This window comes from Coregonus clupeaformis, chromosome 9 (assembly GCF_020615455.1).
Source record: "Coregonus clupeaformis isolate EN_2021a chromosome 9, ASM2061545v1, whole genome shotgun sequence".
NCBI lineage: Eukaryota > Metazoa > Chordata > Actinopteri > Salmoniformes > Salmonidae > Coregonus > Coregonus clupeaformis.
Window position 1 is genome coordinate 43096829 of NC_059200.1, and position 113856 is coordinate 43210684.

The window sequence follows — 113856 nt, forward strand, 5'->3', positions numbered from 1 at the left end:
TTGCCCAACATCAGTGCCCAACCTCACTAATGCTCGTGGCTGAATGGAAGCAAGTCCCCGCAGCAATATTCCAACATCTAGTGGAAAGCCTTCCCAGAAGAGTGGAGGCTGTTACAGCAGCAAAGGGGGGACCAACTCCATATTAATGCGTGTGATTTTGGAATGAGATGTTCGACGAGCAGGTGTCCACATACGGTAATATCGTATACCCCGGTATGGCACAGAAACGGTATGACGGGGTATGAAAATCTGGATACCGCCCAACCCTAGAAGGAGGCGCCAGAAGCCAAACTTTAATGAGACTTAATTACATAAATATAGACTAAAAGCCAGTCATGTTTGACAAATATAATGAAGGATAATTAACATTAACATCTAAAGGCTTGATAAAACTATCAACATTAAGCGAAACAGTCTGATCTGTTGCATCAGCCTAATTTCATTTACATTTATTTTTTAATGTGCACTGGTTGTATGAATTTGTGATCTGTTGACCCAGAACTGTCCCAGTCTGTTTTTAACCGTATACATATATATATTTTTTTTAATCAGCCCAGTGACAACAGGATGCCCCCAATTTCGAGCCCTGGAGGGAATTACTTTATAAAGGCATAAAAATTATTTGGTTGTAATGTTGCAATATTTTATAGGTTACAAAGGGTGGCATACCATCCGCCAGGAGAGCCTTAAAAGGGTCAGTGTTATATTTTGAGACAGGCTTGAATATGCAAAGAAGCCAATAGGCAGAGTGTAGCCTACATTGTTGTCTCATTCTCTATGGTACAACAGATAGTAATGCATTTCATTTTGTAAAGTAGTTTCTTGCGTAATAGTCAGATATGTGTTGAAGGGTGAGACATTATGGAACGGAGCAGAGACAGAACACTATATCAGCCTGACAAGCATGTCTGAAGCCTCTATGAAATCTTGATTTTCTTCCCTACATCTGCGTAAACACATTACTGACCCGTGCTGCAGACTGACTGGGCAGGACGGGCAGTGAGAGAGGTATTAAAACACATATTTCCTAACACAGACTTGTACACAAACCCAGCTGAGGTGGCTGTACACGCCACATATTTACTTATATACTGGATTCTTGACATAGCTCACTCAAATATGCTGTGTCTACTGCTGCACATATCATTCCCTGTATATCTTGTGTAAATTCATCCTGTGTAGATACGTATAGATTGCATTTGGATTACTGTTACAGTGCTATTTGGGTTGTCAATTGGATTCATTCAGACATTTCTTGGATTTCTTGTTCTTTCAGTTTTTTTAAATTGATTATTTGCCTACCTGTTTGACATTTTACTGCATTGTTAGGAGCAAGTAACATAAGCATTTCGCTGCAACTGCTATAACATCTTCTAACTTTGTACGCAACCAACCAATAAACTTTGATTTGATTTGTATGATGTACTGTTGAGTCATCTTTTTGTTAATTTTTTTGAACCCCTTTTTTTCTCCCCAATTTCGTGGTTTCCAATTGGTAGTTACAGTCTTGTCCCATTGCTGCAACTCCCGTATGGACACGGGAGAGGCGAAGGTCGAGAGCCGTGCGTCCTCCAAAACACAACCCAACCGAGCCGCACTGCTTCTTGACACAATGCCCGCTTAACCCAGAAGCCAGCCGCACCAATGTGTCGGAGGAAACACCATACACCTGGCGACCGAGTCAGCGTGCACTGCGCCCGGCCTGCCTCAGGAGTCGCTAGTGCGCGATGGGACATCCCTGCCGGCCAAACCTTCCCCCAACCTGGACGACGCTGGGCCAATTGTGCGCCGCCCCATGGGTCTCCCGGTCGCGGCCGGCTGCGACAGAGCCTGGACTTGAACCAGGATCTCTAGTGGCACAGCTAGCACTGCGACCAGCCGTGTCCATGTATGTCTCTCTGACCCAAACACACACACACACACGGACACGCTCAGTCTGGCATGTCTCTCTGACCCACTGTCTGCTTCAACAGGCCTGACCTTGAGGGTCACAGGGTCAGGAGAGGAGCATAAACACACAGACTGACAGAGTTGCTACTAACAGCCAGGCATGGATTCCTCCACAGCTCGCTACACACTACAACAGTCAGACACTCACTCAACTGTGGTTAGATACGCTTGACATGGTGACACAGATGCCAGCCAAAGACGGACCATCTGAGAGAGTATTGGCAGAAATGTAATAAACCTTACAGTTTTACAAGGGTTTAACAACACTGCTAGCACAAACTGCTTTCAGGTTGATCCTCGTTCTAGAAACAAAACATTGACCATGTATAGTGCGTGATGTGAATTTGTATATGTGCATTTGTGTGTGTGTGTATGCATTGCATACGTGTCCTATGTGACAGGAGTGCGCAGGGTGACAGATCGTTCCACCTGCTCTCTCACAGACGTCTCTATTGTGTTTACATAGGAGCCTAGGCGTCTGTCCAGACACTAAAGACAACAGAACCTTTAACGTAGCCGCACACAACACCAGGAATTCAATTCACCCCAGCCAGCCTCTTTCCAAAACATGGCCCTGATGGCTGACGGGGGCAGGAGCAGAGGCCACCGCCACCCCACCATGGCTGGGCCGACCCTGGGTCTCTCACACATCTCAGCAGTTAGGCAAGCAAGGCTGGGAAGGAAGGCGCGTGTGGTCAGCATGCTCTACCCCAAATTAGGTGGGAAGTTGTAAGGATTCAAGTAATGGCAGAAAAGTAATGCAAAAGCCACTGGATTGTAAACTACAGGCTTAAAGGGACATTCAAGATATTTAGGAGCTGCACCTCATGTTTCTTCTAATTAATTCCTTTTATGAACCTCTAACCTTGCCCTCTTTAGAAGGGTGCTACGTTCCTGTGTGATGAATGAACAACTTGGCAACCATCTCACAAGTCGCAACTCAATTCTATTCAATGAGGTGACAAAACATTCAAGTACAGTATAATCAACAAACAAAGTACCACTCCACACTTTCTTTCCCTTCCCCAACAAGCCTGTTTTCCTCTCAATCAGCACTCCCCTTCTCCTGTGTGAGCGCTTAAAGACCCAGAGGGGTGAACGTGATAAAAGACGAGAGCCATACAGGCTCAGTCATGCGTGTGTGGTTTACGAGGTAACACAGCTGTTCACACATCAACCCAGGGGTAAGGCCTCACTCCCACACCCCCCACCTCCTCCCTGCCTTCAGATGCTATCTGTGGGACAGTCTTTAGGTCTACCAGGGACGGGTGGCTGGGAGTCTGGGACAGCTCCCCAGATGGAGGGATAAGCAGGACAGGAAGAAAGGAGAGGCTGATCAAAGCGCTGGGGCCTGTGTGTCAGAAGGGATGGGGCCAGGCTGTGGGGCCCGCTGAGGTTCTGTTATTACTAATGGGGATAATAGAGGAAGATGGAAGCTGCTGCATCTCAAGGGATGTAAAAGATAAGGAGGGGAAAGTAACAGGGAGAAAGTCCAAACAGGGGTAACATCACTGCTGGTTGTCAAAGAGGAAGTGGAGCAGTCAAGAGACTTAGAAGAACACAGTAGGTTCAATCAGACATCCAGGTGAGGCCGTCAACTGATAAGATGTTGACTTATAGCCTACTTAGCGCACAAACATAGTACTGTATACAGAATATAATATCCAGAATATTGTTATGCTATTCCTGTGTGTGTACATACTGGATTGTAATCCACCTTCATAGTGAGATTAAGCGTATCAAAAAGGTCACTTGATTGGTTGAAAAGTTAAGTAAGCACAGGGGGGGAAATTACCATGAAATGATCGTTTCACTCCAATATCCAGGAGTAGCCTGACCATAGCAGCAAGTCGAGGTAGCAGAAGACACTGCTGTCAGTTCAACGTCCAATCCATCTGGTGCTGTGAGACCTCAGGTTAAACACAGTACTTGAAAGTATCTGGTTGTGGTATGTAGTACGTTCCAGGGCAGCAGGACATGGAACACTAGCTCTGTAAGGCAGGCGGGGCACCGGGTGCTGGGAGACGTGGTGTGATAGACGCACTGGACTGTGGATGAACCTGGTGTGTTCGAGTGTCTCAATGCCCAGAGAGGTCGAGACATGTTCTCTCCGACCCCTGGGACGTCGGTCTGTCCTCCTCACGCCACATCTCCGTATCAAATCAAATTGTATTTGTCACATGCGGCGAATACAACAGGTGTAGACATTACCGTGAAATGCTGACTTACAAGCCCATAACCAACAATGGAGTTTTAAGAAAAACAAGAGTTAAGATATTTACTAAATAAACTAAAGTAAAAAATTAAAAAATTAAAAGACTTGGCGCTCCGGTACCGCTTACCGTGCGGTAGCACAGAGAACAGTCTATGATTAGGGTGGCTGGAGTCTTTGACCATTTTTAGGGCCATCCTCTGACACCGCCTGGTATAGAGGTCCTGGATGGTAGGAAGCTTGGCCCCGGTGATGTACTGGGCCATACGCACTACCCTCTGTAGCGCCTTGCGGTCGGATGCAGAGCAGTTGCCATACCAGGCGCTGATGCAACCAGTCAGGACGCTCTCGATGGTGCAGCTGTATAACCTTTTGAGGATCTGAGGACCCATGCCAAATCTTTTCAGTCTCCTGAGGTGGTTTAGGCGTTGCCGTGCCCTCTTCACGACTGTCTTGGTGTGTTTGGACCATGATAGTTTGTTGGTGATGTGGACACCAAGGAACTTGAAGCTCTCGACCCGCTCCACTACAGCCCTGTTGGTGTGAATGGGGGCGTGCTCTGCCCTCCTTTTCATGTAGTCCACGATCAGCTCCTTTGCCTTGATCACGTTGAGAGAGAGGTTGTTGTCCTGGAACCACACTGCCAGGTTTCTGACCTCCTCCCTATAGGCTGTCTCATCGTTGTCGGTGATCAGGCCTACCACCGTTGTGTAGTCGGCAAACTTAATGATGGTGTTGGCGTCGTGCCTGGCCATGCAGTCATGGGTGAACATGGAGTACAGGAGGGGACTAAACACGCACCCGAGGGGCCCCCGTGTTGAGGATCAGCGTGGCAGATGTGTTGTTGCCTACCCTTACCACCTGGGGACGGCCCGTCAGGAAGTCCAGGATCCAGTTGCAGAGGGAGGTGTTTAGTCCCAGGGTCCATAGCTTAGTGATGTGCTTTGGGGGCACTATGGTGTTGAACGCTGAGTTGTAGTTAATGAACAGCATTCTCACGTAGGTATTCCTTTAGTCCAGGTGTGAAAGGACAGTGTGGAGTGCAATAGAGATTGCATCATCTGTGGATCTGTTGGGGCGGTATACAAATTGGAGTGGGTCTAGGGTTTCTGGGATGATGGTGTTGAGGTGAGCCATGACCAGCCTTTCAAATCACTTCATGGCTACAGACGTGAGTGCTAGGGGTCGGTAGTCATTTAGGCAGGTTAGCTTGGCGTTCTTGACACAGGGACTATGATGGTCTGCTTGAAACATGTAGGTACAGCGTATTCGGAAAGTATTCAGACCCCTTGACTTTTTCCACATTTTGTTACGTTATAGCCTTATTCTAAAATGGATTAAATTATTATTTTTTCTCAATCTACACACAATACCCCATAATGACAAAACGAAAACAGGTTTATATACAGTGGGGAGAACAAGTATTTGATACACTGCCGATTTTGCAGGTTTTCCTACTTACAAAGCATGAAGAGGTCTGTAATTTTTATCATAGGTACACTTCAACTGTGAGAGACGGAATCTAAAACAAAAATCCAGAAAATCACATTGTATGATTTTTAAGTAATTAATTTGCATTTTATTGCATGACATAAGTATTTGATCACCTACCAACCAGTAAGAATTCCGGCTCTCACAGACCTGTTAGTTTTGATTTAAGAAGCCCTCCTGTTCTCCACTCATTACCTGTATTAACTGCACCTGTTTGAACTCGTTACCTGTATAAAAGACACCTGTCCACACACTCAATCAAACAGACTCCAACCTCTCCACAATGGTGAGAGACTGAATCTAAAACAAAAATCCAGAAAATCACATTGTATGATTTTTAAGTAATTAATTTGCATTTTATTGCATGACATAAGTATTTGATACATCAGAAAAGCAGAACTTAATATTTGGTACAGAAACCTTTGTTTGCAATTACAGAGATCATACATTTCCTGTAGGTCTTGACCATGTTTGCACACACTGCAGCAGGGATTTTGGCCCACTCCTCCATACAGACCTTCTCCAGATCCTTCAGGTTTCGGGGCTGTCGCTGGGCAATACGGACTTTCAGCTCCCTCCAAAGACTTTCTATTGGGTTCAGGTCTGGAGACTGGCTAGGCCACTCCAGGACCTTGAGATGCTTCTTACGGAGCCACTCCTTAGTTGCCCTGGCTGTGTGTTTCGGGTTGTTGTCATGCTGGAAGACCCAGCCACAACCCATCTTCAATGCTCTTACTGAGGGAAGGAGGTTGTTGGCCAAGATCTCGCGATACATGGCCCCATCCATCCTCCCCTCAATACGGTGCAGTCGTCCTGTCCCCTTTGCAGAAAAGCATCCCCAAAGAATGATGTTTCCACCTCCATGCTTCACGGTTGGGATGGTGTTCTTGGGGTTGTACTCATCCTTCTTCTTCCTCCAAACACGGCGAGTGGAGTTTAGACCAAAAAGCTCTATTTTTGTCTCATCAGACCACATGACCTTCTCCCATTCCTCCTCTGGATCATCCAGATGGTCATTGGCAAACTTCAGACAGGCCTGGACATGCGCTGGCTTGAGCAGGGGGACCTTGCGTGCGCTGCAGGATTTTAATCCATGACGGCGTAGTGTGTTAATGGTTTTCTTTGAGACTGTGGTCCCAGCTCTCTTCAGGTCATTGACCAGGTCCTGCCGTGTAGTTCTGGTCTGATCCCTCACCTTCCTCATGATCATTGATGCCCCACGAAGTGAGATCTTGCATGGAGCCCCAGACCGAGGGTGATTGACCGTCATCTTGAACTTCTTCCATTTTCTAATAATTGCGCCAACAGTTGTTGCCTTCCCACCAAGCTGCTTGCCTATTGTCCTGTAGCCCATCCCAGCCTTGTGCAGGTCTACAATTTTATCCCTGATGTCCTTACACAACTCACTGGTCTTGGCCATTGTGGAGAGGTTGGAGTCTGTTTGATTGAGTGTGTGGACAGGTGTCTTTTATACAGGTAACGAGTTCAAACAGGTGCAGTTAATACAGGTAATGAGTGGAGAACAGGAGGGCTTCTTAAATCAAAACTAACAGGTCTGTGAGAGCCGGAATTCTTACTGGTTGGTAGGTGATCAAATACTTATGTCATGCAATAAAATGCAAATGTATTACTTAAAAATCATACAATGTGATTTTCTGGATTTTTGTTTTAGATTCCGTCTCTCACAGTTGAAGTGTACCTATGATAAAAATTACAGAACTCTACATGCTTTGTAAGTAGGAAAACCTGCAAAATCAGCAGTGTATCAAATACTTGTTCTCCCAACTGTACATTTTTGCAAACGTATAATTTTTTTAAAACTTAAATATCACATTTATAAGTATTCAGACCCTTTGCTATGAGACTTGAAATTGAGTACAGGTGCATCCTGTTTTCATTGATCATCCTTGAGATGTTTCTACAACTTGATTGCAGTCCACCTGTGGTAAATTCAATTGATTGGACATGATTTGGAAAGGCACACACCTGTCTATATAAGGTCCCACAGTTGACAGTGCATGTCAGAGCAAAAACTAAGCCATGAGGTGGAAGGAATTGTCCGTAGAGCTCAGACAGGATTGTGCAGGGGATCAGGGGAAGGGTTCCAAAACATTTCTGGAGCATTGAAGGTCCCCAAGAACACAGTGGCCTCCATCATTCTTAAATGGAAGAAGTTTGGAACCACCAAGACTCTTCCTACAGCTGGCCGCCCGGCCAAACTAAGCAATCGGGGGAGAAGGGCCTTGGTCAGGGAGGTCACCAAGAACCCGATGGTCACTCTGACAGCGCTCCAGAGTTCCTCTGTGGAGATGGGAGAACCTTCTAGAAGGACAACCAACTCTGCAGCACTCCACCAATCAGGCCTTTATGGTAGTGTGGCCAGACAGAAGCCACTCCTCAGTAAAAGGCACATGACAGCCTGCTTGGAGTTTGTCAAAAGGCACCTAAAGGCCTAACCATGAAAAACAAGATGAAACCAAGATATCTGGTCTGATGAAACCAAGATTGAACTCTGGAGGAAACCTGGCACCATCCCTATGGTGAAACATGGTGGTGGCAGCATCATGCTGTGGGGATGTTTTTCAGCGGGCAGGGACTGGGAGACTAGTCAGGATCAAGGGAAAGATGAACGGAGCAAAGTAAAGAGAGATCCCTTGATGAAAACCTGCTCCAGAGTTCTCAAGACCTCAGACTGGGGCGAAGGTTCACCTTCCAACAGGACAAGGACCCTAAGTACATAGCCAAGAGAATGCAGGAGTGGCTTTGGGACAAGTCTCTGAATGTCCTTGAGTGGCCCAGCCAGAGCCCGGACTTGAACCCGATCGAAGAAGACTTGAACCCGATTGAGAGGATCTGCAGAGAATAATGGAAGAAACTCCCCAAATACAGGTGTGCCAAGTTTGTAGCGTCATACCCAAGAAGACTCGAGGCTGTAATCGCTGCCAAAGGTGCTTCAACAAAGTACTGAGTAAAGGGTCTGAATATGTATGTAAATGTGATCCGTTTTTTATGTTTTAAAACATTTGTAAAAATTTCTAAAAACCTCTTTTGTCTTTTGTCATTATGGGGTATTGTGTATAGATTGATGAGGGAAAAAAACTATTTAATCAATTTCAGAATAAGGTTGTAACGTAACAAAATGTGGAAAAAGTCAAGGGGTATGAACACTTTCCGAATGCACTGTATTAGAGACTCGGTCAGGGACATGATGAAAATGTCAGTGAAGACATTTGCCAGTTGGTCAGCGTACATGTCCTGGTAATCGGCCTTGTGAATGTTGACCTGTTTAAAGGTCTTACTTACATCGGCTACGGAGAGCGTGATCACACAGTCGTCCGGAACAGCTGGTGCTCTCATGCATGCCTCAGTGTTGTTTGCCATCGTCTGGTTTCCTCGTGTCACTGGGCAGCTCGCGGCTGGGCTTCCCATTGTAGTCCGTAATAGTTTGCAAGCCCCGCCACATCTGACGAGCGTCAGAGCCGGTGTAGTAGGATTCAATCTTAGTCCTGTATTGACGCTTTGCCTGTTTGATGGTTCGTCGGGGGGGATAGCAGGATTTCTTATAAGCGCCCGGGTTAGTGTCCCTCCCGCTCCTTGAAAGCGGCAGCTCTGCCCTTTAGCTCAGTGCGGATGTTGCCTGTATGCACGTATGGTCACCTTGGGGGGACATCATCGATGGACTTATTGATGAAGCCGGTGACTGATGTGGTATACTCCTCAATGCCATCGGATGAATCTGTTGCTAGCAAAACAGTCCTGTAGCTTAGCATCTGCGTCATCTGACCACTTCCGTATTGAGCGAGTCACTGGTACTTCCTGCTTTAGTTTTTGCTCGTAAGCAGGAATCAGGAGGATAGAGGGCGAGGGAGATCTTTGTACGCGTCTCTGTGTGTGGAATAAAGGTGGTCTAGAGTATTTTTTCCCCCTCTGGTTGCCCGTGACATGCTGGTAGAAATTAGTTAAACGGATTATCCAAGACTCAGTGAAACAAGATATTACAGTTAACGTCCAGTTGGTAGGATAGTCTCGAACGGAGCTCATCCAATTTATTCTCCAATGATTGCACATTGGTCAATAGGATGGATGGTAGAGGCGGGTTAGCCACTCGCCGACAAATTCTCACAAGGCACCCGGATCTGTGTCCCCTGTATCGGCATCTCCTCTTCATGCGAATGACGGGGATTTGGGCCTGGTCCGGGAGCAGCAGTAAATCCTTTGCGTCCGACTCGTTAAAGAAAAAGTATTTGTCCATTTCGAGGTGAGTAATCGCTGTTCTCATATCCAGAAGCGACGGTGGCAGAAACATTATGTACAAACAATATGAAAAAACACACAATTGGTTAGGAGACCATAACGGCAGCCATTCCCTCCGGCACCATCTGACCTATCGCCATGGAGATCATACTAAATAGCCCTGTGATCCGGCTCAAGCCCTCCAAAAAGGCCAAATTAGGGTATCTCCAGGCTCCATGCTTTGGGCTGAGAGTATAGGGTTACATATAGAAAAATGGGAGAAATACTCGGTTGACAAGCATGGTATGCCAGAAATGAACAATTAAGAGATAGAAGGATGATCTCAAGAGCAGGGGGAGTGTCAGTTTACAGCGAGACAGGACACAAAACACTTAGACCTACAGTGTGAGAGACCTTAACATCCTTTACAACACTGACTCCTCAATGTGCCGTATAGATCATATGCATGGCATGGTGGGGTGTACTATAGGATAAAACCAGCAGACAGGTGGACGGACCTCCAGCGCACAGGGCCTGACATGCTGCTCTCTGGGGCCAGTCTTAGTCTACATCCCAGTCCTACAGCCCAGACCAGCATGTAGGGAATCCCTGGCATCCAGCAAAACATTCCTCACAGTGTTTAGGGCTATTGAGTGTGTGTGTGTGTGTGTGTGTGTGTGTGTGTGTGTGTGTGTGTGTGTGTGTGTGTGCGCGTGAGTGTGTGTGTGTGTGTGTGTGCCTACATCACTGTGTGAAAAAATTTCTGATGTAGTAAAAACCACAGCTTATTCTTGGCTAGGAATACTCCCACAGAAGAACAGACTCTTTACACTTTCTGGGGGCAAACTCTTTGGCCTGAAACATATTATTCTCCATAAGGCTTTCAAACAGGTGTTCTTTCAGCAGATAATTAAAGTAGGCCTAACTCTGCACTTAGCAGGTATTCAGGCCCTAATCATTAAATATAAGTAATTATTTATAGCATTTAGCTAGAATGCATTTTGGCATGGATGCAAAGTCAGCAGCAATTCATTGCAACTAACACAACCATATGCTTCTTTCAGTCCCTTGCAGTTCTGACCTCAGTTACTGAACAGAGTACCTCACCTAACTCACAAGGTAGTAGTAGAAAGTACCAAACATCCCCCCTGACACTCATCCATTCCCTAAGGCCTCAGAGTAAGATGTGATTTAGGGAGAGAGGGGAGAGGTTCAGAGAGGGAGAGACTCAGAGAGAGGAGGGACCTCTTCCCGACAGCAGGCCACACTGGGCATTCCCCTCCTCTCCTGGTCCCGGGGAACTGAAATTACCCCCTCCGGACCCTCCCTCTGGGGACCCTCCACAGCTACAGCAGGTCGCTGCTGCAAACGGCTCCCTGTCCACTGCTCTGCTCTGCTCTACTGCCAGACCTGGGCCGCCAACACCCAGTGCTAACGTGCCATGGGAGGATTTCCAGAACATAAAGTAAAGCTAAATAAACCACCAAGCCCCCGCCACATCTGGGAGGGAGAGCTGCAGTAAGCAGAGGTAGGCAGTGGTAAAACACTGGCCCCAGCCCTCAACAGCCTTGTTTTCAGGAATGATCGAGGTGTTGGGTTTCTGCACTGCTGCCTGTCACACCCACTTAGAATCATCACTGGGGTTCTCTCTCGCCGTCTCACACACACACAGTCCCCTAAACATGGAAACACAACAACAGCCCCTGATGGTCCCCATAGATAAGTTCTATGGGAAAACCAATAGGCTAGAGTAACAGAGTCGTGAAACTGTATGGATATAGTTAACATGGATCATTGTGTATTATATCACCACTGATTTCCCCAATGAAAGATACAGAGGTGACCACACTGAGAGAGGTGAGGACAGTGAGAGATGTGAGAGCGGCAGGTAGTCTAGCGGTTAAGAGCATTGGGGACTGTAAACAAAAGGTCACTGGTACGAATCCCCGAGCCGAATAGCTGAAAAATATGTCGATGTGCCCTTGAGCAAGGCACTTAACCCCAATTGCTCCTGTAAGTCGCTCTGGATAGAGCATCTGCTAAATGACTAAAATGTAGAAAAATAAAAATGACAGACCAAGGCTCCCAGAGGGATAGTTTATCCTAGGGGACCCCCTGCTGGTGACATGTTATAAACCAGCACCCAGAGAGTTGTTTTTGGAAGCTCAAATTTACACTGACTAGTACCTACGGCCGGGACGATACCAGTATCGCGATACTCGTTAGTAGCGTGGCAAGGAAACAAAACACGAAGCAGATTGAACTTTTTAGGAAAACAGCCCTAATGTTGGATGCAAACCTTATGTTGTCATCCAGAGTCACATTTATTTACTTTCCAAGCTATAGCACACAATATTTTACATAGCCGTTTTTTAAAGGACCAAAGCGTTTGGTTAGCTTAGTGTTTTCATTTTTGCCATGGAAGAAATATTCCGATACTGGTATTGTCAGAGCCCTACTAACAATTGTGGAAATGGAAATGAGACTTCAGAGAGGGCCATATTGATGCCCAGGTGATCTCAATGAAAATGAGTCTTTAAGGGATTTGTTATGTTACAATCCTCTAGCTGATCCTGGATAAGGATCAAACAGACCCTGGTGCACATACAGGCATTACCATCCTTAAATGTTGGGGGGGCTAAGAATTGGCTGAGATTATCGGACTAATTTAATCCCTGTAAGAATCATTTAGTGTCGTCTTCTCTGGTGGGGGTCCTGATCCAAATAATCCTGCTTTTAGGAGGATCAGTGACCAAGTGGGCATGAGGGGCACGATGCCATTCTGAGAGAGACCAGTGAGACATGGCAGTGCACCCTTATTCAGCTGATCACTGCCTTTTTCAAACCAATTATCACACTCATCCCAGCTCCCAGAGAGCTGAGCCCTCCAGCTGTAGTGGTCTATGTTCACTCAGATTCACAGAGACGCATGAACACGCGTGCACACACTCACTCACTCTTCATTGGAGCAGGTCATAAACACGTCCTTTATCTTGGGGTGCCAGCATGGCAGTGTGACCCTGAAATAATATAAAATTATGGAAAACTGTGACACAGATATACAGATAGCAGTCATTTACTAGAAAATGATAATAGCACTCAATTCAAATGTTATTTGTCACATGCGCCAAATACAAGCCCTTCCCAACAATGCAGTTTAAAAATTTAAAATAGTAACACAGGAGGAATAAAATAAAAGTACCAGTACCAGATCAATGTGGAGCTATATACAGGGAGTACCAGGACCAGATCAATGTGGAGCTATATACAGGGAGTACCAGTACCAGATCAATGTGGAGCTATATACAGGGAGTACCAGGACCAGATCAATGTGGAGCTATTTACAGGGAGTACCAGTACCAGATTAATGTGCAGAGGTACAAGTAAAATAAACAGAGCAGCAGCGGCAAATTATGAGTGCAAAATTGTGTGTGTGTGTAATGTGTATGTATGTGTTTGTGTTGTGTCTGTCTGCGTTTGTGTGCATGTTGTGTGTGTATGTATGTATGTATGTATGTATGTATTGTATGTGAATGTGTGTGGGTTTTTTATGGGAGTGCCAATGTAGTGCGTGTGTGTGTGTGTGAGTATATGGTTTGAATATACAGTGCATTCGGAAAGTATTCAGACCCCTTGACTTTTTCCACATTATGTTACGTTACAGCCTTATTATAAATAAATACAACATTTTCCTCATCAATCTACACACAATACCCAATAATTACAAAGCAAAAACAGGTTTTTAGATTTTTTTTCAAAAACGAACAGCTCCGGTCGTTTTTTAATTGGACTGGAGGAACTACCGTTGCTATGCAGGTCTGATTCCCCTCCTTCCCAATATAACAGGAGAGGAGAGCCAACTGTCAATGCCTAAAGAGAACCAGACTGATACACACTGACAGTAAACACCACATCAAGAGAATGGGCCTAATTAAATAATAAATAAATAAATTTAGTCATTTAGCAGACGCTCTTATCCAGAGCGACTTACAGTTAGTGAGTGCATACATTTTCATACAATTACAAACAGAACCTGGGCGGAAATCAGCCTCACTGATACTAAGAACGTTTTATTAGTCATAATTACAAGATACACATGCTATTCACTGTCCAATGAAATGCTTACTTGCAGGTTCATTCGACAATAAAACAAGAAATAAAAGCTAATACAAACACAAAGTAAATGGCTCAGTAGAAAAACATTTTTAGGATAATACAGAAAGGCACAATTTATATACACTGAACAAAAATATAAACACAACATGTAAAGTGTTGGCCCCATGTTTCATGAGCTGAAATAAAAGATCCCAGAAATGTTCCACATGCACAAAAAGCTTATTTCGCTAAAATGTTTTGCACAAATATGTTCACATCCCTGTTAGTGAGCATTTCTCCTTTGCCAAGATAGAAGCTGATTAAACAGCATGGTCATTACACAGGTGCACCTTATGCTGGGGACAATAACAGGCCAGTCTAAAATGTGCCATTTTGTCACAACACAATGCCACACGTCTCAAGTTGAGGCAGCGTGCAATTGGCATTTTGACAGCAGGAATGTTCACCAGAGCTGTTGCCAGATAATTGAATGTTCATTTCTCTACCATAAGCTGCCTACAACGTATTTTTATTGAATTTGGCAGTACGTCCAATCAGCCTCACAACCGCAGACCACGTGTAACAACGCCAGCCCAGGATCTCCACATCCGGCTTATCACCTGATGAGGGGGAGTATTTCTGTCTGTAATAAAGCCCTTTTGTGGGGGGAAAAAAACATTCTGATTGGCTGGGTGGGCGGGTGGGCCTATGCCCTCCCAGGCACACCCACGGCTGCGCCCCTGCCCAGTCATGTGAAATCCATAGATTATGGCCTAATTTATTTATTTAAATTGACTGATTTCCTTACATGAACAGAATTTTTTGCAGTTCGACTTTAGTGCCTTATTGCAAATATTTGTATTCTGTACAAGCTTTCTTCTTTTCACTCTGTCATTTAAGTTAGTATTGTGGAGTAACTACAATATTGTGGATCCATCCTCAGTTCTCTTATCACAGCCATTAAACTGTAACTGTTTTAAAGTCACCATTGGCCTAATGGTGAAATCCCTGAGTGGTTTCCTTCCTCTCCGGCAACTGAGTTAGGAAGGATGTCTGTATCTTTGTAGTGACTGGGTGTATTGATAGATCATCCAAAGTGTAATTAATAACTTCACAATGCTCAAAGGGATAATCAATGTCTGCTTTTTTACCCATCTACCAATATGTACCCTTATTTGAGAGGCATTGGAAAACCTCCCTGGTCTTTGTGGTTGAATCTGTGTTTGAAATGCACTGCTCGACTGAGGGACCGTACAGATAATTGTATGTGTGGGGTACAGAGATGAGGTAGTCATTCAAAAATCATGTTAAACACTATTATTGCACACAGAGTGAGTCCATGCAACTTATTATGTGACTAGTTAAGCACATTTTGACTCCTGAACTTATTTAGGCTTGCCATAACAAAGGGGTTGAATACTTATTGACTCAAGACATTTCAGCTTTTCATAATTAATTTGTAAAAATGTCTAAAAACATAATTCCACTTTGACATTATGGGGTATTGTGTGTAGGCCAGTGACACACAATTTCAACTTAATCAATTATAAATTCAGGCTATAACAACAAAATGTGGAAAAAGTCAAATGGTGTGAATACTTCCTGAAGGAACAGTATGCGTGTGTGGATTATTGTATATCTGTGTGGGTGTGTGCATGTGTGCTAAGGTTCAGAGAGTCAGTACAGGTAGTCAATCTAGTTTAAGTGTTCAGCAGTCTGGTGGCTTGTAGATAGAAACTGTCTCTGAGCCTGTTAGTATCAGACCTCATGCTCCGATACCGTCTGCCCAACAGTAAGTGAACAACTCGCGGCTGGGGTGTGTGGGGTCCTTGATGATGCTGCGGGCCTTTCTCAGTCACCGTTTCAAATAGATGTCCTGGATGGGTGGGAACAAGGTCCCAGTGATGTACTGGGACGTCTTCACCACCCTCTGGAGGGCCATGCGGTTGTGAAATGAGCAATTCCCGTACCAGACCGTGATGCAACCGGTCAGGGCACTCTCAATGGTGCAGCAGTAGTATTTGAAGAGGACCCGGGGTGGCATGCTGAATTTCTTCAGCCGCCTAAGGAAGTAGAGATGCTGTTGCGCCCTCTAGACAACGGTGGTGGTGTTGTTGGTCCATGTCAAGTCCTCGGTGATGTGGACGCCGAGGAGCTTAAAACTGCTGACTCTCTCTACTGCAGTCCCGTTGACGTGGATCGGCACATGTTCCCTACTCTGCTTTAGTGTGTGTGTGTACAGTGTGAGAGAGAGCATAAAAGTATGGGTGGGTGTTGTGCGAGAGACGGAGCACAGAAGAGAGTGAGGGAGAGAGACTAGTGCGCGTGTGGTGGTGATGTAGTGATATGAGAACATTTGTTTTGGCCATTAGCTGGGTCACCTTCAGTGGTCCACTGCAGAGCTTCACTACCCAGAAGCCTGCTGCCAGTTACAGACCCAATGGAGCAGGGATCCACAGGAATGTAGAGACACACCCAGCTGCAGTCAACATAACACAGTTCTCCTACTGGGGAAATAATCTCTACCACATCATGCTCATTAGGTATGCAAGTGGCATTGCAGCTACCTGGGATGGTTATTGACCAGCCACCATGCAGACCATGCTCTGCAAATTGACCGTCAATAACAGCCTTTTAAGCAGCAAAAGTTCACCCTAGACATATTGAATGAATGCAACCCTGGTCACTAGTTGTGAATGTCATCACCCTCTCCTACTCTGAGTGCGTCCAGCTGTAAGTACAGTATACATCATTACCCCCATACACAAACTAACCTGCAGCTGCAGAATTACCCTGAGAACACACAGTGCTGGGGTCATCACTGATACAAAGCTAGGTCTAGGCCCAAAAGCTTGCTTCAGAGGCCATAGCGTCTGATGGATTTTGCTCTTCCCTTCTCAGTTTTTTGTATTTATTATTATATGTCGCTGCAAAAGCATCAGCTACTCAAAAGTTTGCTAAGCACCTGTAACAGGCTGATTGGTCAGCTGTTTGAACCATTAAAGGGTGGTCTGCTATTCTTGGGTAGCGGAATGACCTTTGCCTCCCTCCATGTATGAGGGCACACACTGTCTTCTATGGTTAATTGAAGATGTGGCAAACAGGAGTCACAATGTATTCCGCTACCAACCTCAGCAATATACTATCAAGGTTGTCGGTATCAGGTGCTTTGTCCTTATTTAAATAATCACCTCTTCCACACCCACTTTGTGGAACTCAAATCTACAGTGCTCAGCTACAGAGGAAACACATATTTGAGAGTAGGATATGAGTGCGTACCTTAGTGTTAGCCATGTCCACAATGTACTGGTCTCCATTGGGACACTCCATGACCGAGAACCCGTCTCAGTCCAACACCTTGACCTAGGCATTCCCAGAGACCACCAGGATGACATCACCGGTGATGCTGTATTGCAGGGACCTGATCTGGTGGCTGAGAGGGGACACAAAGTGAGAGGATGAGAAAGGCAAAGCTTTTTACTTATCATTCCTGTGTAGGGTTGCAAAAATCCAGTAACTTTCACGAAATTCCCTGGTTTTCCAGAATTCCTGGTTCGAAGATTCCTGGAATCAGGAAGGAATAAGTAGGAAATCCATCAGAGATTCAGCATTGTTATATAACAGCTTTCAATCCTGAAGAAGTTTTAAAACAGACTAAAATAACCAATAGGCTCCTATAACCATAGGAACCGTGACAACACACATCACAGAGCGATGCAGTGCGCATGCCCCGCCCACCTGAGGATGTCTTTTTCAGCCATCTATTTCCTGTGTTTGAGGGATGCAAAATCCACTTGTCACTTAAATCTCGCTGGATTGATTGCTTTCTATTTACTCCTGCGACTCTTTCATATTCTTGCTTGTGCCTGTCGTTTTTTCCTGTTAATGTTATAATCGTGGAAATGTTTGTAATGACCTGTCAAACACACACCCGGTAATGGCTGAAATGGTCTCAATGGAATACGTTGTTTTTCTGTTGCATCTATAAGAACACTTCGTCTGAGATTTAACGCATCGTCTCGACACTTACAGCACAAGAAAGATAATAAATAACTTTAATAAATAAAAATTTATAATTTAATACAGTTGAAATGTTTACAAATTAGATGCGCTGAATGAAATGAAAGCAACTTCCAAAAATGAAAACTCAGTATAGTGAGTGATATTATGTCTGATCTCGCAAACAATGTAAAGTGCTATAATACAGACAGACAGTGGAGATGTCTAGGTCTGGGTCTCCCTCTGTCCCTCAGACTCAACACAATGAAAAGCCCATCAGACTGGAACAGGAGAATGGAACACACACCGAGCCTAGCCTTGGCCGCACTAGACATAGTTGGGTTTCTTCTTTCCAGCAACAAAAGGAGAGCGGAGGGCTCAAATGAGCCCAAAGATTGGTATTTAGCTCCACCAGCAACCCCTTCACAATACCAATCTGTTTGCTGAACTGTTACCCACTAAGCTGCACAAGCATACAACACGCGGCACGCACATAACTACTCTCCCAAAGTGCAGATAGCAATTCAGGTCAATATCAAACCGCATTAACACAGCAGGGGGTAGAGGGGCCAGAGACATTTTCGTGTGGGAAGCAGAAAGCTCAGGGATGGGGACCATTGTTAAATAAAGTGGGTTCCTATCTCCAGGGACTTGAACACAGTGCAGGAATCACTCATTGGATTTCCTTTAGAGAAAGAGTCAGTGAACCAATCAAGGTTCCTCGTTGAGGAGAAGACCCTAACATTAGTGTGAGCCCTGCAGGACATGAAGGGAGGAACAGTGGGCTTCGCACGGCTCTCCAAATATGGCCCAGTGTGTCAGTGACTGCAAAAGCTAATGGATGGCTCTGTAATCAGGCTAAATATGGCGCAGAGTTCTGCTAATAACATTCAGGGAAAGCCCGCTCCAGCTCAGCCCATTGGTTCTCAAAACCCCTGAGAATGCATTCCCTGATGGGTTCCACAAAACTCAAATTAAATACACAGTGATACACATGTACACAAGCTCTCCAATTAAAGTGCGAGGATCCATTCCTCAGACATGAGGTACTACCGTTAACATGAGGTTCACTGAAGCGAGACAACAACACGTTTGTGCATGTGTGTGAGCGCTTCGGTAGGTATGTGTATGTTCTAGTCTAGGTGGTGGACTCACCATTCACAGGGTTGTATTGTCCTGAAGGAATTCAGAGCTGCATCCATCCCAGCAAAGTCCCAGAAGCGCACGTCAAAGTCGTATCCCCAGGTGACCAGGCGGGATCCAGAGGGGTCCAATGCCAAGGCGGACACCTGAGCAGGGAAGGAGCAGACAGAGGTTACTTCACCTGCCAGGGAACTTACAACTAACACATATTAGCTGCCAGGCTACTAGCGCACATTCTAACCAGCCAGAGAATGACGGCTCAGCTTAGTGCACAATGGACACAATCTTGGCTGAGAGTCCCAGTCGTTCGTCTGGCTGTGCATTGCCTAGCCTTTTGATGAATCTGAGTAGAGGTTCACTGGGAAATATGCTCATTACTGGGTGCTATATGTAAAACGTGCTCATGAGTGCATTGAGCACCAATGAGCAGTTTGGACTTGGAATCCACATTGGAAGGTGCTATAAAATTGCAGTTAATAAATATAGAGGGGGTTTAAAAGGGAGAAAAGTAGGAAAATACTTACTGTTTTAGAGCCATGCTACAGAGTGAACTCATGAGTGTCTGGAATCTTCTTCACTGGATTCTGAGAGAGAGAGAGGAAGTGGACTGTCATACATGTGTTGGTGGTTGGTGGTGGAGTGGGCTGCCTGGCACTCTGTCATACACGATATTTCAGCTTTAATGGGCTGTGTGATATGTTACAGGCTGGTTTTCTTCCACAGCAGTGCCCACTAGCTACACCTGCACCCAATGGGAGGGCTTTGTTTGGCCTGAGGGCTGTGTTATTACCAGAGGCCGACCTGTCACAGGACACCATCCATCACTGTGGTGGCCTCAAATCACCCCTGCCCTGAGAACGCTGGGTGTCTAGGCTATTAGTGTTGTCACGATACCAGTATCGCAATACTACGATACCACATTTTCCTTGTCAAAAAAGAAAAACACAAAGCAGACTAAACTCTCTATAGTCCTTTAAAACCTATTTCTATACAATAGTATGTGCTATAGCTTGGAAAAGAAACAAATGTGACTCTGGGTGACAATATAAGGCTGTTTTTTCCAACATTAGGACTGTTTATTTTCCTTTGCTTCCTGGTATAGTTATACTGGTCTCGTGACAACACTATGGACTACATCACCCATATCGCACACACAGCGAAGAGACATTTACTACTCAGAGTGAGAGGGGGAGATGAGAGATACGTTTTTTTAAGGAGAAAACCATCTGGCCAAGTGTCTTTGGGTGCTGGCTTTCAGTGGCCTACATACTTTTAAACAATATTTTTTTATCAGGAGCTTGGTGTGAGAAAGCCAACTCTTGCTTCCCATGATTCCTTGTGAAGACCATTGTGTAAAATGGAACGATAAAGCTAGTCTCAGGCAATGCTAAGACTGTGCTACCCTCTGGTGGTATAACATAGTAAGAACACAACACAAAAATAATTATGCGGCTTTTATGACTGTACATTTTTCAGTGTTGCAGACTGAAACGTATGAAGATCATCAGTATGAATATACTTGTCCTGCTAATGTAAATGTATGTACTTAAGAAGTGGTTTAGCAACAGTATGGGAGCGGATGTTTTTTAACCACAAGTAAATCTATGTAAAACGTTCAGTCGTTTCCTTGTGTGCAAAGTGGAAACACAAACAGACTTACATCATCTTCTTCATCTGCATATCCTCATTATCATCGTCTGCTGTGCTTTCTCTGTACCCTGGTGGTAGTGGTGGCCCCACCAAGTTATCATCCTCCTCCTGACCAATCAGATGTTGGGGCACTGGGGGGGTGGGGGATGAGCTCTGAGTCACTGCTGCCGCTGCCACTCTCCTTCTTCCTGCTTGGTAGAGGGTGATAGAGGCCCATGGGTTATTATAATCCAGCCAATCACACACTGGTAATAATAACAACACTCGATTCGTAAAATGTATGTAGTTCTGTCCTTGAACTGTTCTTGTTCATTAATGTTCTGTATTATGCCATGTTTTATGTGGACCCCAGGAAGAGTAGCTGCTGCCTTAGCAACAGCTATTGGGGATCCTAATAAAATACTAAATCCAGTGCAATTGAATGAACCTCCCACCCAGTTATTTTAACTCAGAGCATGTAAAAGTAATTGGTCAGTTAGGATGGATTGTGTGTGTTACCTGTGTGCAGGAGCTCTGTCTCTCTGTTTGGAGCTTGATGCCTTGGCTGTTTGGGAGCTATCCTCTGCCTCTTCCTTCTGCCTCTCCTCTGAGGGAGACACAACAGAAGTTAGACACTTAAAACACCCACACACTAAAACTGAGTTAAAATGCACTTAGCTATGTCACAAACCTAATACTTGCTGACTCATTTACATTACATTTACGTCATTTAGCAGACGCTCTTATCCAGAGCGACTTACAAATAGGTGCATTCACCTTATAGCCAGTGGGATCACCACTTTACAATGTTTTTTTTGTTTGTTTTTTTTGTTTTTGGGTTGGGGTTTGGGTTGGGGTAAGGGGGGGGGTAGAAGGATTACTTTATCCTATCCCAGGTATTCCTTAAAGAGGTGGGGTTTCAAATGTCTCCGGAAGGTGGTGAGTGACTCCACTGTCCTGGCGTCGTGAGGGAGCTTGTTCCACCATTGGGGTGCCAGAGCAGCGAACAGTTTTGACTGGGCTGAGCGGGAACTATGCTTCCACAGAGGTAGGGGAGCCAGCAGGCCAGAGGTGGATGAACGCAATGCCCTCGTTTGGGTGTAGGGACTGATCAGAGCCTGAAGGTACGGAGGTGCCGTTCCCCTCACAGCTCCGTAGGCAAGCACCATGGACTTGTAGCAGATGCGAGCTTCAACTGGAAGCCAGTGGAGTGTGTGGAGGAGCGGGGTGACGTAAGAGAACTTGGGAAGGTTGAACACCAGACGGGCTGCGGCATTCTGGATGAGTTGTAGGGGTTTAATGGCACAGGCAGGGAGCCCAGCCAACAGCGAGTTGCAGTCATCCAGACGGGAGATGACAAGTGCCTGGATTAGGACCTGTGCCGCTTCCTGTGTAAGGCAGGGTCGTACTCTCCGAATGTTGTAGAGCATGAACCTACAGGATCGGGTCACCGCCTTGATGTTAGCGGAGAACGACAGGGTGTTGTCCAGGGTCACGCCAAGGCTCTTCGCACTCTGGCAGGAGGACACAACGGAGTTGTCAACCGTGATGGCGAGATCAGAAGGGGGAAAGGAGAAGATTAGTTGTGTGTCGTCAGTTGTGTGTCGTCAGCGGTCTTCGGGTCTGCTCAAAGATGCCATCCAGCTGAAAAATGCAGGCTTTCTTTCCTAGATGGAAGCGAGAAAGGCTGGTATGAAAATGCTGTATTCACATTTTAAAACACATTTATGGTGAATTTGTTGTTGATATCAGTGATCTGTACTTATTTTACTATTTATATTTTTGACAACTTTACACTTCTTGTCTTTACAATGATGTCTTACTCCATACATTTTCCCTGAATGCTTAGCAGGACAGGAAAATGGTCTAATTCACACACTTATCATGAGAACATCCCTGGTCATCCCTACTGCCTCTGATCTGGCGGACTCACTAAGCACATGCTTCGTTTGTAAACTGTTTGAGGGTTGGAGCATGCCCCTGGCTATCCGTAAATTGTAAAAAAAAAAAAAAAAAATACAAATAAGAAAATGGTGCCGTCTGGTTTGCTTAATATAAGGAATTTGAAATGGTTTATACTTTTACTTTTGATACTTTAGTATATTTTAGCAATTACATTTACTATTTATATTTAAGTATACACAAATAGGATTTTACTGGGTGACTTTCACTTCAGTCATTTTCTATTATGGGATCTTTACTTTCACTCAAGTATGACAATTGGGTACTTTTTCCACCGTTGGTTGATATGAAGGCCAAGGAAAGTAACACTTACCAAAGCCAGAGAATCCCATGACAGAGGCCATATCTGCATTCCTCTGGTAGGACGCTAAAAGACAGGAAAAGGTTTCATTCCCACTGACTGCTTCATTCATTCACCACTTGACTTTGTTTTTAAAACAAGAAATAGATACAAATGTCAATACTTGTACAATATGTTAGCATCGTCACACTATGACAGTTTGTATTCATCATTGACTGATAAACCGACTACACTCCAGACAAACAGCTAACTAAAGTTATGTACTACTGCCGCGTGCTGTGGATTGAAAGCTGCACGAGGACACACACTTTGTTTAGGTTGAGCTACTTTGCAGGTTGGAAACATGTTTAATTCAGAAAATATTTCAGAATGCATTGCTCATTGAAAGAGCTCCTGTAGTAACTAACGTTAGCTGGCTACCAAAAATGCTAGCTAGCAAGCAGTAACAATAGGATGATCGAACTTTCAGCACACTGAATAATCATGCTTGCTAGAAACATTGTTTCCTGCAACCATCTATTTATTTAATTATCAAATTTACTCCCCAAAAAACAGCTAATAACGTTTACCATTGCCCGTTTTGTTAGGATCCATGTTTCAAAGTTTACTTGAACTATAACCCCGGAAGCTGCTTCAATATTTCAACAAAAGCGCCTAAACCACTGCCACCCAGTGGTCATTTCTATCTACTGATTATATTCCCACAAACAGTAGTTTACTTTTGCGCAGATGTTCCAATGTCAAGATGTTGTATCTTCCAAAAAAAAAGAGACACGTCATAGCACATCAGTCTTTATAAAAAAATATAGCAAAAACATGTTGAACTATGCATCAAAGCACAAAGAATACATTCAAACACTTTATTTCATGGAAATCAACATCAGCTGATTATGTACATAAATTCTTATAAAAATAAATAATATACAGGTATTTTAAACACAAAACAAAAATGTCATATATACACACACATCTGGATCTCTGAAAACAGACATGACAAACTCAATCAATACACTACAAAGATGTGGCATGATGCTGATGCTACGTTCAAGACAACTCGAAACTCTGAAATTTCACTTGGAAACTCATTGTATAAAGATGAGCTCAGAGTTTCCCCCTTTGAAAGTATCAGAATCAACCAATAGGAAGCTCTACGCAAAAACCGTATGCACATTTTAACTCAGAGGTTCAGAGTTGTCTTGAAAGCACCATGAGTACCGATAATACGATGATGCTGATTCTCTGGTACCAAGAGAAGTCATGACAAGACACACACAGTACCTACTTCCTTCCACATGCTCCCATGAACAGTTGAGCCACTTTCAAGTAATATAACAGCATAAAGCATAAAGGATAAAGGATGGCTCACCCCTCACAGTTCTGGGTGACTTCAACCACCCTACGTCTGCCTTTGACTAATTTCTCTCTGCCTCCTTCTTTCCACTCCTTTCCTCTTTTGACCTCACCCTCTCACCGTCCCCTCCTACTCACAAGGCAGGCAATACGTTTGACCTCATCTTTACTAGATGCTGTTCTTCTACTAATCTCACTGCAACTCCCCTCCAAGTCTCCGACCACTACTTTGTATCCTTTTCTCTCTCGCTCTCCTCCAACACTACTCACTCTGCCCCTACTCAGATGGTAATGTGCCATCGCAACCTTCGCTCTCTCTCTCCCGCTACTCTCTCCTCTTCCATCCTATCATCTCTTCCCTCTGCTAAATCCTTCTCCCTCCGATCTCCTGATTCTGCCTCCTCAACCATCCTCTCCTCCCTTTCTGCATCTTTTGACTCTCTATGTCCCCTATCCTCCCGGCCGGCTAAGTCCTCCCCTCCTGCTCCGTGGCTTGACGACTCATTGCGAGCTCACAGAAGAGGGCTCCGGTAAGCCGAGCGGAAATGGAGGAAAACTAGACTCCCTGCGGACCTGTCATCTTTTCACTCCTTCCTCTCTACATTTTCTTCCTCTGTTTCTGCTGCTAAAGCCACTTTCTGCCACTCTAAATTTCAAGCCTCTGCCTCTAACTCTAGGAAGCTCTTTGCCACCTTATCCTCCCTGTTGAATCCTCCTCCTCCTCCCCCTCCCCTCTCTGTGGATGACTTCGTCAACCATTTTGAAAAGAAGGTTGACGACATCCGATCCTCATTTATTAAGTCAAATGACACCGCTGGTCCTGCTCACACTGCCCTACCCTATGCTTTGACTTCTTTCTCCCCTCTCTCTCCAGATGAAATCTTGCGACTTGTGACGGCCGGCCGCCCAACAACCTGCCCGCTTGACCCTATCCCCTCCTCTCTTCTCCAGACCATTTCCGGAGACCTTCTCCCTTACCTCACCTCGCTCATCAACTCATCCTTGACCGCTGGCTATGTCCCTTCAGTCTTCAAGAGAGCGAGAGTTGCACCCCTCCTCAAAAAACCTACACTCGATCCCTCCGATGTCAACAACTACAGACCAGTATCCCTTCTTTCTTTTCTCTCCAAAACTCTTGAGCGTGCCGTCTCTAGCCAACTCTCCTGCTATCTCTCTCAGAATGACCTTCTTGATCCAAACCAGTCAGGTTTCAAGACTGGTCATTCAACTGAGACTGCTCTTCTCTGTGTCACGGAGGCTCTCCGCACTGTTAAAGCTAACTCTCTCTCCTCTGCTCTTATCCTTCTAGACCTATCCGCTGCCTTTGATACTGTGAACCATCAGATCCTCCTCTCCACCCTCTCCGAGTTGGGCATCTCCGGCGCTGCTCACTCTTGGATTGCGTCCTACCTGACAGGTCGCTCCTACCAGGTGGCATGGCGAGAATCTGTCTCCACACCACGTGCTCTCACCACTGGTGTCCCCCAGGGCACAGTTCTAGGCCCTCTCCTATTCTCTCTATACACCAAGTCACTTGGCTCTGTCATATCCTCACATGGTCTCTCCTATCATTGCTATGCAGACGACACACAATTAATTTTCTCCTTTCCCCCTTCTGATAACCAGGTGGCGAATCGCATCTCTGCATGTCTGGCAGACATATCAGTGTGGATGTCAGATCACCACCTCAAGCTGAACCTCGGCAAGACGGAGCTGCTCTTCCTCCCGGGGAAGGACTGCCCGCTCCATGATCTCGCCATCACGGTTGACAACTCCATTGTGTCCTCCTCCCAGAGTGCAAAGAAACTTGGCGTGACCCTGGACAACACCCTGTCGTTCTCCGCTAACATCAAAGCGGTGACCTTTTCCTGCAGGTTCATGCTCTACAACATTCGCAGAGTACGACCCTACTTTACACAGAAAGCGGCACAGGTCCTAATCCAGGCACTTGTCATCTCCCGTCTGGATTACTGCAACTCGCTGTTGGCTGGGCTCCCTGCCTGTGCCATTAAACCCCTACAACTTATCCAGAACGCTGCAGCCCGTCTGGTGTTCAACCTTCCCAAGTTCTCTCATGTCACCCCGCTCCTCCGCACACTCCACTGGCTTCCAGTTGAGGCTCGTATCTACTACAAGACCATGGTGCTTGCCTACGGAGCTGTGAGGGGAGCGGCACCTCCTTACCTTCAGGCTCTGATCAGACCCTACACCCAAACGAGGGCACTACGTTCATACACCTCTGGCCTGCTAGCTCCCCTACCTCTACGGAAGCACAGTTCCCGCTCAGCCCAGTCAAAGCTATTCGCTGCTCTGGCACCCCAATGGTGGAACAAGCTCCCCCACGACGCCAGGACAGCGGAGTCACCTTCCGGAGACACTTGAAACCCTACCTCTTTAAGGAATACCTGGAATAGTATAAAGTAATCCTTCTACCCCAGACCCCCCCCCCTCCTCCTAAAAAAAAAATCATAACTTGAATGCACCAATTTGTAAGTCGCTTTGGATAAGAGCGTCTGCTAAATGATGTAAATGTAAATAAAGGCACATCAATGGGTTTCCTTTATTGTGATCCTTCCCTTGTGACCCCTGCACACATCTTGTCCCAGGAGATAGTCAGTTCAATTAAAGTTGTCACGTGCACAAGTAAAGTTAAATGCTTAACTTTTGAGTTAAGAAATCTAATAAAAAAATGTAAGAGGGTAATGCACAGAGGGTAACTAACAGCAGTAATGTATTTAGTAACATTTAGAAATGTTAAATGAGCACTATCAGTTCACACACTTACTTTCCAGATGCTCCATCCATGTCTGTCAAATCTGCAAGAGAAACACACAATCAACATACAGCTTACTAAAGCAGATGATACAGACCTGAATACTGCTGCAAGGAGGTGAGTTGTTCAGTGGTGTTCTTCTCTCCAACACTCATTGACTTGCCAATAATCAGGCAGACAAGAGGACACAGGCCAGTTTAGGAGTATAAATGTAAATCCCACAAAGCTACGTTACCAGTCTGCTATTGGCAAACTCTCTTTCCATGTAATCTGCGATGTTCTGTAAGGCAGCTAGCTGGGCATCCATCTCAGACAGATGGGCAGACACCTGGATCACTGAGGCCCTGGATGGAGCTCCGCGATGGGACCATGGACTCCTGGTCTCCATGGCCCGGCCTGGGGCTCTCCTCTCCTGCAGCAGGCTGACTCACTGGGTTTCCACTGGGCTCAGGGTGGGCAGGTGGAGGGGACGCTACAGAGATGCCTGGAGGAGACACAGGACATATTATTTTTTTTATTATTTTTTTTTAGGGGGAATGGATCAGCTTAATATTGCAGATAGATTGTATCATCTATCAATGTAATTGTCTGCATCACTTCCAATCCCCCATGTTCTTTTTTTCTTTTCTTTTTTATATATACTCCCCTTTATTACTTTTCAACCCCACCATCCTTTCCCTACTTGGAGTAAATTAGTGAACAACAATGCCCAGGCCTCTACTTCCGGTCTATACTTACTATCTACACCTTATGGACAGAGTTAATTTTACAATAATTCTATTATATATATATATATATATATATATATATATTTATTATTTATTTTTTTGCTCCTGAACTTCTTCTACTCTCAACCTCTCCGATCATTTTCATGATGTCCATCCGGTTTGCTTCTATATGCCATATCTTTCTAACTGTGCTCTTTCCCAAAAGCTCCCAACAAATCAAATCAAATCAAATTTTATTGGTCACATGCGCCGAATACAACAGGTGCAGACATTACAGTGAAATGCTTACTTACAGCCCTTAACCAACAGTGCATTTATTTTAAACAAAAAAGTAAGAATAAAACAACAACAAAAAAGTGTTGAGAAAAAAAGAGCAGAAGTAAAATAAAGTGACAGTAGGGAGGCTATATATACAGTAAAATAAAGTGACAGTAGGGAGGCTATATATACAGGGGGGTACCGTTGCAGAGTCAATGTGCGGGGGCACCGGCTAGTTGAGGTAGTTGAGGTAATATGTACATGTGGGTAGAGTTAAAGTGACTATGCATAAATACTTAACAGAGTAGCAGCAGCGTAAAAAGGATGGGGTGGGGGGGCAGTGCAAATAGTCCGGGTAGCCATGATTAGCTGTTCAGGAGTCTTATGGCTTGGGGGTAGAAGCTGTTGAGAAGTATTTTGGACCTAGACTTGGCACTCCGGTACCGCTTGCCGTGCGGTAGCAGAGAGAACAGTCTATGACTAGGGTGGCTGGAGTCTTTGACAATGAAATTAAATGAAATGGTTCTAAATGGTTCTAAAGACAAATTATGTTTTATCCACTGATTCAACAGCTCTATATGGCCTATACATTTAATTAAATGTGACTTTTTGGGGGTAGAAGAACACCTCAACAGCATTTTGAAACAGGCCCCCAAATTGCTAAGTCCGCCCCTGAGACATCTATAAATATAATAAAGGAAACTTTAGGTAATATAACCATCTCCCTCTCCCCTGTCTCCCAGGCTTCAATGGGAATGTATGTGGGATTAAAACATATAGTTAAATCATGAACCAAAATCCACTATTCATTTTACACAAGACAGAAAAAGAAAGTTACATTTGAGTTCGATACTCCTGAGTGGCGCAGTGGTCTAAGGCACTGTATCGCAGTGCTAACTGTACCACTAGAGATCCTGGTTCGAATCCAGGCTCTGTCACAGCCGGCCGCGACCGGGAGACTCATGGGCGGCGCACAATTGGCCCAGCGTCGTCCAGGGTAGGGGAGGGAATGGCCGGCAGGGATGTAGCTCAGTTGATAGAGCATGGCGTTTGCAACACCAGGGTTGTGGGTTCGATTCCCACGGGGGCCAGTATAAAAAATATATATATGTATTCACTAACTGTAAGTCGCTCTGGATAAGAGCGTCTGCTAAATGACTAAAATGTAAATGTAAAATGATACAAAACAAATTGTTGTCACATCATTTTTCAACATGAAAATCAGACTTGGTATGTAACAGAGTAACTGTAATTCTCACACACCACTCAACTTCTCCTTCAATAATTTACTATTTTTCTTGCTTCCCTTCCTCTTTGAAGTCTATTTGCAGAGCAGAGACTGGTGGGCTGGATGCCACATAGAAACACTATTTTCACACCACTTCGATATGGAATGGACATTTTCGTAGTTTTCAGTCGTTTTCAAGTTAGGAGGATTACAGTTAAGGGTTATGGTTAGTGAAAATGCTCTCCTAACCAGGGCCGGACTACGGCATTTGGGGCACCGCGGCACAACCCCCCCCCCCCCCTTTACTTACTGCATTTCAACCCATTTTGCCATGGTGCAAAGAGCATTTCAACCCATTTTGCCATGGTGCAGAGAGCATTTCAACCCATTTTGCCATGGTGCAGAGTGCATTTCAACCCATTTTGCCATGGTGCAGGGATAAGTATTTACAGTTTTATAATGCTATTCTACACATTTTGTCATGAAGCTGACAGAAAATGTTGCAGCTTTAAAGCTAATTTCCTGCTTTTCTACACATTTTGCTATCATATGCTGTCTGGGGCCATTCAGTAATCCAGCCCTGCTACTAACCTGCTACCAAAATCACTTCTTATTGAAGTGGCTTGAAAAGAGTGTCCCGGGTTCCACAGGAGAGAGCCAGCGACCTGCAGGGCATGAGCGGCAAGGTGGACATGGTCGCCCCTTCAGTAATGTCTAGATGGGATACAGCTTTTGTCAAATTGATGTCAAAAGTTGAATTTGTTTAGCATTTTAGCTAACCATAACCCTTTCTCTTACCTTAATCTAATTTTCCTAACCTGCCACGTTAATTATCCGAACCTACTGCATATGTTCTCCTAAACCTGCTAGTAAAAGTCAATTTTGACAAAAGCTGTATTCCTTCTAGACAAAAACCTCAAACTTTTGGGAGAAGGAGACCCAGGAGCCGAGGGCATACTTTACCCTGCAGTTGAGAGCCAACCTCCCCCAACAGGTGGAGGGAGAGCTGAAGGCTCTGGAGGACAGGGTCAGGAATTGAGAGGTGGAGGGACCAGATGATTCAGAGAGAGAAGAGAGAAAGTATGGACTATTGGACACTACACTATGCTGATGCTGCAATATGGTGGGGATGGGGATATGGTGGGACTGACAGAAAAGGGACTAACAAGCTCATTTCAGTTTTGTGGAAACAGATTTGCCTATATGTGGGTAAAATTTATGAAATTACAATGAAACGACTTGTCTGCATGCAGTTCAGGCTACCACTCACTGTCAATGGATATATGAGTAGGTATTAGGTAATAGATCAGAACCAACGTTTAGCAGTATCTTACTGCGCTTTCCATGACATAGACTGACCAGGTGAATCCAGGTGAAATCTATGATGCCTTATTGATGTCACTTGTTAAATCCACTTCAATCAGTGTAGATGAAGGGGAAGAGACAAGTTCAAGAAGGATTTTTAATCCTTGAGACAATTGAGACATGGATTGTGTATGTGTGCCATGTATAGGGTGATTGGGCAAGACAAACATGTTTAAGTGCCTTTGAACGACGTGTGGTAGTAGGTGCAAGGCGCACCGGTTTGTGTCAAGAACTGCAACACTGCTTGTTTTTTCACACTAAACAGTTTCCTGTGTGTATCAACAATGATCCTCCATCTAAAGGACATCCAGCCAACTTGACACAACTGTGGGAAGCATTGGAGTCAACATGGGCCAGCAACCCTGTGGAACGCTTTCGACACCTTGTTGAGTCCATGCCCCGATGAATTGAGGCTGTTCTGAAGGCAAAAGGGGGTGCAACTCAATATTAGGAAGGTGTTCCTAATGTTTGGTATACTCAGGGCCTTCAGAAAGTATTCATACCCCTTGACTTATTCCACATTTTGTTGTGTTAATGCCTGAATAAAACATTGATTATGTATTTGTTTTCTCACCCATTTACACACAATAACCCATAATAACAAAGTGAAAATATGTTTTTAGAAAAGTTTGGAGTTTTATTGAAAATGAAATACAGAAATATTTAATTTGCTTAAGCATTCACACCCCTGAGTCAATGCACTTTTTGCAGCGATTACAGTTGTGAGTCTTTCTGGGTAAGTCTCTAAGAGCTTTGCACACCTGGATTGTGCAACATTTGCACATAATTCTTAAAACAATTCTTCAAGCTCTTTCAATTTGGTTGTTAATCATTGCTAGACAGCCATTTTCAAGTCTTGCAATAGATTTTCATGCCGATCGAAACTGTAACAATGCCACTTAGGAACATTCAATGTTGTCTTAGTAAGCAACTCTGGTGTATATTTGGCCTTGTGTTTTAGGTTATTGTCCTGCTGAAAAGTGAATTTGTCTCCCAGTGTCTTTTGAAAAGCAGACTGAACCAGGTTGTAACTGCCTCTGTCGCCAGTTTATTTCATGTATTAGCACTTTAGTTATTTCATGTACATACAACCTATATACTTATTATGTACACAGTATGCTTACATTATTAGCTATCTTTGTTATTATTTGTTGTTATTTGTTATTAGTCCCATCCTTCAACTCTATTCAATACCTCCCATCTATATCTTAACACCATCCATATAGGATTTCTATTTGCCATATATATTTCAACCGTACTGTGATGTTTTACAAAAGTTCTGAACCTTTCTATTCTCATTGCTTCTACAGATTGTGAATTAAAAAACATTTTTGCTAAAAGTATTATTATATTATTGATCGATTGATTGACTATGACTTTTCAGATCACCCAGTAATGCTATCTGCAAGGTTAGTTCCAGGTAAATATTGCAATCCTTTAGCCATTCCTGGACCTGTGTCCAAAAACAAGCTACAAATGGACAGAACCAAAACAAATGATCTAATGATTCTGTCTCTTCACAGCAAAATCTGCAGAGCTGGGAAGATTGTATCCCCCATATAAATAACATTCTATTGGTAGCAAGAATTTTATATAATAATTTAAATTGAAAGATTCTAATTTTTGAATCCGGTGTCGTTTTGCGTGTCAGTTCATAAACACTATGCCATGGGATCGGTACGTCAAAGATCTCTTCCCAACTATTTTGCAATCTATATGGGACGGCTGTCAATCCTTTGGTCCTTAAGTGAAACTGATATACTTTTTTATTTATCACAGTTTTCCTTAACCAATTATGTTCTTTAATGCAAGGCCGACAGACAAGTTCCTTACTTTCTCCCCCTTCCACATTCCTCTTCCACTTTTGCGGTAAGGCTGCAATTATTTGGTTGTAATTTTGGGTAGAGCAGACATTTCCATATGTTTTTGTTAGCTGCATGTGCGTCATAACTCCACCAGTCCTACCGATGATATCATTTACGAAGATTATACCTTTTTTAAACATTCTGTCAAAAAAATTAAGGTTTTTTGTCAATTAGTATATTTGAATTTAACCACAATATTTGTTGCATTATTTGTTCTGTCGTTTCTGGAGGATTAAATTGAAATTGCAACCAACTTTCTATGGCTTGTTTTAGAAATAGTGACATTTGGGAGATTATTTCCTTTTCAAATAACTGAAAGTGAGAGGTTGTAATCTGAATAAAGGGAAAAAGGCCTTTCTTGAACATTGGGTGAGACAATCTTACTAATTTGCTTGAGAACCAGTTCGGATTTAAGTATAACTTTTGTATGACTGAAGCTTTTAGTGATAGGTCTAATGCTTTAATATTTAATAATTTCTGTCCTCCGAATTCATATTCATTATATAAATATGCTCTTTTAATTTTGTCTGGCTTGCCGTTTCAAATAAAATTGAATATTTTTTCCTCATATAATTTAAAAAACTGTTCGCTAGGGTAGGCAAGACCATAAGCAAATAGGTAAACTGGGATAATACTAAAGAGTTAAATCAGGGTGATTTTTCCACAAATTGACAGGTATTTTCCTTTCCATGGTAGTAAGATCTTATCTATTTTTGCTAACTTTCTATTAAAAGTTATTGAAGTGAGATCATTTATTTCCTTTGGGATATGTATTCCGAGTATATCCACATCACCATCAGACCATTTTATTGGTAAACTACATGGTAATGTAAATTTTTTATTTTTTAGTGATCCAATTCGTAATATAGTACATTTGTCATAATTTGGTTGTAATCCAGAGAGGTTAGAAAATGTATCTAGATCCTCTATGAGGCTGTGGAGGGATTCTAGTTGTGGATTTAAAAGAAAACATGAATCATCAGCGTACAATGACACCTTTGTTTTTAAGCCCTGTATTTCTAATCCTCTGATATTATTATTGGATCTGATTTTAATAGCTAACATCTCGATGGCCACAATAAATAGATATGCCGATAGTGGACAACCTTGTTTCACTCCTCTTGACAGTTTAAAACTTTCTGAGAAATAGCCATTATTTACTATTTTACACCTAGCGTTACTATACATGATTTTGACCCATTTTATAAGAGATTCTCCAAAATTGAAATGCTCCAGGCATTTATATATAAACCCCAGTCGAACTTTATCAAATGCCTTTTCGAAGTTTGCTATGAATAGCAGGCCTGGTTTCCCATATTTTCCATAGTGTTCTATTGTTTCCAATACTTGCCTTATATTATCTCCAATGTATCTTCCATGTAAAAAACCTGTCTGATTAGAATGAATAATATCCGACAATACCTTTTTAATTCTATGCGCTATACATTTTGCTAGGATTTTTGCATCACAACACTGAAGTGTAAGGGGCCTCCAATTTTGTAAATGGACTGGATCTTTATATTTTCCACTTGTATCCTGTTTCAGTAATAATGAGATCAGTCCTTCTTCTTGAGTGTCAGATAATCTACCATTTACATAGGAGTGGTTAAAACATGCTAATAATGGTCCTCTTAGTATATCAAAAAAGGTTTGGTATACCTCGACTGGTATGCCATCCAACCCTGGAGTTTTCCCAGACTTAAAGTCTTTAATTGTATCCATAAGTTCCTCCTCTGTAATTTCACCTTCACATGAGTCTTTCTGTGTGGCTGTTAATTTGACATTATCAATAGAAAAAAAATCTCTACAATTAGCTTCAGTTAGAGGAGATGGAGGCGACTGAAAAGAAAACATATGCTTAAAGTACTTTGTTTCTTCCTTCAAAATATCATTTGGTGAATTATGGGTGACTCCGTCAATTGTAACCAATTTCATTAAGTTCTTTTTGGTAGCATTCCTATGTTGAATATTAAAAAAGAATTTTGTGCATTTTTCCCCATATTCCATCCAGTTTGCTTTATTTTTATAATATATTACACTTGATCTTTCTTGAATAAGTTTCTCAATTTCTTTTAGTTTTTCCTCTAATTTATTCTGAGCCTCTATGTTACAGTTTTTATTGCCATCTATCTGTTCTGTTAGACTTTCTATTTCCTTTCTTAGTATAAACTCTTTTGACCTAAATTGCTTTTGTTTTCGAGATGAGTACTGAATTGCATGGCCTCTAAAGGCACATTTAAAGGTGTCATATACAATAAGGGGATTCGCTGTACCTATGTTATGTTGGAAAAAGTCAGTTATAAATTCCTTTGTTCTAATTATAAATAAATTATCATCCAATAGGCTTTGATTACATTTCCAATATCCTCGCCCACGTGGAAATTCAGTAAGAGTAATGTATATGCCTATTATATGATGGTCCGACCGCATTCTGTCCCCTATCAACACTTTTTTTACTTTTGGTGCCAACGAGAATGAGATAAGAAAGAAGTCAAGACGACACAGGACATATTACAGACAGACAATACTGTATTTGGAGAAACGTAGCTACAACTCTACTGTTATTGTAGCAGAGTGAATAGATGATATTGACTCAGACTACCTGGCTGAGCTTGGGGTAGGTCATCCTCTGCTCTGGTGTCTGCAGTGAGTTCCGGAGGGGCTGAGTTAGTGACGGAGGCTGCTAGCAGGTGGAGTTGTGCAGAGGTGGGGGGAGAGGGCTGAAAGGGGGTGACGTCCCGGTCCCGCACCGCAGGCAACTCCTGTAGCAGAGCCCCATCCTCCAGATCTATCACATTTATGAACTGACGACCCTGCACATCCTGAGAGTCAGGGAGAGAGAGAGATAAGACCATTACATAGCGATTAAAATGCATGAAACATTGCAGTGCTTGAGGCGTCACTACAGACCCGGGTTCGGCCGTGACCGGGAGACCCATGAGGCGGCGCACAATTGGCCCAGCGTCGTCCGGGTTAGGGGAGAGTTTGACCGGCTGGGAATTCCTTGTTCCATCGCGCTCTAGCGACTCCTTGTGGTGGGGAGAAAAAGGGGTAAAAGTAAAAAAAGTAATAAATAATAATATGCATGAAACAGGATAAATGATCTGTACCGGTGTATTGAACATGTTCCATTAGATGTTTTCATTATATAGTCCTCTCACCGTGTTCCTCTCTAATTGGGTCTCCCGTGGTGTCTCTGTGTCCTGGACAGGAGGGTCTCTAGGGAACCGCAGATTCAGGAACAATTCAGGAGGGAGAGTGGCAGGTCCAGAAACAGCAGTAGTGACAGCAGGTTGGGCAGAAACGGCTTCATCTGAGTGAGGAGAAGCTGGGTCTGTGTTGACGCAGGCATCGTGGCTCCCAGGAGGTCTCTTGTGTGTGGCGGCAAAGGCATGGAGCTCAGCTGCAGTAGACAGAGCCCTGTCCAACAATCCCTGACCAGTCAGCATGGTGGAGTCAAAGGTCCCAAGAGGAAAGACAAAGCCCTCCCCAAGAACAGGCTCTTCAGGCTTGTCCTCATTGCTCTCTTGCGGGGGTATGATGGAGTCCTCTGGTCTAAATGTGACTGCTGGTCAGGTTTACCAGGGGTAGATCAGAGACCAAGTTGAGGAGGGTGTCCTGGAGGATCTCCTCTGCGTTGAGGAAGCGGGAGAAGGGAAGGAAACGACAGGCCCAGTGGAGAGCCTCGTCACAGGCTGCTGCCACCTCACCGTCATATGCTGGGACCTAAAGGATGAAATATGCATTAGCAGGTTGTTAACTGACTATAAATGATTGAGGATAACACACACACTCCAGGCTGAAGAAGATACAACAAGCAATAGACACAGTAAAACAGTTGTGTTGTACCTGGGGATCTCTCCCACGGTTCCTTGCAGCCTGATACTTCCTGCAAGACATTGAGAGCTAACATGCAGCATCCGGCACAGGCCACACAGCTCGCTAAAGCAGACTGGAGGAAAAAGGTTCTCGAATTAGGCTATGCTTCAATGGATGAATGTAGTCCAATGGTGTGACAAACATAGAAAGTCTCTTACTAATAGTTTGTATAGTGACCGAGTCCAAGGTTCCGTCCCCACTGGGTCCCAGTCTGAAGAATCCACCGCGGTTCACAAACTTCATCAGAGCCTCTAGAAAGGCCTTGGCCACACACTGCTGCTGCTGCTGGGCGTACTACTGACGGATCTAAAGACCAACCACCAAGTTAGTCACCACAAGATTCAACATAATACTCCAAATAGTCTCATTTCACTCAAGACAATTGAGGGGTTTCTCACACTTTATGAAGGTGACTATCTATTCTAAGAGTTAAAACAGATAGGAGTAGGGGGGGAGAGAGTGTAGGGACAGAGGGCTGGAGATGGGGGTAAGAGCAAGATAGCAGGGTACAGTACCTTGTGTAGGAGAAAGGGACTAAATACCTTGTGTAGGAGAAAGGGACTAAATACCTTGTGTAGGAGAAAGGGACTAAATACCTTGAGTAGGAGAAAGGGACTAAATACCTTGTGTAGGAGAAAGGGACTAAATACCTTGTGTAGGAGAAAGGGACTAAATACCTTGTGTAGGAGAAAGGGACTAAATACCTTGTGTAGGAGAAAGGGACTAAATACCTTGTGTAGGAGAAAGGGACTAAATACCTTGTGTAGGAGAAAGGGACTAAATACCTTGTGTAGGAGAAAGGGACTAAATACCTTGTGTAGGAGAAAGGGACTAAATACCTTGTGTAGGAGAAAGGGACTAAATACCTTGTGTAGGAGAAAGGGACTAAATACCTTGAGTAGGAGAAAGGGACTAAATACCTTGAGTAGGAGAAAGGGACTAAATACCTCGTGCAGGAGAAAGGGACTAAATACCTTGTGTAGGAGAAAGGGACTAAATACCTTGTGTAGGCGATGTCGAGAGCGTCGCAGGTGGCTGATGTACCACTGGGCAGATCTCAGGAGCAGCATCACCCTCTGGAGGACCCCTGACACCCTGTGACACGACGTCCCCTCCAACAGCTGCCCTAACACCCCTGACGGGTCCTAACTATAGAGATATAATTGTTTTCTCTATAGCCCTGAGCAGATAACACATACTATACATACAAGACCTTCCAGTGTATGCATAGACAATAAAGGTTTCATTCCAGTTTTTAGATATTTCTATATTTCAGGTTTGGAATGGTGGTGGACCATTGTTTCAGTCCCCCTCAGTTGGGTGTGGGTATACTCTTTAGTACCTGTGTGTTGTGTGCAGGCTGGAGGCAGTAGAAAGGAGGGGCAGGGAGGTACAGGCCCATAGGCACCAGAGCAGGGAGGCAGGAGGACAGGTATTTGGCTGAGTTCAGCAGAGCACCCAGGGGGCTGAGACAACACATCTACCTCAGACATGACTGACGCATTCAGGAACTCCATGTCCTCATCCTCCAGAAAGTCTGAGAGCGGGTTGAGAATGATAAGAGTGTTTATGAAAAGAGAGCGTGAGAGAGCGAAATAGAGAGAAACATTAAGTCAGACTGTACTGTAGAATGGAGGTGGTGAGACCCACCGTCAGGCACAACACACTTGTGAAGCTTTCGTAGTTATCCTCATCTCCATGGGTCTCCTCTGACCCGGCGTTCCTGCCCAGTAGAGACTGCAGCTGACCCTGAAAGATTCTCCCAGGCTCAAAAGGCTGCTGGGAGATGTAGTTCTCTCCACCTGAGACTTAAGTGGCAACAAACAGCCATCAGAAACTCACAAAAGCTCCTTAACCTATTCATCACAATCCACAATCCATATACATGTCTCAGTGGTGAATTGATGAGCTAGCAGCTCTTACATGTACAAACAAACACAGACTGACCCGGTGAAGTCGCAGTGATCTGTGGAGTAGGTGGTGTAGGCCAGGCCAGGGAGGCTGCAGTCTTCCAGTCACCCAGACGATAAGCCAGCCAGGTGGCCTCAGGCAGCAGCCTCCCCTGCAGCAGCATGTCCTAGGTGTAGACCACCGTCCACACGTCTGACAGCTGCGTCTGACAAGGCTCCCAACCCCTGGGGCTGGAGGGAATGGACACACAGACAGAAATACAACACACTGGCCTGTATTGTGTGTGTGTGTACACATTTTACTATAATTGTGAGTAACAAAGAATAGCAAACCAACTAAAATTCTGAGAAGTGAGGACATTTTACCAGTCCTCACTTGTAAAAAGGCTATTTTAGGCTTAGGGGTTAGGGTTAGAATAAGGGGTTAATGTTAGGGTATGGGATAGGTTTTGGGGTTAGGGAAAAATAGGATTTTGAATGGGAACCAATTGCTGGTCACCAAAAAGTCCTCACAAGTATAGTAAGGTAAATGTGTGTGTGTGTGTTGAGATGTTCTTACCATGAGGGAGGTGTAAGGGAGGCAGTTCAGGACTTTGGCTAACAGCAGGCCCTCATGGGAAAAGGCTGGGACCAGTGCCCCCCTGGACTTCACTGGGCAACAGGGTGTGGTGAGGCAGGACATGGAGTGTCTTGGTGACCCAGCGTACACTGTTCCCCACAGGACTGCAGGACATCACAATCAAAGATGTTCCAGATGAGCAATGTGAGAACACAGATCTTTGATTGTATTATGAAAATAAAGGTATATATGAGTATAAATGCTTGAGAGGAAGTATTGACCCGTTGACCCTGAGAAGTCTTTCCCAGTACACTCACCTGACACTGGCCCTCCTCCCATTGGATCTTAAAGAAAGTGAAACATAGCTCCAACTCCGAGATGAAAACAAACACTGACAAGCAGATATCACCAACTGCCTGATATGGAGAAAGAAACAAGGGGGTAAAACAAGGAACAGACAGGAGGAAATGCTCATTTCTATCCCTGTGGACAGAGTAGTCCTCACTTCCCCCCTGATGAAGATGCTGTGTTGAAATGCCTCCTTGTCCCTTGGGGATGGCAGAGCAGTGTTTTCAGGGTGCTGTATCTGAGCCCAGGGTCCTCTGGCGGTACTATCCCGTACCCTTGCCAGGTCCCACACGTCCACACACTCCCACAGGAACACCAGCCCCGTCACAGCCACCAGCAGCACCTGCATCCCATCCCCCGAAACCACCAGAGAGAGGCACACGCCAGACCCTGTGTACATACACACGTATGACATGGAGCTGTGTTGGCAAGCTTGAACATGACTCATTGTAACAATGGCCTGAGCACACACTGACCTTGGGCTGCAGTGACGAGCTGAGCTACTGTAGGGACTGCTGCCACGGTCTTCAAGGAGTCTTTGTCCCTGCTCCATAGAAACATCTCTCCAGAGACCAGCAATCCTGCAAGCCAGACACCTACAAACGGAAATGAATCATGGGAATGAGGATTACTGCCATGTTAGTATGGAATCAAACGGTGTTGAACTTAAAGGGTCACTAAAAGCTTGGGGATCTTCTTCTTCTTGGTGCGTCCTGACACCATCTTGATCTCACTGATCCGCTTGTCATCCAGCAGTAAAACAGACTCCTTCTGAACATGAAATAGACTAGTGAAAACAGACTAGTAGTATCTGTGCAGTTTGTGAATGTGTCACACTGTTGATTTGAAGGAGTCTGTTTTCCTGCTGGATGACAAGCGGATCAGTGGGATCAGCATGGTGTCAGGATTGCAAAAAGATTGCAAAAATCTAGTGATGTGATGGATGTCAATATCTCTCTGTGGATGATTGACAGTTAAGTGTCCTCACCAATCCGAGCCAACAGAACCGTGGCCATGGTTTCTTCTGTTTGATGCTCGATGACAACGCAAGTTAGCTACTCCCTTTTTAGGTTACTGATGGAGACATCATCATGCACCAACTTCAAAACTTCAATCATCTCAGGTCGAATTGATACTAGCTAACTTAACGAAATGCAGACAAGATACCACCGGTCAGATATCACACATGTCAAACAAACAGTGATGATAACACAAACACAGCGATATATCTGCTACCTAACTAGCACGTATGCTACTTTGGCGTCCCATCAACAAGGCAGGGTGTGTTGGCTGGCTAGCTGATGCTAACAACACAAACTATTTGCACTGAATCTCAACAGTAAACTATAATTTAATTCAAACATTATTCTTGTTTACAATTAACTTACTGCAAGAGTTCGACCTACAGAGAGAATGAAAAAAAGCATTTTAATACCAAAATTTCGAAGAATTTCAAATGTCCCTCTACTTCCTGACTTGAGTGGGAAGAGACTTTCCCATGATCCTAGTTGAAGCCTCGGCGTTGCCTTGGACCAGACAGGAGCCAGGAGAAAAAAACAACGAAGATAGCTATCTACTGACATCATTGGGCGAATATGGGTACTACGGCTGTAAAGCTGTTTTGATAGGTCACGTTAGGTATTTCAGTCGTTTTGGCCTTTCTACTACTTTTCCGTAGTTGCGTCCTCATCTTTCCAGTGCATGCGCTACTGCTTTTATGGTCTACCCACATTCATCCTTTGTTTATTTCTTCATAATGTTAACAGTTCAGGAGTGGTAGCTAAATAAGCTTGATAGGTTTGTTACGGTAATTTCTTCTGGGTTTGGTGATATCGTTTTGTTCTCATTTTCCTGGTAAGGATGTCTTTCAGGGGGGTAATGAAGCTGGTGTGTGGGCTTGCTGGTGGATCAGCAGTACTTGCGGCAATGGCTGAATCAAAATGATATTATTTTGAAAAAACGAAACATAACAGAAGTTCAAGAAAATGGACTGGACTAGATGTTCTCCAAGCAGCAGTGCCTCAGACGTGTTCACCAGGCCATGACCGCACCGTGACAGCCAGTGGGAATGGCTGGGACAGTAACTGGGATAAGTAAGCACATCTCTCAATCAAGGGAGTGTGGTCGAACCAGTAAACGAGCACTATGGAATCAATGTAATTGATTGACATTATGGGAATTTGTGTATGAAGCCAAGGGAAATAATTTCATAATTCACTGATCTCTGCTTCTTCATATGATTCATTTTTAAGGCATGACCCCCTAACACTGACAAATGGGAAGAAAAAGAAGATCACCAGTGAAGAACTGAACACCGAGATGGAGAACAACAAACCCAAAGCCACATCTTCCTGATCCGCCACTCACAGGACAACCTGAATGGGAGCGTGGACAAGGAGAGGGACCTAACCCGTCTAGGTGTGTATATGAAATGCATTGATTACTGTGATGTAGTCGTTAAAGTATCAGTGAGGAGGCAGAAGTAAATGTAATCCAATAAAGCACTGATTGATTGGTTGATTTGATTTATAGGCCGGGAACAGGCCGAGTACACTGGTCAGCGATTGGCTGCCTTGGGGTTGAAGTATGATGTCATGGCCCACTCCACCACGACCCATGCCACAGAGACAGCCAACATCATCAACAAGCATCTCCCTGGTCAGAGACAACAGGACACCACTCATTCTAATCTCAAACTCAAAAATAATTCTAAGCCTCCAGTCTGAAGTGGAGCTTGTCTGTTTCTCTCTCTGCATTAGTTGGATGAAGTGAGCTGTGACCTGCTTAGAGAGGGTGCTCCTATTGAGCCTGTGCCACCTATCACCTGGAAACCTGACTGTGTGGTGAGTGATTGCTGTTCTTAGACCCGGAGATGGATGCAATTACCCACTTCACCTTTTTCTTGTGAGATACAATCAATTTAGCTCTTGAGATTCAAAGCAATCTGTGTTAAGTGCTGTGCAAAATTGGATATCTGTCATAACTTTCCCTTACACTGTACTGGTTCTTTGGTTTCTGCAGTATCATGAAGATGGAGCCGCTATATCCACCGTGCAGACAGAGGACAGCTATGAGATCATTGTCTGCCACGCAAACGCAGAGCTGCCAACTCTCACGCTTTCGCCGTGTGACACACATTTTTGCCTGTTTTCACACGCACTCACGCCACACATCCAATTTCTCACGCAAAAAAAATCGGTCGAGACTCGTTCGTTCCTTTTATCAAACTCCCCGACGGTAGATGGCGCTGATGAGCGCCACTGAACCATATGCGCTGCACCCCGAAGTTAGCGACAGAAGAAGAGATACCATTGCCGCGAAAGACAACAGGAGAAGAAACGGTCACTACCTCAAGAAGTCTGATAAACTGAGCTGAGACTAGGTATGTAACAATGAAATGTCGTCCAATTGAGTACTCACTCTCTTAAACTTTAAATCTTGAAATAAATTATTTGTTTGTGCGTGCGTGTGAACATGATTTAGTGTGGTGAATGTAAACTCAGCTGATTTCGAACAGGTAAGATGTATTCCAAAGAATTTAACATAAATACACGAAATGTGTGAAATAGAAGTAGGTATGTTTTTGTAACTGAGAGTAGAGTTATTAAACCAACATGACCATTTGAATTGTTTAAGGTTTCAAATATGTCCCGTAAGAGACCTTTGCCAGGACAAAAGCGAAACCTTTTATTTTATTTAAAGAACCAGCCAAGTGAGAAAAGACAGACAAACACACTGACAGAACAGCCAGAACGATTGATAGAAACGACAGGACAACAGACAGAGGAGCAACACAAAGGACAGAGAGAGCAGGAGACAGGACAGACTGACAAACAAGCAGAGGAGCAACAGTCAGGACAGATTGACGCACATGCAGAGGAGCAACAGACAGGACAAATAGAACAACCAACAGGGCAGATGGAAGAAGACACAGAGGGACAGACAGAAGAGTCCCCCCAATCCAACAGCAGTGCCAGAAGAGTCGTGCTCTGGCTGGAGCAGCAACATAAAGATCAATTTTCAAAAATGAGTGGACCTCTTCATGGCCATTTATTATCAGAGGGAGCCTCAACACGCACTACTGGTGTGCAGTCTGCCGTATTGAAAACTCATGTTGCCACCAGGGTGTGACAGTAGTGCGCCATATAAAAAGCAAAAGGCCACCAAGATAAGCAACGAGCTCTCCAGTCCACAATATCCCAATATGCAATGGCCGTTCCATCTGTTGGGGGTATGTCTGCACAAGAGGTTAAGGTATGATATGTGTAATGATTCTGTCAAGAGTTTTGTGTTCTAGTTGATCACGGTAAAGTCATGGTTGATAGTTTTGACTAATTTGTGGTTTGTATTTCAGTGTAGTACAGTCCAGTTTTCTTAATTTGAGATCTTAGTTGCTGAATGTGTTTTTTACCTGTGCCCTATTATCGCAGGCGTCTATTTTAAATAAACTATGGTATTTTGGGACGATTAATAATTTTTTATTTCTTACAGACAAGAAGGGCTGAGGTCAAAATGACAGCTGGGTTGGTAGTTCACAACGTCCCCCTAGCCTTTGTGGACCACCTGGGGCCTCTCCTAAAATAATGTTTCGGAGATTCGAAGACAGCGCAGGAGTACAGGTGTGCCAGGACTAAGTTATCCTGCATTACCAATGAAGCACTCGCACCATATTTCACACAGGAGCTTGTGAAGGAGATGAAAAAAGCCCTGTATACCCTTGTTACGGATGGGTCGAATGACACTGGTATTTCACAAACTATTTGAGATTTTTCTCCTCTGCAAAACATGTGCTTTGTGTATTTTTAAACATCTAATAACATGAACATCTGTATGATTCTAACTTGTCATTATAGGAGTGGAAAAGATGAACCCGCTTACTGTCCGGGTCTTCATGGGCAGCAAAGTTGTCCACCAGTTTTTAAATATGTGCACAACAAGTGGGACGAGATGTGGGACAGCAAGTGAGATCTTCACCAAAATTACCTCCACCATAGAGGAGCATGGCATCCCTTGGGAGAACTGCATTGGTCTCTCAGTTTACAATGCAGCTGTGAACATTGGACCACGTAATTCCATTGCCTCTAGGGTGCTCCAGAAGCATCCCAACACCTATATTCATGGTTGTCCTTGTCATGTGGCACATAACACCGCCAAAGCTGCAGGAGTGGGAGTTTTTAAAGTGAGTTAAGGCCTGATTTATCTTTACATCTTTACATACTTTTTATTTGTATCCTAATTACGTGCATTGACTGAATGTGTTATGATTGATTTATGCATTGCAGGTGTCCGGTTTTGATTTGGAGGATATGGTAGTGGACATCGGTTACTGGTTCAAGGGTAGCACAAATCGGAAAGGATACCTGACAGGTATGCATGTTTGATACTATTAAGTGTAATACTGAAATGCTGAGCTGTAGAAAATATATGATATGGATTTAATGTCTAAAACAGAGTTTTGTGAGCTCCATGAAGCGGAGTACATGGAGGTCCTCCTGCATATCTCGGTCTGTTGGCTAAGCCTTGAATGTTGTGTCCTGAGGATCCTGAGGCTGTATGAACCTCTGGCCAGCTACTACAAATCTGCTAGTATGGTCATCAATTTTCAATTTCATTATGCAGCAACTACATGGATTGTTAGTCACGTACTTGTATTAATGACAACCTATTGTTTTGTGTTATTTATTGATTGATTCAAGATGAAAATCAGGCCAGGTTCAAGAGACTTGTGCAGACATTCACTGACCCCATGACAGAAGTGTACCTGCTGTTCTTCCAAGCCACCATACCAACTTGCTGCTTCAGAGAGAGCAGTCATCAATATTTTTGTTACATGATGAGGTGGGATTGGATTTTGCAGTTTTTTTTCCATTCTGTGTTTCTTGCTGATATCTGCAGGGATCCTCTAAAAGAGGTTTCACCTACTATTTTTGTAAATGTCTGTTATAGATGGTGAAATTCGTACGCAAGCTATGTTCAAAGTTTATGGTTCCAGCAGCTCTGCAGTGCCATGAGGAGCCTTGTGAAATTGCCTTTAAAGAAAAGGCAAACCATTTACCAGGTTAGTATTTTACTATTATTATGATCAAACACAGTGATATGTGATATTTAGCCTTGTACCTTATACCGATATGCTGTATCTGTGACAGGAAGAAAGTTGAACATTGGGTTCACAACCAGGGCTAAACTTAACAGATTACTCGACGAGGGTGACATCACACCACAGCAGGTGGATTCATTCCATGAAGCTGTGTTGTGTTTCCTGACAAGTGCTGTGGACTATGCACTTAAGAAGCTGCCACTGGAAGAGCCACTGATCAAGCATGCACAATTTGTAGATGTACGGCAGAGGGCTGAAAGTGACATCGAAGATGTCCTGTACTTTGTTGAAAGGTTCGTTTTTTTTCTCTAATTATTGTCTATCATCTTAGCTAAAATACCCTGTGTTTTATGATGAGGTGTGTTCACTCCTAAACTGCACATGAGATATTCTTATGTGGCTTCTCCTCAAAGATGTGTATGAACTGCTGCTGGTTGATGACTATATACCTAAAATGTAACAACTTGTAACTCTACTTTCATAAATAGGTTTCCCCATCTCCTCCCATACCATGGGCCAGAGGAGCATGACCTTCTGGGTGAGGAGTTTCTAAATTATCAGACCATGCCAATGATATCCCTGCAGGACGAAACTGAACTTTTTTTTTGGCAGGTGTGGCTTGGCTACATCTGTTTACATTTTACATTTTAGTCATTTAGCAGACACTCTTATCCAGAGCAACTTACAGTTAGTGAATACATATTTTTTTATACTGGCCCCCCGTGGGAATTGAACCCACAACCCTGGCATTGCAAACGCCACGCTCTATCAACTGAGCTACATCCCTGCCGGCCATTCCCTCCCCTACCCTGGACGACGCTGGGCCAATTGTGCGCCGCCCATGAGTCTCCCGGTCGCGGCCGGCTGTGACAGAGCCTGGATTCGAACCAGGATCTCTAGTGGCACAGTTAGCACTGCGATGCAGTGCCTTAGACCAATGCCTTGTTGCATGCATATATGTGTCATGCATGCATGTTGCAAATTATGCATGTTTTTATCTGAACTTTGATTAATACTGTAGGTTGATCCATTAACAATCAAAAATCAAGGTATGTTTTTCCATTGTGTTTTGGTGCATTTTCCATAGGTGACAGGAGCCAAAGAATTCGAGAGGCTTGCTGCCGTCGCCAAGCTTGTCCTGGTGTTGCCCCATGCAAACGCAGATGCTGAGAGGGTGTTTTCAGTTGTGGGACTGAACAAAACCAAGAGAAGAAACAGCCTAGCATTGGATGGCACCCTGTCCTTAATAATGGCCATAAAGATGGCCAATCTGGAGCCCTGCTTCAAATGGGAGCCCCCCTCTGATATCATCAAGGTCTCCAAGAAGGCCACAGGCCAGTATAACCATGCCGACAGATCATAGACAAGAGGCTCATTTGAGATGAGCCAGGTCTGCGCAGAATCGATCACCGGCGATCACCGCACAATGCATGCTGGTTAGATTTGTGTCCGACTTGATCCCGACTTTCTCTGACATCATGCACACGTGGGCAACGATAACCTCATGAGATCAAGGCGGCCGCAGTTCTGAGACGCAGGCAGTGCAATTGCTTTTCACCGACTGCAGGACCCAGGCGGACCCAGGACAAAGTTGGCAGGTATGCAAACGTTATTCGCTACTTTGTGTGCAGGTCAGTGTCATCAATACCCTAGGAATGGAGTTGCATTTATTTTCACAAGCATAGCTCAGCTAATGCATGGTGAGTGATTGTCCTCAGTGAGGTGAACATTCAAAAAAATGCATAGATTACTGGAAAGGTGTGATGCGGCTGGGCCTGAATAATGGCAGCATCACCTGGATCACCATCAGACCCAGTGGCAGGGTGGGATTTAGGATGATGGGCAACTCAGGCTTTATGACTCCTGAAACTCGCCCGTATCTGACACTCCTTCACCACTATTGGCTGACCCCATGTAACCTGACCTCATGCTGCCACATCATTTGAAGCCATAATTTCTCCTCTATAAGATGGTTTTGCCCACGTTACGAATCATTATTTTGTGTGGAAAAACATTAGGAATAATGTGTCTTTTCTTAGTACATTTATTTATTTAATGCTTTATTAAATTTTATGAATAAACTGTTCTAAAAATACAGCCACAATCATTCTTCTTGTGTATAGGTATAAATTAAAACAATTTAAAACTCTCCAAATGTATCTCTGGAATAAGGTAGTGACTAACAATATAAAAACATTATTTGAACATTTCATATATAAAGCATCTTTGCACATTGTATACACACACATTACATATCACTTCGGCACTGGGTAAATGGTACACTCCGTTGGGTAGCTTCAAGTTGAAAGTGTAATCTGTAGCTATGCTATCTGCCGGAAGAGAATACTTGCATTGAGGACATGCATAAGTGCTGTAGGCAGGCAGCATTAGCGCAAATATCAGTTGAATAGCTACCTGATAAGGTAATAGTGTTAAGTGGAGCAGTGCCTTGCATAGAACAGCCGAAAGAGTTGCACAAATGGAAACTAGCACAAGGGTAAAATAAGGACAGGTAACCTGCTAAATGGCAATGTAGTGGTTTCCTGCCTGGGTTATAAAGTCAGTTGGACTATGGACCTGATGTGGTGGTGCAGGATGTTGGCCAACATGCCCTTTTGTATGTGCAACACCACCTTCAGATCCTGGGACGTGACATCCTGTTTACTTGTGGTTTCCCTGTGTCAGTTTGGAGAGCGGAAGAGGGTCCTGCAGAGGATGGTCTGGGTGTAACAGCTCTGGGCAGGTGTGTGGGGGCCTGGGCTGCAAAAGCTGAGCCTGTTCGGAGAACAGTCTGGTGTCCCAGTCAAGCTTTTCCTCCTCGTCGGCCTTGGCCAGCTGGAAATACACAACATCAGCAGAATGAACCACCTGGAGCATCGAAGACAATACAGGTATAAGTCTGTTGGCACAGCATAAAGAGACGGAATAGGTATCTAGCTCACCTTAGCCACTGTGAAGAGGGATAGGCCAGAATGGTGTTCCTCCACTTAGTAATGCAGGGGTTTCTCTCAGGGTCAATCTCCATGTTATTCATTGCAGACAGGACCTCACTGTCTAACTTGGTGGGAGATTCCCTGCAAGAAAGAGTCAAAGAACATTGGTTAACACATCCTTGTGTTACCGAGACAAAAATGGATTGTTAAAATGCAGCAGATCATTTTGACAGGTTGACTGATGTAATTTACTGTTAAAGTAAATAAAGAATTACCCGTCCATGAACAGTTCCTGTCTTTGTCTTGTAGGGGTGTCGATCGTCAGAATTGTTTCTTTCGAGGCGTCTCCCTTCGTGGATTTGTAAGATGCGCTAGAGGAGCCTGAGCCTCGCCTATCTCTGGGGCTACCTGGGCCCTCGGAGTCTGAGCCCTCATCTGCTGTCAGATACTCCTCTGAGCTGGGATTGGAGAGCTCCTCCACCTGCCTCTTCCCCTGGCTCCCCTCCCAGATCCTCCAGAAACTCCCATCCCCCAGGTCCAGTCCCTCTTTCCTGGGTACAGAGGGAGCCAGACGGCCCTCAACACTCTTTACCTCCTCCGGGTCCTCCACTTGGACAGAGCCATCCTTTAGGCTGGCTTTCTCAAACTCTGGCAGGAGGTTACACACAGGAGACTGGGAACCTTTCTCCTTTGATAGACACCTTCTGTCATTCAGAATGTGGTTGATCGGGACATGGCTCTGGTTCTGCTCCTCTGAAATGACATCAACCACATGATGAATTGTAGATTGTTTTTGGGGGATTTCCCACTATAATTTTAAGCCTTTAATAATATGACGTTATCACATACAATCCATGTTTCTAAGGTTTGCTATGGAAGTGCTAACCTTTGGAGGGGGTTGATGTTTTAAATCCATCACCGGTCTCCTCGGTCTTCCCAAATCCTTCTAGGGGAGGCTCACTCTGGTCCTTCCTATCCAGATACTCCTCCAGCCTCCTCAGTCCCTCCTCTGTAGACAGGTCAATGAAGCTATCCAGGAAGTCCCAGTATTCTGCCCAAGGATGCCCCATGTCATGCGCAATCTCCCTGTCAATAGAGATGTAAATGTAGAGATCACTCAGATAATATACCACTGTAATGTGTCTGTTCCCTTTGGGACCCAAATGCTGTTTTGTTATTTTGTTTAATCCTAATAATGGTCATTTGCCCACTGTCATTATTATTGTTTTCACTCACCTCCCCACACGCTCTGCTCCCCGGTCAGGGTCAGATTTGAGAATACGGTGGAAATACTCTGCTCGATCCCTGGGTGGGGTTCTCCATAGTCTGTGGAACTCATCTGCCTGGAAGACAAATAGTTACTGGCTTGTGACGTTTAGAGACATAGAATAGCGGAGGTGCATAAAGATGGCAGCCTCCATGCACTTACCACAAAGCCTTGTTTGCTAAATTCTTCGTATTGTACATTGCTCTTCCTTACTCTTTTTTAGTATCGACCTTGGCACAGTATACATGATCCCAATTTTAGCTGAAAGACGCCATCAAACCGAAAAGTAGATTGTGCTGATTTATTGGCGCATTGAATTATGTCGCGCGCCAGTTTAAAAACTCTGTGGATAGTGCTAAAACAATGACATATCTGAATTCTGACAGCTGTATGTACCTTCACCATGAGGGGTAAATTGTAATACCAATACTCCCACGGTATTGAGAATGAATATGATTTCAAATGATGGTGTTACCTTAGAAGGACTGAGTGGTCCCACATAAGCTCTCACAGTCATGACTGGCTCTATGGGACTCCCGCCCACTGCAGATCCCAGCCAATTAAAATCCACCTCCAATGGGCTTGGGGACCATGGCAAGCCAATCACAGGCTGGAAGCTGTTGTTGGTATCCCTCAGCAAGGGAACATAGCACCGTTCTGTGTCAGCAAGGGTAAAAGTTAGCAATGTGTTCACAAGTTGGAATTTGCACACAAAAAGGTGTTATAGCCAGCATTGGCAACCATCTAAACTCACCCTCCAAATATTCATTGATTTTCTTTTTTATGTAAGGGGTTTTGTTTTTCCTCTCACATATCACCTGTAAAGGCAGTAATACAACTATTTAGTCTTCTAAAGTGTGCAGTTTCTGGCATGAAATTCAGGGGGAAATAAACCTTACTGAGCAAAAATTGAACGCTTAAGTGCAAAAAAAGTGATTCTGTATTTCATAGCTGTAATGTGACTTACACTAGAGGGCTTCTGGTTGTACTTGTTCTGCCGGTGTTTGTCAGTGGCAGGATGACAACACAGCACGTTGACCACGTCTGGACAGCCAAACTTACAGGCAAAGTGAAGAGGAGTTTCATTGCTCTGTAGGAACATCACACACATTCAGTACATCTTATTAATACATTATTTACACACTTTAACTCTAATTAACAGACAATGTACAGTGGGGGAAAAAAGTATTTAGTCAGCCACCAATTGTGCAAGTTCTCCCACTTAAAAAGATGAGAGGCCTGTAATTTTCATCATAGGTACACGTCAACTATGACAGACAAAATGAGAAAAAAATATCCCGAAAATCACATTGTAGGATTTTTTATGAATGTATTTGCAAATTATAGTGGAAAATAAGTATTTGGTCAATAACAAAAGTTTCTCAATACTTTTATATACCCTTTGTTGGCAATGACACAGGTCAAACGTTTTCTGTAAGTCTTCACAAGGTTTTCACACACTGTTGCTGGTATTTTGGCCCATTCCTCCATGCAGATCTCCTCTAGAGCAGTGATGTTTTGGGGCTGTCGCTGGGCAACACGGACTTTCAACTCCCTCCAAAGATTTTCTATGGGGTTGAGATCTGGAGACTGGCTAGGCCACTCCAGGACCTTGAAATGCTTCTTACGAAGCCACTCCTTCGTTGCCCAGGCAGTGTGTTTGGGATCATTGTCATGCTGAAAGACCAAGCCACGTTTCATCTTCAATGCCCTTGCTGATGGAAGGAGGTTTTCACTCAAAATCTTACGATACATGGCCCCATTCATTCTTTCCTTTACACGGATCAGTCCTGGTCCCTTTGCAGAAAAACAGCCCCAAAGCATGATGTTTCCACACCCATGCTTCACAGTAGGTATGGTGTTCTTTGGATGCAACTCAGCATTCTTTGTCCTCCAAACACGACGAGTTGAGTTTTTACCAAAAAGTTCTATTTTGGTTTTATCTGACCATATGACATTCTCCCAATCCTCTTCTGGATCATCCAAATGCACTCTAGCAAACTTCAGACGGGCCTGGACATGTACTGGCTTAAGCAGGGGGACACGTCTGGCACTGCAGGATTTGAGTCCCTGCGGCGTAGTGTGTTACTGATGGTAGGCTTTGTTACTTTGGTCCCAGCTCTCTGCAGGTCATTCACTAGGTCCCCCCGTGTGGTTCTGGGATTTTTGCTCACCGTTCTTGTGATCATTTTGACCCCACGGGGTGAGATCTTGCGTGGAGCCCCAGATCGAGGTAGATTATCAGTGGTCTTGTATGTCTTCCATTTCCTAATAATTGCTCCCACAGTTAATTTCTTCAAACCAAGCTGCTTACCTATTGCAGATTCAGTCTTCCCAGCCTGGTGCATGTCTACAATTTTGTTTCTGGTGTCCTTTGACAGCTCTTTGGTCTTGGCCATAGTGGAGTTTGAAGTGTGACTGTTTGAGGTTGTGGACAGGTGTCTTTTATACTGATAACAAGTTCAAACAGGTGCCATTAATACAGGTAACGAGTGGAGGACAGAGGAGCCTCTTAAAGAAGAAGTTACAGGTCTGTGAGAGCCAGAAATCTTGCTTGTTTGTAGGTGACCAAATACTTATTTTCCACCATAATTTGCAAATAAATTCATTAAAAATCCTACAATGTGATTTTCTGGAAAAAAAAATCTCAATTTGTCTGTCATAGTTGATGTGTACCTATGATGAAAATTACAGGCCTCTCTCATCTTTTTAAGTGGGAGAACTTGCACAATTGGTGGCTGACTAAATACTTTTTTCCCCCACTGTATGTGTGCATTGTGCCGACTACCAACTACCTGTGTATTACACAAATACAGTTCATGTAAGTTCTCACTGCTTTGTCAGGTGTGTTGAGGTACAGGTCAACGAGGTAACGGATGCGTTGGTGTAGCATGGCCTCCTGGTCATCAGGATACATGAGTCTCATGAAGTCTGGGCTCTCCAGGGTGTCCAGGAGGAGCTGGACCATGCCAGACTGGTTCTCTTTGGCCGCCACATGCAGTACATTGTAATGGCACCCTTCCTACAAACAGGAAGACGATTAGTTATTTTACCACGTAAGAGAACGTGAAGTACCTTTCTGCTCTCATGGAGATAGTAGATGCATGAATCATATGAACCATACATGGACGATGGTGGGGTTGTCTCCAGATCCGATGAGGTAGCGCGGGTTGGACCAGACCAGCCTGCTGAAGGCTTCCTTGTCCCCCTTCTCCACAGCCTTCCTCAGCTTTGCTGTCAGGTCCTGGGTGCGGGGGCTACGGAACTCATTGGCCCTCTCCAGGTTCACAGGTGAAGTTCCCCCTGCGATAGGGCTGCCTGGGAGGACAAGAGTGTTGGTGTATGCATGTTGATCAGTGCGGAGGGAGTAACTCAATCGAAAAATGCTTTTCTTGTTAATTTTACATGACACAAAAGAGGTGAATGATCCATCTAGCTCTCTATCTATATAGTGGCTCTGTATTAGATACAGCTATGTTATGAAGCAGACATACCTGTATGGACTACAGGTTCCAGCACCCTCTGGGGCCCATCTGGTGCGGATGTGCTGGCCGAAGGGCTATTGTCGTTGATGCCTTTTGAGAATTTCTCAGCTTCCTCTCGTGTTGAGAAGGGCTTAAATCTGGACCCTTTCATTGTCATCATTGCTCTCAGAGCTTTCTTCCGGTCCACATATACATGGACTTTTTCTATTGGGGGGAACATAGAGCCATTTACATTGAACTCAGACAATCTCTACCATGCACTATTCATAGGACAAAAATAGGTCTTACCATCAGCTACTACAGACTCCTCCCAATGAGGACATACACCATAGTAAACAAGAGGAGATTCTGGTTCATCCAATTCCTCTGTCTCTTTGCCCTCCTCTGCTGATGATTTGAGTTCCAGATTGTGGTCAGTTTCTACTCTGTTTGTTGTGGGTCCATTAGACTCTGTATTGGAGGAGCTACCTCTATCAGTCACCCCGCCATCCCCTACTTGCTTCTCCAGGAGGGCTCTGGCCAGCTTCCTCTCAAAGATGGCTCTTGTAGTAGTGGTAAGGGGGCCACACTTCAGCCCTGCCCTGATAATCTCCTGCCGTAGTTGATCTGGACTCAATGTCTGCAGCCTGCTCATGACTTCCTCCATGTTGTCGTCAGTACCTAGGATAAATAAATGTGGCATACCCAGAGAAGTTAATGTTACGTACTCTGAAGAATATAGTCAAATGACACACATACATCTTTGGATTAAAAAAAACACTACTATGTCGCATCAGAAATTACACTTTTAAAATTGTTGTTCCTGGGCTTAAAACAGTAGATAAACACATCAAATAAAATGGTACACATCGTGTCATGGGCTACCAATAAGATGTTATTCAACCACAACATGCATAAATTGGCAAAATGATTGTCTACAACAGAACAGACATAGCTACTATACATCATTGTAGCCTACGCATGTATCATTTTTTTATGTGGAACAGGGGTATTCAACCGGGGGTCCGCAGCTCCCTAGGGGTCCGTGGACCTCTGGTTAAATACCCCTGTTCCACATAAAAAAAACATACATTCCGTTGTAGACAATCCTTTTGCCAATTTATGCAGGTACTGTAGGGGGTCCTCAAATCTAAAATGTTTTATTTTTTATTTGTATTGTAATGGTTTTTATGAATATTTGTAGTGTAAAGTACATCATGCTGCTTGTACCACTACTTCCCGATTCTTCCCATACCTGGTGCGAACTCTGACCTCTACCTTGCTAGAACACGTGACCACCCTCCTGAACAGTCTTACCAGTCAGTGCCACGCGAAAAGCTAGCTATTCTCTGGCGCAAGTGGGGACACTTCAGGCTGCGGAGTAAGTTTCACACATCCCCAAGTGCTACCCTGGCAACAACAGAATAAACACATTTTGAATTACATACCTACAGTAGAAGAGAGGAGAATATCTTCTTTCTTTCTTAGCTAATAGGCTGTTTGAGTTTACACTTCCTCTTCTAATTATGTGGGAAGGTCAAAATAATGAAACGCTATCTACCAAAATTATAATGATTAGTTCTCCTTGCCATTATCATTCACCTGCTGATAAGAAAATATGTGAAAAAAATGTTTTGGGCTAATGTATGATGGGGATCCGTGGGTCGCCAGTTTGCCTGAAAGGGGGTCCCTGGGCAAGAAAAGGTTGAAGACCCGTGATGTGGAATGATTCCATGTGGAGAATAGGTAGAGAATAGAGTCAATATTTATGTCATAAGAAGGAATTCCCCTCTACCACGCCCACAAATTGCAGAAAACAAACATTATTTCCCATTGACCTCCATTGTAAAAGAGCAAACTTCGTTGTCCAGTTTTTGTTATACAGAGATAACAGAACATGCCGAAAAGCTGCTGTATTGTTAAATGTACATGTAACCTGGTAAAAAATATTCTGGCTATTCGGCATGGGACATGACACCCACCCTGTATTCAAGAGAATGTTCTGTCTCAAGTTTCAACCAATAGCGGGCACAACACAGAAACCTTAGATGGTGTAAAATAGGTTAATATTGTTACTTTTTTTTTATCTCCTGAAATTATAAAACAGTTTGACAACGCTGTTTGTAAATTATATCAACCGTTAATCTTTTCCAGTGATGAAGACATGTCTCATGGTATGGTGGGGTATGCAAAATGAGAAAAACCATTGAGCACCTTTATCTCTTGAATGTTTTGGCATTCAGGTCCAAAAAGTCACTTTCTGTGCACTTCTACAATGGGCAAATATGTATGGAAGGTTTTGTTCAAATCAAAAGGGGTACTGTCAAAAAGTGATTCAATTAAAATGGATTTACCCCTATACTAAACAAGTTAAATGTCTTAACTGTGATGAAATGTTTTCCCTACTTGGACACCGGGTCCCCACAATTTCCCATACCGAATAGCCTGACGCCACTGGGCTCTTCTCTTCCCTACGTGGGAGCATTGCGAACCGTAGGTCGGGATTTTTGGCCTGGTTACATTGAACAACACAGCAGCTTTTCAACATGTTTTGTTATTTCTGTATAACAAAAAAAATAGTTGTAGGCTCTTTTCCCCAATGTGTAGGCGTGGTCAAGGGGAATTCCTTGTTATCACAGGAATACCGATTCAGAGTATGACTGTATACACTGAGTATACCAAACCTTAGGAACACCTACAAGGTGTTGAAAGTTTTCCACAGGGATGCTGGCCCATGTTAACTCCAATGCTTCCCACAGTTGTGTGAAGTTGTCAGGATGTCCTTTGGGTGGTGGACCATTCTTGATACACACGGGAAACTGTTGAGTGTGAAAAACCCAGCAGCGTTGCAGTTCTTGACAAAAACCGGTGCGCCTGGCACCAACTACCATACCCTGTTCAAAGGCACCTCTGAATGGCACACAGACAATGTCTCAATTGTCTTAAGGCTTAAAAATCATTATTTAACCTGTCTCCTCCCCTTCATCTGCACTGATTGAAGTGGATGTAAAAAGTGACAACAATAAGGGATCATAGCTTTCAGCTGGTCAGTCTATGTAATGGAAAGAGCAGGTGTTCTTAATGTTTTGTATACACAGTATGAAAGGACACAATATCGAGCAAGTGTCTGTTTTCACATGCAAACGTTTGAAAATTCTAACATATATTTATATGATATGTTTGTTTCTAGACAATCCACCATGCTGACTTGTTGTCAACATGACCGAGCGGCAGAGATTATTGTTCGATTTCTAAAGTTTGCTCCTCCCTCACCGCTTTTGCCCTTTCATGTACGGGGGCATAGACCCGTGTCCCAGCATAATCGAATCCACCCAGTGTGTGTGTGGCGTCATTCAATTCAATGTGCCTTGCAGCTCGATGGCATTTTCATTCAAATAATCAATAGTATAATGTTAATTATTTAGGCTGCGACACGTACTTAGGCCGACCAATTCTCACAATAGCTGCCCCTGTGCCCTATAATCGATTGGTTTTGATAAACTTCACGTTAGTGCTGCTACATATACATTTCCATTGAGGAGTGTAGCTAGGCTAACGTTACCACAGCTAACTTTTACCTAGCTAGACACGCTAGCTAATGTCATGATGACAGTCTGATACAGTGGCTGTAAAGCCTAATTCAATTACGTGACAAACATTTCTTTAACTGAAATAAATGGACTTGTAAACCTTCTCGAATACATTTTGTAATCAGATAAATTTATATCTTACTTCACAGACTCGTGCTTGTAGTCCTGACAATTGTTTCCAGACTGGGCCGTCCACATTCCAGTCAGCCAGCCTTGGTGTATTCAACATGCGTAATATCGTAAAACTCTCAGGAGTGCAGTACAGTGAGGCAATGTAAGCCAGCAGGTGGCAATACCACAGACAGAAGGGGGTTAGTTATAAATATATTTGGCAATACATTATCAAAGAATCGCATCCTGTCATAATTCCAAATCCAAATTTGAAGCTGAAAGTGGATTCTCAACCATACAGAAAATAAAAAAGGCACAATGAACACACATGTAGACCTAGTCATTTTTTAAATGTTTATATAATTTATATAAGTCTTCTCTCAGATGAAGTGGGCGATAATACAACTTCACCTCTCCACTACATGAGACCAGGGGGCTATTTTCCTCCCCATAGGTACTCTGAGTACCATACTCATATTGTTGAACTGTATGTGATGGTCTGAGAGATGGATCAATTTGAAGATAATGCTTTTTCCTTTTTCCACCATTAGTCTCTTTGACATTTCTGAACTTCACAGTCATAATGTCTCTGCTGACCCTGTTACAGATAGTGCTATCGGGGTCGCTCCTGACCCCTGCTGGAATTTAATTACCCCTGCACTCTTCCCCTTTCATCATCTGAGGGGAGCATGGGGTGAGAGAGGAGATGCTAAAGAGAAGTTCATTGGTTCACTCGCCTCTTTCCTTCCGCCTGCCAGGCACAGATGGTATTCTTTATTAGTGTCAGCGCCAGGTTCATTCCGCTCTGATGAGGACACTCTGTAGAGGGAGGGGGCCTGCCTGACATCCTCAGCAGTGAGACAGTCAACCAGCAGCTAAATGGCATGACTGATATAGAATGTAGCTAAATGGGAGTTGGGAGAGCACAGGGGGCCTTGGTTAAGAAGTTGAGAGTATCTTTTAGTGAATAGGCCTGAGTCTAAACAAAAGTATGTGAACATATGTTATAGTGTTGATCATTCAAACTAAGCAGATGTTGTTTGCTGTATGAAATAAATATGAAAACAATGCCTAACAAATATAATTTGAGCATGAACATGAACCAGAATTGACAAAAATGCCATATTTGGATCCTGGCTTGGTCTATATACATATTGGCTTTTGTAACACCAGTTTTCCAATGTGGAGAGCTAACATGGTAATGCAGTGATTAGATTATCATCATGCTTTATGGTTTTGTATTGATTAATATAAGCTCGATGACATCTGTCTCAGCCTTTCAGAGTAAATGTAATCACGTAGATGGTTTTCAATCTATATTTCATTTTTCCTGCATTCCCTAAAAGCCTTTCACAGATTGCACAGACAGCTTCCCCATGTTGTTTCTCTTTGTTATATTTGGCAGACAAAATGTATCCATATTTGCATCCCTCAGTGTGTCCCCTTGGTCATGCTATTGTTTTTGCTAAGCGCCTCCCTGGATTAAAAAGAATCTCAATTTCTCTCTTAGGGGGATAAAACAACAACATTATAATCAAGATGCTGATTTTTCACTGCTTTTTCAAACATTAATTTCAAACAGAATTTTCTGTTTATATAAAGCATTTAAGCTGTGTGTGTGTGTGTGTGTGTGTGTTAAATCTTGCTTGCTAGAGGTACATTTAATCCTTTTTGTCTGACAGAATTATTATTATAGCTCAATTTCAATTTCTCAATGTCTTTATACAGAATTTCACTTCATGCTAGAATTTCATTTTTCATTGGAAACTAGAAAATCATATGATTTACTGTACATTAGGAAGAATAACTGTAGCTTGCCAATATAGCATGGATATACTATACATGCTATATTGTAAACATGTTGACATACTGTTGCAGAATATTTGTGAATGAAAGGGGGGAATTAACATCCTGGAAAATTACTGTTTGAGAATCGTAATCTAATCTAAATTGAAACATAGCTAAACACATTCAGATGAGTAATGTAATTAGCCCACCCAACTACCCCATCCCCATATTGTTATTTATTTTGCTCATTTGCACCCCAGTATCTCTATTTGCACATCATCTTCTGCACATCTATCACTCCAATGTTAATACTAAATTGTAATTATTTTGCACTATGGCCTATTTATTGCCTTACTTCCATAACTTACTACATTTGCACACACTGTATATAGATTTTCTATTGTGTTATTGACTACGTTTTGTTTATCCCATGTGTAACTCTGTGTTGTTGTTTTTATCGCACTGCTTTGCTTTATCTTGGCCAGGTCGCAGTTGTAAATGAGAACTTGTTCTCAACTGGCTTACCTGGTTAAATATTTTTTATGAGTGACTGCCCTTTGAGTTTTGCAGTTGAAATTCACTTAATGCTCTCCCTTGCTGGTTGTGGTTAATTGCTATATGAAATGCATTCTGCTTTGGAAAGTCATTATATTCTAATGAATCATCAAATAGAGGAGATAAATTAAAAAAGAAAACTGAAACTAGAGGAATATAACCACATTGTGTTGTTTCCACATGGATTGATTCCACAAAGTGATTTTAAAACTAATCTTAAGAGTACATTTTCATTTTCTATTTCTAATTAGACTGGTCATACACTAATTATATCATTATCATCATGCTGATGTGAGGGTCTTTTTCTGTGTCTATCTATAGAACAATGTCAGACTTTGAGAATATATTACAATGAGGGTGTATTATTCCCTGTCTATGATTGACGACCGAAACTTGCAGTACTATCAGTAATAACTGCAAAAGACGGTTTAACACAAATTAAGTAAGCCTAAAAGAAGAAGTACATTATCATTATCTTTTGGCTGAAGAAAATGTTCTGTATTACTGTAAAACATTCATATGCATAAGTAGTCCTGATAGACTAAATGCGGAGGGGCCCTTTTCCAAATTATTCTGCTGTCACAAGCTCAAGGGGATGAAAGTAATTTCCCTTTGATCGATTAGCTAATTTATGAATTAATTAGTGTGTTTTGCATTGTTTAAGGCTGGCAGCAACAATAGTTACTGGAAGAAAATTTCTCCATGTGTTTTATATCATATAAGACAAGGGGTTGGCATGGTAACCTCATTTACCATTCAAAGCCCTTATTCATATTGAAGAATGGCACTCAGGGGTATTGTCAAGACATAATTCAATATTCTTCATGAAAGCCGCTGTACGTTCGAATGGTAATTATATGACACTACGCATGTTGAGTGTCCAATTTCCTCTTTTAAAGAAATTTACTTTTGGGCACAATTAAAGTTCAGATTTTAAGTTTGTATTTTTTATTGGTAGGCTAATATGTTTATTGGCTCACACTGTTAGAAATATTCACTGAGGTGAACAGTAGGCCTCTGTGTGCTACAGAGTGAACTGTGATGTGTTTAATACATGGATAAAATGACGGGGCTGTATGAAGGCTAATTGAACAACTGCATGTCTGAGTAAATAGGAAATGAGGTCACAGATGCAGGATGGCGGGGTAGGGGGTAGGAAGCTTAAGGGCAGAGATGGATGCGGCTGTTTTACCCTGCAAGACAGTGGAAGGGGCGTCCCCTCAGAGCAGAGCACACTATCAGCTGCACCTGCAGGAGCATTAGCCTGGACACACACGTATTCACGCACGTTAACATACATACGCACACACACACAGGTAGACCCTAGATCCCTGCTGTGCTGCCATTAGCCCAATAACAGAGTTGAAGCATTATTTTATTTTTTCATCGCTGTGGTACATTTTCAAAACTCTTAGTACAAAACTCAAAATGGGTCACACAGCAAGTCTTTCATTCAAAACCTGTCATTGTGCATTCATTTGGAATGTACCACACAACCATTGATTCAAAATATACATTTATTGTGAATTGTAATGAGAACATTGGTTTAATCACCAAAACATTATATTTTTTTCAATTTAGTTGTTTTAACTACCAGTTAATCCAATAGCAAATAATGCAAGATATGTGTTTCAAATCGCCCTTAGAAGTGCTGCTTTTTCATCTAATTTGTTTATACTGTATTCTGTTCTACTGTATTTAGTCAATGCCACTCAGACATTGCTCGTCCTAATATTTATGTATTTCTTAATTTCATTTTTTTACTTTTAGATTTGTGTATTGTTAGATACTGCACTGTTGGAGCTAGGAATCCAAGCATTTCGCTACACCTGCAATAACATCTGCTAAGTATGTGTATGTGACCAATCAAATTTGATAGCAATATGCTACAGTACTGTAAGTTACAGTTTTCACATTAGGTAATACACTTACATTACCCAATGATTTCCATAATATTTATCCAATGTGTAATCAAAGGTGTGATCAATGAAGACATCCTCTACAATCATTCACGCAAAAAAACATTGTATGGATTGTACACCTTCCACCTCCACGCTGAAAAAAATCCTCAATAGGGTTGAGGAAAGGAGAGTATGGGGGCAGGTATAGGGTCACGAATCGGGGTGGGCCCAAAACCATGCCTGAACCACCTCTGCATGGTGACTCCTTCAACTTGACAGGCCTGCTCATTTTAACTGAGAAATACAATGAGGTGTGCAGCGTTGTAGGATCCAAGTAATGGGCTACGTCCTACCACACCATCTTCAGAGATAGCTGCACACATGGAGATGTTTCCCCCACGATGAGGTTCAGTCCACGGCGCCGAGTTTTGGCCAGGTTGAAGCCAGCTTCATTAACTAAGATATACTTGTGATGGTTCACAGCAGCATCAAACACCATCACCCTCTAAAAATATATTTTGGTTAGTTATTTTTGCGGTATAGTTCCAATATGACATTGTGAAGTAGCATGTGCATCAAATAGTAACAGTAATACAGTATATAGTGCTGTACCTGAACATACTCGGCCAGCAGTTGTTTCACCCAGTCGTTGTTTCTCTCAGAAGGTACCAGGTAAATGTGTTCCATAGATACCTGGTGCCTCTTCAAAAGTCAGGTGATTGTTGGTAGGCTGATGGATGCCACATTGGCAAAGGTGTCATCGTTCTCCTCAATGGCCTGCTTTATTTTGGACAGCCATCTGTCATTCCTGGCCCTCACCATTTCCACCACTTCCCACTCCTGCTGGTCGATCAGCCCATGGCCACGGGGTCTTCTGTCAATTCTGAGGGTAGAACAGAGTATACTGTCAATAGATCATACTGTAACATGTTTTGTGAATTTATATGCATTACAATGTAATTTACTGTAAATAGTGCATATCCTGCAGACTTACCGTTTTTTTTGGTGGAATGTTCTCATGATCAAATTGACAGTTGATCTTTTCAGATTGGGATGAACTAATTTGGCAGCCTCTGCCATGGTAAAGTATTGGTTTACCACATGGTCAACGATGATGGCCCAGACTTCTTTAGACACAACAGTTCCCTGCCGTCTGCCTCCGTCTCTCTGATGTCCACCTCTTTGACGGGGCCCATGCCCACCTCTGACCTCTTTGATGCAGCTCATGCCCACCTCTCTGACGGGCCCCTTGTCCACAAGCTCTTTGATTTCTTCCTCTTCCTTGCTGTCTATCCTGCTCCATGTTGAAAGAAATTGTAAGTGGTCACTCACACCAGTTGTGGTTACCACTATGTGAAATCAATTAGCAATAACGAGTAGTCATTATGGTTAACATGTATCATACATGTAATTTAGATGTTTATACTTTATAAACACACATTTAGTAGACAAACCAATTTAAAATCTATAGGTTTACCAAACGGTTATGTGATTAACCATTAAGTTGGATTAAGTAATGGTCAAATGTATTTAAACAAATGAGAAGAGAATCATATGAAAAGTATTGTGAGCATTGCATTGTGAAAGGCAATTACTTTATATGAAAGGTATTTCTAGATTAAACACTGATTAGGTTTGGTGAAAAAGCTACTGTGTGATGTTGTGTGTTGTACTTAGTCAATTGAAAATGTGATTAAAGTTTTGAAAAAACAGCATTTTTGATGATCTGTGTTGAGCTTTATACTAAGAGTTGTGAAATTTTACCACATGCTTGTGAAAATAGTACCGACGCGATAAAAAAAAAAACTGTAAAGAAATCCAAGGGCACCCAGACAAAGCCTGCAAATGCATTTCTGGAAATACAGTACTGTTTGCAATATATACTGTATAGCCCTATATAGCTCTGATGTGAAGAATATAAAATGTTCATACTACAGTTACTGAAGAAGCAATTTGGTTGGTGCCAGTGGCATTTCAAAGGGAATCGCCATGACAGTTCCAGTCAATTATAATAGTTATCACACAACCTTGCAGCCTTCCACCCCTCTACCCACATACACAACATAGGCTACCAGATTAAGAATACGGAGCACAAACTTTTGGCGAGTATGATAAAGGAAATGTATAAAAGATTGAGGCACTTCGGGCTGAACAATCCTTGTGAACAATCCAATCCTATCTGTTTGGCCTATTATATGGTGCATTTTGAGCTGATGCTCACTTCAGTCAAGATCAAACACATGCACACACACATGCAGGCCTGCAAACATTCACACACACACACACACACACACACACACACACACACACACATACACAAGGGGGAGGGGGGGTTCATGTCCCTGGCACCAACCGAAAGTAATCATTTTCTAGCAACAAGCCATAACAAGCAGCTATCAAGAGTTACCATGGAGAATTTCTGATTAAATTATAAATTGTGATGGAAAGGTTGTCAGATTGCGCCTGACTTCAACTTCCATTCAGGTGTGTAAGCTTGAAGCGAACTGTTTAGTTGAAGCTCTCACTGTGCATTAAGGAATCCCATTCCACATATATTACAATACCAACTGCCTACATTAAATTACATATTTTTCTCCCCAATTTCGTGATATCCAATTGGTAGTTCATTTCAGATTTATTTTAAAGCCATTTTGAAGTGTACTGAGCAAGGCCAACATAATTTTTTTAGAGGATGTTTCATTTTTTGTGGTAGCCTAACACATTGGTGACACACTCAACACGGTTTATTTCAGAAACCATGTATCTATTGGAATAGGCTACATTTGTGTTTGATCAAGTACTTATCGAACAACCATTAGTGAATGAACAATATTTTCATCTCCTTTGTTGTAGACCGTCAGGAGCCATGCACTACCCCTTTAAGTTTTCCGCGAAATAATAACGTGCTCACCTAGACGCTTGCGGCGTCACCGTGGTTACCGCCTTCTGTTTCAAACGATTGGCCGAGCGGGGGGAATATTCAAATATACTCTTAATTGATTGGTCGGATGCCCGTTTTGTTCAGTGGTGAGAATTAATCTCTTGCATTTCGACATCTTTCAGTTCGGTCGGCTGTTGGGAGAGAATAGTACATGGGAGGAACATTGGAATGAATACACCTACAAACTATTTCATCTTCAATGTCAAGCCATTTGGCATTTCGAATAATACTTTTTAAAAGTGGTTCTCTTCATGGATATTTTCAAACCCATAATTCTCAGTCTCATCGGACTTCAGCGACGTCTCTTTGGCAAAGGAAATACGCCTTCTGAGCAACGGAACAAGCATCGAGCCGTGGCGAGCCAAAGATAAACAAGCCTTATGATAACGCTGAACGCTGTATGTAAGAAATTGTTTTTATGTTCTATTCTGGTTGTCAATGCATTGCATTGCTTCATTTGCCATCATTAATAGGCTATCTCGCCAGGCTATCCAATCACTTTAGTAGGCCAAATTCATTGTTTGTGGTCATCAGCAGGTGCATTCATTTTAGTAGCCTAGGCTATGGCAAAGATTTGTAGACCTACGTAAATGCCGCCAAGAGGCTCTGAATGATGGGGATGGAGGGAAATCAATCTCCTTCATATAGCCTAAATTGTTCCAGTTGGCTCAAATAAGGATGGATTCATGTAATACTTTAATCAATGCCTTGTGCGCAATGAGACCAGTAGACTACACTAATATAGCATGTGCGTATGGCCCCAGACCCAATCTAGTTTATTATTTGTCCTGTAGAAATTACACTCCTTTGGAATAACGGTTTTATGGAAAGTCTGCCCCGGAATGCTGCATCGTTTGGACCTAGTTCGAGAGACTGTGGGACAGATTTGAGCTATAATACTAGAATATACGATATATTGGATTGGGACACAGGATGGTACTGCCCTGTTTCAGCAGGACCGAACCATTTTAAGGCATATTCAGATATTCTTTAAATATATGTTGAGTATTAGGCTAGCTGTTTTCAATTCCCCCTTTGTGCGCACTTGGAACTAGTCAAACCACTGCGTCGAAGCTCCAAAAGGGTATATTCTGGCATGAAGTTCCATTCGGAAGTACCCCTCTGTCTGTCTGAGGCGAGCAGAATGGTTTTGTGGTGGATGTACAGCCTGCAATAAAGGAGGACTTATGTCAGAATCCCAGTGGTTACAGGAAATGCTTTGAAGTATGTTATTGGCCCTTCAAAGCTGCCTCCAAAGGCTTAGCTTAGCTTCCACGTCTATTGTCAAAGCCGGAGGAGGGATCATTGCACATAGAGGCAGAGGTTGAAGGTTGCCCATGTAGATTATGCGCCGAGGTGTAAAATTATATAGTCCTTGCTATCAAGAATTTTTGGGACGTCCCTACCCCAAACCCTAACCATTTTTTATGTCAACTTCAATGGGGGGGTAGGGACGTCCCAAGGATTGCGGATAGCACGGACCGAAATTCTATTCTGCACGCCTTCCTGGCTGTGTCAGATCATTTATTGTCTAGGGAGATGGGAAGTCACAGCTTCTTCCCATCTGTGGTTTAAGCATGGCCTATAAAAGAGAGATGCATCATGGCAATAACAACTTATTATACTATCTAACTTTTATATCTATGACGAAACTAAATGAATATTTTATTGAAGACGCTGTGTTCTCAGTGTAGTCTTCTGCTTGCTCTTTGTGGTTTTGTGCTGGGTTTCTGTATATGCACATTGTGACATCTGCTGATGTAAAACAGACTTTATAAATACAATTTGATTGATAGTATTTTGAAGCGCATCAGGTCATATACATGATGATAGTCCTGAGGACTCATTCCATTCAACTCCATGCCTTTTGCCTCAGTAGCTGAAAGGCCTCTGTCTGGATGAATATTATAACATGAAGCATCTGACACAACATCAGGGAGGACCTGCTCTCACTCCTGCCCACTCACATAATTTGGCATCATAATGGGATTGCCTCTGAATATATTAAAATCCTGAAATAAACATTATGGCCTTTGAGAGAATGTAATTAAACTAAATGAAAAATTCTGACTAACCCTCCCCCACATGCCCACTACGGAAATTGCTTTATTCATACATCTTGAGTTGACATTAAATCCGTTTGACTGAACTCTACTTTCATAATTCTGTAAAATCTGCATTTTGAATAGCAGTGGCTAAATACACTACATTACCAAAAAGTATGTGGACACCTGCTTGTCGAACATCTCATTCCAAAATCATGGGCATTAATATATAACAGCCTCCACTCTTCAGGGAAGGCTTTCCACTAGATGTTGGAACATTGCTGCGGGAACTTGCTTCCATTCAGCCACAAGAGCATTAGTGAGGTCAGGCACTGATGTTGGGCTATTAGGCCTGGCTCGCAGTTGGCGTTCCAATTAATCTCAAAGGTGTTCGATGGAGTTGAGGTCAGGGCTCTGTGCAGGCTAGTCAAGTTCTTCCACACCGATATCGACAAACTATTAATGTAAGGACCTCGCTTTGTGCACGGGGGCATTGTCATGCTGAAACAGGAAAGGGCCTTCCCCAAACTGTTGCCACAAAGTTGGAAGCGCAGAATCGTCTAGGATAGTGTTTCCCAACCCTGGTCCTCGAGTACCCCCAACAGTACACATTTTTATTGTAACCCTGGACAAGCACACCTGATTCAACTTGTCAACTAAACATAAAACCCTCAATGAGTTGAATAAGGTGTGTTTGTCAAGGGCTGAAACTGTGTACTGTTGTGGGTACTCGAGCACCAGGGTTGGACCCAGATTCGTCCGCCGGACTGCCAGATGGTGATGCGAGCTTTACACCACTCCAGCCGACGCTTGGCATTGCGCATGGTGATCTTAGACTTGTGTGTGGCTGCTCGGCCATGGAAACCCATTTCATGAAGCTCCCAACAAACAGTTATTGTGTTGACATTGCTTCCAGAGGCAGTTTGGAACTCGGTAGGGAGGGTTGCAACCGAGGATAGACGGTTTTTACGTGCTTCAGCACTCGGCAGTCCCGTTCTGTGAGCTTGTGTGGCCTACCACTTTGCGGCTGAGCCGTTGTTGCTCCTAGAAGTTTCCACTTCACAATAACAGCACTTACAGTTGACCGGGGCAGCTCTAGCAGGGCAGAAATTTGACGAACTGACTTGTTGGAAAGGTGGCATCCTATGACGGTGCCACGTTGGAAGTCACTGAGCTCTTCAGTAAGGCCATTCTACAGCCAATGTTTGTCTATGGAGATTGCATGGCTGGGTGCTCGATTTTATACACCTGTCAGCAACGGGTGTGGCTGAAATAGCCAAATGTTTTCCACATACTTTTGTATATATAGTGCATCTTAAATTTAGCTGCTACTCAGTGTGTAATGCTTCATGTTTTAATATATGACGGAGCTTAAAGTCAATGTAATTACTCAGAAATTGTTTTGGCTTTGCCTGTAATGTCTGTGTTGGTTTTGACAGACAACATCCTTCATTTTGGGGAACATTTGGGTTGGAGGATGGAATATATGCTTAGATGTCTTTATTATACTGGAATGATATAACCCAAGCCTAGTGGGGTTGCCAGACATTTACTGAGTAGCCTTGTAGCCAAACTGATATATCGACATGCTCTAATTGACATTCTAGATATTGGCTTGGCTTGTGCTTTGTCTTCACCCAAGAAACGGTTCACTAAGCTTTTTATGGCTTGGCCAGTCTGTAGTTAGTGTATCAGAGGCTAACAGATAGGGTCGAATTACAAACAGTAATCTCTCTGGGGTTTTCCACAGAGCTTCTCACACCCCTTCTCACATCAGCACTTTATCTCCAGACCCTTGATCCATGATGCTGGCCTGTTCCCCTCTGCTCTCCATGAAAGTCTCCATCAGGGAACCCCTCATAATCAGAATGCAACTCGAGTGAGATTAAAATAGCATACAAGGAGTTTTACTATGACTTTGGTAGTGCATGGCTGGACGAACCAGGTCTCGGGCCCTGGGAAGGAACATTTGAAAGGCATTGGAGAGATTTAGCAGTTTTCATGCAAATTTCCTTTAATTCTACACATTTTATCATGTGGCAGAGATTTGTTGTTGTTGCAGCTTTAACGCTAATATCCTGCAATTAAAAAAAAATCAGTAATAATAATATTAATAATAATTAAAAAATACTTGAGGCAGAAAGAAAACAGTTTTGAAGTTTAAATTACAGTGCATTTATATTAAAAATAAATAAATGGTGCAGTACTGTAGATACCAATATCCCGGTGAGCCTCCCAGAACATAAATTCATTAATTAATAATATAACATTTTATTGTATTACACACTCAACTTATTCCATGGATCCCTTGGCTGAAATGTGATTAATATTTTGTTGTTAGTAATGTTTATTAAAAAAAATCCATGTGAAAAATAGATACTGAACAAAAATATAAACGCAACATGCAACAATTTCAAAGATTTTACTGAATTACAGTTCAGTTCATATAAGGAAATCAGTCAATTGAAATAAATTCATTAGGCCCTAATCTATGGATTTCACATGACTGGGAATACAGATATGCATCTGTTGGTCACAGATACCTAAAAAAAAAAAAATTGGGGCGTGGATCAGAAAACCAATCAGTATCTGGTGTGTACACCATTTGCCTCATGCAGCACGACACATCTCCTTCGCATAGAGTTGATCAGGCTGTTGATTGTGGCCTGTGGAATGTTGTCCCACTCCTCTTCAATGGTTGTGCGAAGTTGCTGGATATTGGCGGGAACTGGAACACGCTTTCGTACACGTCGATCCAGAGCATCCCAAACATGTCTGAGTATGCAGGCCATGGAAGAACTGGAACATTTTCAGCTTCCAGGAATTGTGTACAGATCCTTGCAACATGGGGCCGTGCATTATCATGCTGAAACATGAGGTGATGGCAGTGGATGAATGGCACGACAATGGGCCTCAGGAGCTCGTCATGGTATCTCTGTGCATTCAAATTGCCATCGATTAAAATGCAATTGTGTTCATTGTTAGTAGCTTATGCCTGCCCATACCATAACCCCACCGCCACCATTGGGCACTCTGTTCACAATGTTGACATCAGCAAACCACTCACCCACATGACGCTATACACGTGGCCTGCGGTTGTGAGGCCAGTTGGACATACTGCCATATTATCTAAAACGACGTTGGAGGTGGCTTATGGTAGAGAAATGAACATTAAATTCTCTGGCAACAGCTCTGGTGGACATTCCTGCAGACTGCATCCCAATTGCACGCTCCCTCAACTTGAGACATCTGTGGCATTGTGTTGTGTGACAAAACTGCACATTTTAGTGGCCTTTTATTGGGGGGTTCCTAATGTTTGGTGTGTGTGTTGAGCTCTACTAGGTTTCAAGCCAATGAGGTGTGTGTAGATTTAGCCTGGAGTTATATGAATATCTTATCTAGCTACTATTAATTCACCAAGAGATTTGGAAATTACAGTGTGTACAGTAGGTGATATGCACACCTTAATGTCTTCATCACTGCTGGGCTAAAAATAGTGATAATTAGAAAATAAATAGACAATTATTCTACACCACCACAGGTAGGGCTACACGTGTGTGTGTGTGTGTGTGTGTGTGTATCTATCAGTCTATCTACAGTGCCATCAAAGTGTTCAGACCCCTTGACATTTTCCACATTTTGTTATGTTACAGCCTTATTCTAAAATGGATTAAAAATAATAATAATCCACAGCAATCTACACACAATACCCCATAATGACAAAGCGAAAACAGGTTTTTCAAAATGTTTGCACATTTATTAAAAATAAAAAACAGATACCTTCTTTACATAAGTATTCAGACCCTTTGCTATGAGACTCGAAATTGAACTCCTGTGCAGACTGTTTCCATTGATCATCCTTGATGTTTCTACAACTTGATTGGAGTCCACCTGTGGTATATTTAATTGATTGGACATGATTTGGAAAGGCACACTATATAAGGTCCCACAGTTGACAGTGCATGTCAGAGCAAAAACCAAGCCATGAGGTCGAAGGAATTGTCCATAGAGCTCCGAGACAGGATTGTGTCGGCACAGATCTGGGGAAGGGTACCAAAACATTTCTGCAGCATTGAAGGTCCCCAAGAACGCAGTGGCCTCCATCATTCTTAAATGGAAGAAGTTTGGAACCACCAAGACTCTTCCTAGAGCTGGCCGCTCGGCCAAACTGAGCAATCAGGGGAGAAGGGCCTTGGTCAGGGAGGTGACCAAGAACCCGATGGTCACTCTGACAGAGCTCTAGAGTTCCTCTGTGGAGATGGGAGAATCTTCCAGAAGGACAACCATCTCTGCAGCACTCCACCAATCAGGCCTTTATGCTAGAGTGGCCAGACGGAAGCCACTCCTCAGTAAAAGGCACATGACAGCCCGCTTGGAGTTTGCCAAAAGGCACCTGTAGACTCTCAGACTATGAGAAACAAGATTCTCTGGTTTGATGAAACCAAGATTAAACTCTTTGGTCTGAATACCAAGCATCACGTCTGGAGGAAACCTGGCACCATCCCTACGGTGAACAATGGTGGTGGCAGCATCATGCTGTGGGGGTGTTTTTCAGCGGCAGGGACTGGGAGACTTGTTAGGATCGAGGCAAAGATGAACAGAGCAAAGTACAGAGATCCTTTATGAAAACCTGCTCCAGAGTGCTCAGGACCTCAGACTGGGGCGAAGGTTCACCTTCCAACAGGACAACGACCTTAAGAACACAGCCAAGACAACGCAGGAGTGGCTTCGGGACAAGTCTCTGAACATCCTTGAGTGGCCCAGCTAGAGCCTGGACTTGAACCCGATCGAACATCTCTGGAGAGACCTGAAAATAGCTGTGCAGCAACGCTCTCCATCCAACCTGACAGAGCTTGAGAGGATCTGCAGAGATGAATGGGAGAAACTCCTCAAATACAGGTGTGCCAAGCGTGTAGTGTCATACTCAAGAAGACTCGAGGCTGTAATTGCTGCCAAAGGTGCTTCAACAAAGTACTGAGTAAAGGGTCTGAATACTTATGTAAATGTGATATTTCTGTTTTTTATTTTTAATAAATTAGCGAACATTTCTAAAAACCTGTTTTTGCTTTGTCATTGAGTGTAGATTGATGAGGAGGGGGGGAACCAATTTTATCATTTTTAGAATAAGGCTGTAACCTAACAAAATGTGGAGAAATTCAAAAGGCACTGTATATATCTATATCTGTCCCGTAGTTCCTCTGCAGGAGGCTATATTGCCTACCGTGTTCCGCAGGCCCACTCACTCTCAAGTGCCGGTGAAATGTAAGATATCATTTATATGTTCAACCAGTCTTTCCCTTTATGCAGTCCTTTGTGCTTTCTATTCAATACACAGCTAGGCAAACCAAGATGGTTTGTTTAACTTACTTGGATTTTATTTTTACTGAACAATATGTACTGGATTTTATTTTTACTGAACAATATGTACTGGATTTTTGCCCTGTTGCCTCTTTTTGTGAGACAGATACAGAGTCAATGGAGGTGGTAAAGTGACCTCGGAGAGTGCCTGGACGGCCAATCACCCTGCTCTGCTTACAGGGATAATGTCAATGGCTTGGTTGCTAAGCAATTCTTCCCGTGCATCCATATTAATCACCTTTTATCTCCTAAGGATGTAGTGTTTAATTATGGGCTTGCTGCCATCTTTTGAAATCTGCTTAATTGGTCTTTTTTATTTTTATATGATGAAGGGGCGGAGAGACTGGGGGTTAGAGTAGGGCCGGGACGATACCAGTATCACAGTATTTTATAAATGGCAAAAATGATAACACGAAGCAGACTTAATTATTTGGTCCTTTAACAACCTTCTGTATGTAAAATATTGTCTGCTATAGCTTGGAAAATAAATAAATGTGAATCGGGATGACACATTTTTGTTTCCAACATTAGTGCTGTTTTTTTAAAGAAGTTAAATCCGCTTTTGTTTCATTGCCACTATACTAATGAGCATTGCGATACTGGTATTGTCCCGGCCCTAGCTTAGAGGATCGGGCCATTGGGGAGGGGGAATTATGGGGGTCGTCGTGGCTCTTTTTGCCATTTCTAACAGCCGGTTATTTTGTGTACGTTATGGTGCTCAAAAATCAAATAGAATACACATGCTGCCTGATTGCACTCAGAGTAATGTTATCTGCCCTTTACTGGGAAGGCAGCAGGCAGAGGTCATTTTGGATTAGTCCAGGGACCAAAGTCTTTCTCCCAGAACAGTTTGGTTTTTCCATGCCGCTCTGTGAGGACCGGAGCTTATCATTAAGCATGAAAAAGGAGTTCTCTCCCGTATGAGTACCCTGCGGGGAGCATTTTGCCAATCTTTTCTCATGACTTCTCTTTTATTAACATATTTTTAATGACTTGAAGGAATCAGTGACCCATAACCGCATAATGAACAGCCTTGCCTACTCTGACGGGAAAGGAGGGGAGGGCTTGGTGGGTGGGTTGGCAGTGAAAGGCACTGTAGCCAAAGCTATACTGTAGGAACATTTGTCCTTTTGTGGAGAAAATCTTACCAGGCAGGCATAACATCCACTTTGTCTCTGGAGGGTAAGCAAGCAAAACAAAGCCTAGTTTAAAGGATTTGTTTTTGACCAGATTGAGAGCATAAACTCCAACGTACTTGTAGAGCCCAGTAACAAATTATTGGTTGAGATAGGTCTAACTTTTTACTTTTGACAAGTCTGCCATGTCTGTGGTATAGTCTAGTCTGGTTCTGTAGGTTTCTTCACCCACCATGCTAATCTTTAAAGTGAGACAGAAGAAACATCTGTCACTGTGTTTTGACTAGAAACTTTTCCATCTCTTCCCTGTATGCTGCTAACTGATTAAAGACAGATGGGCCTTTAGATTATTGCCTGCGTTGATCTGTCTGGGTTTCCACTCCCAGCAGGTGAGACTGGCAGTCGGTGGGCGGATCATAGACGCAAAGCATCTGTAGATCAAATCAGATAGTTATTGCTCTTAGGTTGTTTGTGTGTGTGTGTGTTCACCCTAGCTAGCTTTTCAACAGTGCTCAGTAGGCTACAGTGACTTGGGATTTACTTTGTTTGTCAAAGCCTCTTCTGTCAGAAAGCTTGAGCACCTGCAGCATAATATTAATGTATTTGTAAGGCATGGACCATTTCTCAAGTTGATTCATATTGTAAACACATATGTTGTGGCTGTAGTTGTTGGGCTATGATCTGATAGCCTAAGGGGGTGTTTTTGATTAGATCCAGGCATCTTCTCAGTTCGCAGTCCTCTCTCTGTCTTCCCATTTGTCAGCCCACCCACACCCATTAAAACCTGTCAGAAATTGTCCAAGGTGAAGGAGCAGGCTTTATGGGAAGCACAAATCCTCAGATTGAATACAGAGGAACAGCAACACAACTAAGATATTAATGGTAAGAGGAAAATAAAAAATAAGTAGCTGTAATTGGAAATCCATTTTGTTTCCCAACAATGTCAACATGAAGGATATGGGTGGAGGAACAGGTGTTTGAAAAAAAAAAAAACTTAAACTTAAAACCATCCAATTCAAACCCAGCATATGTGGTAGTCCACAATGAATAAAATAGTATGTTTTTTTTATATTATGATGACATTGACATGCAGTGCACACAGCGGGCATATTGTCGTAAAGAGTATTGTTCGCTAAATGATTTTCTCTGAGGCAGCCAATACAAAGCCCAAGTGATGTGCGACAGGAAGCCCAGGATGGGGCATTTTAATGGGGAATATCTGTATGACAACGCAGAGATTTGTCTGTGCACTGTGCCTCACTAACTGCATTAGGCCTACAGTTGAAGTCGGAAGTTTACAAACACTTAGGTTGGAGTCATTAAAACTCGTTTTTCAACCACTCCACAAATTTCTTGTTAACAAACTATAGTTTTGGCAAGTCGGTTAGGACATCTACTTTGTGCATGACACAAGTAATTTGTCCAACAATTGTTTACAGACAGATTATTTCACTTCTAATTCACTGTATCACAATTCCAGTGGGGTCAGAAGTTTACTTACACTAAGTTGACTGTGCCTTTAAACAGCTTGGAAAATTCCAGAAAATGATGTCATGGCTTTAGAAGCTTCTGATAGGCTATTTGACATCATTTGAGTCAATTGGAGGTGTACCTATGGATATATTTCAAAGCCTACCTTCAAACTCAGTGCCTCTTTGCTTGACATTATGGGAAAATCAAAAGAAATCAGCCAAGACCTCAGAAAAAAATTGTAGACCTCCACAAGTCTGGTTCATCCTTGGGAGCAATTTCCAAACCCCTGAAGGTACCACGTTCATCTGTACAAACAATAGTACGCAACTGTAAACACCATGGGACCACGCAGCCGTGATACCGCTCAGGAAGGAGGCGCGCTCTGTCTCCTAGAGATGAACGTACTTTGGTGTGAAAAGTGCAAATCAATCCAAGAACAACAGCAAAGGACCTTGTGAAGATGCTGGAGGAAACAGGGACAAAAGTATCTACAGTGGGGAAAACAAGTATTTGATACACTGCCGATTTTGCAGGTTTTCCTACTTACAAAGCATGTAGAGGTCTGTAATATTTATCATAAGTACACTTCAACTGTGAGAGAATTAATTTGCATTTTATTGCATGACATAAGTATTTGATCAGTAAGAATTCCGGCTCTCACAGACCTGTTAGTTTTTCTTTAAGAAGCACTCCTGTTCTCCACTCATTACCTGTATTAACTGCACCTGTTTGAACTCATTACCTGTATAAAAGACACCTGTCCACACACTCAATCAAACAGACTCCAACCTCTCCACAATGGCCAAGACCAGAGAGCTGTGTAAGGACATCAGGGATAAGATTGTAGACCTGCACAAGGCCGGGATGGGCTACAGGACAATAGGCAAGCAGCTTGGTGAGAAGGCAACAACTGTTGGCGCAATTATTAGAAAATAGAAGAAGTTCAAGATGACGGTCAATCACCCTCGGTCTGGGGCTCCATGCAAGATCTCACCTCGTGGGGCATCAATGATCATGAGGAAGGTGAGGGATCAGCCCAGAACTACACGACAGGACCTGGTCAATGACCTGAAGAGAGCTGGGACCACAGTCTCAAAGAAAACCATTAGTAACACACTACGCCGTCATGGATTAAAATCCTGCAGCGCATGCAAGGTCCCCCTGCTCAAGCCAGCGCATGTCCGGGCCCGTCTGAAGTTTGCCAATGACCATCTGGATGATCCAGAGGAGGAATGGGAGAAGGTCATGTGGTCTGATGAGACAAAAATATAGCTTTTTGGTCTAAACTCCACTCGCCGTGTTTGGAGGAAGAAGGATGAGTACAACCCCAAGAACACCATCCCAACCGTGAAGCATGGCGGTGGAAACATCATTCTTTGGGGATGCTTTTCTGCAAAGGGGACAGGATGACTGCACCGTATTGAGGGGAGGATGGATGGGGCCATGTATAGCGAGCCAACAACCTCCTTCCCTCAGTAAGAGCATTGAAGATGGGTCGTGGCTGGGTCTTCCAGCATGACAACGACCTGAAACACACAGCCAGAGCAACTAAGGAGTGGCTCCGTAAGAAGCATCTCAAGGTCCTGGAGTGGCCTAGCCAGTCTCCAGACCTGAACCCAATAGAAAATCTTTGGAGGGAGCTAATAGTCCGTATTGCCCAGCGACAGCCCCGAAACCTGAAGGATCTGGAGAACGTCTGTATGGAGGAGTGGGCCAAAATCCCTGCTGCAGTGTGTGCAAACCTGGTCAAGACCTACAGGAAATGTATGATCTCTGTAATTGCAAACAAAGGTTTCTGTATCAAATATTAAGTTCTGCTTTTCTGATATATCAAATACTTATGTCATACAATAAAATGCAAATTCATTACTTAAAAATCATACAATGTGATTTTCTGGATTTTTGTTTTAGATTCCGTCTCTCACAGTTGAAGTGTACCTATGATAAAAAATTACACCTTTGTAAGTAGGAAAACCTGCAAAATCGGCAGTGTATCAAATACTTGTTCTCCCCACTGTATATCCACAGTAAAACGAGTCCTATATCGACATAACCTGAAAGGCCGCTCAGCAAGGAAGAAGCCACTGTTCCAAAACCACCATAAAAAAGCCAGACTACGGTTTGCAACTGCACATGGGGACAAAGATCATACTTTTTGGAGAAATGTCCTCTGGTTTGATGAAACAAAAATAGAACTGTTTGGCCATAATGACCATTGTTATGTTTGGAGGAAAAAGGGGGTAGCTTGCAAGCCGAAGAACACCATCCCAACCGTGAAGCACGGGGGTGGCAGCATCATGCTGTGGGGGTGCTTTGCTGCAGGAGGGACTGGTGCACTTCACTAAATAGATGGCATCATGAGGAAGGAAAATTATGTGGGTATATTGAAGCAACATCTCAAGACATCATTCAGGAAGTTAAAGCTTGGTCGCAAATGGGTCTTCCAAATGGACAATGACCCCAAGCATACTTCCAAAGTTGTGGCAAAATGGCTTAAGGACAACAAAGTCAAGGTATTGGAGTGGCCATCACAAAGCCCTGCCCTCAATCATATAGAAAATGTGTGGGCAGAACTGAAAAAGCGTGCGAGCAAGGAGGCTACAAACCTGACTCAGTTACACCAGCTCTGTCAGGAGGAATGTGCCTAAATTCACCCAACTTATTGTGGGAAGCTTGTGGAAGGCTACCTGAAACGTTTGACCCAAGTTAAACAATTTAAAGGCAATGCTATAAAATACTAATTTGAGTGTATGTAAACTTCTGACCCACTGGGAATGTGATGAAAAAAATAAAAGCTGAAATAAATCATTCTCTCTCCTATTATTCTGACATTTCACATTCTTCAAATAAAGTGGTGATCCTAACTGACCTAAGACAGGGATTTTTTACTAGGATTAAATGTCAGGAATTGTGAAAAACTGAGTTTAAATGTATTTGGCTAAGGTGTATGTAAACTTCCAACTTCAACTGTATAGACGGTGGCTTGCGAAAGTATTCAGCCCCCTTGGCATTTTTCCTAGTTTGTTGCCTTACAACCTGGAATTAAAATTGGGTTTGTATCAATGTATTTACACAACATGCCTACCACTTTGAAGATGCAAAATATGTTTTATTGTGAAACAAACAAGAAATAAGACAAACAAAAACAGAACTTGAGAGTGCATAACTATTCACCCCCCCAAAGTCAATACTTTGTAGAACCACCTTTTGCAGCAATTACAGCTGCAAGTCTCTTGGGGTATGTCTCTATAAGCTTGGCACATCTAGCCACTGTGATTTTTGCCCATTCTCCAAGTCATACCACAGATTCTCAGGTCTGGGCTTTGACTAGGCCATTCTAAGACATTTTAAATGTTTCCCCTTAAACCACTCAAGTGTTGCTTTAGCAGTATGCTTTGGGTCATTGTCCTGCTGGAAGGTGAACCTCTGTCCCTGTCTCAAATCTCTGGAAGACTGAAACAGGTTTCCCTCAAGAATATCCCTGTATTTAGAGCCATCCATCATTCCTTCAATTCTGACCAGTTTCCCAGTCCCTGCCGATGGAAAAACATCCCCACAGCATGATGCTGCCACCACCATGCTTAACTGTGGGGATGTTGTTCTCGGGGTGATGAGAGGTGTTGGGTTTGCGCCAGACATAGCGTTTTCCTTGATGGCCAAAAAGCTCAATCTGACCAGAGTACCTTCTTCCATATGTTTGGGGAGTCTCCCACATGCCTTTTGGCGAACACCAAAAGTGTTTGCTTATTTTTTTCATTAAGCAATGGCTTTTTTCTGGCCACTCTTCTGTAAAGCCCAGCTCTGTGGAGTGTATGGCTTAAAGTGGTCCTATGGACAGATACTTCAATCTCCGCTGTGGAGCTTTGCAGCTCCTTCAGGGTTATCTTTGGTCTCTTTGTTGCTTCTCTGATTAATGCCCTCCTTGCCTGGTCCGTGAGTTTTTTTGGTGGGCGGCCCTCTCTTGGCAGGTTTGTTGTGGTGCCATATTCTTTCAATTTTTTAATAATTAATTTAATGGTGCTCCGTGGGATGTTCAAAGTTTCTGATATTTTTTTATAACCCAACCCTGATCTGTACATCTCCACAACTTTGTCCCTGACCTGTTTGGAGAGCTCCTTGGTCTTCATGGTGCCGCTTGCTTGGTGGTGCCCCTTGCTTAGTGGTGTTGCAGACTCTGGGGCCTTTCAGAACGTGTGTGTATATATTTTTATTTAACTAATTATTTGACCTCTGAAGGTAATTGGTTGCACCAGATCTTAGTTAGAGGCTTCATAGCAAAGGGGGTGAATACATATGCACTCACCACTTTTCCATTATTTATTTGTTAGAATATTTTGAAACAAGTTTCTTTTTTCATTTCACTTCACCAATTTGGACCATTTTGTATATGTCCATTACATGAAATCCAAAGAAAAATCTGTTTAAATTACAGGTTGTAATGCAACAAAATAGGAAAAACGCCAAGGGGGCTGAATACTTTTGCAAGGCACTATACTAGAAGTCAAGGTTTTCCAAAGGTAAGCCAACATGCCCGTGGGTTATCCACAGCCAGTGTGGGATGAGGATAAGATAAGGTGCTGTTTACTTTTTATGCTCCCTCGGCTATTGCCAGGCTCCATGCCCAAAGCAAGAGCAGTGGTTTTACCTTGGCACCTGTGAGCTGTGCAAGGACAGGGTTGAGTGAACCCAAGGCTCTGTACCAGATAACTATTAATGATGCCCTGACAGCACTGGATGTGTTCATGGGCTTTACGATTGGCCTACATGGGCTGTATGTTCAGGTTACCTACTTCCCCCAAGTTGACAATGTGTCTGTAGTCTAATATTTTTTCCCATTCTAGTAGAGAATTGTATTTTGGGTTGGAGATTGTATTTTTGGTTTTGCATATAGGCCTAGGTCTAAATACATTTTTAAATGAATATGAATACTCTACTGAGTCCAGGCTACTCATTCTCTCCTGCTCACAAATGTTTTATGGTTCTCTCAAAATGCATCTGCCAGCAGTCTCTCGAGGGATATTCCTATATCGACCCATTGTATTTATTTTCCATAAATTTTAGAGCAAGTGCATCCATTGTATAGAAATAACAATGCCAAACCCTGCTTAACACTGTTGTAATACCTTTTGTACAGGAGGTAATCTCAATGAAAATGAGGCTCATTGTTGTCGGCCTCAGGCCTGCTGTGTAGAGCAGAGCTGCCCTGGGTTGTTTGCATGTCCTGCAGTTCAACCTCGTGTTTTCTTTTTGTATTTCTTTAAAAAAAAAAAAAACGCATAAGAGAAATCTGGGTCTCTCATACCGTGCTCTGATTCCAATTATGCAAACTTTAAACAGGATGGCTCTTATTGGAGTAATAAATTCCATACAAAATGCATGAGGAGGTGCAGAGATGAAACCGGCAGCTGCAGTAGCTGTCTGCCTGTCTGTTTTAGACTCTGACTAGACTCTGCTTGCCCTGTCTCCTTGGCTCCATCGCTCAGACAGGACCCTGCGTCCATTTAGAGGAGGCCTTTGAGATTCTGCGTGTGATGGCTAGATGAGATGGAGACAGGTCAGCCATGCCGATAGCCCTGTTCTATGGAGAACGCCTACATTCAAGTCTTCCTACTGTTTGAGAAGTGGATAGTCTTTAGGTTTGACTGCAAGCTGTCAGTTGGCATTGAAGGTCATTGATGGAAATTTTCTTTTGGTCTCGCTTTTGGCATGAATTATTCACAAAACCTACATTTTCAATGCTTTTAAAGCAGTCATTTGATACCCATTTTACTGTCCTCCCCATACAGAACCTGTGGTTTTGCAGGTCTTTGTGACCGCATCACTAATGTTGAGTCTTATCCAATGTTACAGAACACTAGTAACACCGTCGACGCAGGGTGCATTCATTTCAGGCTGTGAAGAGCCTGTGGGTGGCTGGCCGCTCTTTGAAAGGTTATAGCTCTGTTATTCACAGAGTGATGACTCTGTAAGGAGGCCACACACAGTCTATATACTTAAAACATGTCAAGCAAAGTTAAAGTACCCTTCGCCTAATTGTTGTTCTGTAAATCAACCTTACTGTATGAAGTTTGTTCTGTTCCTCCTGTGTCGGTGTTAGCTTTTTGGCCTGCCAGGGATTTCACAGTGGGTAGGGAAGGAAGGACATTAGCATACTAATCCAACTAGAGAATGAAAAGGGCGCTCAGCTTAAACCTTTTTTCATTATCATCTAATTATTAACTGATGATTCTGAGAACTGCAAAGACAAGCCAAGAGGATTGGGGAGGAAGGTTTGGAGGGGTTGGGGGGTATGCGAAGCGAGTGTGTCTTTTGTCTGTGCGTCTTTGTATTTATTGAAAGGAAGGGTCTCAGGGCAATGTTACTCTGCTCCAGTCAAGGCCCTGGAGGCCGCTCAGAGAGGAGCGGAGAGACTGGAAGGTCAGGCAGAGCACAGCCTCATCTGTGTGTGCTATAAAGCTACTATCTGGCCAGAAGGATGGCCTTTCTCATTTTCAGCCTGAAAAAAACGATTCAGTAAATGGAAGGCAAACTTTCTAGATGAGATATCAGGTTGATGTGCCGTATCAATTGCTCTCTCAAGGGTCGCCTACTCTTTTTGAAGGATAGACTACATGTCCCTGGGGGATGCCATCTGGATCCAGTAAGAATTTAAGAGGATCATGTCAGACTTCTGTCCATTTAAACCATAACAGCCATCATCATCTAGCTCCCCCATCACTGCCCTTCTCGCTCCCAAATGACCTTGTTATCTTCCCACACACAATCCCGTTCGTCAAGAGCCCAGGGAAAAGACAATAGTTTGTACAATTAGACATTTTATTTTCCAATGCCATTCCCCCAGGCCCCCTAAAAATGGTGCGCTCAGACCATCATTGATGGAGCGGACAATTAGTCTGCCAAAACATCCTTATCAGGGAAACCTTGGGAAACAAAAGATGGAGTGCAGAGCCAGAGGTCCTTATCTCTGTGGCAGACCCTCAGTGGACCGCATCACACCTGATAACACCTCTTATCGGAGCCACTGATGTCACCCCAAAGTGGCAAGGATTTACCGTCCTTGCCACTCAAACTTTGTCTCCTTTTCTCATTATCCATCGCCGTGGAGACCTTGTCGACTAGAGCATAGGGAGCACAAAGCTCCCAGGTAATTGGTTGGGAGAAGAAGAGGAGGATCTATGGGATTTAAGTGAGGTTTAAGTCATCAGGAGCTGGGGTACATATTAGCTGGTGTTAAACTGCATGGTTAATTTGAGGAAAAACTGGTCAGCAGTTGTTTGTTGGAGGCCTTTTGAATGTCAGCAATGCTATAATAATAAGTAAGCAGTATGGCTTAGCAGGTGGGGAATTTGATATATGACCATGACGTTTCTGCTTCAAATACCTATTGGGTCACAGCTGTAATAAGGTTGGAGTAGAGCTGTGTTGATGAATGTATCATAGCTCCTCCTCCTGTTGTTATCTTGCTGACAGCTGTTTGACTGGATGATTAACACCAAGATATCTTGGGTTTAAACAATGCCTTAAATTGTAAGATGTGCTGCATGTGTTTGCAATGAAACATTGAATTTGTCATGTATTAACTTGGTCAGCTAAACTTAGGAGAAACTTTATCACCGAGAGAGTAAGAGACTGAGAAAATGTCTGTCAGGCAATAGAATGAGCCCTTTAGCTCAGATACTGTCAACAGAACTGGTGCGCTCTGTCCTTTTTAGAGGCAGTCTAATGGAGAATGCAAAAGCACTTTTACTCGAAGGTCTCACAAAACCTCTTTATTTTACTTTTAGATTTTGATGGGATGAAAGAAACTTTGTCAGTTATGCGTGACCATTTCCTTTTCTCGCTTCGTTTTTTCCACTTTAAGAATTTCATTTTTCTGCTTAAAGAAAGCGTTGGCCTCTGTGAATGATAATGCTTTTCTTGATGCATTTTTATCCAGGAGCAAATTGGGGGAGTAGCCTAATGGAAGGTATTCTGATACTCGTCTCTTATTTTCCGCCGGTAAAGCAGTGGAGGCATTTCCCCGGAGATTCCTTTTCTCTCGCTCTGTGCCTTTTCTCCTCAGCCCTTCTTTGACAAATGCGTGGTAATGGAAGGGTTGTTGTGAAATTGGTATTCTTTTCAAAATGGAGTCCGACCATCGAGAGAGGCTTTTAGCTTTTCAGCTTTGTGTGATCACATGAGAGGCTGTGCTGGGTGGTTTTGAAGTGAGGCTGTCAAAGTGTGAGAGAAGAGGCAGACTCGGGAGGAGGAGAGGGTTGTGAGGTGGGGTGGATCTCTTCAGGCACCTGACTAGAATGAAACCCACTTTGTTCCTCCCTTTTTGAGGTGGAGGTAATCCTGTTTCTGCAGCCAGTCACTGAGCGCTCGCTCCTGTATCTGACTCACTTAAGCTGGCCTGTGGACCTAGAGGGAAAAATGAAAACAACAAGAACTGTAAAAGAAGAGAGGAAGAGGGAGAATAAAGAAATGAAGCCTCTCTGAGACATCTGTGTGCAAGGCATTCACTTCAATTGAAATTTCAGTGGTGTAGTTTTTTTGGCTGGGAGTATGAAGTCGAATTTTGATTTGCTGACACAAAGATGATCATTCAGTACTATCGGATGTTGTTGGAGGTAGGCCTATGCACCTATAGTATCTATAGGGGCTAGAATATATTACCCCACTTAGGCCTGGTATTCAGAATGATAACTACAATCAAAGATACTGGAGGAAAACACTTCATCATACACAAAAGCACCTTTAATGTGTGTGTGCCAAAGCCATTTGGGGGAACGAGCTACTTTTGGATTTTCACTTATGATCAATACCACCATCAATTCATAGAGCAATTCTAGAGTCCCTGAGGACCGGGCTATTGACTGGGTACAGGATGCAGCCGGCAGCCGGCAGCAACAACAGACCTTGTAAATGGGCTGTGTTATTGCAACAGACAGGGCAAGATGGAGAACAGCAAAGAGCCATCATAGTGTCTAAGCAGAGTGGGGGAAGTTGACTTGATGTTAAGTGATTTTACATTCTTAGATGTGTAGCCGCCGCAGTTCAAAGGGGGGTTGCTGAGTTTGACTATGGTAATACGGGCCTGAGTGGGAACAGTTTTATTTAGGCTTTAAAAAGGAAAGTAGAGAGCATGCATTCATTGGAGGGAGAGCACAGAGACCTCCATCAGCATGGTAGCAGTTTGCTTACAGGGCTTTGACTTTAGTTTTGGGTTTTGCATTCAGTTCAATGGCCAGCAGCTTGTAATTTAATACATGATCAAAAGCTAACGATGTGTTTTTCTCTACTTGTCCCTATCAGGTTCCCCCGAGGTCCGAGCGGCTGTAGAACCCTCAGAAAGCAGCAGCCATGTTAGCCTGCCTACAGAGACGGCAGCAGAACCTCTCGTCTCAGCGTCTGGTCTGCACCCCCAAGATCCTGGATGCTCCACCACAGCAGCCACAGCCCAGCACACAAAAAAGTGAGTCCCCATGTCTCTGCTCCCAGCAGCACAGGACAACAGCCTCTGACTCTACATTTCACTACAGAGCCCTATTTTGTGTTATTTTGGTGTTTGTATCTCTGTGTGGTGAGGTAGTGAGTGACAGTTGGAATTCGAGAAAGAAATAACTATATTACATTTTTAGGGGAAAAGCACTTTTCACTTATACACACACACACAACTGTAGTTAGGGTTTAGAATGCCCTTGTTACAAAGTTCAGAGAAGTAGAATGTTAAACCAGGCTAAACCAGGCTCTCCTGTAGCAACCGTTAGTTCCACCGAGCCTCCATCTGATGAAGTTGATTAGCTTTAATTATGCCCCTCATCTCTGTGCTGCATCAATAGAGGTGTGGACCTCTGCCTGCAGGGCTATGGAGCAGGAGATAAGAGGGCTGTGCTGTGGTGAGGTAGGGTGAGTTCACCTTGGCCTATTTATCTACAACTGCCTGGCTGCCTGCCTGCCTGGATGGATGACTGGCCTGCTGAAGAGAACCATACAGGGTTGATATCTCCCCTTCAGATCTGTGTGAATCCTCTGCGTCTTATCACATTTAGTCATCTTGCACTCTAATTTAATTCATGAGGGCATTGATCAACGATGGAATGGAATGCTGTTACGTGGGCTGGCCCGGTCCACGCTGATGATGATTGCCCTGCAAAGGGCATACTACCACGCAACCCCCCCCACCTTCTCCTAGTGAGCCCAGAACTTTTCTCTATAGAACTATTTTACATTCTGTAGCTTTTTATTATATGCCGCCTCCTTTCACACATGCTCGCTCGCTCAGCCATTTTACCACATAAATACCCTAAACACAGTGCTTGCAGTTTATTATTCAGGTTCTCTCTGATAATTCTGCTGCTTTTTACCACTTTATATGGCTGGGACGATGCGTACAGGGTCAAATAAAACCCTGTTGTCATGGCCACTGTCGGAGAACTCTATGTAACTTCATACGCTAGAGAGGACCATCCTTTTGGACTTGAATCACAGAAAAGGCTCTCTCAAGCATGTGCTGTGTTAATCAGAAGATAAGTGATTACAAACCATGTTATCCATGTCATAAACAGAGATTTTCAAAAGACAATGTTTATTATCCTCACTGCCAGGGCACATTATTATCAAATTTAATGAGAGGATATGTTTTGGCAGTTGTCGGCTGATGAAACCAGCATAGGGAATTCTGAGTTTAGTTATCATATTTCAATGATTAAACTAATCTCTGTATTTTATACTGCCCTGTGAGTTTACCGATCATATTTCCATGATTAAATCCAGAGATAATGTTTAATTTCTGTTTGATATTTATTGCTCTGTCAGATTTCTGTGGAAGTTTATGACATTAATTTATGGGAAACCGCATATCACGCCGAGCCTATCCCCACATAGATGATATTAGCATTTTTTTGTGATATACAGTAAGTCAGGTATGGAAAATGCATAAATTGCCTGAGTGATTAACCCCAAGGCCGATGGGTAATTGTGTGGAGACATTCTGACTAAATGCAAGCTGATGGATTTGTAATGTATTTCTCTAGCTTCACTGGCCAGATTCTGGGCCATGAAAACAAATCCTGTGTATCCCCAGCTTTCCTTCACATTGAAACCTTTCACTAATGCTGTCTGGGAGACTATCGTCCTCTGTTCCCTACCCCCATGTCCCCCATCTCCCTCATCTCGCCATCGCTCTCCTGGGGTGAAACGCCCCTTTGTCTCTCCGTTATTAAATATTAATTCCTAATTAGTAGAGCACTTGTCTGCTAAATGCTGGAACAGAAGGGTCTAGTTTGCCTCAGGCAGAACCACGAGCGCCTTCCTCATCCTGTTTACCTGCAGGACCCATTACCCCCTCCCGGAGCTTCATGTGCAGCAACCGTGTGTGTGTGAGCAGCATCCATCCCCCTTCCCTCCAGCACTAGCCTGACATTTCAAACACAACCATATGAAACAAACTGCTCTACTGATTGGCGCACGCTGGATAGACTAGACCCAGAAGAGTTCTCTAAAAGGTTTTTGAGTTTGTTTTTCCCATTGGGATTCTCAGTTGAAAGATAATGTGGTTTTCATACAGATTTTTGTTGAATAGCTTTCACAGAGTATTCAGAGTTTACAGATAGACAGACTGTTCTAATGGATGTCTGTGGTTCAGTTTCACAGAGGAATACCTGATTATGCCAACCGATCTCTTAAATATGAGAAAGTGTGTGAATCTGAGTGCGAGGGTTTATGTGATGAGAGCTAATGAGTACTCTGCACTTGGCCTGAACAGCAGAGCGGAGCCGGGAATGCTTTTTCCCACGCTTCCGGCCTGTGCTTCCGGAGGGTTCTTTTAGAGCGCCGCGCTGCTTTCTCCGGTGCTGCTGAGCAGAGCAGAGACAAATGGGGAGTGACACTCTCGTAAAGAGGTATCCGCCTGAGTCTCTTCAAGCACAAATAACTATATTCACCCCCGAGGTTATTCTGTTCCACGAACGAACACCCCTCATGAAGAGATTAGAGAGAGAGAGAGGAAGCGAGGGATGGATGTAAATGGTTGAATGAGTGCAATGTGTTTATGTTATGTGTGTATGAGAGTGATGGAGAGGTGGAGTGAAGTGTGTCTGTGTGCATATCAGTGCTTCAGCTTGGTCTTTATTTCTCTCTCATACTGCGTCTTGGGGCTGATGGGCCTCTTGGTGGCCAGGGTCAGGAGCTCTGGAATAGTATCCTCAGTGGTGTTGAATATGTAGTACTGGAACACAGAGGACTGGGGAAACACTCTGTCCACTCTCTCTAACTTCTCGCTCTTGCTCAGCCTCAGATCAGAGACCCAGCTAACCTCAGACTCCATTAATATTAATGCGTGTTCATATGGATACAGAGATGAAGAGCGCTGCAGGCTCTGCATCTCAATGGCTCTGCTTTATAAGGGCACCGATCTGTGCACAGCTAGAGACACCATGCAAATGCTTTACCACAAGATTCAAACCCTAGATCCCCACTCCACTCACGGATGTTGAATGCATGCAGGAGGGTTCTGACTTCATTTTCATTCACAGCAGTTACTATATGCCTTGGTCAAATCGAAGGGGAAGTAAAGGCTCCATGTGGAGCTGTGTTGTGGTGGACGTGGGGCAGGTCCAGATAGTCGATCCAAGGTGAGGTGTCCTTGCTCTGCCTGAGCAGCAGGGGCAGTCCATTCCAGAGACTTGGCACTAGCAGCTGAATGGAGGCGGGGTCAATTAATTACATGGATCCTAACAAGTGGGCCTATTAGGGCCAACTGTGCTCGTACAAGAGGTTGTCGTGGCAACGCCGGGGCCTAGGTTTTTAATTTGTTGTTAATCAGCCTAGTTGTCAAGGACAGTCTGTGGTTGTGTAGGGGGCAGGTTGGTACGGTTACTGTATAGTGGCGTTGATATAAATGTTTGGATCGCCATAGTGAAACACGGGTGTGTAACGTGATGTTTGGCAGTGCGTGTTTGTTTGTTATCCTAAGAACAGCACTAATTAATCTCCATGTCTGGGGTGCCTCTGTGTGGCGTGTCCCCAGTGAGGATTAGCTATTAGTAATCATGTTTATCGCACAAAACATGTTAATCATAAAAGCATTTAAAACCAAATACTTTTCTTACAACCTAGACTTTGGGCTTCTTGCCCTGTTTTTCTCATTTGTCGGTGGTTAAGGATTTTTTTGTGATCGTTGCACAAGGATTAACCACCACTAAGCATAGGCCTATATTAGTGGTTAGTGTTTGTTATAGTGGGAGAGGTAATGGTCATTCTGTTTGGTTCCTTCTGTTGGTCTTTGGGTGTTTTGTGTGAGAACCAGAAGAGCAGCAGTTCAACTCTGTTTTTAGCCCTGGCTCAGGGGCTTGTTTTGCCTGTTAATCAGTGATTAACTCAAACGGCTTCGAAACAATGAGGTCTCCACTCTGATCTGGGGGGGGGGAAGATTAGCCAGTTTACCGCGTCTGAAAGCATCGTGTGGGATTGTATGGGGGTGGATTCGGTGCAGGGTTCCCAAAAGATTGTGGCATGGTGAAGAATACTCAATGCTGTACATCACCTCACCAATCCATTTCTCATTTTACAGTTTATGGTTGAGACATATTTTAAACATTAAAACACACACTCCTCCCTCTCGTGCTCGCTCTCTCTTTGTGTGTGTGTGTGTGTCAGATGCTCATTATCAGTCTGCTGAAAATAGTTCATTAGATTTCAAGAATGTGCCTGTGGTTAATTAGCCACGTTGTTAATTGAGATTTTAGGATTGCCCCTCACCCTCCACCCACCCATCTCTCCAAGGACAGCCCCCGCCCCATGTGGAAGAAGGGAAGAAGTTAGGATTAGGCACTTCCTGTGAAAGCTTGCCAGTGTTACCCAGCATGGTGCCGTAACAGTTAAGGCGTCCGCATACATGGGTTGGGTTTGCTCCTAGCAGAACTCGGCTAGGCGATGCGAACATCGCATACTCCCTAAAGACCTTCGCTTGAAAAAACGAGAAAAAAGCACCAATATTACTCTTTGTCCCTCTTTAACACTTCCTCAAAATAGATAAATCAATACATCTGAAATAAATTGACGTTTTTGGCGAGGGGGTCTAGTCGCGCAATTTTACATCTAGCTAAGATGTAAGGTGCAGTACTTCTCGAGTGAACAAAATGTTCATGAAAACTAGTAGTGCACTGCAGACAGTAGGGCCAAGCTGCTGCGCTCTCTCTCGTTGAATGACAGCAAACACTTGAAGAATCCCGCCCCGCTAACTGTTTCAACTGGGAAGCATGCGACAGCCAGGGTTTCTGTTTCTAACCCTTAGCCCCAACACCCACCACACAGCTAGTGCATTCAAGGCTAACCATGGTGGAGCCTCAGTCTTTTGAATCCCAAGTGCCTCACCTCGATCACCCCGGTAAAGGTGAGGGGGGGGAAAGCAGCTTAATGGAGTCACCTGCTAAGGAAGTGCTGATCTATTTAGTGTGGGCTTTACGTGTGGAGAGGGCTTTAACTTCTGCCTCTGCTGCTCTCTGATACTCCTCCGGGCTGAGGAAGAGTGGGCTGGGAGATTCTGTGCAGTTTGCGTGTTCAGGGTGATTAAGTGCTTAAGGTCAGACTGCTAAATACCTCGTTCTGTCACTCCAAACCTAACGGCACAAAGGTGTGTGTCGCTGTTCTATTCTGGGGTGTGTGAGCTGGCATTTTCTTAGCAGACTTAAGAGGCCCAATGTTTTGTTATTCACAGCTTTCATTCCCCCAGATTTCCATAAATGTTAATGCTGTAAGGAAAGGTCAGACTGCTGTGCGCTCACTTTGTAAACCAGGCCCTCTGAAAGAGTGAGTCATTTACAGAAACAAATGCATTTGTTTTGTCTAAATTGTCCTTGTGCTTTAAATGACTTTTTTTTAAACTTTACTGTTGCAGGTTAGTGCCCACCTTTTTGAATGGAGAAATTCTAGAGAAACCAGAGGGATAGACTGACTTAGTACTTAACTGTCCTCTTTCTTCCTCTCTCTCTCCCTCCGCCATGGCTCTTCCTCAGATCCCTAAACACTGAGTGGACACTGAGGCAGTTCCGGTGCACAGCTAACTACTTCAGTCCAAGTTTGATCTAGCAGCCCTCAGGTCATTGGTTAATTTGTACCACCCTAACTGTGCCATTCGTGCCACTGCCAATGGTATTGAATTGATAGGTGAGTGAATATTTGAGCGTGGTGGGTTTCAAGCCAGCAGAGGCCTGTGTGTTGCCACATGAGCCCGTCACTGTGGGTGGCATGTCTTTGTGCCGCTGACAGGGCTGTAATCTGTGGACTTATGGAGCGAGACGTTCTTTGAAGATGAGTTAGTATTCGGTGTTTGAAGTGTTTATGGAACACCTAGCCAATCTCAAGGGCTCAGTGCAAAACAGTGATGCTGTACCAAACAAGGGATGGCACCAATGGCACTCCGTGATTGGTTTCACAATATTTATCTCTTTATTGGACAAGAGATGATTCGGAGCAGAATAAATCACTCTTTGTGTGGTACAGTACTTCTGATTTGATGCTGGTGCGTTGATAAAAGATGCTGATGATGCCTTGAAGTGATTTGTGAGTGGGTTGAGTTACTGACGTGATCTTCCTGTCTGGGTTGGCGCCCCCCCCTTGGTTTGTGCTGTGGTGGAGACCTCTGTGGGCTATACTCGGCCTTGTCTCAGGATTGTAAGTTGGTGGTTGGGGATATCCCTCTAGTGGTGCGGGGGCTGTGCTTTGGCGGAGTGGGTGGGGTTATATCCTTCCTGTTTGGCCCTGTCCGGGGGTTTCTTCGGATGGGGCCACAGTGTCTCCGGACCGCTCCTGTCTCAGCCTCCAGTATTTATGCTGCAGTAGTTTATGTGTCGGGGGGCTGGGGTTAGTTGGTTATACCTGGAGTACTTCTCCTGTCTTATCCAGTGTCCTGTGTGAATTTAAGTATGCTCTCTCTAATTCTCTCGTTCTCTCTTTCTCTCTGAGAACCTGAGCCCTAGGACCATACGTCAGGACTACCGGGCATGATGACACCTTGCTGTCCCCAGTCCGCCTGGCCTTGCTGCTATTCCAGTTTCAACTGTTCTGCCTGCGGCTACGAAACCCCCTACCTGTCCCAGACCTGCTGTTTTCAACTCTTTAATGATCGGCTATGAAAAGCCAACTGAGAGACCTGAGCCCTAGGACCATACGTCGGGACTACCGGCCGTGGTGACTCCTTGCTGTCCCCAGTCCGCCTGGCCTTGCTGCTATTCCAGTTTCAACTGTTCTGCCTGCGGTTATGGAACCCCTACCTGTCCCAGACCTGCTGTTTTCAACTCTTAATGATCGGCTATGAAAAGCCAACTGAGATTTATTCCTGATTATTATTTGACCATGCTTGTCACTTATGAACATTTTTGAACATCTTGGCATGGTTCTGTTATAATCTCCACCCGGCACAGCCAGAAGAGGACTGGCCACCCCTCATAGCCTGGTTCCTCTCTAGGTTTCTTCCTAGGCTTTCGCCTTTCTAGGGAGTTTTTCCTAGCCACCGTGCTTCTACACCTGCATTACTAGCTGTTTGGGGTTTTAGGCTGGGTTTCTGTACAGCACTTCGAGATATTAGCTGATGTAAGAAGGGCTATATAAAATAAAATTGATTGATTGATTGATTGATTTCTATAATAGATATTATATCACTGAAGTAGATCATCTCATTAGAGATTGAACGAGATCTTAAGCACTTAGAAATTCATAACATGTGGTACGTATTGGAATTTGTAATGTATCATACGAAATGCAGGATTTGTTTTGTTGTTGCAGGATATAACATATCATACAGAATTTATGATGTACACAATTGTGCTCAATTTTCGGGGACCCGTTTTGGCTCCTGAGCGCTACTTTCAAAACTACTGGCTGAAATTATACAAAACCTTTAATGCATCTTTAATTTAGAGCAGATTAGTGCTTTCAGTTGAAACCGAGTTTCTGTTATAACTGTCGAAGGGTCATTAACTCTTGCCCTGTTTTGAGCATAAGGTAGTTAAAGGCAGCTCAATCTTGATTCACTCCAGGCAGGGTCCTGTTCTGCAATGGAAAATGAATCTGTATTTAATATTGGACAAGTTCAGGCAGTAACTTCCCATTTCAAAACGTTTTCTCCTTACTGAGTGACTTGATAGTCATGCAGGATCACAGGGTTATCTAGAGGTTGCGTAGACATCGGTTTAACACTCCCAGATGTCCTTGTTTTCTATCCCACTGGTGTATAGTGATACATAAATAACTAGTGTTTTGCTGTGTTGTATTTCTCTGTGGAATTCACTCAGGCTGCTGCTGGCACTACTGCAGTGACGTTCTGTTCCCTTGGCTCCACTGGGAGATGCTTGGATGGATAAAACACTCCACCTCTCCTCTTTCCTCCATTTTTAAACACCCAATTTATTTTCTTTATGAGATTTTGTAGATTGAATCATTTTCACAGTTGGAGGCTCATTGTGGGCCTGAAATGAAATGAACTACCAAATCAATTCTGAACGGGAACAACAATTGAGCGCTCCCCATATTTCACAATAAGCTGTGATGGTGTGTTGCTTGTACGGCTGAAGTGTCTCTTCAAATAGGTTTTGTTAATAAAAACGAAATGAAGTATTTTTTGTTTCGATTTTTGTATCTTTTTTTCCTGCTCCCTTTGTCGCCTCTCGCTGCTTTATGTGTGCTGTGGCTGTGATTTTCGCTGACTACAGAGTAATCTAGGTTAATTTCAGCACTTTTGCTTTTAATGTCAGGAATTCCATAAAAGTGTCGTTCGGAGGGGTGGTGGTAATTTCTGCCAGGTGATTTATTGCTTTTAAATGGAGCGCCTTTTCCGCCTCTCCTTTGTCGCTGTGAGCTAAGCAGCCATGAAATTGCCTGAATAATCGTGTTTAAATCCAATCTTGGTTTGTCCCCTCAGCTTTCCCGTACACCATTCAATAGCGCACGCTGTGGAGTGTGCCCTGACTTCTCCTTACAGTTTAAGCTCCAGGCTTTTATATTACAGTCAATACAGGCCCGTAAGAGGATTTAGACCAGCTGAATTTCTTACTTTACAGGTAGATAGCCTTGGATGATTTGAAAGCTACAGTCGTGGCCAAGAATATTGGCACCCTTGCAAAAAATGCACCATTTCTTCCAGAAAACTGTTGAAATTAAAACATATTTTGGTATCCACATATGTACAGTACCAGTCAAAAGTTTGGACACACCGACTCATTCAAGGGTTTGTCTTTTATTTTTACTATTTTCTACATTGTAGAATAATAGTGAAGAAATCAAAACTATGAAATAACACATATGGAATCATGTAGTAACCAAAAAAAGTGTTAAACAAATCAAAATATACAGTGGGGAGAACAAGTATTTGATACATTGCCGATTTTGCAGGTTTTCCTACTTACAAAGCATGTAGAGGTCTGTAATTTTTATCATAGGTACACTTCAACTGTGAGAGACGGAATCTAAAACAAAAATCCAGAAAATCACATTGTATGCTTTTTAAGTAATTAATTTGCATTTTATTGCATGACATAAGTATTTGATACATCAGAAAAGCAGAATTTAATATTTGGTACAGAAACCTTTGTTTGCAATTACAGAGATCATACGTTTCCTGTCGGTCTTGACCAGGTTTGCACACACTGCAGCAGGGATTTTGGCCCACTCCTCCATACAGACCTTCTCCAGATCCTTCAGGTTTCGGGGCTGTCAATGGGCAATACGGACTTTCAGCTCCCTCCAAAGATTTCCTATTGGGTTTAGGTCTGGAGACTGGCTAGGCCACTCCAGGACCTTGAGATGCTTCTTACGGAGCCACTCCTTAGTTGCCCTGGCTGTGTGTTTCGGGTCGTTGTTATGCTGGAAGACCCAGCCACGACCCATCTTCAATGCTCTTACTGAGGGAAGGAGGTTGTTGGCCAAGATCTCGCGATACATGGCCCCATCCATCCTCCCCTCAATACGGTGCAGTCGTCCTGTCCCCTTTGCAGAAAAGCATCCCCAAAGAATGATGTTTCCACCTCCATGCTTCACGGTTGGGATGGTGTTCTTGGGGTTGTACTCATCCTTCTTCTTCCTCCAAACACGGCGAGTGGAGTTTAGACCAAAAAGCTATATTTTTGTCTCATCAGACCACATTACCTTATCCCATTCCTCCTCTGGATCATCCAGATGGTCATTGGCAAACTTCAGACGGGCCTGGACATGCGTTGGCTTGAGCAGGGGGACCTTGCGTGCGCTGCAGGATTTTAATCCATGACGGCGTAGTGTGTTACTAATGGTTTTCTTTGAGACTGTGGTCCCAGTTCTCTTCAGGTCATTGACCAGGTCCTGCCGTGTAGTTCTGGGCTGATCCCTCACCTTCCTCATGATCATTGATGCCCCACGAGGTGAGATCTTGCATGGAGCACCAGACCGAGGGTGATTGACCGTCATCTTGAACTTCTTCCATTTTCTAATAATTGCGCCAGCAGTTGTTGCCTTCTCATCAAGCTGCTTGCCTATTGTCCTGTAGCCCATCCCAGCCTTGTGCAGGTCTACAATTTTATCCCTGATGTCCTTACACAGCTCTCTGGTCTTGGCCATTGTGGAGAGGTTGGAGTCTGTTTGATTGAGTGTGTGGACAGGTGTCTTTTATACAGGTAACGAGTTCGAACAGGTGCAGTTAATACAGGTAATGAGTGGAGAACAGGAAGGCTTCTTAAAGAAAAACTAACAGGTCTGTGAGAGCCGGAATTCTTACTGGTTGGTAGGTGATCAAATACTTATGTCATGCAATAAAATGCAAATTAATTATTTAAAAATCATACAATGTGATTTTCTGGATTTTTGTTTTAGATTCCGTCTCTCACAGTTGAAGTGTACCTATGATAAAAATTAAAGACCTCTACATGCTTTGTAAGTAGGAAAACCTGCAAAATCGGCAGTGTATCAAATACTTGTTCTCCCCACTGTATATTATATTTGAGATTCTTCAAAGTAGCCACCCTTTGCCTTGATGACAGCTTTGTACACTCTTGGCATTCTCTCAACCAGCTTCATGAGGAATGCTTTTCCAACAGTCTTGAAGGAGTTCCCACATATGCTGAGCACTTGTTGGCTGCTTTTCCTTCACTGCGGTCCAACTCATCCCAAACCATCTCAATTGGGTTGAGGTCGGGTGATTTTGTAGAGGCCAGGTCATCTGATGCAGCACTCCATCACTCTCCTTGGTCAAATAGCCCTTACACAACCTAGAGGTGTGTTTTGGGTCATTGTCCTGTTGAAAACAAAATGATAGTCCCACTAAGCGCACACCAGATGGGATGGCGTATCGCTGCATAATGCTGTGGTAGCCATGCTGGTTTTGTGTGCCTTGAATTCTAAATAAATCACCGACAATGTCACCAGCAAAACACCATCACACCTCCTCCAGGCTTCACGGTGGGAACCACACATGCAGAGATCATCCGTTCACCTACACTGCGTCTCACAAAGACATGGCGGTTGGAACCAAAAATCGCAAATTTGGACTCAGACCAAAGGACCGATTTTCCACCGGTCTAATGTCCATTGCTCATGTTTCTTGGTCCAAGCAAGTCTCTTCTTCTTATTAGTGTCCTTTTAGTAGTGGTTTCTTTACAGCGATTCAACCATGAAGGCCTGATTCACGCAGTCTCCTCTGAGCAGTTGATGTTGAGATGTGTCTGTTACTTGAACTCTGTGAAGCATTTACTTGGGCTGCAATCTGAGGCTGGTAACTCTAATGAACTATTGAACTTATCCTCTGCAGCAGAGGTAACTCTGGGTGGGTCTTCCATTCCTGTGGCGGTCCTCATGAGTGCCAGTTTCATCATAGCGCTTGATGGTTTTTGCAACTGCACTTGAAGAAACTTTCAAAGTTCTTGATATTTTCCGCATTGACTGACCTTCATGTCTTAAAGTAATGATGGACTGTCATTTCTCTTTGCTTATTTGAGCTGTTCTTGCCATAATATGGACTTGGTCTTTTACCAACACAACACAACTGATTGCCTCAAACGCATTACATTTACTTTTAACAAGGCACACCTGTTAATTGAAATGCATTCAAGGTGACTACATCATGAAGCTGGTTGAGAGAATGCCAAGAGTGTGCAAAGCTGACATCAAGGCAAATGGTGGCTACTTAGAAGAATCTCAAATATAAAACATATTTTGATTTGTTTAACACTTTTTTGTTTACCACATGATTTCATATGTGTTATTTCATAGTTTGATATCTTCACTATTATTCTACAACCTAGAAAATAGTAAAAATAAAGAAAAAACCTGGAATGAGTAGGTGTCCAAACTTTTGACTGGTACTGTATGTCTTAGGTTTGCAGTTGACCAAAACAAAACAATCTGAATAATTTACTAAATGTTAGCTTATTCCACAAAGAAATCCTAAAATGGCCCGGACAATATTATTGGCACCTTCTAGAAGTAGTTAGAAATAATTTGATTTCAAGCAGGTGATTCTCCTTTACTTTGGAATTGAACTCACCTGTGGTGAGTTGCAGGTGCGTGTAATATAAAAAGTATGCATTCAACCAGTTTGAATAGAGAAAAGTTCTCGTTCTCCTGTTTTGTGTCACTGTGTGTACCGCAATGAGCATGGAGAAAATAAAGAAAACCAGAGATTTATCTGAGGAGGTCAGACACAAGATTGTAGCCAAGCATGGACAATCTCAAGGCTACAAGTCCATGTCCAGAGACCTTGATGTTCCTGTTTCCACCATACGTAATGTTATCAAGAAGTGTAAGGCCCATGCCACTGTAGCAACCTCTCTGGACATGGCCGCAAGAGAGAACTTGATGGAAGATTGCGGCGTAGGATTGTTTGAATGGTGGAGAAAGCACCTCGATCAACTACCACACAGATTCAAGCTGACCTTCAGACACAAGGTGCGACAGTTTCAACTTGCACCATCCGTCGCAAACTCAATAAAAGGGGGTTATATGGTAGGAGACCCAGGAGGACCCCCTTGCTTAGAGAGACATAAGAAAGCCTGACTGCAATTTGCCAGAACACATCTGAACATGCCAAAATCCTTCTGGGAGAATGTCTTGTAGACAGATGAGACCAAATTAGAGCTTTTTGTAAAGCACACCAATGAGTCCAGATCTAAATCCCACCCTTCAAATCTGGGAGAACTGGAGCAGTTTGCACAAGAGGAGTGGGCCAAACTGCCTGTACAGAGGTGCAGGAAGCTCATCGATGGCTATAGGAAGCACTTGATTGCAGTTATTTTGACCAAAGGCTGTGCAAAGTCTAGGGTGTCAATAACTTTGTCAATGCCATTTCTGTTTATTTTCTGATTTAAATGGATATATTAAGTTCTGAATCAAAAATAAAGGTTCTGTAATTTTAACAGTGAAATAAAGAATGGTGGAGACCAAATACTTTGGTCAATTTCAACTTATTTTTAGGGAACCTTGTGAGTTACTTGAAAAAAGTTTTTGGCCATGACAACTATCTTCATATTCAAGTCTCATTAGAGATGGTTGGATGTGGGCTACATGGTCAAACGTGTTCACCAATGACATTTTAAAGATGTAATGGTGAGAAATGACAAGGAATACAATTAATGATTCTTCTCATCAGATTTTATATTGTCTTTCTGGCTTTGAGAAACTACAACTTTAGGATTCGGTTTAGATTGGCCTACAATAGAAACAAGGAACACATGTAACAGGGAACACACAGTACAGCTGTGATTTCTTAACATCCAGATCCATCCGCCTCAGCTTTTAACTAGGCATATCTGACGGTAGTTTCATGGCCAAATGTCACCAAATGAATCCCACTTGAGCCACTGCATCAAAATTGTCTTTCCCTCTCTACCCGGCTGCCTCCTGCTCCTCTCCCTGATTTCCCAGGGTAATCCAATTCTGGGTTGAAATAAGTCTGAATTCATTTCATAAAGCACTGATCAAACAGTGCCGGAGGTGTCTCCCTCCCAATAATGAGTTTAAAAGAGATGCAGATGTCAACGGTTCATCTTCCTAAAGGGAGGGGGAGGGAGGTGAAACTGGAGAGTGTGAAAGGGAAATGGAGGAGATATTACAATAAGTGTGTTTTTATTGGGCTATTCCCCTTGTCTCCGCTCTGGTCCTTGGACATTGTGTTCTCTGTTCTGACACACTTTATCTGTTGGAATATTTATCACAAGGAGTGTTTTGGCAAAACGGCCTATATTGATAAACTGATTTTCTTTATTTTAGTCACAGTCCCAGCTGGCTAGTATCATCAAGCCTGCTCTTGTACTTTTATAACCAGGCACTTTGTGTAAGCAAAATCTTATGGAAGTATAGGCTAACCATTTCTTTGTTTGTGTTACAGGTGAGCTGGCCTCCATGAATGGCCCTCGGTATCCATCCCCTGCAGAGCTGGATGCCTTTGCCCAGAAGACGGCCAGCAGCCCCCTGTCCATCAAGATCTTTCCATCCAACATCAGAGTGCCGCAGCACAAGCAGCTCAACAGGATGGTCAACGGCCTGGACACCACATGCACCCAGCGCTACACTCACTATTCAGGAGGCTACCAGGGCCTACTGGGCGTTGTAAAGGCCTCCGTCTCTGTAGTCAAAGGCGTGCTGAAAAACTCTGAGGGCAAGAGGACTAAACATTCCCCTGCCCAAACTGCAGTGGCACCATACAACCCTCTCAGTAACAACAGACACGGGCAGCAGAAAGCCTACCACATGGGCTCCTGCAAGCCTCCTGACAGGCCCAATATGTCTGTTCCCTCTAATATCATTGTGGCTGCTTCTGTCATCCCCACCCCGGTAGGGCAGACTCTGGCCCCCCAATCGGACCTGGACGTCCATAACCTGCTGAGGCAGATGAACAGACACTCCTACCCCCACAGCCAGGCCCTGCAGCACGGGGGAGAGGCCCAGCCAAGCCCCTCCCGCCAGGCTGTGGCCGCTGTGGCCTGCTCAGACTCTGGCTTTACCTGGGGAGTAGCGCCCCAGAGTAGCCTGGCATACTCTGGGGCTGTGCTGCCCACCCAGAGCGCAGACATGGCCAAGGCTGGCTACCTGGACAGAGTGGACTATAGCATGTGGCAGCACAAACAACAACAGCAGCACTACCAACAGGGGGCGCTAAGGATGTACAACAATGCTCAGATGGGCAGCGGGGGAGGGGCCGTGGTCAGCCGCTCTCCAGAGACATGTCTCCCTTTGGCCTGCTCAGCACAGCTCTCCTATAGGCCCCACCCCCTCAGTGCAGGCACTAACGGGGCAGGAGCAGGGATTGGGCAGGACCGGGTTAGCTCCTCCCCTCTGAACTGTGCTGCCATGCATGGGGAGTTCTCTGTGGGCCAGTACTTCGCCCCTCCCTGGAACAGTGTTCTGGTCACCCCGGACAGTGACTGTTACAACCCTCAGGAGCTGGTGCCTGGTTCCTCTATGGGCCGGGCCAGAGACATGGGGCTCTCCCAACCCCACCCTCACCCAAACCATCACCCCAACCCCCAGCTCCACCCCCACCACCATCCTCACCCCCAGGCCTACGGCACAGACCAAAGCCTGGGCCTCTGTTATGGGCTGCCCAGCACCAGCCTGTGCCACACTTCTGTGCTGAGCAGCAGCCTGCAGTCTCTGGAGTGCCTGATCAGTGAGATCCACCCGCCCTGCATCAAGGAGCGTATGCTGGGCCGGGGCTACGAGGCGGTGGGGATGCCACAGCTACTAGACCACAACCTACAACACACCCACATTCAGCTGCCTGTGTTCAGATAAGACCGGATGTGTCCACACAGGGCACTCGGACTGAAATATTCTATATAACAGGAACTCTATGGATGAAGGTGTGTCATTTTGAAGAGACCACCTCAGAATGAGAAACGTACGGTACCTTTTTATTTAGCGTGTGTGTGTTGTATTGGTAGAGGGCTATGTGGTTTGAATTTGACCAAGTGTTGTAAACCTTAAAAGGGTAATGATAATCATGACTGACCTGCAGGGTCATCTTATTTGACGTCTTAATGATTTCATTACGGAGGATTTGTTGATCAATCAGAGAATCAGTTCACATCTGCCAGTTGTTCCTCAGAAGATTCCAGTGCTGTGCACCAAGTCAGAATAATGTGTTTTGGAGCTTGTTTTTTTTCCATCTGTCCATTGTTTAATTTTGAAACCATTTAAAAATGTTGTCAATTGAAGTAAGGTGAAAAGGTGATGCGCAGGCAATCCTCCTAATGCCCTTTACAAAGTGCAAAAAAATACAACTGGAAAATGGTATATACTTAGGGTATACAAGGGCCCAACTCCAGGCCTCCAGACTGTCAGCTTGTTTTTATTTAACCCTTACACTTAACTGACCAATAAAGGTCACTGATTATAATGCACTGCTGTAAGAACAGCAGAGAATGGGTTGATTTAGATGTGGAGAAATGTGTCAGGGAACTGTTTTATTTTCAAAAGAAAAACTTAAACTTGAATCTTTTTTTTGTATTTTTGTTAGACAACCTGTGTTGGCTGCTAATGGAGAATGTCTTTATATAATGATTGACCTTTTTTGTTGTTTTGTCTTCTCTTCAATTATTACTGTCTGTTACCACACTGTTGCTAGGCCCCATGTCACAGGCCAGATATCTGATTGCCATCACCTTGATGTTTGATCATTTTAATTTTTTGGAATGACAATTATCATGTTTTACCCAAAACAACACTGGGACATTGAGGACAAGATGTGTCATTTTGATTCTCTGATTTGTTCACATTTTGCTATTCTCTTAGCTTTGGTTGACATTCATCATTCATCATTTAGGTCATCAATCACAAAAACACTACCTTAATCAACAGGAGTCCCCCTGATAGTTTTCCAGAGACAGGAGAACTGCGTTTTCAAACTGAAGGCATGACTATCAAATTGAAGTATTCCATGGTAGATCATTGGTTTACAAATGAGTCGAGTTCACTGGAGAGGTGCCCTTACTGATCACTGGATGCACTGGAGAACAGGCATTTCTTACAGTATAATTCACTGGTTTTCTGTCAATGTTTTCTTTCTGAAAATAAGATGTAGTTTCTTTGTAGTGGTCTATCTGATGCCTGAGAAGTATGGCTATATAAAGAAGCTCTTTATATGTCAGCACTGTCAAAGATAATGACTTTTTTTCTTTTCCACCAGTCAGTCAGGATTTTGTTGGTTGACAATGTACATAACTGACTCCATGATTATGAAGTGCAATTACAATATTTAACAGGTATTTAACTCTACAAACATGTTGAAATTACTACATTTACATGAGTACATGCATAACCCCAGACTCCCATTCCCAATCCCCTATTCTTAATTAAGATTGTCAAATAAATATTTTTTTTCTTCTAATCCCAGCACTTTGTTTTTGTTTAGGTGTACAAGTTGAAACACTACAGGCAAGAAAGCAGTTAGACTCAACTGCATTCAGATAAAATACAAAGAAGCAAAAATGTTATTTCCAAGTGCTCCGAAGTTTAATTATTTTATTTTATTATTCCAGGGTGTGTTTCATACAGTGCATTCGGAAAGTATTCAGACCCCTTCCCTTTTTACGCATTTTGTTACATTACAGCCTTATTCTAAAATTGATTAAATAAAAAAATGTCCTCATCAATCTACACACAATACCCCATAATGACAAAGCAAAAACAGGTTTTTAGAAATCTTTGCAAATTTATAAAAAATAAAAAACAGACCTTATTTACATAGGTATTCAGACCCTTTGCTATGAGACTCGAAATTGAGCTCTGGTGCATCCTGTTTCCATTGATCATCCTTGAGATGTTTCTACAACTTGATTGGAGTCCACCTGTGGTAAATTCAATTGATTGGACATTATTTGGAAAGGCACACACCTGTCTATATAAGGTCCCACAGTTCACAGTGCATGTCAGAGCAAAAACCAAGCCATGAGGTCGAAGGAATTGTCTGTAGGGCTCCGAGACAGGATTGTGTTGAGGCACAGATCTGAGGAAGGATACCAAGAGTGGCCAGACGGAAGCAACTTCTCAGTAAAAGGCACAGCCCACTTGGAGTTTGCCAAAAGGCACCTAAAGGACTCTCAGACCATGAGAAACAAGATTCTCTGGTCTGATGAAACCAAGATTGAACTCCTTGGCCTGAATGCCAAGAGTCACGTCTGGAGGTAACCTGGCACCATCCCTACGGTGAAGGGTGGTGGAAGCATCATGCTGTGGGGATGTTTTTCAGCGGCAGGGACTGGGAGACTAGTCAGGATCGAGGGAAAGAGGAACGGCACAAAGTACAGAGATCCTTGATGAAAACCTGCTCAGGACCTCAGACAGGGGTGAAGGTTCACCTTCCAACAGGACAACAACCCTAAGCATAGAGCCAAGACAACGCAGGAGTGGCTTCAGGCCAAGTCTGAATGTCCTTGAGTGGCCCAGCCAGAGTCTGGACTTGAACCCGATCGAACATCTCTAGAGAGACCTGAAAATAGCTGTGCAGCAACGCTCTCCATCCAACCTGACAGAGCTTGAGAGGATCTGCAGAGAAGAATGGGAGAAACTCCCCAAATACAGGTGTGCCAAGCTTGTAGCGTCATATCCAAGAAGACTTGAGTCTGTAATCGCTGCCAAAGGTGCTTCAACAAAGTACTGAGTAAAGGGTCTGAATACTTATGTAAATGTAATATTTCAGTAATTTATTTTATATATTAAATTTGCTAATATTTCTAAACCTATTTTTGCTTTGTTATTATGGAGTATAGTGTGTAGCTTGAGGTGATTTAATCAATTTTAGAATAAGGTTGTAACGTAACAAAATGTGAAAAAAGTCAAGGGGTCTGAATACTTTCCGAATGCACTGTTATATGTTGCGAGAGAAAGAAAATGTCGGAGAGAACGTAGAAAGACCCAACATAAACATATTATGTTTCTCTGAGCCTCTTTGGGTCCTCTAAATATTCTCTAGGCTTAGTACAGTGACCCAAATGGTCAGCGGCTAATCAGCTTTCAGTGTGACCCATCTGCTAACAACCCAATCAACCCAGCTCACATCTCTGAGAGCACGTACTAGATCTCAATGTTCTGTACATGTCTTTATCCACACACATCCCCCTTACCACTTTCAGAAGTAATCCAGGATGGACATAGAAGGAAAGAAGACAGCTAGGCAGCACTAGGCTTTGGAGAAAGAAGGAGTATACTGCATATAGGAAGAGGTGGTTGCACTGAAGCCGGCTGCTGAGGTTACATCACTGACCGATATAAAAAAAATAAGAAGAAAATAAAAATACAACTATTTAGTCATTGGGGTAGCTTGGAGCTAGTGCATCCTTGAAAGAGTCGTGTGTGTGTGTATATATATATATATGGAAATGGAAATCCATAGGCCGCCCCTCACTCCTCTCCCTGCGGTGTTGCATTTGTGTGGAAAAATGCATGCTCTCCTCAGGATCAATGCGAAATAATATATTACTTTTAATAATATTTATCATCCCATTATTCAGAAATGGGTTAGCCAACTCTGAATATTTAGCCTGGAGGCTCTGTGCCTTCAGTCCTGGTTCTGCATCATTTCCATGCCCCCATCGTTTTAACTGGCCTATCATTTCCAAAATGTCAGCTCACAAAAGATGTGATGCTACTGTAAATCAGGCATGTCAGTCAGTTTTGCTGAAGGGCCATTTATATTAATGCAAACATCAGGTGAGTCAGACAAGTGTTAAAAAAAAGAAGAAAATAAATCAATAAAACACCTATGCTTACATATGTAAAAAGCTCACATCCACATCGATGGGGCTGTAGTAGAGTGGGTCGAGAGCTTCAAGTTCCTCTGTGTCCACATCACTAAGGAATTAACATGGGCCACTCCTCTTCCCTCTGAGGAGGCTGAAAAGATTTGGCATGGGCCTTCAGATCCTCAAAGTTCTACAGCTGCACCATTGAAAGCATCTTGACTGGCTGAATCACCGTTTGGCACGGCAACTGCATGGCACCCGAGCGCAAGGCGTTGGAGGGTGGTGACTCTATGCTCACACATAGTTACACTGACACCAATACACACACACTATATATGCCCACACACACACACACACACTTGCATACCGACGCCTCACACACACACACAATTTCACACTCACCACATACGCTGCTGCTACGGTCTATCCTGTTGCCTAGTCACTTTAACCCTACCTACAGTTGAAGTCGAAGTTTACATACACCTTAGCCAAATACATTTAAACTCAGTTTTTCACAATTCCTAACATTTATCCTAGTAAAAGTTCCCTGTCTTAGGTCAGTTAGGATCACCACTTTATTTTAAGAATGTGAAATGTCAGAATAATAGTAGAGAGAATGATTTATTTCAGCTTTTATTTATTTCATCACATTCCCAGTGGGTCAGAAGTTTAAATATACTCAATTAGTATTTGGTAGCATTGCCTTTAAATTGTTTAACTTAGGTCAAAGTTTCGGGTAGCCTTCCACAAGCTTCCCACAATAAGTTGGGTGAATTTTGGCCCATTCCTCCTGACAGAGCTGGTGTAACTGAGTCAGGTTTGTAGGCCTCCTTGCTTACACGCTTTTTCAGTTCTGCCCACAAATGTTCTATAGGATTGAGGTCAGGGCTTTGTGATGGCCACTCCAATACCTTGACTTTGTTGTCATTAGGCCATTTTGCCACAACTTTGGAAGTATGCTTGGGGTCATTGTCCATTTGGAAGACCCATTTGCGACCAAGGTTTAACTTCCTGACTGATGTGTTGAGATGTTGCTTCAATATATCCACATAATTTTCCTTCCTCATGATGCCATCTATTTAGTGAAGTGCACCAGTCCCTCCTGCAGCAAAACACCCCCACAGTATGATGCTGCCACCCCCGTGCTTCACGGTTGGGATGGTGTTCTTCGGCTTGCAAGCGTTCCCCTTTTTCCTCAAAACATAACGATGGTCATTATGGCCAAACAGTTCTATTTTTGTTTCATCAGACCAGAGGACATTTCTCCAAAAAGTATGATCTTTGTCCCCATGTGCAGTTGCAAACTGTAGTCTGGCTTTTTTATTTTGGAGCAGTGGCTTCTTCCTTGCTGAGCGGCCATTCAGGTTATGCCGATATAGGACTCGTTTTACTGTGGATATAGATACTTTTGTACCTGTTTCCTCCAGCATCTTCACAAGGTCCTTTGCTGTTGTTGATTTGCAAAGTACATTCATCTCTAGGATACAGAACGCGTCTCCTTCCTGAGCGGTATAATGGCTGCGTGGTCCCATGGTGTTTATACTTGCATACTATTGTTTGTACAGATGAACGTGGTACCTTCAGGATTTGGAAATTGCTCCCAAGGATGAACCAGACTTGTGGAGGTCTACAATTTTTTTTCTGATTTCTTTTGATTTTCCCATGATGTCAAGCAAAGAGGCACTGAGTTTGAAGGTAGGCCTTGAAATACATCCACAGATACACCTCCAATTGACTCAAATGATGTCAATTAGCCTATCAGAAGCTTCTAAAGCCATGACATCATTTTCTGGAATTTTCCAAGCTGTTTAAAGGCACAGTCAACTTAAGTGAAATAATCTGTCTGTAAACAAATGTTGGAAAAATTACTTGTGTCATGCACAAAGTACATGTCCTAACCGACTTGCCAAAACTATTTGTGGAGTGGTTGAAAAACGAGTTTTAATGACTCCAACTTAAGTGTATGTAAACTTCCGACTTCAACTGTATATGTACATAGGTACCTCAATTACCTCGTACTCATGCACATCAATTCTGCACTGGTACTCCCTGTATATGTTATTTTTACTCGTTATTCACTGTGTATTTATTTATTGTGTCACTATTTCTGTTTGTTTATCTTTAACTCTGCATTGTTGGAAAATGATCCGTAAGTAAGCATTTCACTTAGTTGAAGCATGTTTACGAAGCATGTGACAAATAACATTTGATTGGATTTTTATTTTATTTGATACATACATGTTAGGCGCACATGGGGGCAGCAATAAATCAGATTGGGGGCTGCATGTTTGACACCCCTGCTGTAAATAGGGGTTGTTGATTAAGCTGTTTCTTCAAAGCGTTTAGGTGTTGAGTACGCCTGTCGTAAAGGTGGAGCTGTCGGTGAGGCCCCGTCTCTGGTGTTTTGTCTGCCTTGCTTGGGGACTTCCCGTCCTGTTCCTCCCTGTCTGTCCTGGTTCCTGGCTGGACCCTGAGGCAGCTGTGGTGATAAACCTGCAGGATTACGGGGCCTGTTTGCCCTGAACAGCACACACTCACACAGGATTAGACGGACAGGAGCCACTCTATCCTCTAGCACCACCACAGTCCCTCAGGGACAGCACCAGAGGGGAGATAATGGAGGAAGAAAGTGAAAGGGAAGACAATGGGGATGAGAGTCAGTGGAATATGGGGAAAGTATTGGGGAAGGTTCTCATTAGAGCAGTCATCCTACTATCCCGACTGCGTAATGCTATTGGAAATAAAGATGCTGAGTAAATGTAGAGAGTGAAAGTGTTCCAGTATTTTATGCCCCTTTATCTACAGCACATACATACTTTACTGTGGGTTATACAATGACATTAGGGTTGATATTTTTCTGTCAGCTGTCCAGCCAAAATTATAATTTTAACAGTCTAGATGAAAATAATAACTTTTTTGACATTTTATCAGGTAACAAAAATGTAAATGCCTAAATGTCCTTTTCTCTACTGTACTTAGTTTTTTGTTTAGATTACCTAATGTATAATAACTGATATGTACCATGTTTGACTATGAATGTTTTATGTGTCTCAATTCTATTTTAGTGGTCCACAATGTGGTTTATTGTCAATTATTTTATCATTGTGAAGTGACACTTAGAAGAAAAAATGACATAGTAGTTTTTTTGTTGCGTGTAAACAAACAGGTGACCTCTGTTGGATAGAAGTTGCAACTGCATCCCATGAGAAGGGCACAATTAATGAATTAACATTTAGTAAATGTCTCCTCCATGAGGTTGACAAGTGAATTGCTTCTTATGACGGGTTGAGGAAGTAGCTGGTTTAAGTACAAAGTGATGAAAGACACTAAGGTGACTCAATACACAGAACCCCTTTTAATCTTAAAAATGCAATATATATATAGAAATCTCCAGGTTATTCATAGATAAATCAGAATCACTTTTATTCGCCAAATACGTTAGCATGTACAGGAATTTGACTCTGTGAAATGGTACTGCCACAATAAACAGAATATACAGACAGACAAACAGAATATACGGACAAGCTATATAGATGCAGAATTTACACAATCCACATACAGTATGTAGACAATGAACAACATGCTAAAAACTACAGACTACACTATAAATACTATAAGCTACATTATGAATTGTACATGTATAGCTGTATAAATAAAGCAATTTACGGGATGATGTGCTATAGGGGAAATATACACTCACCGGCCAGTTCACGAAAATGGATCGCTCCTACAGAGTGAGTCACGTGGCCGTGGCTTGCTATATAAAGCAAGCAGACAGGCATCGAGGCATTCAGTTACTGTTCGATTGAACGTTACAATGGGCAAGTGACCTAAGCGAATTAGAACGTGGTATGATCGTCGGGGCCAGGAACGCCGGAAACAATATCTCAGAAACGGCCGCACTCCTGGGCTTTACACACGACAGGTTCTAGGGTTTACCGAGAATGGTGCGACAAATAAAAAACATCCAGTCAGCAGCAGTCCTGTGGGCGAAAACAGCTTGTTGATGAGAGAGGTCGAAGGAGAATGGCAAGAATCATGCAAGCTAACAGGAGGGCCACAAACAGACAAATACCGGTGCAGTACAACAGTGGTGTGCAGAATGGCATCTCGGAAGTCACAACTCATCGATCTTGGTCACAGATGGGCTATTGCAGCAGATGACCACACCGGGAGCAATGTGCAGTTCTATGAAAGTGCAGGGTGCCTAGTCCATGAATGAGGAGATAATTGTGACTGGTTGGTAAGGGCCACGGCATGGGGGAAGAAGCTGTTCAGGTGGGGGGATGTTTTGGTTGTGATTGACCTGAACTGTTTGCCAGTGAGGAGTCTTTGGAAGAGAAAAATCACTTCAATGTTATCAATGCACATAACCATATTCCAGGTATACATACAGGACAAGCACAAGCGTGTATCTCGCAAATAAATAAATAGATTGCATTGACCATGCTCTTTGAACTGATTTGAGCCAATCAATTTTGTTCTTTTGATTCACCAGCACTATAGAATAACCAACAATTAGCAAATACAGTACCATTGAAATAAAATAAAATATTGCTATTACAGCAAGCTTTCAAAATCACATGAAGTACAACACCGTAAAGTGAATGAAACTGACATGTAAATGCATGTGCCAAATACTGTTTGGCATTGTCTAGCACTGACTTTGCTGATAGCTACTATTTTTTTTGTTGCTTACTATGACTGTGAGATGCGGTTGTCGCTCTTAGCTACCTTAAGATTAATACACTAACTGTTAGTTGCTCTGAATAAGAGCATCTGCTAAATGACTAAAATGTCAAATGCATAATGTGTCGAAAAAATTGAAGGGATTGAAAATATGTATTTCAAAAAGACATGAAGGAAGTGCAACCCTACTCAAAGATTCAGTTGTTCTAACAAACATGCAAAAGCCACAAACAAAACGTCACACAATAGACAGCACTAAGCATTAAAACCACTAATGCTGGTTAAAATCTCTAAAGGCACGGGGTAGTTGACTTTTCCCCTAGCTACAGGGCAGTGAGGGTACTATCTCATGTTTCAGGGCAGAGTTACAGTAGGGATTTCATGAGTCTTGAATCATTAGCAGAAACACTCTCCCCTCCCACAGAGAGATACAGTCCTAGAATAACACTGACCAGCTCTCAGGATATCACTTCTAAATGTCTCTTACCTGATAGTGGATCATGTGTAACTGCAGCAGACTGCTTAATAGGCTTAAACAACAAGACCTGTACCATTCCTGCCTTTTTTACATTTCTTGAATTTAGAAAACACTCAACACGGAATATGCCACTTTCCCTCCAGCAGCACCTCACCAGGGGCCAAGCTATCAACATTCAGTAGGGAGGGACTTAAAAGGAGGGAAATAAAATGAATAATAAAAATGGTCACACTAATAAAAATGGCTTCTTTGAAATAAAGTCCTCAATCCTCAAAAGCTGGAATGTTCCATCACCTGAGAGAAAGGATGAAAAATAGAAGACTGAAAGAAAGTAACATGCAGGATGCTGCTGCGGTCCAGTATGGGGGACATCAAACGCTATAGTCCAGCTCTGCATTCAGCATTGTGTACATCTCATAGATGGCATCCACTGTGGCCGTGTAATTGACGAGGAACTGGCGTACATTAGCCATGCAGTCCTCCTCTGTGACCTCTTGACCTTTTGACAGGGCCTTTATAAAGTCTGACTTGTAGGGTGCTGCAAGCAACGCCGCCTGGAGGGGACAAAGATAAATCCAGTTGTTACATAGTTACTACACCTTGGCTGAGCAGTTAATCTACATTCAAATTCAATTCTGTAGTTTTCAGTTATTACATGTATAAATGTTTCGCTTTGGGTGAATTAAGTTCAATATGAAATAAATACACTCAGAGGTGCTTGAGAACCAGGGTTAAGTAGAACACCAAGTCACGGGTAAAAGGATAGGTCAAGACTATGCTACCACATGACTCTAGTCACATGGTCTCGCCTTAAATATCTTCTGCACTAGCCAGCCGTGGTATTTCTTCAGGGCCTGGTCGTAGGCTTTGGTGATGTTGACACGGATGAGGTTAGGGTTGTTTTCGTCTTTCTCTCCGTCTGCCAAGCTCTGCAGCAGGATCTGGATGAAACGGAGACCTCTGCGGGAGAGAGGACAATCATCTTAACTCATTTGATTTCAGACACAACATTATTCAAGACGTGCAGATCTCTATCTAGAAATAAGCACACCATTTCACCGCCTCTAGGCAGCCCAATTCAATCTTTTGACCAATCACATCAGATCTTTTCACATCAGAACTTTTTCAGAGCTGACCTGATTGGTCAAAAGACCAATTAGTGAAAAAAATATCAGAATTGTGAAAACAAGATCAGTATTGGGCTGCCTGTGTAAATGCAGCCTTAAACACATTCAGATGAGATGATTCTGATCTCACCTCTTCAGCCACATCAGGGCCAAGGTGGCTCCCACTTTGGGCCACTCTGTGCCGTATGCCTCCTTCTCTGACTCCACTATCTGCTGTAGTGTTGCATACTTGGCAGGGTCCTTGTCATACACACTTCTGATTTTCTGGAAGGAAAATATTACCAACAAAATGTATAGACGTAGGCATTTGTTATAGGCATATGTTGCTGTAGGGTTACTCTTATTTTAAGGCACAATTAGAGTGTGTCGAAAACATACTTACTGTTATATTGCCACTGATGTCTGATTTAATAGGAACAAATACTTTTGACCCCAGGCAGTCTGGAAAGAAGAAAGAGAAGGACAAAACATTGGATTGAAATGCAACCAAGCAGTTATGAGTAAATGCAGACACAGCATCTTGGATGTAGCCGTAGAAACATCCTTGGGGGAGGAAAGAATAGAATAGAAATAACACTTATTCTCCCACAATGCTTATGGGAATTATATGAACGTTTCTTGTTGTGCAATCAATAGAGAAAAGGGTCCATTCATATAGTATAAAGTCACAAGGAGGCCAATGCTGCGTGCAGTGTGGGAGGAGATAGAAGCTACAGCAGCTGCATACAAATTCACATGGCTCCTCTTGCCCTTTGGTTCTACCACCCCAATACAATCCTTCCTTGGTGTTAAAATCATATTATTACACTTTATGCTAAGACTATTCATTGACATTTCCAAGATGTAAAAACAACATCGAGCAAGGTTGTTACCACACAAACACTAGCGCATTTAAATCCCAAGATGAGCCTATGATTGAGCCATCCACAAAGAGTTTATTTGCGGATCATTCAAAATGTCATAACCGGTTATTATGGTAGGCCTACTACATTAGTATGATGTGATGGTCATCTTTATGCAACTCTGACGTTAACAGAGTGATTATAACGGCGCTGTACTCACTCAACGTCATTTGTTGTTTATTCAATAAGGTCAATGACAATGTCTAGCCAACTGTATCAAACCTGTGTTGGTTTCTTAGACAAAATAACAATTTAAATTGATTGTTTTTCATTTAGTTTTGTCTATTTCTAAATGTCGTTATATGGGAAGATAATCATGAAAAGTGAAACAAAACGAGAATGAAGTGACGATATTTTCTAAGGTATCGGTGACGGTGAGACAACTTGAGCGCCTCTCCAGTTTCATGAAGACCAATGAATGTGATAGTCAACAGGTCGTCTACCGGCCGTTCAGGTATACTGTCTGTACTCACCAAAAAAAGGCGGAAGATATGCCACTGACTCCAAGAAGAACTTTGTATCCACTGCTTTGTCGACTGGAAGTTCTCCAAATTGGTTATCCATTAAAAGTGCCATGACGAACTACAGAATGATAACGACTACTGTCTACTGTGAATAATGAACCCGGAACTGTCTTCCGTGTTCACTGTCTTCTACGCCTACCGCAAGGCAACTGTATACTCTAACAAGGCGCACTGAGTTGGCTAAGGGCGCGCAAACTCATTTCGCGTCATCAACAGGTGTTAGAAAGTGAAAGAAAAACTGTTTGAGTGAAATACGCCAATGCAGGGCCGTGCACAGGCCTTTTGGGGGACATGTGCTCAAACTAAAAAACGGGCACCCCTAAAATGTTTTTACTGCAACCGCGGTCATAGACTCGTTGAGCAATTATTACAAAAATAATGGAAAGCAGCACAATCTGAGTAAAGTATTTTGCCAAACCATTTCGAAATGGAATAATTGCTGCACTTATTAACAATGACCAACACAATTCCAGTAAAAATTGATTGTAAGAAATACTGTGGACTACCATTACTATATCCATCCCAACTCCACTATCATGCATCCCAGTGGTTTTCAAACTTTTTAACCCCCCGGCACGCACATGCACGTGTGCACACTCGAACATGCGTGCACAACCGCTGCCATAAACGGTGATGCATTTTCAAAACGCTAGATAGACTATAGAAATAAACTGCGTTTTACAACTGCATTTGGAGCTGAATGTCATTAATGTTAGGGAGTGAATGTTATTTATAATAAGGGTTACTTGGAGAAAATCGGACCTCTCTGAAATGAAAATGGATGGTGTCGTAGTAAATATATAATGTTATAGCTTGGTCTGACTAAAATCTTGTGCATGACCCATTTTGTGTTGGGCCTTTGTATTCAATACAATGGACAAAATAGTCCTATCTTGTCAGCCTTGTCAGCAGGTGGCTAAGGACAACACCCACGCCATAGGTCTCTCAGTTCTTCCAACTCACGAGTTCTTGCTCTGAGGACACACACACACACCCACACACACACACACACACACACACACACACACACACACACATCATCACTGATAAACACACACACACACACACACATCATCACTGATAACACACACACACACACACACACACACACACACACACACACATCATCACTGTTAAACACACACACACACACACACACACAAAAATCCCCTTCTCTTAGGCTGAACATCTGAAGACAGAGAACCCGACTCAGAGCCAATGCAACAGTGATACTAACCTGGAGGGGACCTCGCCCAACTCATCAGGACCAATCAGAAGATCAGAACTACTAGATTCAACCTACTTCATTTTATTGTATAAAATGTCAGCACACAATGTTTCGGGGCTCTCTCAGATATCTCCCTACGAGATTGACGAACGGGTCCGTGCACGCGATTCCAGATATCTTTACCTCTGAATAAACTGCCTTATATTATACCATTATCCACCCTGTCCAAAGTCTCTACTTGGTCTCAGTTCTCCAGTAAACTTGTTTTATCAACAAAATTGGTAGCAGAGGATGGTTTTCTAACTCTGAATTCGGTCCATAAAAGTTGATAGAGAAAGGAGACAAGTAAGAGACGGATCAGAAAGGACGGGTGACCTGTTCGCAGGAGCAGCCGGGAATCCAGCTCGCCTCAGGAAACTGATCTAGACGGCCGTCAATACAAAGGTAAGCAGAACCTGTTAAAACAAAATCTGCATATTGTATTATAGGATAAACCAAAATTAAGATCAGTAGTACTGAGCGTGAGTATGGATTACTGTTAAATTTATAACATATCTATTATGACTCAAAAGGCACATATGTAAAGATATCTGAAATCTTAGGCTTTTTACTGTTGAAATGTGACTCTCTAGAGAGGAGTCTAGTTACAGTGGTTCACAAGAGAAGAACCGACTTTTATTTTTACTGTTGAAATGTGACTCTCTAGGTGAGGAGTCTAGTTACAGAGGTTGTGGTTCACAAGAGAAGGACCCTTTTATTTTTACTGTTGATATCTGAAATCTTAGGTTTTTACTGTTGAAATGTGACTCTAAGAGAGTTTTACATTTAAAACTTTATCTTCTGATAAAGTTTTCCCTATTTTGCCAATTGCAGCATTTAAGCTTTTTGTCACGTCTCTTGTGAGACGTGAAGAGGGGGAATCAAAACTTTATCTTCTGATAAAGTTTTCCCTATTTTGCCAATTACACTGTTAGCTTGTGTCACGTCTTAAGTTTTCCTTCTTTACTGTTACTTGGTCACGTCTCTGGGGAGACGTGAAGAGAGGGATTTGTCGTAGTAAATATATAATGTTATAGCTTGGTCTGACTAAAATCTTGTGCATGACCCATTTTGTGTTGGGCCTTTGTATTCAATACAATGGACAAAAGAGTCCTATCTTGTCAGCCTTGTCAGCAGGTGGCTAAGGACAACACCCACGCCATAGGTCTCTCAGTTCTTCCAACTCACGAGTTCTTGCTCTGAGGACACACACACACACCCACACACACACACACACACACACACATATCATCACTGATAAACACACACACACACACACACATCATCACTGATAACACACACACACACACACACACACACACATCATCACTGTTAAACACACACACACACACACACACACAAAAATCCCCTTCTCTTAGGCTGAACATCTGAAGACAGAGAACCCGACTCAGAGCCAATGCAACAGTGATACTAACCTGGAGGGGACCTCGCCCAACTCATCAGGACCAATCAGAAGATCAGAACTACTAGATTCAACCTACTTCATTTTATTGTATAAAATGTCAGCACACAATGTTTCGGGGCTCTCTCAGATATCTCCCTACGAGATTGACGAACGGGTCCGTGCACGCGATTCCAGATATCTTTACCTCTGAATAAACTGCCTTATATTATACCATTATCCACCCTGTCCAAAGTCTCTACTTGGTCTCAGTTCTCCAGTAAACTTGTTTTATCAACAATGGCCCTCCCTTCAGCAAAATATATTTCACCTAAACCCTGCCTGAACCCTTGAAAAAAAAACAAGTGACCCTCTCCTATACCCAAAATAATAATTAAAACAAAGTGGATAACAGAGAACATGTCTACCGTTTACCCTCACTTCTTGGACAGAGCAGAGCCTTAGATGTGCAGTTTTGAAAAACGGTTCTTCTTCCTACTAAGAGTAGTGGTGGAAATATCTAATTTATAGTAAAAGCATTGCATGAATCTATCATCGTATTTGCAGGTCCGAGAAAAAATTGCCATGCAATTCTACGTTTTTCTTTTCACAGCTACCTATGAACAGGCTCGGATCAAACTTAAAGAGGCAGAGGAGACTTCTGATCTGCAGACTGACTCAGACAGAAGTGTCAGGACCTAACAGTGTTAACAGCGGCAGCAGCACTACCGAGGGGGCTGATTTCCCTATTAATACTGTTCAGGATGTGGAGGCGATGGAGAAAAAGTTATTCGACACAGCTTTCCTGAATGGAAAAAACACCTTTTTGTAGTAATTTGTTCATTAGT

The 113856-nt window shown here is 43.2% G+C and overlaps 5 protein-coding genes, 1 long non-coding RNA gene and 1 pseudogene across 13 annotated transcripts; 3 read left to right on the top strand and 4 right to left on the bottom strand.

The window, feature by feature from the left end:
- Positions 1–22291: 22291 nt before the first annotated feature.
- Positions 22292–23639, bottom strand: LOC121573837. Its single transcript, XR_006002101.1, has 3 exons — positions 23585–23639; positions 23028–23081; positions 22292–22419 (listed from the first exon to the last, which is right to left on the bottom strand). It is a non-coding gene; the product is annotated as an uncharacterized LOC121573837 (long non-coding RNA).
- An 11454-nt stretch (positions 23640–35093) lies between these two features.
- On the bottom strand, positions 35094–40769 carry LOC121573835 (ciliogenesis and planar polarity effector 1). Of its 3 annotated transcripts, XR_006002095.1 has the most exons (10): positions 38931–39018; positions 38409–38602; positions 38112–38269; positions 37804–37998; positions 37463–37610; positions 36620–36767; positions 36432–36534; positions 35744–36308; positions 35493–35611; positions 35094–35404 (listed from the first exon to the last, which is right to left on the bottom strand). XR_006002095.1 is itself a non-coding variant. In XM_041886166.1 (8 exons), the coding sequence occupies exons 1-5, from the start codon at positions 40292–40294 to the stop codon at positions 39020–39022; spliced, it is 555 nt and encodes a 184-aa protein (XP_041742100.1). In that variant the 5' UTR covers positions 40295–40769; the 3' UTR covers positions 37619–37998; positions 38112–38269; positions 38409–38602; positions 38931–39019. The 3 variants fall into 3 exon arrangements, 1 of the variants encoding a protein (XP_041742100.1); XR_006661423.1 differs by having other exon boundaries at positions 35094–35611; XM_041886166.1 differs by lacking the exons at positions 35094–35404; positions 35493–35611; positions 35744–36308; ... (1 more) ...; positions 36620–36767; positions 37463–37610 and adding exons at positions 39248–39346; positions 39436–39668; positions 39755–39874; positions 40267–40769 and having other exon boundaries at positions 37619–37998; positions 38931–39094.
- Positions 40770–41138: 369 nt separating this feature from the next.
- On the top strand, positions 41139–47376 carry LOC121573833 (annotated as a pseudogene).
- LOC121573834 lies at positions 42539–46063 on the top strand. Of its 5 annotated transcripts, none has more exons than XM_041886159.2 (8): positions 42539–42660; positions 43770–44022; positions 44132–44457; positions 44561–44645; positions 44730–44864; positions 44975–45116; positions 45225–45336; positions 45425–45593. In XM_041886159.2, the coding sequence occupies exons 2-7, from the start codon at positions 43974–43976 to the stop codon at positions 45229–45231; spliced, it is 744 nt and encodes a 247-aa protein (XP_041742093.2). In that variant the 5' UTR covers positions 42539–42660; positions 43770–43973; the 3' UTR covers positions 45232–45336; positions 45425–45593. The 5 variants fall into 5 exon arrangements, 4 of the variants coding, with proteins under 4 accessions (XP_041742093.2, XP_045078576.1, XP_045078575.1 ...); XM_045222641.1 differs by lacking the exons at positions 42539–42660; positions 45425–45593 and adding exons at positions 43221–43532; positions 45864–46063; XM_045222640.1 differs by lacking the exon at positions 42539–42660 and adding an exon at positions 43221–43532.
- A 27-nt stretch (positions 47377–47403) lies between the features above and the next one.
- LOC121573832 (ankyrin repeat and LEM domain-containing protein 2) lies at positions 47404–56876 on the bottom strand. The gene is made up of 13 exons (XM_041886158.2): positions 56772–56876; positions 53349–53720; positions 53070–53264; positions 52700–52893; positions 52409–52597; positions 50543–50665; positions 50330–50393; positions 50051–50232; positions 49545–49651; positions 49195–49394; positions 48584–49061; positions 48318–48449; positions 47404–48210 (listed from the first exon to the last, which is right to left on the bottom strand). Exons 2-13 carry the CDS (start codon positions 53704–53706, stop codon positions 48057–48059), a joined length of 2376 nt encoding a protein of 791 aa, XP_041742092.1. The 5' UTR covers positions 53707–53720; positions 56772–56876; the 3' UTR covers positions 47404–48056.
- A 7153-nt stretch (positions 56877–64029) lies between these two features.
- LOC121573831 (protein FAM222A-like) lies at positions 64030–100260 on the top strand. Of its 2 annotated transcripts, none has more exons than XM_045222644.1 (3): positions 64030–64327; positions 83235–83394; positions 97267–100260. In XM_045222644.1, exons 2-3 carry the CDS (start codon positions 83283–83285, stop codon positions 98670–98672), a joined length of 1518 nt encoding a protein of 505 aa, XP_045078579.1. In that variant the 5' UTR covers positions 64030–64327; positions 83235–83282; the 3' UTR covers positions 98673–100260. The 2 variants fall into 2 exon arrangements, with proteins under 2 accessions (XP_045078579.1, XP_045078578.1); XM_045222643.1 differs by having other exon boundaries at positions 64030–64323.
- Positions 100261–106647: 6387 nt separating this feature from the next.
- Positions 106648–110481, bottom strand: LOC121573830 (glycolipid transfer protein). The gene is made up of 5 exons (XM_041886157.2): positions 110289–110481; positions 109296–109354; positions 109044–109177; positions 108596–108746; positions 106648–108340 (listed from the first exon to the last, which is right to left on the bottom strand). Exons 1-5 carry the CDS (start codon positions 110389–110391, stop codon positions 108158–108160), a joined length of 630 nt encoding a protein of 209 aa, XP_041742091.1. The 5' UTR covers positions 110392–110481; the 3' UTR covers positions 106648–108157.
- Between the last annotated feature and the right edge of the window lie 3375 nt (positions 110482–113856).

Excerpts from the sequence above, each read along its gene's own strand:
- LOC121573835 (XM_041886166.1), bottom strand. The coding sequence starts at position 40,294 with ATGGCCACGGTTCTGTTGGCTCGGATTG. Across the intron at positions 39,669-39,754 it reads GCTCGTCACTGCAGCCCAAG|GGTCTGGCGTGTGCCTCTCT; the intron begins GTCAGTGTGTGC and ends GTATGTACACAG. Across the intron at positions 39,347-39,435 it reads GCATCTTCATCAGGGGGGAA|GCAGTTGGTGATATCTGCTT; the intron begins GTGAGGACTACT and ends TCTCCATATCAG.
- LOC121573834 (XM_041886159.2), top strand. The coding sequence starts at position 43,974 with ATGAAAAAAGCCCTGTATACCCTTGTTACGGATGGGTCGAATGACACT. Across the intron at positions 44,023-44,131 it reads GGATGGGTCGAATGACACTG|GAGTGGAAAAGATGAACCCG; the intron begins GTATTTCACAAA and ends TTGTCATTATAG. Across the intron at positions 44,458-44,560 it reads CAGGAGTGGGAGTTTTTAAA|GTGTCCGGTTTTGATTTGGA; the intron begins GTGAGTTAAGGC and ends TATGCATTGCAG.
- LOC121573832 (XM_041886158.2), bottom strand. The coding sequence starts at position 53,706 with ATGGAGGAAGTCATGAGCAGGCTGCAGACATTGAGTCCAGATCAACTA. Across the intron at positions 52,894-53,069 it reads GGAACCTGTAGTCCATACAG|GCAGCCCTATCGCAGGGGGA; the intron begins GTATGTCTGCTT and ends TTGTCCTCCCAG. Across the intron at positions 50,394-50,542 it reads ACAACCAGAAGCCCTCTAGT|GTGATATGTGAGAGGAAAAA; the intron begins GTAAGTCACATT and ends CTGCCTTTACAG.
- LOC121573831 (XM_045222644.1), top strand. The coding sequence starts at position 83,283 with ATGTTAGCCTGCCTACAGAGACGGCAGCAGAACCTCTCGTCTCAGCGT. Across the intron at positions 83,395-97,266 it reads ACAGCCCAGCACACAAAAAA|GTGAGCTGGCCTCCATGAAT; the intron begins GTGAGTCCCCAT and ends TTTGTGTTACAG.
- LOC121573830 (XM_041886157.2), bottom strand. The coding sequence starts at position 110,391 with ATGGCACTTTTAATGGATAACCAATTTGGAGAACTTCCAGTCGACAAA. Across the intron at positions 109,355-110,288 it reads ATATCTTCCGCCTTTTTTTG|ACTGCCTGGGGTCAAAAGTA; the intron begins GTGAGTACAGAC and ends TCTTCTTTCCAG. Across the intron at positions 108,341-108,595 it reads TAGTGCAGAAGATATTTAAG|GCGGCGTTGCTTGCAGCACC; the intron begins GCGAGACCATGT and ends TGTCCCCTCCAG.